The 144179-nt window shown below is 33.3% G+C and overlaps 6 protein-coding genes across 9 annotated transcripts; 3 read left to right on the plus strand and 3 right to left on the minus strand.

Moving 5' to 3' along the window:
• The first annotated feature begins 680 nt into the window (after nucleotides 1-680).
• LOC140443194 (uncharacterized) lies at nucleotides 681-8477 on the plus strand. 2 transcript variants are annotated; one of them, XM_072534308.1, is made up of 3 exons: nucleotides 681-837; nucleotides 4238-4473; nucleotides 7766-8477. In XM_072534308.1, the coding sequence occupies exons 1-3, from the start codon at nucleotides 801-803 to the stop codon at nucleotides 8240-8242; spliced, it is 750 nt and encodes a 249-aa protein (XP_072390409.1). In that variant the 5' UTR covers nucleotides 681-800; the 3' UTR covers nucleotides 8243-8477. The 2 variants fall into 2 exon arrangements, with proteins under 2 accessions (XP_072390409.1, XP_072390410.1); XM_072534309.1 differs by lacking the exon at nucleotides 681-837 and adding an exon at nucleotides 2861-2903.
• Nucleotides 8478-17232: 8755 nt separating this feature from the next.
• On the plus strand, nucleotides 17233-23718 carry LOC140444757 (uncharacterized). The gene is made up of 3 exons (XM_072536519.1): nucleotides 17233-17439; nucleotides 18232-18470; nucleotides 23233-23718. The coding sequence occupies exons 1-3, from the start codon at nucleotides 17406-17408 to the stop codon at nucleotides 23677-23679; spliced, it is 720 nt and encodes a 239-aa protein (XP_072392620.1). The 5' UTR covers nucleotides 17233-17405; the 3' UTR covers nucleotides 23680-23718.
• Nucleotides 23719-26990: 3272 nt separating this feature from the next.
• On the minus strand, nucleotides 26991-73335 carry LOC140443195 (uncharacterized). Of its 2 annotated transcripts, none has more exons than XM_072534311.1 (14): nucleotides 72972-73335; nucleotides 72701-72918; nucleotides 65478-66173; nucleotides 63300-63715; nucleotides 62818-62919; nucleotides 58571-58651; nucleotides 54113-55028; nucleotides 51777-52081; nucleotides 46976-47577; nucleotides 45924-46285; nucleotides 44323-44762; nucleotides 35310-35450; nucleotides 35098-35221; nucleotides 26991-27328 (listed from the first exon to the last, which is right to left on the minus strand). In XM_072534311.1, the coding sequence occupies exons 1-14, from the start codon at nucleotides 73034-73036 to the stop codon at nucleotides 27147-27149; spliced, it is 4650 nt and encodes a 1549-aa protein (XP_072390412.1). In that variant the 5' UTR covers nucleotides 73037-73335; the 3' UTR covers nucleotides 26991-27146. The 2 variants fall into 2 exon arrangements, with proteins under 2 accessions (XP_072390412.1, XP_072390411.1); XM_072534310.1 differs by having other exon boundaries at nucleotides 62818-62922; nucleotides 72972-73333.
• Nucleotides 73336-73422: 87 nt separating this feature from the next.
• mei-9 (DNA repair endonuclease XPF mei-9) lies at nucleotides 73423-94167 on the plus strand. 2 transcript variants are annotated; one of them, XM_072534312.1, is made up of 16 exons: nucleotides 73423-73696; nucleotides 73772-73933; nucleotides 73997-74177; nucleotides 74568-74720; nucleotides 74776-74901; nucleotides 81827-81963; nucleotides 82109-82260; nucleotides 82311-82459; nucleotides 82651-83010; nucleotides 83663-83836; nucleotides 83890-84030; nucleotides 84214-84426; nucleotides 84492-84665; nucleotides 89751-89891; nucleotides 91695-91886; nucleotides 93958-94167. In XM_072534312.1, the coding sequence occupies exons 1-16, from the start codon at nucleotides 73572-73574 to the stop codon at nucleotides 94105-94107; spliced, it is 2730 nt and encodes a 909-aa protein (XP_072390413.1). In that variant the 5' UTR covers nucleotides 73423-73571; the 3' UTR covers nucleotides 94108-94167. The 2 variants fall into 2 exon arrangements, with proteins under 2 accessions (XP_072390413.1, XP_072390414.1); XM_072534313.1 differs by having other exon boundaries at nucleotides 73576-73696; nucleotides 73837-73933.
• Nucleotides 94168-95906: 1739 nt separating this feature from the next.
• On the minus strand, nucleotides 95907-110004 carry Got2 (glutamate oxaloacetate transaminase 2). Its single transcript, XM_072534314.1, has 6 exons — nucleotides 109703-110004; nucleotides 108342-108849; nucleotides 103086-103268; nucleotides 102791-103029; nucleotides 100155-100305; nucleotides 95907-96219 (listed from the first exon to the last, which is right to left on the minus strand). Exons 1-6 carry the CDS (start codon nucleotides 109771-109773, stop codon nucleotides 96097-96099), a joined length of 1275 nt encoding a protein of 424 aa, XP_072390415.1. The 5' UTR covers nucleotides 109774-110004; the 3' UTR covers nucleotides 95907-96096.
• Nucleotides 110005-113587: 3583 nt separating this feature from the next.
• LOC140443199 (pancreas transcription factor 1 subunit alpha-like) lies at nucleotides 113588-135702 on the minus strand. The gene is made up of 3 exons (XM_072534315.1): nucleotides 135337-135702; nucleotides 124851-125158; nucleotides 113588-118424 (listed from the first exon to the last, which is right to left on the minus strand). Exons 1-3 carry the CDS (start codon nucleotides 135540-135542, stop codon nucleotides 118261-118263), a joined length of 678 nt encoding a protein of 225 aa, XP_072390416.1. The 5' UTR covers nucleotides 135543-135702; the 3' UTR covers nucleotides 113588-118260.
• Nucleotides 135703-144179: the final 8477 nt, after the last annotated feature.

A 144179-nucleotide genomic window follows, 5' to 3' on the forward strand; every position in this document is an offset into this window, starting at 1 on the left:
ATTATAGATTTCTTGTCAGACACATGCACAGTTCTATAGAATTTGTACGCGAGAATGGAATTTTTCATGATCGTGTGGAAATTTAGATTTGTATCCTTTGTTTACCCTAAATGTTATAACACCTTATCCGTGGTCCAGTTTTGTTTGTCTACTAAGAATGTCTTGATGGGCCCCTAGACGAGAGGCAAGTGACCCTGTAAGTTTCCTTGTCGTATATTCTTCTATTAATTATCCGTTAGTGTTCGATTAGGGATAGAGTTGTGTATTTGTCTGATTGGAAAATCTATTGCAACTGGCTGAATGACTAATGTCTATGCCATTAAAAAAAAAAATAATAATTTGAAGATGAATAACAGAACACTTGTAACCTGAGAAGTATTGCAATATTTAAAACTTTAGGTTTTAAACGTTTAGGTTCCCAGACGACTATTACTTTTATCTAAAAATCATTATTTCACATCAACACACCATGAGATAGTCATTTCTCAGGTGTTCCATAATGAGAGGATATAATTGTTTTACATAATTGATCAATACAATAAAATATCCTTAAAACATTTCAATATCCGATATTATAATAATTTCCCAAGTGCACAAAAAATACTTATCTAAACATTAGTAACGCTGATAAGAAAATACAAACACGGTAATTCGAAAATTTGCAAATATGTATATATAGACTGTCTAGTGGTACAAACCTTCAGAGCTACATTCAACTCTTTCCTGACCTTCACCGGTAGATATTGACCTATTTGAAATTTTCTGTTTATAACTTAACGGTTATTTACTAACTCAAAAATATGGTGCAGAAAAAAGTCTGGGCAGCGAGCAACGATGGTGAGTCCCAACATTTATTTTTGTTTAATTTTTTTTTTAGTTGGATGAATGAAAATTTTATTTATTTACTTATTTATTATTTTATATCATAAACTAATACAAACATTAGTTATCCTAGTATATTTTTCATGATTTATTTGTTATTAATTATTTGTTTTTTTTTTGTAAATTATTTAGATATGTTTGAATGTGTGACTTGTATCGTACATTATTTTTCATTTTTTTCTTTCTATGTCATCCCATCATATGATGATGATATTAAGCAAATCATTGGCCCAATGTAGCAGAGGCAAATAGAGAACAGAGACAAAATAGATTATGAGTTGTAGATATAGATAGATACCATACTTCTATTTTCTTCTTTCATTGTTTCCTTTGGCGTTTTACTCAGACCCATTCGGATTCATTTTACACACATTTCATGATGTTGAAGTTGTCTCTCTTCTACATATTATATGCCGACACGATTTATTTATTCTGAATAATCCACACTATATTTTAATTTTACATTATTTTGTCAAATTTGTTACTTATTACAGGAGAACATTGATCCAGATTTAAGCCATCAGGCTCCCACTCCCTCTTAGCGAAAATTCATTTATCCCAAAAAACCTGTGCTATCAAAAGGATTGAGCTATGAGTGCCCCTTTTTTCATTTCTATTTTTTCTTTTCCTTCTTCTTTAAGTGTCGTCTCCCGATCGGAGGTTGGATATCATCATCACTATCTTTACTCTATCTACTGCTGCTCTGAAGAGTTCTATAGAACTGCTTTAAACCAATCCCTTAAATTTTTCAACCATGTCACTCTCCTTCTTCCTATACTCCTTCCTCCTCTTATTTTTCCCTGTATTATCAGCCTTAGCAGTTCATATCGCTGTCCCCTCATTACGTGTCCCAGATATTGCAACTTTCTTATTTTTATTGTGTTTATTATTTCGCATTCTTTGCCCATTTCTCGCAATACTTCCGTGTTAGTTTTCTTCTGTGTCCATGCTATTCTAAGCATCCTCCTGTAACACCACGTTTCAAAGGACTGTAACTTATTTATGTAATCTTGCTTTAATGTCCAGCTTTCAAGTCCATATTGCAGTATCGAAAACACGTAGCATCTCAGTGTTCTTACTCTCAGTTCTAATCTAAGGTCTTTGTTGCAGAGAATTGTTTTCATTTTTACTAACGCATTTCTTGCTATTTCTATCCTGGCTCTTATTTCGGTTGTTTGATCATTATTGTCTGAAATCCAGGTTCCTAGGTATGTATTTGTATTTATCAACCCTTTTTATTGGTACATTTCCCAAATGTATGTTTGTTGATATATTTGTTTTCTTTGTTATTATCATGTAATTGGTCTTTTTTATATTCATTTTTAGTCTATATTTTTCACAGAAACTGTTTATTTTGTCTATCAGTAATTGGAGTTGTTCAGCAGAGCTTGCCATAATCACGGTGTCATTTGCATATATTATGTTGTTAATAGATCTTCCGTTAATTATTATTCCTTTACTTTGAGATAGTAATGCTTCTTCAAAAATGGCTTCACTATATACATTAAATAGTAATGGGGACGTAATACATCCCTGCCTAACTCCTCTCCTGATTTCAATTTCTGGACTGGGTTCGTTATTTATTACGATTTGTGCTCTTTGATTCCAGTAGAGGTTTGTTATTATTCGTAAGTCCCTATGGTCTATGTTTTTGTCTTTAGAATTTGGACTAATTTTTCATGTTTTACTTTGTCAAATGCCTTTTCAAAATCAACGTAACAAACATGCACATCAACATTCATATCCATGCATCTTTGAGCTAACACATTAAAAGCAAATAACACTTCTCTGGTTTCTAGTCCGTTTCTGAACCCAAACTGACTATCATCTATTCCTTCTTCCAGTTTTTCATTTATACGACCATGTATTATTTTTAGGAATAATTTGAGAATGTGACTTATTAGTGATACCTATTGTTCTGTATTCACTGCAATATTTAGCGTTTGCATTTTTAGGGATAGCACAAAAGGTGGAGGGTAACCATTGTTTCGGTATGTGTTCTGTTTTGTATATTGAGTTAAGTAAGTCTACTATAATATCTACTATAATATTAATTGTGAGTTAATTCTTTAATTTTTTTATGTGTTAAAACTATCATGTCTTTTCTGGTATTCTTCTATTTCTGCGCATTGTTCTTTTAACCATTGTTCTTTCGCTTTCTTAATTCTGTATTTTATTTGTTTATCCACTTTTTTGTACATCTGATTATCTTTGTTGTTATATTGACGTCTTTCTTCCATTAAATCTAAAATTTCTTCTGTCATCTATTGCTTTTTTCTATATCTGGTTGGTATTAGAATTTCTTTTTGACTTTCTATTTCTATCTTTATTAATAACCGTTTTTTATCCGTCTCAGTATTTTGCAGAGTTTGTTCTTTAACATTCATTAATCCGTTATTAATTTCATCTGCCAGGCGTTGCCTTATGTGTGAGTTCCTTAGTTTACTTGTATCGATTTTTGCATTTGTTGTTCTTCGTTTTATTATTTTCATTTTGAACCTAATTTTGGTCACTACTGGGTTGTGATCTGACCCTATATCGGCACTTGGATAGGTTTTTGCGGATATAATTGCGTTCCTGTATCTTTGTCTAACTAATACATTGTCTATTTGGTTTCTTACAATTCTCTCTTCTTGATCTGCTGGTGACTTCCAGGTATATAGTCTTCTTTTTGGCATTTTGAATAATGTATTAGCTATAACAAAATTATTGTTTTGGCAAAATTCGATAAGCTTGTCACCTCTTTCGTTTCTGTTGCCCAGACCATATCCTCCTGTACATTCTTCTACTTTTTCTTTTCCGCTGCATCTTTTATCTCCGTTTATATCAATATCTTTAGTAGATACCTTTTCCTGTTTCCCCTTTTCTAAATGACCTAATTATTTTATTCTCGTTACTTTCATTTATTTATTCAAACTCCTTCTTTTTATTTTAGTGTAATAGTGTGAACTTTTGATCGCGAGTGAGCATATCTTTTTAACTGAAATATTTAGGTTCTTTGTTATTTTTTCTGCGATCTGATTTATTTCCATTTGCTCTAGTTTTTCTGTTGGGCTAAGTCTTGTATGAAGATAGCTCTTAATAGTGTTAAATAATTCGCGAACAGAATTTGCTCTATTTAATACTGATTAGTTGGTCTGCATAGCTCATTATTTTCTTTTCTCTTAATTTTGTTTGCAACGCTTATGTGGTTTGCTCTTATTTTAAAATGCCACAAGAAAATAGCTTCAGAACAATATTCGATCTTCCTATGCAACACGATAGTGGATTTTTATAAAAATATATAAATTAACAAAACGGCAAATGCTATATGTTTTCATCGTATCTATTGTTCTAATTTTATTTAATTTAATAGGTGCAATTGAGTACATTTCATTGACATCAGAATATCTCGAGGACGCCTTGGATGTCCTGCGGCAAAGCTTTTATCGTTATGAAGCGGGATGTTTTGCAGTAGGTTTGTCGGAAGACCTCGAAGCTATGGCTGAAATGGATAGCTACATGATTGATGTAGCTAAAGGAGGGATTTCCGTAGTAGCTGTAGAGAAAGCAACTAATATTGTTTGTGGCGTTGCTTTCAACAAAATTCAGGTATGATACTATATAATCTGAAATTAACAATATTTATTATTTGCGAATAAGTGAAAAAAAGACAAAAAACATTTAACTATTTTTATTAGGAATAAGCCACAATTTTACTTTTACTAAAATACTTTACTATTTTAAACTTTTTACTAAGTTTCTTCTTCTTCTTCTTTTTCTTCCTTTTTATAAGCAATTCTACCTGTTCATTGGCGGATTAATTAACTTTTGCGCGGTCGTCCGATACTTCTTCTGCCGATTGGAGACTTATCTCTTGCTATTTTGACGACACAGTTCTCCTCCATTCTGCTTATGTGGTTATTCCATTCTTTTTTCTATTTTGTGTCCATTCATTTATACGCTGTACGTTAGATTTTCTTCTAATGTCTTCACTTCTCTTTCGATCTCTTAGCGTGTTTCCTGTAATTCTTCTCAGTACTCTCAACTCTGCCGTTTCCAGTAGCCTTTGCGTTGTGGCTATGTAGGATCTTGTTTCTGATGCATATGTCATTATTGGTCTTACATTGGCTTTATAAATTCTTGACTTCATCTCGTTGTTAATGTGTATGTTTCCTCATATAATGTTATTAAGGCATCCTGCCAGTCTATTTGCTTTTTGTACTTGATCTCTCACTTCTTTGTCCAGGTCTCCATAGCTAGACAATGTAATTCCCAGGTATTTTATTTCCATTACTTGTTCAATACCGATGCCATTAATTTCTATTTTACATCTGGTTGGTTCTTTGCCGACTACTATTGTTTTACTTTTCTGAGATGAGATTGTCATATTTTTGCTCTTGTTAAATCTGTGGACCAGTCTTTGCAGGCTATCTTCATCTTGGGCTATCAATATTGCGTCGTCTGCGTAACAGAGTATTTTTATTTCTTTGTTTCCCATTCTCTATTCTCTTTCTTTGTTAACGCTTTTGATGATTTCATCCATGCTCAAATTGAAGAGCATGGGGCTCAATGAATCCCCTTGTCTTATTCCGCTGCCTATTTCTATAGGTTCTGTAAGTTGTCCATCTATTCTGACTTCCATTTTGTTGCTTGGTAGATGTTTTCGATAGTTTATATAATATTTAGGGGAACTTCTCTATTAAACAGAAGATGGATTAGATTTTCGAGTCTTACTCTGTCAAACGCTTTCTTTAGGTCACACAGAAATGCTGATCTATTATACTCTAGTGATTTCTCAGTAATTTGCTTTATAACGAATATTGCATCTGTGCACGATCTTCCACTACAAAAACCCTGTTGTTCATCTGCTAAACTTATCCTCAGATTTATTAGCACTTGTAAAATTTTAGTTGTAAGTTTTAGAGTAGTATTTAACAAGTTTATATCTCTTTAGTTTTCTGGCTGTTTTTTTATCTTCTTTTTTGAATAGTAGAATTAGTTTGCTCGTTCTCCATTCCTCCGGTATTTTATTGTGTTTTATAATTTTATTAATTAATATTTTTAATTGTTCTGTCATTGCTGTTCCACAATATTTCAATAATTCGTTTGGTATTCCGTCTCTACCTGCTGCTTTTCTGTTCTTCAGATTTTCAAGTATTTTTCGAACTTCCTGTACATTTATATTAAGTTGTTCATTTTTGTTTCCGGTTCTAGCGTCGTTTGTTCTTCCTCTGCATAGAGCTTTTTTAGGTGCCCCAATCCACGTATCCTTTTCTATGTGTTCTATTAGTTACTTTACCTCTGTTCTTTGACCGCTTATGAAGCGCCATATTTCCTTTTGCAGGCCGTTGGAAAGTTTCGAACGTAGATTTAAGGTTTGAATCGATTTGTAAATGCCCCTTTGTCCGCTTCTTGTCGATCGACGATGATAGGTATAATAAAAGGTTGAAGTTGTGGGGTAAAAGTGTTGATTTATTGACAGCTACTAGTAATTACACAATATATGATGTTCGTTAGGTAACTACTTATGATTGACTGTACTCAAATGAGCTCAAATCCCCAATTTATAATCTCACAAATATTTCATACCTAAGCACAGATGTTATTGCTTCTATGATACTAACCAACTTTAAACTATTAGCTTACATTACAATTTAATCTAGACCATCATTGCAACACTTAGGAAGTTCAATTAGAAACTATATTATTCGGCAATTTATTTAGTTGTAGGTAAATGAACTAATTATTAAAATATTATACGATATGGTTTTACAATGTCACTTATACACGGTGAAACTATAATAGATTAAGAAGTTAAGAATAATGTGAAATTACAAATTAAGGGGTTAATTTGTGATTGAACACCGTAAAAATCATGTTCCATCTCTTTCGAAAAGCGTTCCCAGTGATCATTTTTTATTTTTCTTACAAGTCCATGTGTTTTGTTTCTAATTGTGTTGTAATTATGGAATGCCTCTTGTGTTTTGGTTGACATGTATTTCAGGTAAGCTTTTTTCTTGTCTTTACATTTTTCCTTCACTTCCGTACAAAACCATGAAGTTATTCGACTTGGGAATGATATATTTTTATTTATATTTCTTTCACCAAGAACTTCCTTGGCCGAGGCTAAGATATTAGACTTAATTTTTGCCCAGCTTTCTTCAACTTCATCACTTTCTGTGATATATGTGTTTCTGCTTTTTTCGGATATTCTTTATTGGAATAGCTATCTTATCGAGTCATCCTGTCAGATTTGGACTTTTATCTGCTGTTTTGTTATCACATATATGTGTTTTCATTCGGATTTTGCACAATACCCATTTATAATCGATTGCTATTTCTGCTGATGTTAGTGCTCTTACATCCAAGATTTGAGAGGGCTGTAACTCTCTATTCGACAGAATATAGTCTATCATAGATCTTTGTCCTCTACTGTTTTCAAAAGTGTATTTGTATTGTTCTTTGTGAGGGAAAAATGTATTATTAGGAATACGTATTTCGTTTATGCTGCAGGGATCCGTCAGAAGGAACTAAGTTTATTGTGGTTAATTCTCAATAAAAACAGTAAATTAAATGAATCAGTCATTTATTAGGCTATAAATTAGGCTTTTATGTTTATGTGTACAAATATTGCCATGTTAATTTTCGTTAAAGCATGAAAAAACCGATTGTTAAACTTTGTGAACGCCATTTATATTTTCTGGGATATAGGAATCGAGATCTAGAAAGTATCTGTTTTCTAGTTTACTATTCCGTATCATTCTCGCATATTTTGTTATAGTAACTATAAAATAAAACAGAAACATTAAATACATTACATATTTTTTTTATTGTTGCCCAAAGTCTTTTACAACTTTATAAAAGTAAGTCCTTCTAAATAACAACTTCTTTTTCGTTCTAGATCGACCAAGGACCAAGCGGCAACAATTATTATAAGAACTACATGAACATGTTTAAGAGAACAGCAACCAAAGAAATATTCAAATTCATGGACACATGTGACGAATTGATGGATGTGTTCACACCATTTAATGTCAGTAGTGTCATGGAAATTATGTTTCTAGCTACCTCACCTGATTTTACAAAGAGAGGAATTGCCTTACAACTGTGTGAAGCATCAACTGAACTGGCAAAAGCACTGAAAATGAAACAGAATGTCAAACAGTCGCTCGATGGAAGAGTTTTGCCATTAGAACCAACTCCTCAAGCAATGTGCGCACTCTTTACGTCACCATATTCTCAAAAGATTGGAAGGAAGATGGGCTGGACTATTGTCGATAAGATAAGTTTCGACAAATTTTACACCAAGGGTAAACCATTTTCCAGCGTTTTGGGAAATTATGTCAAGTATATTACGGTTGAATGCAAGAAGATTTGAATCATTCGCAAGATTGTAGAATAATTATGAAGATATTGAATCATTTTTTTAAATTGGTAATGGAAGAGTTCTTTGTAAGTCGAAATGGAAGATTTCTGTAGCATTACTGATGATTTGACTAAGAAAAAATAAACAAGGAATGCAACAATCATTATCTTTGTTTACTTCATGTACTATTAGGATAAAAAATGATACGATATGTTATTATTCAGAACAAATAAATGATTCTAATCTATATTTAGTTTTTTTTAAATTTATTTAAGTCCAAAAAATCAGTCACAACGGAGTAACCGTTCTAATGAAAAACAACATTAATGATTCGGTTCTTGAATACAATACTATAAACGTCCGAAACCACCTGCATGACTTAAAGCCATTTTATCCAACATAAACGTTATTTAATTTTATGCTCCACATTTCAAGAAGACGAAATATAAGACGTCTAGAACTACTGTACATAATAATAAATAATAAAACCTGAGGTCAAAAAATTATTGTCATTCTCAGAGTAGGCGAGGCAATTAATCAATAAACTTACCAATTTTTTGCAGGATAAATGGATCTCAATGAAACTTATTGCATTCGATTCATAAGAACGTTAGGAAATTTAATTTCGAAATGATGAAACATAATAAATTTAGAAATGAGTTCAATATTACTACTCGAGGGTTTTACGAGGGTTTTTATGGAAATTGAACAAAAAATCAGTGCAAACTTGTTACTAGAGATTTTTTGGAACCGCTGATCACGAATATCATGACGGCGATAGTCTCAGAGGCATCTGCTATCCAGGAGCCTCGTCTCCTGTAATTTTGTGGAAATTCGATACAAAATTAGTGCAAACTCCAGAAGACCATGACCGTCCTGGGAACCAGGTACCTTGGAGACCATCGCTGTCATGATATTAGTGATCAGCGACCCCAAAAACCACCGAGTAACGAATTTTCACTGATTTTGTATCGAATTTCTATCAAACTCTAGACGATCCCCATCCTGGGTACCAGGAGCATTGGAATTAACGCCATAATCCATCTGTCGTCCGCTATTGGTCTAGGTAAAATAAATATTTGAGTACCTATTGCTGTGAAAACACAATACCCAAAGAAATTAAATGTGTGGACTGGACTTTAAAACGATAATAGAATTGGTCCATTTTTTATTACAAGAAATCTGAATAAACGTAAGTATCTAGATTTATTACGCAATCAGATTATTCTAGCAGTTCGAAACCTTGCGGTCATCTTCGACGATTTCTGGTTCCTCCGAAGTTACAAATTATTTGGAACAAACATTTCCTGGATGATTAATTTCTACACGAGGAACAATAAAATGTCCCCCTATATCACCAGATTTAGCACCTTTGGATTTTTATATCTGGGGAATGCTAAAATCAAAATTATATCGGCATAAATTCGAATGAGCCACCAATTTAGCAGAATTGCAAGAAACAATTGTTCAACTCTGTAGTCAGGTACAGCCAAATCAGCTGAATACAATCAGACTTGCTTTAGTTGATAGTTTCGGATTTTGTTTAGCACAAAATGGTGGTTTGTTCGAATATTTAATTGGTAAGAGATTTTTTTAAAAATGCCTTTAATTTATATAGGTATTTAGAATAATTTTTTTAGTTGGTTTTTTTCTTATAAAAATAATATTTGTTTTGTTAATGTTAAGCCATTTATTGTTTTATTTCCAAGCTACCACAGCTAAAAATCTACAAGAATTGCATTTAAAACTCGAATATAGAGTTTTTCTTAAGTTTTACCGACGGAAAGTTGGCGACGAAATAATTTTTTCTATAAACGTCAAATAATGATGACATTACTTATCTAACTTGATCCTGTCAAAGTTTGATGTCTCCGCCGGCAGCAGTTTTTTTTCCCATTTCTTTACGGCGCGGCGGAGGGAAAAATGTTGTCATGGCAACAATATGAAACATGTCACAAAGCAACAATACAAATGTCATTAACAACAATTAAACATCATTTTTATTTATAGTAATATTAAAAGTACAATTAGTTAATGAGGCATTTTCAAAATTGAAACCGTGCAAAAATGTTCCCGACTCTTGATACGCATTGGTAATTGTTGATGATACTGATGGTCGAGAACAACTTTCAGCAATCATTCCCGATGTTGTCGAATTATGAGGGTTTAAAATTTTTTGAGCATTATCGTTCTTATCGGACTTGGAGGGCCCCAAACGTGCTACTGCATCACTAGTCGCGGACCCAATTTCGTTTAGGTTTTCCATTTTCGCACTAAATTTGCGCTTGCGGTTGCAACAACAATAAGCTGTCTTTAATAATTGCAAACAACTGTCAAACAACTGTAACCAGGGAGACGCAAATCCCACCGACGACTTAATTATTTTAATTTCTAATATCTAGACGACTTTGATAGTTGTCACAGTTAATTTCGAGTAAAAATAGCGTATGAATTGTACTATTTATGGTTGAAAATTGCTACGTTTGAAGAAAAAATAGTATACTTTATTCGGCAAAGAAGCGACTTTTCTTGACTTGCCCTCTATTACGCGCCGAACGAAGTAAGGAAAGAAAAGAAAAGTCATGCTTCTCCGCCTCATAAAGTAATATACAGTAGACTCCCTCTATAACGAGAACTGAAATGGCAGACTAATTACCTCGTTATAAGCGGATCTCGTTACATCCAACAACAATAATATTGTGCATACATATGAATATGTAGTTTTCTAAAGCATTAACTTTCTATAATGAAGCCATTCGGAGCAATATAGATGCTAATAAATATTGTTTGAATGGCGTTTTTAAAACAAAGTTGTTTACTTTTATTGTCAATGAAATGCATTAAAACAAAAAAGAGTTGTTTACTTTTACTGTCAATGATATATGTTAAAACAAAAAATCTGTATTCTGTAAATATGTATAAAGCGTATAAAGAAAGTTATTTTGTCATTTTTGACTGCTTTAAATTGTCCAGTATTCTATCTATCATATTTTCTAAAGATGTGAAACAGTTTTATGCTTCTTTATTTGCGTTTTGTCCTTGGATAAAGTTTCTGACAACCTTTAAAACACTTACCACATCTTGTCTATTAGGACCCATATTATTAGGTGTGAATGGTCAACCCAATACAATGACACTTGTGAATCATAAATTTTACATTTCTGACTAAGAATCATAAATTGTAAGAAGTTTATTGCGGGCGGCCCGCAGTTAAAAAGGGTATTTATTTATAGCTACGGCCGGGCCAAAACGTAAAAAACACGTTTTGCAATCTTATTTTCTCGCGTTATAAGCAAATTTACCTCGCTATAAAGGGTTATAGTTCAATAGAAATTTCACGGGACATCTAATGTACCTCGTTATAAGCGAAACCTCGTAATAACCGTGTTCGTTATAAAGGGAGTATACTGTACTATTATGCAAAGAACTATACACTCCTCGTCAGTGTCTGATAATTACTGAATGCCGGATAGCCGGATGTATCTTGGCGCACCTTGGCGTCCCGCACTATGAAGGAAGGCGTTGCTTGGAAATGCGTTGTTGCTACACATTAATACCTTAAATCAATGTTGGTTGTTAACTTATTAAATAATTGATAGAATCGTTTAGAAAATAATACTTTATTCAAGTTTTTTTTGGGACAATATTAATTTTCATTCTACAATGAACTGTAGTGGATTTAAATATTATGTTACACTCATGTATCGGACTAAAATTTTAGAAGGAAAGATGTAACAGAAATATAGCAATACTGTTTAAAAGTCATACCTACTCCTTCGACATGGTGACTGCCTCTCACTTTCTATTTAAACAATTAAGTGTTATCTTTGTTCCACATACTGAATAACATATAGGATAGTTAAAAAATTGCCATATCGGTATATATATGCCTAAAGATTTTTCGTTTAATTGTAGCCAGCAGTTTCTCATCGTTGTTTGTTGTTTGACAATGTCCATGTCTTTGACCCATAAACAAGGACCAGATTAAACAGGGTTCTGTATATTTGACATTTGGGTTTTCTTGTAATGTTATTGGATCGATATTCACAAGACCCAGTCAATTACCCTGTCATATGCATCAAGGCTAAATGACAGATGTGTCCAAGCCGTAATAATACATCTTCAACTTGGATGCAATCGAAAGCCTTCTTTAGGTCTACTTACATTTTATAAAGTTCAAATTAACTGTTCCTAAAATTATTTTTAAATTTGCTGAGCTAAAACACTATATTTTTGGGACTGTGTTTTGTGCTTTGTGTGGGAGTATTCGTTTTACAAAAAATTTTATAGAACAAATTTTAATTCTAATATAACACTTCTAAAATTACTATATTCAAGTGTTCAACATATTGTCCCATCAATGAGGGTTATTTTCTCTATAGAATTGGTGTGTTTTTCCATCATTCCTATTTCCTAACATACTTGTTCTTATATTGATATCTTGTAAGTTTGTACTAGTGGGACTGATGATAATGTAAATATTGTTATAAACTCCAAAACTGGTCATCCAAATGTTACCAACAAAAAAAATAATTTGAACTGTGAATATCTGTCTCTACTTTTGCCAACATTAAGTCAATATACTTTGATGAGCTGTTCATGTAGTGAAGATGGATGATGACAAACTGCTCTAGATGTTAAAATTCAGGGCACAATAACAAAAGAAAGGTCACGTAAACGATATGAGAGGAAAGTGACAGCGGATGCACAAAATTTTAGAACTTGTAGGCAAGCAGAGCAGGACCGCGTATATTGTAGGTAAAAATTACAGGAGACCAAGGCTCAATTTTTGCTGTAACGCCATTAGACAGAAGGAAGTTAATACAGACTCATATGAACAACTCTTTTATTATTTGAAAAATAATATTTTTTATGTAACAAGTTAACATTCTCTCTTTTGATGGAATGTGTTAACAATAGGAATTTTTACTGCTACTGCTAGTTCCTGTATATTTTATTATCCCTGGAATAATTTCTAGTTCTAAAACTAATCCTCCATGTATCATCTTACATATACCTATATCTATATCATCTGTTACCTCTATTAGTCACCGATTTCTTATCAGATTGTAATACCATATGCATAGAAACAAAATGCAATCAACAATCCTTTGATTTTTTATAGTTATCTTTACTAATTAAACTTCCACTGTTTAGATAAACATAAAGCGTATAGACAAAGCGAAAGGTGGTTATTTACAATTTAGAACAATTTTTAGAAATTAGATTATAATCAAATAATCGATCTTCATTATTTATTCATTATTTAGTTTATAATACCAACTTACTTAATACATTTTTGAGTAGGTACTTATTATACACTTATTTTTCTATGACCTTTGCTTATCTTTGCTAAATTATAATGTGGGTGTAAAAGGTTGATTAGCTCTTGTCTGACTTATAGTATATTCGTACTGGAGTACTGGAGGTACTTGTGATATCAGTTTAACAGATTATAAAGTATTAAATATATGATTTCCATTGTAATGATATAAATTGTGATAACATAATACAAATTCACAATTATCAATATTATATATACTCCAGTACCATTATCCCCGGGTATTAATATGTTTGACATATTATGTACTATAGGGAAAAAACTACAACGTTAATGGAGTTTTCTTATTTCATATGGTCAATGGACCCTCAAATAGGAAAAAAAAACGAGGAGTGTTATCATATAGGTAGATTTGCTACGAAAAAAGCCCATTTTTTTGCCCAATAACATTTTTCCACGTTAGTATAGGTATAGACATTGCTTCACTTAAAAAAATTCTGATTTCTATCCTTTCTTTTCAAAATGATGTTTGGTAAAAGTCTTTAGGATTTCTAGTATCCAAGATACGATTTTTTAAAGTTCGCCACTCACACAATTTTTGGGTCATTTTCCCAATTTTTTCGCAAACATTGTTCTATAATTTTTTTTCTACCCAGTTTTAAGTATATGCAATAGTATTAATACTATTTAACAATATCATTTAATAAAAAGAAACATTAATTAGCTTTAAAATGGTCTATTTTAGAAGGTTATAAGACTAATTTTAAGCAAGATATGGTTCTTCAAAGATTTCTACTTTTATCGATTTTCCGTGATAATACGGGAAAATATGCAACAGCTACAAGACGCCCAAGTAGATAATCCATGCATAAAAAGATTATTGAATTGGATGCATCGAAGGGGGAGACCTACTTGACAAGACATTATTGCATGTAGTCCAAAAGTCAAGTCTTACTGGAGCCAATGGAATTGCCGAGTGCTAAAAGATGGTCTTCTGTATAGAACCTTTGAGAACAATGATGGTACAGAATCTAAGCTTCAGGTGATTGTACCTAAAAGTAAAGTGTCAGAAGCATTGCGTCAGTTGCATAATGGTGGATTAGGTGGATACTTTGGTATTACGAAAACTCTGCAAAAGGTTCGAGAACGGTTCTATTGGGTAAACTGTAAAGATGATGTAACAAGATGATGCCGGAAATGTGAACTATGTGCAACCAGTAATGGTCTTCTTCTTCTTCTACTTCTTGGAGATCTTTCGATCTGTTTAATTCTGAAGCTGCCTCTGGTTAATTTCCTGGGAGGTAGATTGCCAACTATCCCTCCATCTTTTAGGTGGTCTTCCGGGAGGTCTTGAACCTGGCGGGTTGTTTTCTAGGGCAAGTTTTGGAAGTCTATTCTCGTCCATTCGTCTTACATGATTGTACCACATCCTCTTAAGCTGCCTTCCCCATCTTACAATATCTTGAATTTTGTTGGTATCTTCGCGCACTTCTATGCCATATATCATGATCGGTCGTATGCAAGTCTTGTAGATTCTAATTTTACTATCTGTGCGCATATACGGATTTGACCAAACTATCTCCCGCAGATATCCCGACAATGCGGATGCTTTGTTGATCTGACTTCTTAGGTCCTTTACTGGGTCGTGTGTGCTTGATATATCTATGCCCAGATATCTGAATTGCATCACCTGTTCTATGGGGTTGTTTTCAACCACTAACTTACTTTACTAACTTACTTTATGGAAAGAGTAGCAATCGACATTGCAGGTCCATTTCCAGAAACGAATGATGGAAATAAATATATCATCAAATCAAGAAGCTGCTACCGTTGCAGAGGTACTCGTTAAAGAATTCTTTAGCCGATATGGTGGTCCCTTGGAGATCCACTCCGACCAAGGGGGAAACTTTGAGTCAACCCTCTTCCAAAACGTTTGTAAATTAATTGGTGTCAATAAAACCAGAACGACATACTTGCATCCTCAACCAGATGGAAAGGTTGAGAGGATGAACCGAACGATGGATAAACACTTGTCCAAAGTTGTATCATAACATCAAAGAGATTGGGACCAGCACATTTATTTATTTCTAATGACCTACCGCTCGGCCGTGAATGAAACTACAGGCCAGACTCTAACCGCATAACCTTAACCAAATTTTCATTGTGTGCGACATTAACTTGATCTTTCTATAGTTCTTACAGTCCTCAATGTCCCCTATATCTTAATACAATGGTACCATCACACTCTCCCTTCATGCATTGGGCATCCTTCTTCCTCATCATTTGCCACAAAATATCAACCCCTTCTATCTCCAGAGCCTTCCAAGCCTCCACAGGTAATCCATCAGGTCATACTGCCTTATCATTCTTCATCCAAATTAACTTCTCGCAACTTACCTCTCGTTATCCCTGGTATAGATATATAGATAGTTTGTTTTACTGTAAGTTACAACAAGGTTTACAGCAAGTCAAAAGTAAAATTATAAATATTCATTATTACATTCTCATTTGGGATTCCGCATCCTTTGCCTCTTCTCTAGTGTTCTTCATTTAGAAACTTTCTAAAGTACTCATATCATCTTTGCTTTATTTCAACAACGGTTAGTTACCCGCACCCTTAATTTGCCGTAGGTGTGTCAAGTCCTTTGATGACTTGTCCCTTGCTTTAGCAATGCTGTATAACCTTTTTATCCCCTCGGAGTTTCAAACTCTTCATACAGCCGTGCAGGCGATCTTTCCTTAGCAGCAGCTACAGCGCGTTTTGCTTTCCTCTTTGCTACCTTGTATATATCCTTATCTTCCTCTCTTTTAGACCTGTCATATCTCTTTCTAGCCTTTTTCTTCTCTTTAACCTTCTGTTGCACTTCATCGTTCCACCACCAAGTTTTTTTGTCTGTATACCTTTACCAAATATTTTTCATAGCACTTCCTCTCCCACTCGCACCACAACTTTACTGTTGGCTTCCCACCAGTCATTTACCGTATCTTTTTCCTCAAGCTCTTCCAGCACTCTACTCTTAAAGATTATTGCCAAATTATTATCCTTTAACTTCCACGTTAACTTTAAGTGCCTTAATATAATAATGTATTTGTATATTTCTGTACTCATTCTTTCTATCTATATTTCACAGATTAAAACTAAAAATGAGAAGTAATAGTACAAATTAAAAATAATGTGTTACTCTACATAACTGCTACAAAAACAAAAATTTACAGGCCAAACCTTCAAAATGCTCACTTCCAATAAATTCTTCGTGAATCATAAGGTTGTACCTTTTTACAAATTGTATCAAATCAAAAGGAAGTACTTAAAAATCAATTAGTAACAAACCAGTTTCGCCTTCTTTACAGCAACGAATTGAAATAATAGTACAGTACTTCTGGTGGGATGATACTATTAGTACCGCCTTTATTATTTATTTAGCCTATTACTACGAAGTTTGCAATATAAAACTAACATGAATTTGTGTTTTTAAACAACTGGTAATCACATTGATCCAGAACTGTGTTTGCGGACGAGGACTATACCGGAAGTGAAAGTGAAGATTATCTATTTTAATTATCCACATCAAAACAAAGGCCACTTATACGAAAACATCCTGTTCTAGGATCAACAAAGGTCTATCTCCTATCTAATCTAATCTTTCCAAATTATTATATATGAAAGGGTATAAGTAAATAAAGGTAAATGGAAATCGTATTAAAAATATATAAAATTCACATTAATACCTTTGTTTGTCTAAGATATGTTATAATACAAAACAACAATTAAAAATCTAATTTTTATCTTTTAAATAATATATAATTTACCAGATAACTTAAGATAAAAAATACTCTTTTTTATCCAATTTAAAAAAAAAATACGTCATTGGTAGGTGAACAAACGCTCCAAAAATGACAATAAAAGTTTGGGCTAGAAGTGAAGATGGTAAGTACCGTATAGACACGAATAGATACACTTTTTGCGCTAGCAATTGTTAGTATAGATATACACTTTTTAATTTTGTTTAGTATTAATTATATTAGAATATTAATATTAGTAACTTTTCATTTATTATTTCTGAACACGTAATTGGGTAAATAGCTAAGTGCTAAAGCCACAAAAAAAGTACTGTATAGTTTAAATGTTTTTCTACCCCTAGTGTCAGGATAAACGTTAACGACTATCAATAACGTTAATAGCGTAGGCGCAAAATTTCGGGCCAGTGCTTTTTAAATGCATTCTTTTTTTTTTTCAAATCCTGAGAAAACTAATAAATATTTTTGAAAAATTTAAAGGCAGAATGAAAGAATACATTATTACCGAGGGCCGAAAGTCCCTGAAAACTTCTATAATGTTTATTTTAATAAGTTACAGGGGCGAAAAAAAAGAGAAAATTTAGTGAGATTTTTAATTACAAATATCTCAATCAAAAAAACTTTTTGTTTATTCTAAGGGACTTTCAGCCCTCGGTTATAATGTAATCTTTCATTCTGCGTTTAAATTTTTCAAAAATATTTGTTAGTTTTCTCAGGATTCGAAAAAAATGAATGTATTTAAAAAGCATTGGCCCTAAATTTTGCGCCTACGCTCTTAACGTGTAACTGTTTCAACCTTCTTAGAGGTTGTCATCTGCGGTATTTTATCTGATATACTTATCTACACTTTCACTCCAACTTATTTTGAGACTTACTTCCATTCTTGTGAAATAATCATTTCTATTTATTTTCTGAATTTTAGGTAATATAGATTATATCTCTCTAACAAAAGAATATTTACCAGGAGCACTAAACGTTCTTAGAAAATCGTTTTATCGCGAAGAAAGCGACTGTCTAGCGGCAGGTGTAGCAAACAGCGAAGATGCTATGTGCGAAGTGGATAATTTTATGACCAATATGGCAAAACATGGAGTTTCCATTGTAGCGGTGGAGAGAAAAACAAATACTGTATGTGGTGTAGCAGTCAACGAAATTCGAGAGGTAATATAATATGTAAGGGAAGTAAGGGCAAAGAGGACAGGTTTTCTTCAATTACCTATACTATTCGTTATTAGAATACAATTTGGGATGTACAAAGACCTCGTTGTCGAATTTACAATGTATGTTTATTGATAAAACAAAAGAATAGTTCTGTTTCCTCCTTTCAAAAACGAGAATCGATTCGATTTTCTCAAACATACGCATTTCCCACTTTGCCCTCCCGTAAGGAGAGCAAAGTGGATATCAATTTCGGACGAAGTAGAAAGCAATAAAGGCGCAGTGAACGAATTTTGTAGTTGTAAAGGAATTCAATATAAGTAATGATTCAATCATACTTCCTTGCTCTTGGAGTTGCTGTATGGTTCGGTACATATGAGATATAAAACATCGTCCTCCGGTTGGAGATCTTCTGGAGATTTCGGTATGACGAATTTTTCTGTGTAATATTTATTCTCACTTTTTTCGTCGAATTCCTCTTTAGTATTTTCTTATTAGTCGCTTTCTTATATCCTTTGTTTTCCAGTTCCGTTTTGAAAGGTGAGCTTGTGAGTACTTCTGATTTTTGACATCTGGTCCGGCATTTAAGTTCAGTAGATCTTTTAGCTCTAGGAAAATGTAAGATTTCCTTAGGAGACACTATAAAAAAGTTCCCGCTGCAAGATGCCTGTGGCATTTTTTTTTTTCAAGATTGGAGATATTGCTAGCACATCTCTACTGCAGGAAGGCTGCAGTGAACTTTCTTCTGTGCCTTCTATGGATATAACTGAGTTTTCAGTAGGATGCAACTGTACTTCAGATTGGCTACTTGTCTCCTTATTCTGAGTGGTTTCCAAGTCACAAAATACTGAGTTTAATGGACAAATGCCACATTTTTGAAACTCAGAAGTTATATTTTGAAAGATGAAACTCTTTTTAAAGGCATTTTTCACCAAACCGGTTGTCATGTTGGATTATTATCCGACCTGGAAAATTCTTCTGAAAGGTCATTTTATTAAACGATCTGAACACCATCACATCAAGTGGTTGAAGTTTATGCGTGGTGTGTGGTAGAACAGATAACATGATGACGCCGTTTTCTCTGGCGAGAACAATAGCGTTTAAATTTAAACACGGACTGTGGTTATCCAAAAGTGTGCTACTTTGATTGGTCAAACTGTTTAATTAAGTACTTCAGACATTCATGAAAGATGGCTGTATTAATCCACCCAGAATCACTAGACCAAGCGGCGCTACCAACTGGTCCAGAGTCCAACATTCTCTCTACCTAAAGGGTACCAAATGGGAGAAAAATAACTTAAAATAATGTGCTATGCAGACAACGCAATACTACTCTCTCAAAGTGACGATGATTTACAGCTTATGCTTCACCAATTCCATATAACCGACAGAAAATTTAACATGTTAATTTCCCCAAAAAAGACAAAATGCATGGTTACAATAGCAAATTTACTAAGATGTAAATTGGAGCTGGAAGGACAGATAATAGAACAAGTGATGGAGTTTAAATATCTAGGCATCACATTATCTAGCTACGGAAAGCTCGAAACTGAAGTGGAAGATCAAGTGAATAGAGCAAACAGCCGCAGGCTGCCTAAATGAAACAATATGGAGAAATAAAAATATCGGGAAAGAAACGAAAGGCAGAATTTACAAAACAGTCATCAGAATAATAATGACATAATCAGCAGAAACAAGACCTGACACAGAGGGGACAAAAAGGATGTTAGAAACAGCAGAAATGAAAACACTTAGAAAAATTGTTGGTAAGACACTATGGAACAGAGCTAGAAGTACAGATATACGACGTAGATGTAAGGTGGAGAACATCAAGAACTGGGTAAGAAATAGAAGAGTAGAATGGAACGATAAAATAAGCCGAATGACAACAAATAGAGTAGTAAAGACGGCAAGAGACGGTTGGCCAATAGGAAGACGATTAGTAGGAAGACCACGAAAACGATGGAACGACAACTTACTAGAGGCAGATTGAAAAACAGACAGAGACAGGTCTATATAAAAGAAGAAGAAGAAGAAGAAGATATAAACAGTCTCACGGTTAGGGCGCCATTTTAGTGTACCTAATTTAGTGACCTAGATAGATTGTCAAAAATTAATCTTAGAACACGGGTACACTATGCCTCGAAGAGAGCATTGCTCAGTTCGGCAGATTATGGGCGAGGTCGTCCTTAGAGGTGAAAAACGCAAAGAAGAAAAGATACTAAACTATTAAACTACTAAAAGAAAGAGCGCCACTGTTTTAAATGTTTGAATCCAAGAAAAAACAGAAATGGGATATAAACGAATCAAAGAGAAAAAAATCAAATATCATTAAAATAAAAAAGGTAAAATTTATTAGCTATCCAGGTATAGGATATTAGACAGGATACAATCACCGGATTTTTGACATATTACAAGATCTAATGGATTAATATCATGTTTTTTAGTCACTTGGTAGCCCCAAAAATTTTTGCTGCCTGAGTAATGATCAACGTTGAATTTAATCATTTACATAAAAAACAAACAATAAAAGGCTGATAATAATGCTCTATATTAATAAAGCACATGTCGGACTGACCCCTTAATCCTCTAAAATTACCTCCTGGTTACTCCTTTTAAATAACATTATATCCAATGATAGGGGAGAGTTGCAAATATTTACGAGTTTTTTTAGTAGGCCTAGTGGTGTAGTTGTCGTATCTAAACTCTCCTTAGGACCAGGTAGTTTAGGGCAGATTATTTCGTACTCTACATTAGCTCCTGTTGTAGACCTTAGTGGTTTCTTGTTTGTCTCATTATACTCTTCATTTTCACCATCTTCCCGAGTTTTACTGCCTTCATGGTTATTTAAATTTTCAGCCGCACAAAAGTCATGATCTTTGACGACTATGCGATCGACAGGCCATACTCCACTAGTTCAGAAACCATTGACTGCAATTTCAATACTTGCTGCTCTCCCATAAGCTTCGGAAATCAAGCCAGCTACGTGAAGTTGTGTAACACATAATCCTGGGTTAGAACGGAGCCACTTTTCAACTGATTGAGTGTTGTAGCCTTTAAAAGGCTTAAAGAATGATCTATCGAAAGGCTAAACGCGATGCAATTGCGTATGCCCAGGCAATTGTAGCATTATTACACTGTGTTCTCTAGTACGTAAAAGTGTGTCAAGATTCTTGGAGTGCGTTGTATTCCCATCCAGTACCAAAAGAACTTTTTTTCTACTGTTGGGTTTACAGAATCAATAAAATTTTACAAAGAGATCACTAGTCATGTAGCTGTCATATATTCTGATATTTCAACCATACTACCTGGTGGAGTACCAACCCTCAAATCATTGTTCATTCGTATACGCTTAAATATAAGCATAGGTGGAACGTATATTCCTGAAGCACTCGCACAGCAAACAACTTTTTTGTTGACTACACGTTCTCCACTGGACACTGACCCAACTTGCCTTTTACCTTTTTGTGCGAGAACCTTTTGGAATTTGTTCTGCACAGTGCTGTCAACGTTAAACATACGAGTTGCATCTCTATTATTCTCATCAACAATTTTTTCCAGAAGGTCGAAAAAGACGTAAACATTCCTTTTATTGAATCCTTTTGCGCGCATCATGGATGTTGCTTGAGGTTCTCTCAGTGAGATTATGTCCTTCTATGTACTTCTTTCCTGCCATTTGGGATTCTTTATTAAAATTATGTGGTATTTGATTTCTCTCGACGATTTGAAATGCAAGCAGTCGAAAATCATTGATCTTGAGGTCTGTTGGTAACACACTGTCTCGGCCAAAAGCCTTCGTTTCTTGATTTGCCTTGACATTGGTCCCCTTAAGGTGTTGGAGCAAGGTAGGCTTAGGGACTCCATACTACCTTCAGCATTCATTTACTCCCATGTCTCCATTACGAAATGTTTGAAGAGCCTGGCTGATGTCGTCCACATTCAAAGTCCCATATTTTTCTTTGGACATCTAAAACACACAAGAACGGCGTGTGTTATTTATTTATTTTTGAAAATAAGTAGGTCTTAAATACCCAACGATATCTAAAATTGTACCGGTACAATATTAGGCAACTCGGCGTGGTACAATATGGGAAACTTGCACTTTATGTAAATAAACTACCATTCCTAACCTAAAAATGGTCCGGCAAAGGGAAAAAACTCAGTTTTATACACCTAAATATATGCTTTTCTTATATTTATAAATCAAAATGGTTTGCACATACCTTTACAGATGCTGTAACCTTACGTATGGAACTAGAAAACTATACTGAAACACCATGAAATACAAAAAATTCGATAAAACAAAATCGACAAATGTGAACGTTGTAAAATTTCAGCACTCAACTCTAGGTAGTAACTAGTTCCACTAAACTAAACAGCGTTTTGGCTTAAGAACGCTCTGGCTTCCTCATAAAGGATTAATACAGCGGTGGTACAATATTGACGCCTATACGATTTCGGCTACTTTCCCTAAACCGATTCCCCAATACTACATATACTTTATGTATATGTATATCTTTCTAATTTCTACAGTAAAGTTGAAAATACACTTGGGGCGAATGTGTTATTAATCAAATAATATATTGGCATTGCTAGCTCACCCTCATAAAAATGAATTTACCTTTAATCTTTCACATTTTGGGCTACGTTTATTCTTTAACTTTTTAACCAATGCTCATTTGTGGGAAGTAATGTGAATAGATTTTTATTTAGTTAGACTCGAAAATGACTCAATTCATATACTAATATCTAACTTTTCTTATAGATCAATACCCATCCCGTAGTCACACATTGTATCGACAAAGCAAAACACACAGCTACCAAAAGTTTTTTGAAATATGTAGAAGAAGCGGACGATCTCCTCAGCATTTTTGAACATTGCAAAGTCGATTGCTACATAGAATTATTTTGCTTATCTATATTACCAGAATATAGAAGACGAGGTATTGCATTGACATTAGCGAAAGCAACTGAAGAATTAACTCGACAATTATCTCATGGGAAACCTGTCAAACAGTCCTTAGACGATAGTGACCTGCCTTTAGAGCCCATCCCAAAAATGATTGCTGCTATTTTTACAACCCCTGGAGCCAAGAGACTAGGTGAAAAAATTGGATGGGAAAGTGCTCGTAGTTTAAAAATGAGTTTTACCAAAGACAATATAGATTGTTTTAATGTTATGTTTAAAAAAATGTCTAATAGTAAGGTCTAAACTAATACTATCGTTAATATAAAGAGAACTACAGCTAAATTCTATGTTTTTTTACGATATTTTTGCACTTACAGTCCACATACAGTGTTTATTTACAATTTAGGAGCAAAATTGTACAAACACCCCTTCGTGGTCATACAGCCCGACACTCCATGATTTTTATTGGACTTCTTCATTTTGGGCTATAAACATCAGATAATCGATGCATGTAATATTAACAAAAAACAATATGAAAGTTTACCACTGAGTTCTTCTTCTTCTTCTCGTGCCACTCCTAGCGGAGATTGGAAATCATCATGGCCACTGCGACTTTGTTAGCAGCGCGCCTAAAAAGTTCAATCGAACTACACCCGAACCATTCACGTAGATTACTAAGCCACGATATTTTTCTTCTTCCCACACTTCTTTTGCCCTTAATTTTGCCCTGCATGATATTTCTTAAAAGTTCGTACTTTTCACCTCTCACAATGTGCCCCAAGTATTCCATCTTTCTAGTTTTTATCTCTTTTAGAATTTCGCATCTTTTGTCTAAAGTTTGGAGTACTTGCGTGTTAGTGACGCGGTCCATCCATGATATTCTGAGAATGCGCCTATAGCACCACATCTCGAAAGCTTCGATGTTTTTTGTGGTCAACTGTTTTAGTGTCCAAGCCTCTACTCCATACAACAGGGTAGAAAAGACATAACACCGCAGCATTCGTATTCGTAACTTTATATTGATATCACGATTGCAAAAGAGTTTGCGCATTCTATTAAAGACTGATCTAGAGATTTCTATTCTACATCTAATCTCTTTTGTTTGATCAGTATCGTCTGTGATCCAAGCACCTAGATATTTATAACAGGACACACGCTCAATCGTTGTATTGTCTATTACAAGATTAGCTCTGATGTTCTTTGATTTCGTGATTACCATAAATTTAGTTTTTTTCAAATTAATTTTCAAGCCGTAACTGTTACAGTATATATTGAGACTTTGAACGAGATGTTGTAGTTCTACTAGCGTTCCCGTTAGGAGAACCGTATCGTCAGCATACCTTATATTGTTGATCGTCTCACCATTTATTATCAGACCAAGATCTTCTTCCTCGAGTGCTTGTTCACAAATAGCTTCACTATACAGATTAAATAAAAGTGGCGACAAGATGCATCCCTGCCGGACTCCTCGACGGATTTGAATTTCTTCTGTTAGCCTACCCTCAACCTTCACATTTGCTGTTTGATTCCAATATAGGTTGCATATAATTCGAATATCTCGGCTGTCTATATTTTTCTTTATTAGAATTTGTCTTAGTGGTTCATGTTGTACTTTGTCAAAGGCCTTTTCGAAATCAATAAAGCAGGTGTAAATTTCTTGGTTCATGTCTAAGCATCTCTGTGAGAGAACGTTCATTGCAAACAGAGCCTCCCTTGTACCCAGCCCTTTTCTGAATCCCATCTGAGTGTTACTGATGTCTACGTCTAATTTCCTATAGATCCTATTATGGATTATTTTCAGGAACAGTGAGTTACATCCCCTTTATTTTTAATGACATACACAATTCTCCGAGGAATAATTTTTACCAAGTTCTGACAAAATTCTAATGTAAACGAATCCCATATTTCTTGCAATTTTTCCTTCAATTCGTTGACGCACCTGGCAGGATGTTTTCTCAAAGCTTTTTTCATTTCGCGCCACAATTCTCTATCGGGGACAAGTCGGGACTGTTAGAAATCCATTCCAGAAGGGTATGTCATAGTCTTCAATCCATTTTAAACTCTTTTTTGAGGTATGACAACCCTCTCCGTCCTGTTGGAAGACAAAATTTTCGGCTGATGTTAAACATGAAGGTGTCGCTTTTTCAGTGAATTTATTTTTTTCTTCGGGAAATATTTCTATATTAGGATGTTTCCGTAATACTTTTTTAGATTAGAAACTGTAGTTTTATAGGACATTACTATTTTACAAATGTTACTACTACTACTATCGGTTCACAGCGTTCTTCCGACTCCTAACCGCCATTCTTCTCCATTTAACCATAGGCCTGGAGGGATTTCTCTTTCCTCTAGTTCTTTTTCAATTCCCTCTCTCCAGTTTCTTCTCGGCCTTCCTCTTTTTCTTCTTCCTTGTGGTGTCCACGTCAAAATCTGTTTCGGAATCTTGTCATCTGGCATTCTCTGTACATGGCCGTACCATATTAACTGTTTTGTTTTTATGTCATCAACTATTGTATGCTTGACTCCCATCATTTCTCGTAATTCTCTCATTTGGTATCCGATCTCTTCTTGATTTGCCTGCTGCTCTTCTCCAGAAGTCCATTTCTGTTGCTAGTAACAGTTTCTCTGTTCTTTGTTTCATTGGCCAAACTTCACTGCCATATGTGATTACACTTTTAAGTATGGTGTTGTATATGAATTGTTTGTTCGCTTTAGATATTGTTTGGTCCCACAGAATGCCGTTTATCATGGATATGGCTTTTCTACCCTGTATGTTTCTGTCTTTTATAGCAGCATCGAGTGTTCCATCTTGAGTTAACTTCATACCCAGGTACTTGTATTCATCACAGTGTCTAATTTCTACCCCATTGTCTAATATAATGGAATGCTTTGTCCCCCCAATACACATGGTTTCAGTTTTCTTAATGTTACATTTTGCAATTTGTTTTGTTGCATCCGCGGAAAAAAATTCCATACAATACTGTTACGCCTATTCATATTGTCGAAATTTATAAAAATCACTACGAAACTTGACACTGACTTATACTGTGCCACAGCAACTGTGAAAATAAATTCCACCCAAATCTATTAAAAACCCCGACAGGGTTCAAGAATCAATTCCACGAGACACCCACGAATTTCCTCTCCTAGTGCGATCGTTTGAATTCGGTCGGTGCAACGCAACACAACAGTTGTAGCACAACTAGGAACAAGCTAGCGGTGACCGATATGAAATGTTTTCACGTCGGAATCAGAAACTCACATTAGGTTTCTGGAATAGGTATGTGTTTGGAATAGATTCAGTTCCAACCTATTACCGAAAAATGCTATATATATAGTATGCTATATATATAGTATATTATAGTCTGTACCATCCCTAATTTGTGAGAGTATTTGTAGCTATCTTCAAATTAGGCCACCTTATGATTAAACATGTTTTTTTGTTACATTTTTACACCGTCTTATAGTATTATTTTTTAAAAATTATTTATGTCACAATGTTTTCCTTTTCTTTTTGTTTGGTCTCTACATCTTTGGTTGTTTATTAACTTTTTGTATTTGATATTTTGAATGTTTTCTTTATTTTATATTGATTTTATAAATGAAACAGATACACATATGTATACTTATTTTATTTAGGAAAATAGAAAAAAATATATCAATAAAACCAACAAATAACAAAATACATAATATATATATATATATATATATATATATATATATATATATATATATATATATATATATATATATATATATATATATTCGGATTATTCTTGTAAACTTAAAAATGAGTTTGAATTCTCGGTCAGATACGAGGGATAGCCGATATCATCAAGTAAATCATCCGAACACCATATGTACGGCCGGACGCTAATTACTTTGTATCTTCCCACTGATCTACTTAACCATTCGATATCAACCGTTACGATTTTGTATTTTTCTAACCATCCTGCAACAAAAAATATAAAACTTAAATGAATATTACAGTCGTGTTCTAGTTCACCTACGAATCGGACGTGCCTATCGACAAAGCGGAACGAAATTAAACTGTTTTCGTTTAAAAATTGTGTTTTTATAAATCTGCAGATTAGGTGTAAAAATAAAATTAGATTGTGAGTTTTAAGAACAATTAAATGGACCAGTTAGTCGGGGGGAAACCCCCAGACGACCCAGTGCCCCCAGATATACGTCAAAAAAATACAAATGATATACAAACAACAACAGCAATGACCATCGATAACGATAACACATCGAAAGAAAGACAGGAGTTTTTGTATGTAAGTACTGATTTAGGCCCGTATCATATTTATGTTGAGAATAATTCGGTCGAATTTAAAGGTAAATTAAATGCTCTTAAAATCGGAGATATTATTCTTTCTAACTTTCCGGAGATAGACAATAAAATTATAAGTATCGATTCTATAGGTCGGAATAGGGTTAGGATCAAGTTAAAGGATTATAAATCAGCAAATTTTCTAATAAATAATAAAAACGAAAATATTTTTGTTAAAAATAACTTTGTATTGTATATCCCAAAATTTATTCTTCATAGACAAGGTGTTATTAGAGATATAGAAAAAGATTTTTCAGAGGCGTACATAAAAGATAAAATAAGACAATTTGATCAACATTGCACTTTTGAAGTATCTAATGTCAAAAGAATAAAACGTAAAGTAGAAAAAATTACGGATGAAGGTAAAATAGTAGAATATGTACCCACAAAGTCTTGCATTGTTATTTTCAAATCACAAATCTTACCAAAATATATTTCTATTAATAAAGTTATCAAGGAGGTAGAGCCGTATAACCAGAAAGTATTATTATGTTATAACTGCCTCCGTTTTGGTCATCTGGGAGGTCAGTGTCGAAGTAAACCAAGATGCAGCAAATGTCAGGAGTCCCATACCACACAAGATTGTAAAAATTCAGATTACATACCACGGTGCTTTAACTGTCAAGGAAATCATCTTACTACTAATTTGTCTGCTTGTCCAGAATTTAAAAGACAAAAAATTGTAAAGGAAACCATGAGCTCTTGCAATATTAATTTCTTTGATGCAAATAAACAGGTCCCAAAAAATACGTACGCAAACATAGTCGCTCATAATACTTCTGCCATGGAAAGTGGTCAAATATCCTCGACAAATTATTCCCAACGGCCTCAATCTGGACCTACCCCTTCTAGTACAATACAGTATCATTCCTCTCAACCTCAGTACTCACAGTCCCACAATTTACAACCCAAATCCTATAATAACAATTTTACTAATTATATGTTTTCTTCTCCTACAACTTCAAACCCAAACAAAAGGCACAGACCAACCAGCCCTGATCCCATTGAAATTTCAAGAAAAGAAATACTTACACAACCAAAAACCTCTTTTGTCTCGGGGGGAATTTTTAATAGTCAACATTATTTAAAAAACTCAGCCGGAGTAAAATTACAATCAGAGGAATTAAATGCAACAATAAGTTTAGTTTTAGAAGTAGTTCTCAATATTATAAGTAATATAAAACAAACAAACAATTTCGATGTATCAAAATCTGAAATTGTGGAATTAATTAGTAAACATGTAAACCATACCTTGTCTTCAAATTCGCAGACACAAACGCGAACATAAATTTGCTGCAATGGAACTGTCGTTCAGCAGTAGCTAATAAAGTAAATCTAGAATATCTGCTATATCAAAATAATATTTCCATAGCATTGCTTTCAGAAACGTGGTTTAAATCAAAATACTATTATAATTTTAAAGGTTACAATTGCTTTAGATCAGATCGGGCAGACGGTTATGGTGGAACTGCCATTTTATTAAAATCAAACTTAAGATGCGAAGAAATAAATCTTAAAAATAGATATCCTTTCACTCACAAATGTATTTCAGTTAAAATTCTCCGAGGTAAAAATCCCATCAATATTGTGTCAGTTTACATTGAACCAAAGACCAAGATATCTGAAAGTCAATGGTTGGAATTCTTTAAAGACATACCTAAACCGTTTATTATTGGTGGGGATTTTAATTCCCACAGTATCGCATGGGGCTGCGAAATTGAAGACAGCTATGGTAAAAAACTTTTAGAATGTATTGATCATTGTAATTTGATATGCTTGAATGATGGATCGCCCACATTAGCAACTAGTAAGAGTCCATCCGCTATTGACTTAACCTTTTGTACACAAGATATTTCAAAATTTTTTACTTGGAGAGTCCTACAGGACCCTCATGGATCCAATCATCTTCCGATTATCATTAACATGGAAACAGATCATATAACTTCATTTACAGCTCAAAACTATCACAAGATCTGGAATCTTAACAAGGCCGATTGGAAATTATACACATCTGTACTAGAAGCTGTAAATCCTCCTGGAAACTATCAAACTCTAATAGCAAACATTAATAAAGCAGCCAATTTAGCAATACCAAAGTTTTCATCTAACAGAACACATAAGAGACGAATTTCGAACCAATGGTGGTGTGAAAGTTGCAAAACCGCCGCTGATAACCGAAAAATTGCATATGGAAAATATAAACAAGATCCTACAAGAAATAATTTAGTTGAATTTAAGAGACTTGACGCTGTCGCAAAAAAACTTTTCAAACAAAAGAAAAAACAGAATTGGGTAGAATACTGCGAAAGCCTAAATTCAAAAACACAAATCAGTGAAGTGTGGAAGAAAGTAAACACTTTTAAAAACCGCAAACAGTCCAACAAGATTCCAATAGATCCAGAATCCAGCTGGCTAGATGAATTTCATAAGAAAATATCTCCACAGTGGGTACCTTCACAACATTTTCCAGAATACAGCGAAACAGTGTCAAGAGATAGGTTTGGCTTAGAAGAACCATTTAAAATGTGGGAGTTAGAGCGAGTACTTAGTCAACAAAATAGCAGTGCTCCAGGTAAAGACAATATTTCATATTCCATGATATACCATATTCCTCACCACTATAAAATATCATTATTAAATATTTTTAATGACATTTGGAATGATACGTCACAAATTCCAGACAGCTGGAAGGAATATATTCTAATACCTATTAAAAAACCTGGTAAGCCAGAAAATTGCAGTAGATCATATAGACCAATATCCTTAGCCTCTTGCTTCCTAAAGACGTTAGAAAGGTTAATAAAAAATAGAATTGAACATTGGTTAGAGCAAGAACATATTCTCCCAAAATCTCAGTATGGATTTCGAAAATCAAAATCAACCCAAGATGCCATAACTGCCTTAGTCTCATCCATACTAATAAACTTTACTGATAATATGTATACTATGGCTGCTTTTCTTGATGTCTCCTCTGCATTCGATACCGTTAACTTGGACATTATGCATAAAAAGCTATTAGACATCGGCTTCCCCATCACCATAGCTAGTTTTCTGAGGACATTGTACACTAATAGATCAACTTTTTTAAAAATCAACCATTCCATCTCTCCACCACGTCTTACGAATATAGGACTTCCACAGGGTAGCATATTAAGCCCAATACTATTTATTTTATATAATATGGATATAGAAAATTGTATTAATAGCCTAACAAAAATTATTCAATATGCTGATGATGTAGTAGTTTACACAGCCCACAAATCATTGGATATATGTAAAAATAATTTTGATCTCTCAATTAAAGCTGTTCTTAATCACTATGAAAATATTGGTTTAGATATATCAGAATCTAAAACTGAAATTTGTATTTTCTCTAGAAAACATCAAATTCCACAAGGGCATCTGGAAGTAGGTCAAATTCAGTTCCCTATTAAAAATTGTATAAAATATCTCGGTACTTATTTAGACAGAAAACTCCTATGGAAGGATCAAATTCATCATGTCATTAAAAAGTCTGAAAATGCAATGAACATTCTAAGAGCCTTTTGTAGAACTAACTGGGGCGCTGATCCAAATGTAGCACTTTTATTTTACCGTACTATGATTCGTCCCATTTTCGATTACAGTTGTCATTTATATGGAACTGCCGCAAACACACATTTAAATAAATTAGAAATACAAAAAAATAAATGCCTTCGGCTTTGTCTTGGATATTTGAATTCTACACCTGTTAATATAATGGAAGTTGAGGCGATAGAACCACCTCTGAAATTTCGACGGGAGTTTTTAAGTGATAAATTCATTACTAGAGCCATAGGGAAAAATACTAACTATCTACAGGATATTCATATTTTATCAATTTTAGATCTAACTCATAAATATTGGACAAAGAAAAAATGTTCTCTCCTGGTAAATAGTTACCTGAGGATATCTCAATACCGACATACTTTCTATACGTATGAAAATCAAGTTTCACCTATGTATTCCCATATATTAGAAGAGCTTTTCTCAAAACATATTAATACCTTTTTTATGGACAGTAATTTAGATCCAGTCGCTTTTCAATCATTTACACGGCATAAATGGCCAAACTATCAGTTTTACTTTACAGACGGATCTAAAGTACAAAACAAAGTAGGATGTGCATTAATTAATGTTCAAAGCGGATTTAAAAAATTATTGAAATTGCCAGCTGAATCATCGATATACACTGCTGAAATGACAGCGATTCTTCTTGCATTAAGGCATATACATAGTAACGAACCCTACAGCTGCATAATATTTACAGACAGTAAGAGTGTCGTCGACAGACTAACAAACGTACATAGGTCCAAACAACTAAATCATATAGAACTAGAAATTATGACTATTTACAATAAAATTACAAATTTAGGGAAAAGCATTATTATATCATGGATAAAGGGACACGCGGGCATTAAGGGCAATGAAATAGCAGATAGCCTAGCCAAATCTGCCCTAGACATAGGCGAAGAAGCTCCCTTGAACTTACTCCCCTTTTCAGACATTGATATAATTAGTAAACAGCATCAAAAAGAAAAATGGCAAACATATTATCGAAACACGAGAACTGGAAATAATTACAAACAAATGCAGCCTGAAATACCCATAAAAAGATGGTTTCATACTCTATCAAATCGCCATTTCATAAGGGTTATAAACAGATTAAGATCTAATCATGCTCTTACCCCCCTTCATATGTACAAGTTGGGTCTCGCGGAGTCACCTAATTGCAAGTGTGGAAAAGAAGGTAACTTATTACATATTTTTCTTGAATGTTCCCACGAATCAGTAAACATAAACAAATTTTATGATAATCTTATTATATTAAAAATTCCACTTCCCGTCTACCTGAACAATTTGATTTTCTCTAGAGATATCAATATATTAAAAATGATTTACGAACATATCAAAAACTGTAAATATAAATTGTAGCTTAAAACTAACTTATATTTAAGTAAATATTGTATTATAGCAAAAAAAAAAAAAAAAAAAAATTAAATAAAAAAAAAAAAAAAAAAAAAAAAAAAAAAAGATGTAAACCTCCGAGATGTTGAATCGGGTTATGTCTTAGCGCAGGAAGAAAAAAAAAAAAAAATTAAAAAAGAAAAAAAAAAAAAGAATTATTAATAATTACTAATTATTAATTGTTAATTGCTAATTAATACTAATTGCACGTTAGATTGTACGGATGATTATATGTTTATTCCTCTGATTGTAAAAAATTCCTCTGATTGTAAAAATTGTTTGTCTTTAAATTTGTCTGGCTAATTGGCTCGGCCAAGGCCATCAAACTGAATAAAAAAAAAAAAAAAAAAAAAAAATGAATATTAATACACAACTTGTAGTTAAGTCTAAATTTATAGAAATGGCTGACATTTTGGCTAAATAAATAGCTAGATGCTGCACCCTGCAGTGTAACTGTTGAAAATAATAATAACTAACTTAACTCTTTTTTGCATACGGGATTAAAATACTTATAATCTGAAATTATAATTCTACCATTTATGGTAGATTGGTATGGTAGTTATGGATGCAAGCAAAATGTGAGGAACTAGAAGAATTGCAACGAAAACATGACGAATTTAACACACATAAGAAAATAAAAGAAGTTACAGTACACAAAAGAAATACACCCATAACATTAACGAATAATGAAGGTCATGCACTATCCCTAGAAGACGAAGTAATGGAGGAATGGGAAAACTACATTAAAGCATTATTTAAGGATGATCGAGAATCACTACCTAACTTAAGTGCAAATACAGGACCATCAATCTTAAACGCTGAAGTGGAAAAAGCCATACACCAAGCCAAAAACAACAAAGCCAGTGGACCAGATCAAATATACAGCGAATGGCTAAAATTACTCTCAAATGACAATATAAAAGAACTCACTGTACTTTTCAATCAAATATATGATACCAGTGAAATTCCATCGGACTGGTTAAAATCGATCTTTAATCCTCTACCTAAGAAACCAAACGTTAAGAAATGTAGCGACTGTAGACTCATTAGTTTAATGAGCCATGCCGTTAAAATACTGTTGCATATTCTTCTAAATCGAATTAACAACAAGTGCGAAGAAATAATTAGTCAAGAGCAGTTCGGGTTCCGGAGATGCCTTGGAACTAGAGAAGCACTATTTTCTATGCAAACACTCCTTCAACGATGTTGGGAGGTAAGAAAACCCGTATATATGTGCTTCATTGATTTTGAAAAGGCATTTGATCGCGTTCAGCATACCAGACTAATTACCGCCTTGCAGAGCATCCAACTAGATGAGAAAGACATCAAACTTATTGCCAAACTTTACTGGAACCAAACAGCCATTATTAATACCAACAACAGAGAAACAAAGCCAATCAGTATTGAACGAGGCGTAAGACAAGGCTGTATACTATCTCCCACCCTCTTTAATGTGTATTCTGAGAATCTATTTAGGGAAGCTTTAAAAGATCAAAAAGGAATTATCATAGGAGGAGAAATAATTAACAATATACGGTACGCCGACGATACTGTGATTCTAGCTGAAAACATCGACGATCTGCAGGAGCTAATCAATAGAGTTGACATGGAATGCACAAATTGGGGACTGTCGATAAATATCGATAAAACTAAATACATGGTGACCAGTAAAGTGGATATCGGCGCAACCCAACTGATATTAAACCAACAACCGCTGCAGGGAGTTCAGGGATTCAAATACCTTGGATGTTGGATTACCCAAAATCTAGATCCATCCTTCGAAATTCGATGTAGAATTGAACAGGCAAGAAACTCATTTCAAAAATTCAAGCCTCTATTATCCAATAACTCATTAAATTTGGAAATCCGTGAAAAGTTTACAAGATGTTACGTGTGGTCTGTACTTTTGTATGGATGTGAAACTTGGACTTTAAACGCCGATATCATGAATAAAATCGAGGCGTCTGAGATGTGGTTGTATCGAAGGATACTAAAAATTCCATGGACTAGCAGAACCAGAAACGTTCGAAGAATGGGACATCAACGAACTCTATTAAATATTATTAAGAGGCTTAAACTAGAATATCTTGGACATATAATCAGAGGACCAAGATATGAGTTCCTTCGGCTAATTCTCAACGGTAAAATCGAAGGAAAGAAATGGATAGGACGGAAGAAACTCTCTTGGTTGAGAAATTTGCGGCAGTGGACAGGTTTGACAGCGGACCAATTGCTACACGTAGCGCAAGACCGAGATCAGTATAAAAATATTATAAGCATGGTAGTCGCCGACGTTCCGTAGGGATATGGCACTCTAAGAAGAAGAAGATTTATGGTACAATTTTATTAAGGTTGGCCAAACTTTATTAACGACCTTTAATTGTCACTTTATTACTTACTTTCATAAATTTCGAAATCTTGCGTCGATCTACCTTCTGTAATAATAAGTCCTATTCTTTCGTCATTTTCTTTAAGGTTTTCCAAATTTTTAACTGTTATACCACCAAGCTTTGTAATTACATCCTAAAACAGACAACAAAGAAATAAACGTAGTTGTTTCAAATAAAATACTCGCAGTATTGTTTTTCCGAAGGAGTTCCTTCCAACTTACCTCGATTTCTTCAACTGATGTGGAATAGAGAGGGTTGACGCAGTAAAATTTGAATCCTTTAAACAAAGGAGTTTTTAATCTCGACAATCTTGCTGTTTTTGGTCCTGTACCCCCAGAATCGTCTAATGCTTCATAAGCTTCCTAAAAAAATTTATAAATTTAATTAAACACGATTAGTAAAAATAACAAGAATGGATAGGAGAAGTAATGACGAAATAAAGCAAAGAACATCAATAGAAACAGACATACTAACATATATAGAACAAAAAAGACTAAAGTGGTATGGACATGTAAGAAGAACTAGCGACAGCAGATGGATAAAGAGAATAACCGAATGGAGCCCCATAGGAAGGAGGAAAAGAGGACGACCCCGAAAATCCTGGAGGAACGAAGTAGACGACGCCATGAGTAAGAGAGGACTAAACGATGGAGAATGGAACAACAGAGAGAGATGGAAACGGTTGAGCGAGGGAAGGCAGTGAATACTGTAGAATCCCTAAATATATATATATATATATATATATATATATATATATATATATATATATATATATATATATATATATATATAGTAAAAATATTAACGCAGAATTTCGCTTTTTTTTGTATATTATAGAGATGTCCAACGAAACTGTATTTCATTTTAAACTATCCAAGATATATGACTCCTACATACTCGTATCCACTGCATCAATGAAAAAAATTGGTAAATTTCAAGTCCTTTACGTTCGTATTCATAGTCCGACTCCATATCTATGTTTCATAGTCGACCTACAGCCTGGTTGACACAAGCGTAAAGCATCTTTTTCCGAACAGTCGCTGGCATGTCGCTGGGTAGGCGCCAGTCGCTTTCACAGTCATCTCACACTCGAATGACGCATGCCCTGTTTAGAGATTTTCGAAGCTTCGCCAGAGAAGGTATATGCATGCTCTGGCGATTCGCCGATTCGCCCGTCAATTTGAAATACGTTTGCGATGGACGATTTACATCAATATTATGTAGTTAACCGAGAAATAAATGAACAAAACGATATATTACAAGTACCCAGAAGATATATAAGGGACATGCAAAATCCATTACACTTTTATAATGATAATGAATTTCGAAAAAGGTATAGATTTCGAAAACAAACAGTTATTGAAATAATGTTGCCAGTAATAAATGATGAAATGGTGAAAATTAATCGACGTGGATTACCGTTTCCACCCATTTTGTCTTTTAGTTGCCTTGAGATTTTATGCTACTGGAAATTTTCAGGTAGGATAAATTAAAGAATATATTTTCAGAACATGATATATGTATATATATATATATATATATATATATATATATATATATATATATATATATATAATAGTAGATCGTAGTATAGTTAATTTTAATTTAATTTTTAGATTGTAACTGGAGATCTTAGAGGATTTTCACAGCCCACGGTTTCGAGATGCATTTTTAAAATTTCCCGCCTACTTGCTCAGCTATTACCCACATATATAAAATTTCCTGAAGGTCTCGAAAACCAGAGAAAGAACCAAAGGCTGTTTTACGATATTGCCAATTTTCCCAAAGTAACAGGGTGTATAGACTGTACCCACATACCAATAAAAAGTCCTGGAGGGAATATGGCCGAGGTATATAGAAACAGGAAAAGATATTTTTCAATAAACGTCCAAGTAGTGGGTGGACCCAATTTAGAAATTTTCGATGTTGTAGCTCGTTGGCCTGGAAGAGAACATGATTCGATGATCTTCAATAATGGTTCAGTGAAACACCGTTTCGAGAATGACAGTTTAACAGGATTTCTTCTTGGAGATAGTGGCTATGCTTGTTTACCGTATTTAATGACGCCTCTTTCAAATCCTGGAATTGAACAAGAAGTAAGGTATAACAGATCTCATATTAGAACAAGAAATACCGTTGAGAGATTGTTTGGATTGTGGAAAAAAAGATTTTGTTGTTTGAGTCGGGGTTTAAATAATAAATTGGAAAGAGTTCCAGAAATAATTGTGGCATGTGCAGTTCTTCACAATATTGGGATCAAAGTGAATGATGTAAATGATGAACAAGATAATGTGGAAGAAGAACTAGATGATAATGAACCTCACATACCGAATCAAGCTTAAAATATTGGACAGATTATACGAAGAAGACTTATTGAACAACATTTTAATTGATTTCAATTTTATGTTACACCGTTTGGCGCTCTGTCACTTAGCTGTGTTGAAGTAATTAATAAATAAATACAATTCTCCCTTTCTAAAATTCCAAATTTTCCTGCTCAATACTACTCAAAATTCCATACAAACCTATCACTTTTTCCATTATAATATCAATAAATAAAAAACAAATCAAGAAAAACAAATGTATGTACGAGTAATTATAACATATCAATGTGTATAAAATAGAAAGTCAAATTAGAAATTGTTAGTGGGACATCAGCTAACAATTAAAAGGTCTTTAGAAAATAAAATTTTTATTTAAACTAATATACTGAATGCAATCTATCTGTTGGTTGAATGGTATTTGCGAAAACAATATCCTATGCATAGTCCAGGTTTTTTTTTGTCACAATCAGCACACTCGTAAATTGTGTTTTTTCAAATTTTATCCATACAACATATTCTACATCGTTTTTTGTCACGTACTGGTTATATTTCAATATTGATAATGGTCTGACAACATTCCATCCTCTCTTGGTTGTGTGTTCAGTCAAAGTATTGGCAAATTCAGAAGATCCTTTTTCCCTCCTCGTAGATTCGCCACTGACTACCCAACGCTTAGCTACTCATACAATTTGTATTATCTTGTAAAAAAACCAAGCATTTGCAAGAAAATTGCACTTTCATATAAAAAAACGAGTTATTTATCTCGTACTTTTTTTATGCAAGGCGCAATATTTAATTATTTAATATTATTATTAATATTAAAAAACAATATTAAAAGCTTTAATACTATTACCAATATTAAAAACTTTAATATATTATACATTATAATATTAATATGAATGAGTAGAAACGATTACATTTAAATTTGGCAAATTGTAACTCCAGTCGACTAGTTCACAAGTACGATTGCTGTAGATCCTTGTCATCAAATACGTCTATGTTTTCATATCGAGTAGTAAGTAACCGATCGCCCACTAGCGGTTCTCCGAAGATTGACTATGAAACAGGGGATGAAATCTCGATGGAGTGTTCGCTAACTGAAGAACCGCCGGCGACTCTTCCTGGCGACGCACTATGAATACCAGTGTTAGCCTCTTAGATTGTGTTTCTGCTTACTTCAAACCAATAAAGGACAATGTGGCTGAAACTACTCCTTGAGTTACTGCAAGACAAACTTTGCAACAGAAAATATTAAATCCTATTCCTACATATTGTGCGAACTATTTAATTTAAATAAGTGACGGTTATTTTCCTGTTCCCGAGACAGTATAGCAAAAATACTGTATATCATTTTAAAAAATTTTACTGCAGGAAATGAAAGAAATACAGTCGTCTATTTTCAGTAGTAATATCCCTAGGACATTGATAACAGACGAGATAATTTCATGACAATCGAAAGCTCGTTCCTTGGTAACAGCACGAAGCCGAAGGCTGAGTGCTGTTACCAAGCAACGAGCTTGAGAAATTTGTCATGAAATTATGAGGCATTCATCAATGTCCGAGGGATATTCGGCAAATAATTTTTCGAAAAAAAAAAAAAAAATCATAACTCAACATAACGAAACATTCCATGAATATTCCCCAAATATATTTGTGACTGTAGGTTGTATTTCTGGGAATTTTTTCTTTGATTAGCGCATTTATACTTTGAACATTCTCATTGCCGAAACGTGACATTTTGAAATTTATTTGGATGAAGTTGTCAAACTCGATCGTTTTGTCATAGGGATAGAAAATTGCACTGAATGCAATTATCAGTCTAATGTTGACATGATTGGGTGAAATTGTTCCACATGACACAAAATGACGAAATTTGAATGGTTGATAGAACAGTCGAAAAATTATCATTTTAATGCATCGAGTTAGAATCTATGGAGAGGGCATCACGTGACTAAAAACGACCTCACTTCGGCCATATTGTTTTGACACTTTTGACACATCGTATATGTTTATTTACGTTTGTTGTTTTTCGAATATTTTTAGTTTTATAATACTTTTATAGAAACTGTAATAATATATTGTGATATTGCATAATAATGGTTTCTTGTTCTCAACGTAGTTACAGTGGAAGAAGCAATGTTAATAAAAAATCTTCAGGAATAACGTTCTACAGGTTAGTATACAAATATGTAAACAAAGTAATGGCCCGTAATTCAGAGAATAAATTAATAGTATTTGACTGTATTAATTTATCTTTATGTATAATATATCGTGTTTTTAGTGTTTACCGCGGGATAAATAAATCATAGTTTATTAAAAATGTATTGCACTTTTTTAGATTATGATTAAATCTTCTGAATAACTAGTCATATTTTTATAGTAGTTTTAATATTATTGAGTCCGGCCATGATCCCACCGCCATATTGATATCACAGTTAGCCACGCCTACCTACGCCGTTTTTAGTACATACGTTAATATGCTCATAGCTTCTCCATAGATTCTAACTCGATGTTTTAATGCCTTTACTCCATGTAAAGAGTTGTTTTGCAAGGTAAACTGTAGTATTGTCAGATAAATAAAATGTTATTCCTAACATCGCCCAATAGCTGCCAGCAAGTTTGGATTCGCAGTTCACCTAATTTGCCATCAAAGAGAAGACTCATGATTTCTTGTTGTTTTATATGTTGTCGTAGTCAGGCATGTTATCAAAGAATATAGAGGCATATAGAAGGACATTTCACTGCCATTTTTTAGTCTCGGCTGAAGTTACACAAGTTGAACAAGATTTTAGTTCCTTACCGTACCACTAGGGAGCGCTCTTACTGCTTCTAAAATATGAAAGAGTTGAGCAACAAATGCGACTTTATTTATTTTCTTATGTAGATGCCATGTGGTCGTGAGCATGGAATGCAGACTTATTAAATATTATTTTAACTTTTATTAACTGAATTTTTTTAGAAAAAATATTTGGATTCAAATTTTTAATTTAAATATGTACAAATCTACAAATAATATAATTAAAACTCTCTTCTTATAAAATATAAATAAAATTAATTAAAAGTCAATCACTGGGAGATAATTCACAAAAAAATTTGGTTTTTCGATCAAAAACCAATTTCTGATCTCGATAGTACGCTAGAATTATTTTTTTCAATTTGAAAATTCGAAATTATAATTTTGGATTTTTAAATTTAAAAAATAAATAAGTCTCAAAAAACGCCTTTCTGAAGCTCAACAAAGGAAGATGATGAAAAAGGCAAAAATGGCTGCTGGGACATGGACCATACCAAATTCCAAGAAAAGCAAATCGGCAACAACCAAGGATAAAAAGAGACTTCAGGAGAATACCATCATCCCCCTCGCAACAGAGTTGCTAAAAACCAAGGGGCTCTAACGAGTGGACTAGATCATAAAGCAACGTGACAAAAGTATCCAAAATGGTGGTAGCACACAGACACCATCCTGATACTCAACTAGATCGGGCTCAAGTAGATCTTATCATAAAAAACTGGAACAAGCAGTTGATGAGGCTCCTATCGGAGGTCAGAATGAACTTCTGCCGTAAAACATCGTTTAGCGAAGGGGCCTTGTGGGTTAACTGTGCTAACAAGCATTTAAAAAAATGGAATACTGAAGTCTAAGGACTATGGAGGGCCTGTGGGAGGAAGCTAACATAAATATAGTTGATCCAAATAATATGCCCTAAATAACAAGCCCTTAAGATAGTGGACTGGTTGTTAAAAAATCGAAAGCTCAGGGAAAACGCACAAAGTCTAGTCTACACGACTGACGAAGTTTGGTATAAAGCATTTAGGGCTACTCATTTCAAAGCATATTATAAACTTGGAAAGGTATCCTTTAAGACAATCAGGGGCCTATCAGATAGTTCTCATATGATGATCCCGAACAACCACCATCAAGGAAGTTGGAACAGCTAGTGAGAGATTGCCCCATCTGACCTAGGGCAGTACAGTACAAATGCCAGACTGTTAAAAAATAGAATGCCTTAGATGGGGTGTCTTGTTTACACTATCGACACATTTTGAAACTACAAGCAATGAGCCTATCAAGGAAACTTCTAATAATTCTCGTAAAACAAATTGGGAAGCATATCAAGTAGACATGGAATATGGTTTTGGTAAGATTAAAGGACCAATCATTTATTAATATATTCCTTCATATATGAATAAAAAAATCATTTATGAATATTATATTTTAGTAAATATCATAAATTTATATATTAAATTTATTTCAATTTTAATTAACGTCATCAGTTTATGTTCAATTAAGTATAGATCAATTAAATACTATATTGTAATAATTTTACCAATATTTATTCATCGTGAAAATTATGTTTTACTAGTAGTTGTTATTTTAAGAGAAGATTAAATAGTACCCATACAGCGTAAAAACTTTCCACTAGTATTCATGAAAAGTTTCTGTTAAATATTTCAAAAATAGTTCAGGAATGCTTTTAGTTGTTATTAAAAGATTATTGATGAAAAGTTTCGGCGAAATAGAAAATTTCAAAATGTATTAAAAAGTTTCACTGAATACTTTTTTAAACAGAACAATTGTTCAATTAAATAATTTCGAGAATAGTCTAAAAACTTTAACGAAAAGTCTTGAGAAAATTGAAATTTTTGGTTCAACATATTTTGAAAATTTTTTAAAGTTTTGTAGATCATTTTTTTGGACAGAAAAAAAGTATAATAAAAAGTTACGTGATGGTTTTTCGTTGTCTTGAAACAAACCTTTTTTTAATTCAAAGTTATAAAATTTTATTTACATGTAATAAAAAAAAATACTAATATGTATTGAAATTTTCATACCTTTTTAAGTTTTAAAATTAAAAATTTAACAAATATACTAAAAATAAAGATATCATGATCATCATCATCATCAGTGGCGTTACAGCTCTTTATGAGCCAAAGCCTTCTTCAGAACAATCCTCCATTCGCCCCTGTCTCTGGCAACTCTTCTCCATACTCTAATTCCGATAGACTTCAAATCATTTTCTAGGTTGTCTTGGTACCTAAGTCTCGGTCTTCCTCTTCTTCGTTGTCCGATCGGCCCTCTTCGGTCAAAAACTTTTCTGACTATGGCATCTTCCTCTCGTCTGATTACATGACCTATCCATCTGAGGCGTGCTACCTTAATGAATTTTACAACGTCAGGTTCTCCAAATCTTCTATACAACTCAAAATTGTAACACCTGCGCCACAAACCTTGTTCTTTTATGCCTCCATATATTCGTCTTAGTATTTTTCGCTCAAAACGGTAAACGGTATAAGCAATTCTTGGTCATTCTGTGTTAGTGTCCAAGTTTCTGAACCATATGTTAGCACTGACGTTGTTATCTTTGGTTAGCAGCGACCCTAAGTATATGAAGGTGTCAACACCTTCCAGTTCTAGGTCATCAATTATTATTCGTGTAGGTGTCGGGTTGCTTGACCTAGTGCAACACATATATTTGGTCTTTTGAACATTTATATTTAGTCCCATTCTGTGTGCAGATGCTCTTAACGAACGAAATGCTTCAGTCAGAGATTCTGTGGACCTACCTATGATGTCTATGTCATCTGCGTATCCGACAATTTGTACTGATTTGTTAAAGATCGCAAAAATAAATATTATAATATATATATATATATATATATATATATATATATATATATATATATATATATATATTTATATATATATATATATATATATATATATATATATATATATAATTAATATATATAATTAATATATATAATTAATAATATAAAAATAATGATATTATTGTGAAAAAAACAGTTTAAAAATCAATGGTGTCGAAATTTTATTAATCTTGGATGCATAAGTTAAATAGCTTCGTTTGTACTCCTTTCCCACTTCCCCCTAACTCTATGTTTCATGATATAGTTTTAAGCCGTCGGCCACGGTTTGAGTTTATGCAGTAGCCCTCTACAGGAGTGTTTTGAAGTCCTAAACCGAGTAAATCGCCCATTTGAAACGTCCTTCTATATTCTTTGATGTTATGCTACTACAACAGCCATATAGATAAACAGCATTTCATTTCAATTCGAGCTACCAAAAGTCTGTGTAAGTAGACCAAGTTCTACACGTGTTTAGTAAGTACCAAAACACGTGTAGAATGGTGGGGCGAATTAAAAAGAAATACCAATTCATAGTTTTTATATTTCAGTGACTTAATCCTTATTCATGACATTAAAAAAGCGAACGAAGGCTTTTTATAAAATTATATTAAATATCATCATATGCAAACCAATACTTCATTTGAAAGCTTATTTCCAATATCATATTTCAAATGCCTATCAAGTTCATCTGTCAAATTCTTTAAATGTCTTCTGTCAAGGTTTTTAACGCCCAGATTTCCGAATTGCATAACAAAGTTACCATCTTAGCATTCTTATTTTGAGTCGTAACCTTTTTACAATAGAGAAAATGTTTTCACTATACAACACTTGGCTTTTGTTTCACACTATTTGTTTTATCACGGACTATCAGTCCACTGCTAGCCTTTCTGACATAGTGTAGAGCTTTTGATATAAATTAAGACCAATTAATCACTGTGTCTACGAGGGTTGAACAAAAAATTACGTGGCCTAATAAAGTAAACGTATACAAATAGCAATGCCCCCATTATAGTGAATCCAAGTCCACGAAATATCTACTAACAACAATGATTCTAATCGCCTTTTGTCAGATTTGGAAATAGACTACAATCGTTGAAAAAAAGTCTGAACAAACACTCAATTTAAGGAGCTTTGGTTTCATAACGATCTTAGAAACACGATCTTACCTTAACAAAATGTTTAAATCACCTATTTATGTACTATTCTCAAGTTAAATATCGTAAAACTATATAAAACTAAATAAAAATATTATTTACATTACCTCTGGAACAATACTGTTGGTTTTAAGACATTCTTGCACCCATTCAAATCCAAGAACCCAAATGCCAGATGCCACTGCCGACACAAACTTCATAGTATAATCCTTTATCCTTTTGCTTTCGTCCAAAGTAACGATCATATGCGTTACGGAATCGTTAAATTTGGCACTATATGTGGCTAACTTCTTATTGGTCAGTAAAGAAATACTCTGGGTTTGGATTTTGTTTAATCTAGTACATGCTAGACAAGGTTTTTGCTTTGGAGCAACGTTCGTAGTAGGTTCTTGAGATGGTCTAACGTAGTTCAAAATGCTCTTCTGGTTAGGAAGACTGGTGAGGAGGTTCTTCTTTTTGGGGGTATCCCGTATTGCACTAGAAGTGAGAGTGTTACTGGAATAGGCCTTTTCAAACAAACTCTTTTCCTGAACAATTGGCGAAATACCTAAAATGAATCAATAGTATTATTACAGATTCAGAAAATTCATTGTGGGGAGTTAACGAAGTCAACATGTATAAGTATGTTCTTTATAAAGATCCGAACACAGCAAAGACCAATAAACGAGACTGGTAGACAATTTTTTTATGTAGCCCAGATAGATGAATAAGAAATCAAATTGATTTTTAGTAGATAGTAAGCTACTTCATCACATCACACTTTGACCTTTGACCCCACTTTTTGGTAGATGCGCCATTTATTTTATACCAAATGTCACGTATATCCTTTTTTGTCACAAGGCACGTATTACGTCAGGTTTTGTCACGTTCTATGTCAAATGTCATTTGTCCAATTTCTATCCAGTGTAATATATGTCACGTTATAATATATGATATTTGACATAGAACGTAACCATACCTGACATTTGAGATAATACATGCCTCAACCAAAAATGGCGCCTCTGTGAAAATTGGGGTCAAAGGTCAAAGTGTGATGAAGTAGCTTACTATCTACTACTTTTACTTAAATCTTTTAATTAAACTGGAATCCATTAAGTCAAGTTGAGAAACAAATTAAAAAACGAAAACATGATGAACAAGAAGATATATGACATCAAACAGGATAGTAGGAGAGATAGGAGTAAAATAACAATGTCATAGAAAAGATTACATAAGCCAAATGGACATGGCTGGCCATATAGAACGTTAAATTGCTAATGGGTGAACCAAAAATTCATAGAATGGAAACCTAGAGAAATCAAGAGACCCCTAGGTAGACTACCAACAAGATGGATGGACGACTTCCGAAAAACAGCAGGAAATTGGATGCAGAAAGCAAAGGATAGACAGTGAAAGAGGATGGAGGACATCTATGTCCAAAAGTGGATTCAAAGGGTTGACAGATGATGATGATAAAATAAAAATTAAATTTCATACTGATAAACAAACATAATATTATGTTTTACTAGGTTTTTTGTTATGGATTCATACTACTGTTTTGGGGGAGATAATACAGGTATCATCCCTATTAGCACACCAATATATTTATTGGACAATATGCTGAACTATATTTACAGATTTAATACCCAGTATTTCTAATTCTTTCGTTGCTAGGACTAAACGAAAAAATAATATAATTTTCAATAGAGATTTGCTTTTTATACCATACCTAAAGTATGCCTAGATATGTTGTTTTGGGTGAGTGGAGTACTATGTGATAATTTCTTAATACTGACATCCAACAAACCGAAACCACTCGGATCTTTAGTCGGTGTAGTACTCTTGATAGTTCTCTCCTCACTTAAGATATCAGGAGTCCTAGGTTCTCGATTCTCCTCTAACGGCATCTGCAGAGCTTCCGTATTTATCATTGTAACATCTTCTGGATTCGTAGCATCCTTTTCGTCCTCAAACCCAGGCGGTGGTGATAAGGTAACGAAGTTTACATCGAAATTGTCGATAATTTCCTTATCGACTTCATCCAATGCGGGAAATAAAGAACGATTCGATGTCATATTGAAAAGCTGAGACCTTAAAAAAAATAAATAATAAGTACATATTTTTAAGACCACTGTAAACAAATTCTGTATGTAACAAATGCGTCAAAATCGTATTGTCAAGTAAATAATTCATTCTAAAATTTGTAGTCTACTACCAAAAAATTTGTTTTGTTGGTAGTAGACTACAAATACGTTTTTCGATCATCGAATCGAAATCGAATCGAATCAAATATCCAATATAATCAAATATCGAATCTATTATCGAACGATTATCGGATCGAATCGACTATTGAATCGAATCGAATGGACTATCGAATCGAATCGAATAGAGTCGATTATCGAACCAAATCGATTATCGAATCGAATAGAAATAAAATAAGATAGAATAAAATAAATTAAAGTAAACTAAAATAATCGCTCCTTGCTTAAATGATAAGAAAGCTATGCTTCCTCTCCGCGGTCACTCCTGGAGTGTCACATCCCGCTTTAGGATAAAATCCAAATAAGGGAGTATCCCGCATCCAAATAAGGGAGTACATATTTTAGAATAATTGGGCATATCTAAAAACCTCTTATCCCTAAATTTTCAAATATTTATGATGTCAGTTTCTCTCAAACGTCTAATTGGAATTCCCAAAGAATCACACTATAAAGGTATTTAATTTCGCCTTAAGTAAAAAGTTTGTCAATTAAAATATTAAAATATTTTAAAAAGTCTTACCTTTTTTCGGTAACCTCCACTTCTTTCTGTGGTGTTGTCTCTACAATATCATCATCGGAAAACAAATCTTCTTCGTTTTCTTTACAATTCTTAGTATTATTAACATCATTAACAGCTTCTTCAATGTTTATATTCGCAAAATCGACACCATCAAAGCTATCTTCTAATTCATGACAGAATGTTTCTTTACTGGTCTTTGAAACGATTGTATTTTCTTTATGCAAAAATTTTTCTTCCGAATTTTCTTTTATGAAAACATCATTTAATCTTCTTTTCGTTTTCTTCGGTAAAGGTTCCATAGTTTCAGTTTCTGCAATGATATCAGAATTTTCTGACTCTTTGTATTGTACGTCGCTGTCTAATTTTGGAAGGCTTTGGTGATTTAGAAGTAAGTTATCGTTATCTAAAACTGTTTTTGAATGTTGTGATTCTGTTCTTTCTTTGAGTTTGGGTAACGTCTCCACGTTTTTGTTTAAGCGAGCTAGAAGGTTTTCAAAATCGTCTTCCAATTCCATATTCACGATTTCTTTATTGGAAGGCGGTGAAGAGTTGCATTCCTCTACACCAGTTTCGTACTTTTTCAAAATCTTGTTGAGATACTCCTAAAATAGTTCTGATTTACTATTATATATCTAAAGATTGTTAAATTAAATTCTAAAGATTATCAACTGCAAAATTAAAGCAAGGAAAAGATCAGACAAATCGTTGTCGAGCTAATGATGATGATGAATAATTTAATTGAAAATAAATACATTTTTGAGCATTCTGAGAGAAATACGTATCGAGTACACTTCATGAATTTATGTGGCAATTAATTTTTGGGGTAAGGTCCACAATAGAAGATCGTAAATTGCTTGCAAGCAATGGCAAAAGGGGTGGTTAAAGGTTGGTAAAGGACCTCGGAGGCAGTACGAGTTGTCGATGCTCACACTGCAATAAAACTCTGAGAAACGTCCACTGTTTTCTGACGAAAAAGTCGGAAGTTCTAGGAATAGAACTCAGCTCTGCCAAAAAATCCTACTCTCACGTCCTCGAAGGCAATATGCCGCGTAACCACTGGGTGCATGGCGCACAATGGGTGTGCGTTATGTAGCTGACGAGAGAGGGTGAAAGGCGAGTTTCTGGCGCCTTAAAACTGGAACATATCGGCTATGGGAATAAACCCAGACAGAAAATTCTGGTCCTCCAGGTTGGGGGTTGTGCTATGGACCAGCGATCCATACACGGAAAAATACACTGCTACGAAAAGAATACTATTGCCTCGGAATAGGACAGATTATCAGGACAAACGACGTAAGCTACGAATAAAGGACACTCTATTAGGGACATGGAACGTACTATGTTGGTATCGACCTGGAATTTCCACAAGAGCAATAAAACAGCTGGAAGAACTACAATACGATGTGACTGCAATCCAAGAAGTCAGATGGACTCGGTCGGGGACAATCCAAATGGAGAAGTCAATAGTGTTATGGTCTGGACATGAAACACGTCATGAAAGAGGGTGTGATTTTGTAATAAGCGAAAGGATTAAATCTGCTATACTAGATTTCAAAGCAATTAATGATAGAGTCTGTAGCATAAGAATAAAGGGCAAATGGTTCAATCTATCGATATTCTCAGTGTATGCACCAACCGAAGAAGCAGCAGAGGAAGAGAAGGAAGAATTCTATGACTCCCTAACCCGATTATACACGGAAGCCCCAAAACATGACATCAAAATAATATTAGGGGACTTAAACGCAAAAATAGGCAAAGAAGAACACATAAGGCCGGTAGCTGGAAATCAGAGTCTACATGACATTCTTCTTCTTCCTATGCCGTCCCCATTAACGGAGGTTGGCGACCACATTTTTAAAGGCTTCTCTATCTTTTGCAACGTGGAATAATTCGTCTACAGTCATGTTTGTCCAGTCTCGAATATTTCGCAGCATGACATTACCAATGACAATGGTTCAAGGCTGATTGAGTTTGCAGCAGGGTGCAACATGATTATCAAAAGCACCCAATTTGCCAGGAAAAACATATATAAGGTAACATGGAGATCAAATGATGGAAGAACGAGGAACCAAATTGATCACGTATTAATTGATGGGAGGCATTCCAGTAGTATAATAGACGTAAGAACTAGACGGGGACCAGATAGTGATACAGACCATTTCCTAGTAAAGGCCAAGCTCAGAACTAGAATCTCAACACAAACAACAGACAAACAGATGAAGATCGAAAGATGGAATGTGTCTAAATTGGAAGAAGAAGAGGGAAAGAGACAATACCAACTAGAATCGAGAAACAGATTCCAGGTGTTGGAAACGAAAGAAAATGAAAGAGAAAATATAGACCAGAAATGGCACTCCATTAAAACGATCATTACAGAAACAGCAGAGAAGTGTATAGGTCGGAAGAGAAAAGCAAAAAGAAATAAATGGTTTGATGAAGAATGCGAGGATACCTTAAAAGAAGCAAACAAAAGAAGAATCGACTACCTAGCAAACCCGACGGATGAAAAGCGTGAACAATACAATAGAGAGAGAGCCATAGCCAGAAGAACAGTAAGGAGAAAAAAGAGACAACATTTACAACAACAAATTGAAAAAGTAGAACGTGAACACAGAAGCAAGCAAAATAAAAAATTCTACAAAGAAGTAAGACAACATAAGAAAGGTGCATATATAAGAACACCGAACTTTGTGAGAGATAAAAATGAGCAAATGAATACAGCTGAAAATAAAATAATCGAAAGATGGGCTGAATACTTTGAAAGTCTTCTAAATGTCCAGGTAGACGCGGATGGAAATAAAGCAAATTGTGAGTACCAAACGGCCGAGATAGAAGTACCCCCGCCAAGCCTGGAAGAAATTATCACGGCGATAGAAACCCTAAAAAATGACAAATCCCCGGGACTAGACAATATTGATGCAGAACTGATTAAAAAAGGAGGGCATGAACTTAGAACTAAAATACACCAATTAATGAAAGAAGCCTGGGAACAAGAAATAATGCCAAAATAATGGAGTGGCTGTATTATCGTGCCAATACATAAAAAAGGCAGAAAGGATACATGTGGCAACTACAGGGGAATCTCACTAATCGGTACTACATATAAGATATTAGCTTCAGTTGTACTAAAACGATTACTGCCATATACAGAGGAAATTATTGGCGATTACCAATGCGGCTTTAGGCCTGGAAGATCAACAATCGACCAAATATTTACTATCAGACAAATGCTAGAAAAGTATTGGGAATATAATAAAGAAGTACACCAGATCTTCATAGATTTCAAACAAGCATATGATTCCATAGATCGCTTAAAACTGTGGAGTGCAATGATGGAGTTAAGCGTACCAAAGAAGCTGACCATGATTGCGCGAATGTGTGTCAACAATTCCTTTGCACAAATTAGAATAGGAGGCAAAACTTCAAAGGCTTTCGGCATAAGCACCGGACTCAGACAGGGAGACCCGCTGTCCCATTACTATTTAACCTAGCATTGGAATATGCAATGCGAAAAATCTATACCAGAGTCAAACCAGACACAACTGCCAGAGGAGCAAAGATTATTCTCGCATTTGCAGATGATGTAGATGCAGTAGCACAGACAACACTAGAAGTTAAGGATATAGTATCGAACTTTGAAGAAGCAACACTAAGCGTAGGCCTGAAAATAAACGAAGAAAAAACTAAATACATGGTCGCATCAAAAAAGGAACGACAGCGAATAAGACAAAACATTACCATAAACGATCATAATTTTGAGGTGGTCAAAGAATTCAAATACCTAGGAGCAACAATTACCAGTGAAAACACAGGAGAACGGGAGGTTGAAATACGAATACTGGCGGGGAATAAATCATTCTTTGCCATTCAACATCTAATGAGGTCAAAGCTTCTCTCAAGGCGTGCCAAAATCCAAATGTACAAAACCATAATACGACCAGCAGTGACATATGGAAGTGAAACATGGACATTGAGAAAGAAAGAAATCAATAAGCTATTAGTATGGGAACGCAAAATCCTGCGAATTATATATGGTCCTTGCAGGGACAGCGTGACAAATGAATGGAGGAGCAGATACAACAATGAAATAGAGACTCTCTTCGGGAAAGGAAACATCGTAAGATACATAAAAGCCAATAGATTAAGATGGGCAGGCCACGTGATACGGAGTGATGACGACAGACTGATTAGCAATGTGTTTTGGGAAAGACCAGATGGTAGAAGATCGACAGGAAGGCCTAGAAAAAGGTGGAAAGATGCAGTCAGGGAAGACTTGGAGAAGATGGAAGTAAGGCCATGGGAAATAATAGCACAGGATCGGAATCAATGGAAGGCAATAGTAAACGCGGCAAAAACTCACGAAGAGTTGTAAAAGCCAATGATGATGATGATGAATGGCAAAAGGGGATGCGAGATATGCCTTTTTAGACATATAATTTCAATGAAATTCAGCCGAATAACACAACTTTAAGAACAGCTTTGATTTTTTTTTAAATTTTAATATATTTCCTGAGCTCAATTTTGATACACAAAATCTGAAAAAAATGTTTTTCGGCATTTCGGCAAAGGATCGGTCAGGAATTTTTTTTTTCAAAAAACTCAGATGCAGGTTTTATCTTATCCCGCTCTAGCCTTTAAAGACTAATATATTAGGAAGTCTAAATGTGACTCTCATTAAAATCAAAATGAGGGACCATAGGTTAGATGGGTATAATAGTGAATGTCAAATTACTAAAATGGCGACCTGCGAATAATAGTAGTAGGCTTGATACAACTAAATATTAACTAAAGACCAACTTACATCGTCATCCTCTTCATTAGTTTCGGGCGATAATCCACCAGAGAAACTACTTTTCTTGTTATTTGTGTAATTATTTGGATTTTCCGAATTACCAAATTCTACAGACAGGTCATCACGTATGAACCTATTGCAACGCTTTTTAGGAACCGCAACAATCTCGCTATCGCTGTCCGATAACTTTCGTTTCAAACTAACGTGTCCTTTATTGTCGGGACCTTCCGACTTCATCGTACAAACGAGAACATTATCATCTTCTTTTTCTAATTGTTCACTAATACTAATGTTCTTTATTTTTGATTGATCGGCTAAAAAAAATATTGCTGTTAATTTAAAAAAATTAAAAGCTCTAATTTTCACAAAACTCAATAGTAAAATCAAAACTTGCTACTAATACACAACGGTCTGGATGAAGGCGTGAATCACTTTTATGAAAAGTGATCCTAGATTTGAGTAGTTGAGATCTTTGACCAATGTACGACTTATTACATGAAGAATAAGGAATGCTGTAGACAATGTTACTGAGCTTATCTTTTTGTGTTTTATCAATAATTTTTGAAAAAACGTTGTTAACTGTTAAAGCTGATCTATGAGCCACATTGATTTTAAAACAATTATCATTGTTACTGTTTTTTTTTTTTTATAATAGTCTCCCGTTTTATACCGCTCGCGGCTTTGGGAGTATAGCAGGGTAGTCTGCTATAGCTAGGGCCTACGGTATACAAGGAAGGTAACATGGCCAGTGCTACGCTTCAACCGCCTATTATTACTCCTGGTTTTACCCAAGGTACTCATTTTATTCAGGCCGAGTCGACCTGGGGCCTATAGACATTTTTTTAAAAATGTCTAGTTGTTCTTGCTGGCGGTAGGATTCAAACTCCGGTCCACCGGCGTGCGAGGCAAGCATCCTACCGCTTGCGCTACGCAGGCCCTATCGTTACTGTTATTATTTTCTAAATTATTCAATATCCTAGTCAACCCTGAAGTAATATCTTTGATATAAGGTATTGCGAAATATCTATTTAAAGTTGGAGTATTAGAAACCTTGTCATTGCTTCAGCCATCAAGATCAACAGTGCTAATCGCGGAGGGAGGTATTAGATTTTTATTAGGAACTGTGTTAACCAAGATCTTCTTAATTAATGTGTTTGAGTAAGAATGGATGATAAATAATTTGTTTAGTCATCACATAATGACGGTATTAGATTTTTGTTTTGATACAGGGCAGCGACAACCGCTTATGCATATTTCGATCTCTTTAGGTCTCGTCAGAACGGTATAGCCACTGCTCTGAGCCAAAACAAAAATCACTCCCATCCTAGACAATAGTTATCAAAATAACTATATACGGACGTAACTACGCCATCTAAAAACAAAAAGAGAAATCAAACAATTTCTACCTAGCGAAACCGAATTCAAATTTTTTACCACTGTGTTTTCTAAAATTTGCGAAACAAACAGCTGGATAAATTACTCGGCAAGGGAATCTAAAATTGCATTCCACATGCCGTTCATCCTGGTCAAAATTCGTAGTGAATTCAGTTTCTGGTACTCCAAACGAAGTAAGTAATAAAACAAAATGACGGTATTAGATTTAATTATCCAGCTGTTTGTTTCGCAAATTTTAGGAAACACAGTGGTAAAAATTTGAATTCGGTTTCGCTAGGTAGAAATCGTTTGATTTCTCTTTTTGTTTTTAGATGGCGTAGTTACGTCCGTATATAGTTATTTTGATAACTATTGTCTAGGACGGGAGAGATTCTTGTTTTGGTTCAGAGCAGTGGCTATACCGTTCTGACGAGACCTAAAGAGGTCGAAATACGTATAAGCGGTTGTCGCTGCCCTGTATCAAAACAAAAATCTAATACCGTCATTATGTTTTATTACTTACTTCGTTTGGAGTACCAGAAACTGAATTCACTACGAATTTTGACCAGGATGAACGGCATGTGGAATGCAATTTTAGATTCCCTTGCCGAGTAATTTATCCAGCTGTTTGTTTCGCAAATTTTAGGAAACACAGTGGTAAAAATTTGAATTCAGTTTCGCTAGGTAGAAATCGTTTGTTTTCTCTTTTTGTTTTAATTTGTTTAGTATTTTAAGATTTTTGTTAGGGAATGAAGTATCAGTTTGATGATTCTGTATTTGATTTGTTTCACTTTAGTGAAATGTTTGTGATGAAATAAATGAAAAGCAGAATCATGAAATAATCAGATACTAAGACTCTCCACTATTATTTAATAGTTTTGATGACTGATTAAATAAAGTTAATGACTTTAATATCTGAGTGAGTGGTTACATTATATTTTTTGCTAATATACGAGTAGAAAAAAACTTACCCACTTTATCACCTTGATTAGACGTAACTTCCGTCTGATTTTCAGCTTCCATAACAACGTCGATATCTTTAATTTTGGTAGAACTCGCCATATCTTCAATCTTATCTACAAATTGTTTTTCTATATCTTGCGTCTCAAAGTTGAGTACCAGAGTACCGGCAAAGTCGTCAATTGGCGTTACTTTAGTACTTTTCCCGCTGTTTATTCGCGAACTGGAACGCGTTTTAGAACTTGACGAACTACTGTTTAGCTTAGAGATAATTTTTTTATTGCAGTTCTTACATAATGTATTTAATGGTGTTTGGTTTTCGTCCGTGGTTTGCATTGCACATTCTACAACGTTCTTCTCAGTTTGAACTTTCTGATCTGTACGTTCGGGAATAACTGGAATATTATTTTCCATGTTTTTATGAATTATATTTAGTTTTTCTAAATATTTTTGTATATTCTCGATTTGTCTTTTAGTTATATGTTTGTTTTTGTTAAGATTTTCTGAATACGTCTCCAGATTTTTTAATAGCTTATTCATACCCTCGCTAAAATCGTTAAACTCATGAAATGATTCATTCTGTTCAACTGAATTGTTTCTTGCTTCTTTGTCCAAATTTATATCATGGTCTATATCCATACATGTTACATTATGGTCTGAAATATTTATTTTTTGTGTTGGCAGTAGGTAGGGATCCTCTTGCGGTTGTTTAATTAAAACGTTATCTAATATAACGATCTGTTTGGGTGCGTTAGCAGCGTTTAACATATTTTCCTTGTCAGAGTTATGTGACGATGTTGTGTCGTTGAGACTGTCAGGTACTCTTTTAATGTTGGTTTGTGCATATTGCTCAAACTCTTTCAGATCGTATAATTTTTTTGGAGATTTCTGTTTAGGATCTATGATTTCTTTAGAATTCTCTGTAATCTAGAAAATAATATAAAAAATAGTTAAAATTAGATATAAATATACCCTCTTTATGATTTTACATATTGACATAACTATCAATTTATATAAAAGGTTTTTTCATCTATTTTCCTCATTTTATTAGTTGCATTTTTTTTACATATTTTTCATAAAGTTATTGTTTTTTGAAAGTTTTTTTTTTCACAAGAAAACAAAATCTTTCCAGCTACTATAATTTTGTTCTTCAAGAAAAGGTGACATTGTCATTGATGCTAGAAGGCGAGATGCAGTTGCACATTTCCAAAAACAAGCTTTGTCTGACCTTGTACAAATATATTACAAGATATAAATCCGACTTCCAAAATAGCCTTCCCAGTCAAAACCATTAGTTCTTAAAGCCATAACAATTAATCGCACCTCGTTACACAACTGTCCTTTTCTCATGTTAACTTTATCAGCAGTTTAATAACCATTAAAACACAGAATGAAGAAACGAAACCCCTTAAAAAAGGAACTTCAATATATAGAAAACCTCAACAGAGAGAAAGAATTCAGAACATTCAATAAGAAAGTTAACATCAACAGAAAAGAATTCAAGGCAAACACAAATCAATGTAGAAGTTTAAATGGCGATCTATTAACAACAAGAACAGACGTACTAAACCGATGGACGGAATATTTTAACCAGATACTTAATATAGAGGAAGAAGAAGAAAACCCAGAAGACGAAAGCTGTGATGTAAGCGGAGCAGACGAGAGGGAGGAGGATCCAACAACGATCCTGGAAGTTAAAGACGCTGTAAACAAACTAGCCAGAAACAAATCACCCGGAATAGATAATCTCCCAGCGGAATTATATAAAGAAGGTGGCCACGATATGATAATAGCGCTACAGCAGCTTATAAAAGAAATATGGATACAGAAGTCCCTTCCCAATGATTGGAATATTGGAATACTTTGCACCATACACAAAAAGGGAGATATCTTTGAATGCTCTAACCATCGAGGAATTACGCTCATAAATGCAGCGTATAAAATATTCTCCAATATACTATGCCATCGTATGGCACCATATGCAGAGCGAATAATAGGACAATACCAGGCTGGTTTCAGAGGTGGTAAATCAACAATTCATCAGATTTCAACCCTGAGACAAATTCTAGAGTAAACACTGGAATACGGTGTAGACACGCACCACATATTTATAGACTACAAGGCAGCCTACGACTCTGTAAATAGAAGATAATTGTTTAGAGCAATGATAGACCTAGAAGTACCAAATCAGTTGGTAAGTCTAACCAAACTAACCCTTGAAAAAGTTGAATGCAAAGTAAGAGTCCAGGGGGAACTCTCTGAACCTTTTAAAATAAATAACGGGCTACGTCAGGGAGACCCACTCTCCTGTATACTATTCAATCTAGCCCTGGAAAAAGTAATACGTACGTCACAAATCACAACTACCGGTTCAATATATAACAAATCTGTGCAAATCCTAGCATATGCTGATGATATCAATATTGTTGGGAGAACGGAAAACGCAGCACGAGAGGTGTACGTAGCACTACAGGAAGCAGCTACAAAAATGGGTTTAATAATAAACACCAATAAAACAAAATATACGAAAATAGGTACGCAACCACAAATACTACGGCCACTTGTTATAGAAAACGACGTCATCGAAGCAGTTAACGAATTTGTATACCTGGGAAAGCTCGTCAATACTGAAAATGACACTACCACAGAGATAAACTGCAGAATTTGCACGGCTAATAGATGCTATTTTGGGCTTAATCTCCTTTTTAAATCTACAGTTATATCAAGAAATACAAAAGTAAAACTCTACAAAACAATAATACGCCCAGTCCTAACATATAGTTCAGAAACCTGGACTTTAACAAAAAGCAATGAAAACATGATAGGATGTTTCGAAAGAAAAATACTAAGGCGAATCTATGGAGCGGTAAATGAAAATGGTGTCTGAAGAAGACGATACAACTTCGAACTCTATAGAATATACCAGGAACCAGATATCGTACAACACATTAAGATAGGACGTCTGAGGTGGGTAGGCCATGCAATGTGGATGGAGCAAACCGACCCAGCTAGAAAAACGCTCCTTGATAGACCTATTGGTCAAAGAAGAAGAGGAAGACCCAGAACAAGATTCCTAGATAACATAGATCAAGATAAGTGAGGCCAGGACCCACACAGGGTTGTAAAGCCAAAATGATGATGAAAACATTGAGCTAGAGGAGATGTGATGGAATTTCAAATAGCGTTAGACTGTTTAAAAATTCTATAGTTTTTTTAAAGTAATAATTTGCATTTGTTTAAAAATAATATCATTTCAAAAACTAAGTTAGGAATTACATGTAATTATGTAATTATGTAATGTAATTATGTAATGTCTTCTAACAGGATTTTTACGCATGATTAACGAAAACCAAATTATCTTGATATTTCATGAATTTGATTATTGTGCTGAAAGTCAGTAGATTTTATGTAATGAAAGATGCCAAGAATTTCTTATTCTTATTTCACAAAATTGTTATCTTTTTGTACATTTTTTAGTAAGCTGATTTATATATACATAGAAAAATTTAAAAAAACTTAATGTAAACATATTCAAGTCACTTTGCCAATACAGACACAAGAAACAAACAATTACATCTGTACATGTACAATCGTAATTGACAAGTAGTTATCTTACTTACAGTAAGCCAGAATAAGGTTTAAAGTGTAAGTGGGAGTGTCGAATTTTAAGTAAACGAAATCCGGTTTGTGCGCTGGTTTGTTAGATTTAGCGTCCACTGTATTGTTTTGTAGTTTTGAGTAAGTCGTTGATTTTCAACAAAATATTCCCAGTTTTATTTTTTGGTGAACAACTCTTTTATTTTGTTCATTATTCTTACGAAAACTTCCAAAGATTGGAAACGAAATTTTCCAACAGCTTTAAGACAACAAAGGAGTTGCTGCATTGCCAATGCTTTTTAAAATACATTTAAAACAGACCTATTAGAGTGCACGTCGACAAAAAAGTTTACGATGTCGATTTTACGACATATCGACAGTTTATAGATATTATTCTTTTTAATTAAAAATGTCGTGATACGAGGTTGATGTTAAAGGATTACACTTTAAGGGAACGTACAGATCCCTGCTCGAAACAAAAACATTAGAGTCCTAGGGAAGATATCAGCCAACTCTTGATTTAATCAGAAATGAAACCGTTTTGTTTTTCTTGATACAAAAAACAAAAACGCTCAAATTCATCAATTTTTATTTTTAGGAGGAAACATTTTGTACAGATAATAATTCTCAAGTTTCTACCCCCAAACTGGGGATGGTCTGCACCTTAAAGCCTTAAGTAGAAAGAGATAACGTGTGATATACCATTTTAAAGGTTATTTATTTATCTTTTCTTCGATACCGAGTATTTTTATTTTGAATGGCCACTTTTCAAAAAGTTAATTAAAAGTCTCCAATATCTACGAGTCCAATAAAAGTCTCACTATCTAACAAATTCAATAGACTCACTAGCTAATAAATTCAATAAAACTTACCTCTTTTACTTTCATATTATCACTTTGGTTTGTATCAGCACTTTTATGGATAATTGCTTTGATTTCAATGTGATGTGGATCCTAAAATACAAATATTCATTTAGGAAAATATAAACACCAAACTTGAAAACATATCGATCAATTGAACTGCAAATATGTTATATCATGCGATCAATATTTAACTGGATCTTATAAATGTAAATGAAAAAAATATTTTATTTGATTTTTTGGTTTACAGGAGTGGCGGTTTTCAAAATAACATTTTTTATATTACACAAAATAGTTTGTTTTATTACATTGTATACAAAGTAATTATTCTTCTCTAAATTAATTTAAATCTTCCTTACTCACAATTTAAACAAGGTATTACACATTTTAAAGTGAAAGTCTTTAAAATGTTATTTTCAATAGTTTTGAGATGCTTTTCTGGGATCACCTTATTTGAGAATAGTTCATTTGATAACACGAAATCTAGAGTCATTGAATTAAATATATGATTGGTGTTTATTAATACCAAATATTGCGTCATATTCAATTTTAATGACAACAAAACTCGTTATAAATCTTGGAGAAAACCAGGAAATATTTAATGATAGTATCTCGGCATACTGTAATATTTAGTTGTCTTCCAATATAAATTTTTTTTTTTTAATATATAAATGACGCATCCCGATAAGTTTTTTGTCTTTTCCTAACCCGGTACTTCCTTTTTATCAACTTTTTCTTTCAACCACTCCTTTTTTTGTCAGTTTTCTCATCAAGCGGGCTACTACTATTTCTGAACCCAAACGACCTCAACGCCGAATAAATTTTTTAAAATATTTCAAACTTTGTAAAAAAATATATCATAATTGTGACTTCAGATAGTACAAACACTTTTAGCATGTTTTTACACTTCTTTCTAATCATTTATATTCAAAACAGCAAACAATATTACAATATTTATTAACACACTGTAGCACTTTAATTAATCCCCACGTTGGGCGCCAAATATATAGCATGTAGAGGTCCCGTCATTTCGGAAGACATCTAATTTGCATATTATGAGGCATGTCGAAATTGTATAAGAACCGCCTTTGAAGTTGGTGATTGGTTATTGAAATTTTAACTAAAAGACAGTGGCGCACACTATTTAGTAGGCGATTTTTTAGTTTTCAATAATTTTGAACACATAGGCAACATTTGAAAAATTATCAGTAAGATATTTGATGGGGCAAAAACAATAATACCTTCGTAATAAGTTTTACCTGAACAAACAAACTATTTTTATTGTACAAAAGAATTATTAAATTCTGAATATTGATAAGTTTAACAAAATGGATTTTTAAAATAACAATTAATTGTCAAGGGTATTTTCCAAAATATCAAATACCAATACAATACCAAAATATTAAAGAGTGAGGATAATTATATGCTAATGAATGTACCTAGAACTTCTACCTGATTTAATTATTTTTTTGGAAGCCTTTTAGTGATACAATAAAGTCATGTAAACATAAATATTCCTGTCTTTGGAAATGCCTAATTTCATGGACCTACCCGATTTAAGACTGGATAGGACGAAAGACGATCTTTAAATATATATTAACGATATAATAAAGACTACCGTCAATATTGCTGTCCTAAAATATATGCACATCTAAATTGGTAAATGAAAACTTTAAAGATATAAAATTAACTCCATATGCATACTCTTTAAAAATTCATAACTAATGTGAATGTTTTAAAGAAGAACAACAAAATAGGGGCACAGGACCGACAAACGTGGAAGGCAATAGTAAACGCGGCAAATACTCACGAAGTGTTGTAACGCCATTGATAATGATGATGATGACGTAATTAATAATTTAAAATGATTGGTATGTTGCAGGAATGATTCTTCAAATTTTAAACAGACAACATAAAGAAACAAAAAAGTAAATTGAGAAGTAACTCGATAGTAGAAAATTAAAAAATAAATAAATAAGAGCTTTCTACGAAAACAAGAGCCTATGAACTCTTTCTCCACATACAAAAAATGATGATGATCTATTACTAAATGAACTAGCTAGGGGAATAATGATAATTTGATAAAATTATTTTACAGTAAATGTGGTTATTATTTCACAAAAAATTATGGTAAATAAAAATGAAGTAGTAATGGAAACACATCATGGAATTGTAGATGATCACATTGTAATAGAACTATCTACAGACCAAGAAGTAGTAAACAAAATAACGAAGTAAACGTAATAATAGCTAAAAATAACGACTGTAACGAAAGTGCAGAAAATACGATATTTAGGACACATCGAAGAAATGAAAAAAGAAATATGTCGAAAATGGTATTCTCGACACACCCAATACATAAGAGAAGCGAAGGTAGGCAAAATGGGCTACAAGAGCAGAGTATAAAAGATTGACAAATAAGTAACATTGAGAACTAAAAGTAAAAAGTGTTGGAACATTGAATTTGAATATTAAAAATTAATACTAAATGCATTGAAACTCCTTACCTGTTGCTGCAGCAGTCTTATTTTTTACTATTAGCAGAGTGTCCATCTCACTTTTCATATTTTCAAAATAATTATATGTACACATTAAATATTATTTGACGACCCTGCTCTTTAATAACGCTACGTTTTTCTCTGTCCATTTTCAGCAAGATTGTTTGAAAAGAAAATTATCTAATATTTAACACACACAACTCAACTGCACTGCTGCGCTACTGAGTATTGAAATGATTTACTGCTAAGGCGTGGCTTAGGTAGAAATTTCAAATTTTGACCTCTGCCCAGTGCGATAATATGTAAATTAGATGCCTTCCGAAATGACGGGACCTTTACTTAGTTATTCTCAGGGATTTTAGGGTTTTTACAAGAAAATTATAAACATGGATAAATACGTGTGTCTTTATTGAAGGTTAAACCACGACTCAATTTTGAAACTAACTCACTAACAGATACTGTTTGTATTGTTCAGTCTGTGTATAAGATAGCAAATATTTCTTGGATAACGACAAACACGTCTACGACTTCACATTCTCATCACCCGCTGATGACTATTACATGTCTTATACCCCATAGGCGTCAGCGTAGGGATTATGGTATGTTATAAACTCTATATGAATAACAGAACTATTCAAACACTCAAATTACTACTACTTAAACTGCCAACTTGGTGTTTATATACATTTCCTGACGTTCCAAACCTTACGAGACATTTCAGGGCATTTCGATGACGTCTAGAACACTCTAGATTTTCAATTCTTCTTTTTCATCAAATGGAATCAATCTTACGGAACTATTGTATCACTGCCCCTTCCTTTAGTTGTTCGCCTCAAATAAATGGTCTATCAAGGACCGACTGAAGCCAAAAAGGTAGATCAGGTCCATGGTACGGACCTAATCTCTCGATATGAACTACCTTGGGTTTACTGTAAGTCGAAAACTGGATGCGATAGATTAGATAGTTTATTTTCTGCATGACGGTGTACGGGTCCTCCCAGTATCGTTGAAGTTTCGGATAAAGTCCTTCTTACGTTTGGGATTGTATAATTTGGATATGTTAAAATTTGGATAAAATAGATTTACCTGCGATAGTGACTTCCTCATTTTCTCGAAATCTGATTTCTTTTAATTTTGGGGAATATCCGAAAACATTTTTCGACGTTTATACTTCTGGGCTGAGATTAATACTCCACTTAGCGTTTTGTGATGTTGTATTTGCATTTCAACATCCTGTAGTCCATCTATGAATGCCTATATACCAATTTGTTCCAGAAAATCTAGTGCCTGATGGTAAGCCAAATGCAATAATCGTTTAATATCGGCTTCAAATTCTTGCAGGCGTTCGTAATGTTCCATGTAATGAGGAAGACCAAAGATCTTATGAGAGACGCTTAGGTAAGACATGTAGGTGTATAGGGGAATTATATCGGTATGATCCAAACTTATGGAGATATGTAATTACGGAAGCCGACTACCCATACGGATAAAGGTAAAGAGAATGATGATGATTATGAGCCATTTGATAAAATTTCAAGATGACAAAATTTGTAAAACTGTTTTTGGTAAAGTAAAATTGTTTAAACCAAAAATAGATGTTTCGATAAATTACATAATTATTTGGATGCTATAATATTCGTTTATTTTTAAAAATTTTCCACCTATTTGCCAAACAATTTTTTAAATAATTTCCGTAAGTGACATGTGAAGTTCTCTTTAAATATTTGACTAGAATAAATAAACTATTATATCGATGATTACCTTGTCTTTTTCGTTGTCTGTCTCAGTAGCACGGATTGATCCTTTATCAAGACTTTGATTTTCTGTTCCTCCAGATTTTCGAGTATTCGATCTTGTACTACGCTGCTAGAAATAAAATTTTTATGTTCTCAACAAAAATATAAAAGTGATTCACTAAGTAATTAATTGTCTTTCATGAAAATCAATCCACTTTTGTAAAATCAGAATTTGCTTCAGACGTGGCGGGCATAGCTCAACGGACAAGTACTGGCTTACCAAGCACGGAATGTTAAGTATACATGATTCAAATGTATGCTCAAGCGTACCTTTTTCTGAATCTCCAATCTTGTAAGATTACTTTACCTACAGCAGCAAAGTTTATTAGCACAACAGCCGATATAGTCTGACCTTCACGAACTCACTCTGAAGCAAATTACATTACATGTAGCTCTACTAGATAACTCAACTTAACAACTAAATATTTATAAAAAACATTAACCTACCCTAGTTGTTTTTCTTACAACGTCATCGCTTTCATCTGTACTACAAGTTGGATTATTTAAATCCTCCTTCACGGGGCTTGATTGTTTTTTAATATCTCGTTCACTTAACACTTTATCAAGCATTTTCCTTCCACGCGTAGTTTGCGTCTGTTGCACGGACACATTTAGTTTTTTAGGCACTTTTTCTTTTTTCCTTAACGTCTTCGTTATTTTTTCTATCCTTTCCCAACCGGTAGTCGAACTCTGAGTCGTTTGTTGTTCTTTTGGGGGAGCTGACTTTTTTATAAAGTCCTTTTCCATTTTGTTGAGGTATTCGTCTTCGATGATGTGCATTATCACATTCTCTTCAGCTTTTTTAATGACATATTCTTCGGTGTTGTCCTCAATTGTGTAATTTTCAACACCCAAAAGACTACCTAAAATTGCAAAAATTCGTAAGATTGGTGGTAAAAAGTTTTTGAGCTTTTTTCTTAATTCTATTAAAGTTTTGCGAGCACACCACTCAGTAGCGATCGTAACTCAGTGGTTATGGTACTGGCTTAAAAAGCCGGACGGCCCAAGTTCTATCCCTGGCACAAACACCAGGAATTTTTCAATTTAACTGAACTGGGTCGCCATCGCGCTTTGGTGGAACACGGTGAAGCCACGGTCCCGGCACATGGAATAGGGACTGCAGGTATATCATTTACTGTAAATTTATTGATTGAGCATGGGATACACTCACACATAAACAAAGAAACAAATACGGACACATCCAAACAGATACACAATCTTAAAATCAGCAGAACACAACTAGCTTATGATATGGTGAGATTTGTTTTGTGACTACTGCGTTTCCCATCCCGAGGTGTAACACCATTATGTCAATGGGACGCATAACACAGGGATAAAGGTGTTGCCTAAGCGATGCCTTATAGAGATGATAAATTCTGCGAGGATTATGGCATTTCCTTTCGAATCGTGGGAATAAAATGGGACACCACACGATCAGGGAGGCGATCCCAGCCGCAGACTTTGGCTCTGCGCCAAATAGGTTACAATAATCACGCAAGATCCTACCCACTTTTTTGTTTAATAGAACCATCTATCTCACCAGGAATAAATGTCTGATCTAGATTTTTTTAAAAATTGGGAAATCTTTTTATGAAATTGGTGGTTACTTAATAGAAATTTATGCTCAATGCAACATAAAACAACACTGTTTTTAATTTCGTCATATAATTGTCAGCTTGACATGTTTGCTGACATGGAAGCTGATGTTTCAACGAAACATGTCAAAGTGACAGATATTTCGTGGAAATTAAAAAAAGTGTCAAGTATTGGGAAACATTAAAGGCCAATTTAATTATTTAGTTAGCGAATGTAACTATTGTCAATTTGACAAATTATTGATTTTTATTGATTAGATATTGTATTTGATTTGTTAATCATTTTTTGGATAAAATAAAGCGATTTTAATCTTGTTGTTGATACATTATACAGTACATTTCATGATCTTTCGAGCCGGATGGTACATTAAAGAAAAGCAAACGACCAACCGGACAAATAATTCCTGAGCGAGAACGCCCTCGAAAGCAACAACGAGAGAGACGGTTCCTTTTTCTTCCCATTCCTAGATTTACGCAGAAAATCGTGATTTTCCTGGGACAAACACAAATACAGTAACATATCCAACATATTGTCATTCATCGATCATTATAATGTCAATAATTGTAGAAATAGAGTTAAACGATTTAAAAAAAAATGCACGTAAACATTTAAAGGCAGCATTAACTAGGTTTCAGTCATTTTTAGATACAGTTACTAACGATAAAGTAAGGAAAATAAAAAAAAGGGTTGAAAATTATCGAAATTTATCGAAACAAAAACGCGAATAGCAAATCACTAATCAAAATGTAGTACATGAATCAAACAATAACCCAAATACATTTCCTACTATCGAACTATTAAAATTCTAAAGGAATTACGATAAGTGGCCCCAATTTAGAGACTTATGTCACACTCATTTATGAGGACTATCATATGCCAAAGGTCAGCAAATTTTATTATTTAATCGGAAGTCTAAGAGGTTCAGTACAAAAGATTCTGTCAGGTATAACGGTTAACAATGCAAATTATACAAATTTGAAATTTTCTTTTCTTAAATAATATGTATAAAAAAGGGAGAAAAATACAAACCATCTGATAGACGAGATTTTTCTCGTTTAAGTTTAACTTCTAATGAAAGGGATCTAGCTCTGCCCCTTCTAACTGGACGAACGGGCGCCTTTATTTGCCTCTTTCGATTTACTTGAGAGACTGATGTCAGATCTATGTTGGGTATATCACCAGTGTCATAATCCATGCGTTCCATACAGACCTGTGTTTGTGTTAACCTATCGAATTTATTTCTATTATCGTTCAACCAATGCAGAACTTCATTTCTATTGGAATCATCATGAAAATCCAAAATCTGATATTCTTCATCTTTATGTTTTTTCTTCCCGGTGTACTTGTGCTTGGAACCCTTTTTGTTTACCAAAAACTCTTGCGATCGCTTTAGTAATCTATCAAAAGCATCTTCCTTTGATAGCGACACTTGCGACACATGTTCTTTTTGTACTTGCAGTGAAGATTTTTTAGATTGCTCTTCGTCTGGTTTGTTTTTGATTTCCTTAACAACATTCTTAGATACCAATTCGATTTTATTGTTCTTGTTGCTTTTATTTTTCTTATCATTTCTTCCTTCCGAATTATGTTTACTCTTGTTTATATTTTCTTTTTTTGGAATTACACTGTTATCACTGTTACTTTCTTTGGAAGTAGATGGTAAGTTGTTCTTTTTGGTTTTTTGGATTTTTTCAGATTCTTTATTCTGGTGGACTATTTGTTCAACTGGAATAAGAAAAATGATAGTTTACAATTTAAAAAATCTGTAAATCCTAGAGATTTTAATTCTTAATTTTTCTCAGATTAATATTTTTAATGATTTATTTCTTTATTAACGGGATAACCCAAATACCAGTAAAAATACAATAATACAGACATAATAAACTTATGAAAGTACAATATACCTCTTAAACTGGTTTTCAACTCTCAATTTGCTTCATAAGGTCAGACTGATAATAAACTAAATTAGTAGCTGTAATTTTTTTGCATAAAAACAATGCTGAGACTCTGAGATAAGTCCACTGCACAACCAAGATAGCTGTTTAGCCATCAAACTATCGAATAATTTTTGTATTGTAGTGTAGACTGAATGTATATACTTCAATATTTTTCGATGTTTTCTTTCTGGCCATATTTGAATATTAATACAACAAAACTCTCCTTCCAAACATCAGGAAATAAAGCTAACTGTAATGAGTTATTAAATAAAGTATGTTATGGCATTGTAACAGTGCAAACACACTTTTTTAATAGAAAATTGAGAACACCACCAGTTCAGGAGTAATCTTATTTGAAAGAGAACCTATGCAATCAAAAATATCAATGAGAGTGATTCCAGAGACATTATAATTAGTCTCTGAAAGAAGTCCTGGAACAAATTAGAAATTTCTTGCCCATTAGGAACAGACTGATTCTTGTAAAACAAAACATTTGGTAAACTGTGTCTAGAACATTTATCAATAACATATTTCCAAAATGATTTAGGATTGTCTTTCAACTTAGCATCGATACCTGTAACATATTCATTAAAGATAGTACCAGACAAATGTTTAAATTTTGTCATAAGAAAAGAAAATTTACTATAATTAACATTGGTAAGATATTTCGTCTACAATGAGTGAGCATACCTTTTCTCACATGTCAAAATTCCAAGTTCATGGGAACACCATTTAGGAAAAGTTGCTATTCTGTATCTCTTTAGAAGTATAAAGTAGAAAATTCCTAGTGAAAGAATTTCATAGAAGATATACTAATATCATTGTGAATCTCAAGCAATCCTGCCAATTAATAGAGCCCAAAAAGTTATCAAGTTCAGTATAATTGCTATTTTTAAAATCATAAATAAATTCGTCATAAGCTATAGTAGAAACCCTCAATTCAGAAGAGTGATATCATAGTTTAAACGCGGAATATCCTCAAATTTAAATGTACACAGCGGCCCTCGAAAACTGCCTGTTTTCTCGATTGCAATTTGCGTTTCCTCATAAGAAATTACAGAATATATAAAGTAGTATATTTATTTGTGCTTCTCTATAGAAAAACTGACCAGGAGTTGTCGTACAGTGTAGCCAAATCTTGTTCACAAGTAGTAATTATGGTCATACAAAACCTGTATTCTTCCACGCAGCAATTATTACCGTCATAAAAATACAAAAAAAAACATGATTTTTTCAATAGTAAAAATTAAGCACAAAATTGTAATGAAATAAATTTTATTTATATGTTCCGTTTCGTTACATATTTAAATTTATAAAATAAAAATCGATATTTTAAAACATTATTTTTCAATCGTTTGGCAATGTTGGAATTAGCGAGGAAATTCCGTTTACAATTCGGACGCAGACATGCCATAAAAACTAGTTTTTATTATTTTTTCGCCGGAGGAATGGTTCTTTTACATGGGCGTTTCTATGGGTAATGTATTTTGTGAGTATATTTTATGTGATAAGTTGGTAAACTTATTGTTGTCAATACTGTTTTAACAATAATGTATTGTAGTATTGATAAAACGTGTTATTGATAATAAGAGTGCTATATTTTGTCGTTTTATAGTAAATTTTTAGTTATATTCTTATACAGAATTGTTGAAATTATTGTATATATAGTATATACACAGATTATTGAAATACAATGGACGAAAAACCGAGTTGTTCCAAGAGAAGACAGCAAAATTCTGATGTTGATTCCAAAAATGAAAAGCCGCAAAAGAGACGGAAAATGTTAACCTCCGAGGGAAGGTAATGATACGAAAGGTTTATGAAGGAATTGTCGGCAGAAAAATGGAATTAAATGTTAGCCAAGCGATCGACATTTGTAGCAGTTTAACAAAAGTATCCGTTAGCTGTATTTATCGTGTACTTAAAAATACATCGGAAAATAAAAAGCAAGAAAAAGGTAAAACTAGAGGTAGGAAAAGCATTGTTTTCGATGACGAGACAAGGAATATTATACGTCGAAAAATTCATTCATTTTATTTTCGAAGTGAAATTCCAACACTGAAAAAAATTTCTCAAGAGCTCAAAAACGATGACTCTTTACCCAAGATATCTCATAGGGTCTTAATCAGAACCATGCGCGAAATGAACTTTCGATATGTAAAACGCAACAGAAAAAGTATGCTATTACAAAAAAATGAAATTATTCTGTGGAGAAGAAAATATTTAGAAGAAATACGAAAAATTCGCAGCACTGGATGCAAAATATATTATTTGGATGAAACCTGGATTAACGAAGGTCATACAGTTGGAAAAGTTTGGCAACATTTAAATGTCAAAAGTAAACGCGAAGCATTTATAGAAGGCTGGTCTACAGGATTAAAAGCTCCATCAGGAAAGGGACGGCGTTTAATTATCACCCATATAGGAAGTGATACAGGGTTCTTTGATGATGGTTTGCTTCAATTTAAGTCAAAAAAAAAACAGGTGATTATCATAAACAAATGACTTCCGAAGTATTTGAGCGCTGGTTTAAGAGAATCTTACCAAAATTGGAATCTGGGTCTGTGGTTGTTATGGACAATGCGCCATATCATAGCCGCAGACTAGAACAATTACCGACGACGGCATGGCGGAAAGGAAGAATTCAAGAATGGCTTACAGAAAAGGGGATTGCATACGAAGAATCAATGCTTAAAATTTAGCTACTTGACATTGCACGGTTAAGGAAACATGAATATCTTAAATATGCTGTGGATGAAACTGCAAAAGATTATGGTGTCAAAGTTCTGCATCTACCACCTTATCATTGCAAACTTAATCCCATTGAACTTATCTGGGCGCAAGTGAAAGGAGAAGTAGCACGCAATAACAAAACGTTCAAATTAAACGAAGTTAAAAAACTTTTGATTCAAGCAATCCTCCATGTAACTCCAGAGAAATGGGCTAAATGTATAGGCCACATAATTAAAGAAGAACATCGTATGTGGGAACTTGACAGACTCATATCGAAGTTTTACTAGAGCCAATTATACTTATACCTGGTGGTGAAGATAATGACAGCGATAGCAGCACTGCATCTTCAGATTTAGACAGCGAATAATATTTTCTAATAGTTTAGTAAGCATCAGCATAAAAAAACCAAAAACAAAAAAAAACGAGAAGAACATAGTAAGTGTGTATAGTGTTTGTGTTTAAATAGAATAGTACAATGTTTTGTTACATCCAAAATTATTTTTATTTTGTTTTTATAGAATTTTATTTTATTTTATAGGATTTTATTTTGTTTTGTTTTATACTGTTTAAGTGTTTTGTTTATTTTATTTAATGGGACAGTATGGCTCTTGGCGAACACCCATTTAAAAAGTGACGCGCCACAAGACATACCTCTCGGGTGGTGGGGAAACTTTCTTAAAATTAGTTTTAAAAAAATTCATTGTGTAACTCTTTAAGGACGGGTCACGTCAAAAGACGTTTTAGCGTAACTTCCGCGACAGCCTGATGGCATCAGTAAGCTTTCTGCAAAATTACTTGTTTTTTATAGCTTTTTGTTTGTGTCATTCTGTATTTTTAGGAGACTGTATGGAATAAGCCACATAATATTTATTTATAGGTTTAATTTACTGATTTTTCGATCTCTATATAAAGAGATCGTTTTCAAATATACAAGTGATAGTAATATTTATTTTTCTATGGCTTTTTGCTTGCCGTTCTGTATATTTAGAAATAATGGTGGGAATAAGTAACAATATATTTAATTGAAATGTTTAATTTACTGACGTTTCGATGTCTATATAAAGAGATCGTTTTCAAATATACAAATGATAGCAATATTTATTTTTCTGTGGCTTTTTGCTTGTGGCATTCCGTATTTTTAGGGAGAATGTTGGAAATAAGCCACAATACATCTATTTACATGTTTATTTTACTGACGTTTCGATCTCTAGTACAGAGACCGTTTTTAAAGTTAAGAAAAAAAAAGAAAATAATATAAGAATATATAAATATATAATAATAAACAAATAAAATAAATATAACTATAATTTATATCTTTGAAAACAGTCTTTGGATATAGAGATGGAAACTTCAGGTAAAAACCTGCAGATAAATATATTGTGGCCTATTTTGAACAATAATATTTAAACAATATAATATAATTAATGTTGAAATAAAAGTGAGTGTACGCCACTGGATTTTCATACGTCTTTCCCCACTTCTACGCCTTCAAACGATGACTCACTCTCCCAAATAGTGAAATTAGAGTTTAGTCTTGATGAATTAGATATATTTAAGATTGTTAAACAACATTCATAGGCAATATGATGCAGACTAAAGTTCAACATTCAGTTCCCTATCGCTGGAAAAAAATCAAATTGAAAAATACATTTCTCTCATTTGATATATAATTACATTGATAACATTTTAAATAAAGTGTTTGAGCAACATCCACAGCTGGATCTCCTCCTAGACAATGGACCAATACACCATAGTCATTGTTAGACCATAATGTGTTTAGTAAATTGTAGTCACCAAATACATATAATATGGATATTAACTGACAGAAACAGCTGAATCACATTTTCAACAAAATGGCAGTGTTGGATATAAGACTCATGAGGCATTAGAGGAGGAATGTAAATACCCTCTATAACAAATTGGGAACCATGGACCTGGCACAAAATTTAAAGCTGTTCTATGTGATCTTCAATAATAGAAATAAACTGAGATTAAAAATTGTTATTAATGAATATTAGGAATTCCACCTCCACCTTATTTCTTAATCATTCTAATGTTTTTATCACTACTATAAATGTTAAAACCTTTAAAATTTAATTCACTATCCATTCCATTCATGACTAGTTTTTATCTATTTTATTTTATAAATATTAAATATATCAAATTTATATTTATTTATAAATCAAATTAACAATACAACAAAAAATAGAATATCAGTTAAAAAAAAAAATAACCAAAATTGCTTCTAAAAAATGAGTAGCCTCCTCTAAACTTATATATTCGTTGATTGTACTGAATAGCAACAAATAAACACCTTTAGTTGAATATTAACTGTTTTATTTCTTGCAAATTTGGATATATTTATTTTAAAGAAATAAAAATTAGAAGAGTGTGCAAAGTAAACTAGTATTCACAACTTTTTGCAAGATCTGTCAAGATATAAAGATATAATTAAGGCGTTTTTTTTTTAAATGTTATTCCCTTATAAATTAATCAGTGAACAGCGACTGCCAGTTACTGAGTAAGCTATGAATATAAATTTGCTTTGAAAGATTAAGACTTTTTGTATGTTAGTAATACTGTTCTAAACCAAAATTTTGAGAATGTGTAATTGTAAGTAAAATGTGTTGGTTTGTATAAACTTTAATGAATAATCTATATTTAAACTACTTTGCATTAGAACTATTCTAAAGATAATACATATAAATGTTGTTTTTACTTGACCACATAGTTTTAGGAATACGTGAATATTTTGGTACAAACTTCCTTTTTCTCCATTATATTTATTAAGGGACTATCAACCAGCCTTATACCAATGTGTATAGCCTCTACTGGGAATTTTACAGAACTTATTTTCTACTAATCAAAATGTACTTTTAGTAACTATTTCTGTCTTTTTATTTCATGAAATACCTATATGGACCTTCATCCAAGCAATATTCTACCTTCCATTTCATCAAACTTTCTAATTTAGTTCCAGGATAATAGTACATAATTAGTTTCATCTATAATTTTCTAGTTTGGTAATTTTTCAATTACACTTTTCAATTTACATTTTTGAAGTACGGATTGTAAATATTAAAACCTTTTATTTCACTTTTTATTTCATTTCTCTATAAGCACATAATAAAGGCTTCTACTGGCATCAGCTCTACATGAAAAATGGACATTTTCTTTGGTGGCCTATACATTATTTCAACATTTTTTTTCTAGTATAGATCCTATTATCCTTCAATATTATTATAAAAATGGTATAATTGTAAAAAATGGTTAAGTTTATGGGTATAATTACCCTACACATATAAGAAATAAAATGTCATGGATATTGGTTACCATATTTAGAGAACTAATATTCCAATTATTCTTATATATTACAAAGACAAAGACGAAAAGGGCATTTATTCCAATTTAATGCATATCTATTGACAGCCTGCTCTACACATATTTTAAACCCATATTTCTGCTTTCATTTGTTTATATATTTAATTATTAAATTAAGTTAAACAGAAGACAGATTCTAAGTACATAATAGTTTGATGTTCAATTTCTATTTGGAAACAAAACAACAAAACAAACACTTACTTGAAGATCCTTCCTTTCTTTCTATGTCTCTACAAACTATGGAAACAAAATTTGCAATTTTGTCAGCAAACACATCTTTATAAGGCACAAATCTTCTAGTTATTAGAGCTTTACATAAAGGACATACTCTTTGATTACTAGTTCTAAGATTACTAAAACAGTTTGAACAAAGCCTATGGGAACATTCCAATTGGGCGCATTCTCCTACTATATCAAGACTAAAACAAATCACAATTAAATATTGCTGGAAATTTAAACTTATGCCACCCACCATATAGGACACTTCAACTTTTCTTTTAGACCTAAAAGTTCTTTACAAAACCTATTCAAATCCATTATATGAGCGAAATAAATACTAAATTCTAACAATTTGTTTACAAATTTATTAACAACTCTGATCTAATCAAAAACTTTTCAAGGTTCGGACACTTGTTACACTTGTATGTGCTTGTATTGGCGGTAAAAACTCTGGTAAAATGAAGGTAAATAAACTTTCCATAGGCGTAGACCTTCTTACAAATAAACAAATCAATTTCAAAAAACTGTACCGAATGTGTAATAAATAAAATAATAATAACTTAATTTTAATAAAAATTGATAGGACTAAATATTTATCTGTGTGGGACAAAAATTAAAAGTTGTATTTTTGTTTATAGACCTAACTGTACATTCTATCTTACAAGTCTCACAAGTAGTTCAAAAAGCACACGAAAATTAAATGTGTATGTAAAAGAAGAAAACTCTAGTCAAGCAAGCAAGGTTAATTCAAATGTTTTGAGAATTTGTTTAAAATGATTTTTAGCCTTTGATTTTAAATAACTATAAAAATAAATATAACATAAAATTGGAGATACCAACTTTTTCTACAACAATGGATGAACAATTAAACGACACTGAGAAATTATTAGATAAAGCTGATCTAAAATATATGCTAGAATTTGAAACACAAATATTCCTAGACTGTCTTCATAATGATGGATTAATAGTGGCATCTAAGTAAGAATTAAATATTAGAAACTGAATTAATTAAAAACAAAATTTAAATTATTACTAACAAAATATATTTTTTAGAGGAATTAATTTGAATTTAGTGATACTATATCTATTGAAAGTATACTGTGATGAAGGAAATTTAGTTTTAGTCTTAAAGAGCACTGAGGCAGAGGAAAAGTATTATAGAGAGAAGTTAAAAGATCCGCATGTCTACAATAGCACACCTCTGACGAAAGATAGGTAAGTAAGCAAAAATTCCAAACAGCTTATTTATATATGTAAATCATATTTTTTTTATTAAAGGGAAGATAATTATTTGTCTGGAGGTATACACTTTGTGACTAGTCGAGTATTAGTTGTTGATATGTTAAAGAAAAGAATACCCATAGAAAAAATAACTGGAATTATTGTTTTAAAGGCTCATTCAATATTGGAGAGTTGTCAAGAAGCTTTTGCTCTAAGGTTGTATCGTCAAAATAATAAAGTAAGTAATTTAATGCATTTTATTTACACATTTTTATATTATAGAATTAAAAAATAGATTAAGTTACTTGAAAAATCTATCTACAATTTTAATTAGTATTTTATGATTATTTTCAGCCTTTATATAAAGGCTATATCAGATTTTAATAATGCTACTTTATTTCAATGGCTAATAATATCCTAAATTACTATTTTTGCTTTTTTGGATCCATTAATTTTCATTCAGTTCCAAGAAAAATAACCACTATACAATTTTTCTTTAACTTTCATATCTTATACATACACATATACTTAACCTTGAATAAAATATCCTGTGTGATTATGATCATCGTAGACTTGTAACATATAACAAGATACCAATTTTAAATATCAATATTTCATTATATTTTAGACTGGTTTCATCAAAGGCTTCACAAATAATGTGCACAGTTTTACAGTTGGTTATGGGCATGTAGATAGAGTCATGAGAGCTTTGTTTGTTAAAGAGTTGTATATTTGGCCCAGATTCCATTCCACAATAGTAAGAAGTCTGAAAGCTCGTCAGGTATGTATCAGTTGATCTATTAGAAATTGAATTTTAAGTTTATATTATTTTTTAGCCAATTGTAATAGAACTACATATTCCTATAAGTGAAAAGATGAAGAGAATGCAGACACATATTTTGGACCTAATGAATTTAACTGTAAAGGAACTGAAACGTCTTAATCAAACTATAGAATTACAGGTATTTTATAATTTTTGTATTGGCATATATTCTTTCTATGGGTCATTGCTATTAAAATGTACATTTTCAATTTTAAAAATGTTAAATGTTAAAAATTTAAAAAGCCAACTATGAAAGACCTTCATAGAACCAGAAGATCTAAATATTAATACTCTAATAACAGGTAAAGCTTAAACATTTTTATATTTCTTAAATTTTTAGATTTTATAATTTGTTTGTTAACGCAAGTGAGATAGTAATTAACAAAAGTGAGAAAATAGGAATCTATATTAAAATAACAAGTTTGAAAATAAAAATTGTATTCTTAGTTATAAAAATGCAATGTAAAATTATATAATAATATTGTAAAAACAGAAACACTTATGAAATATAAATATTACTTGGCAAAGAACTAAAAATATATTGTTCCCGTTTGTTTAGATCAGGTGAAGTCAAAATACAAACAACTTCGTCTAATGAAATGGTAGACACATCTTCCTTTTCAGGAAAGACAAATTTGTATTTATGAATTTTTTTTAAAAACTTTACAGTATAATTATATTCTTTATCAATATTTATTACCAGTCCAACAAAATTTTTACTATACTTTTTCGAAGATAACTTAACCACAATAAAGTTATTAAGTTTTGGTCTAATTGAATATTTTGCTTTTGGTGTCTTAGACTCATTTAGAGTCATTTCATCACTATCTGAGTCTGATGAGTATATATCTTTGTAATGAACTCGTTTTCGTTGTGTGAACTTTACTTCTTTTTTCTTATTTTGTTTTCCGGCCTAAAATTTCCTTTTGTTGAGGTGTAATACCTTCTACAAACTCCTCAGGAACTGGAGTAAATGATGGGATTATTTCATTAAGCTGAGCCGAAAGTCTTTCTCTTTCTTTTTTTGCATAGTATGATTTTTTACTTTTTTCTCACCAACATTTTCTAATATTTCTTTGCTCTCGTTCTGATAATTCATCAATTCTCTTTACTTTACCCGCTTCTTTTCTAGCTCTATATCGCTCTCTAGCCTTCCGTTTTTCTTCTTCATGTAATGCCGGATTATTTTTTATTTTTTCTCTTAACTTACGCATCGCATTTTTTGATCTTTCCCCAAGAATACTTTTCTTTTTTTCATTGTTTTTCGCCGACTTTGCCATATCTACAAACTTCAAAATAGCATATTAAATTAAAAAAATGTATGTTTATTTTTTAGAAAATATGTTATCAAGATTTAAGTACAAAATAAGAACATTTTATAAAAATTTAATCAAACTTCATTTATGTTAACTTTTTCTTAATTTCGTTAACACATAAATTAACGAAAGTGAGATTAACTTAAGTGAGGTTTTATTATAAATTTCCCGTCAAATCCCGGATAAATTGTTTGGATGGTGACGCCATTTTAAAAATAACTACTTTGCTTAATTTCCTAGCATATACCGTTTGCAAACATTATTGATTAAATTTTTTTTTTAAATATACTTATTAACAAAAGTGAAACATTATGCTTACCGTTTGTGGGTCTGAGCACTGTTTTGCTCTTAATATTTGTTAAATTTCACAGAATAACATACCTCTCTCAAGGATTTAATTAAATTAAACAAGACTTGTCAAAACACTTTTAATGTTACACTATCAGCGCCGACTAACTAAATTTATGTCAAATAATAATTCTATTAACGAAAGTGAGAATGAATGATGAGGACACCTATAAAAATCGAATTTTAAACTATAAAATAAAGTATTTTTTATAGAGAATGATAAAACTAAGAAATAATGTCAGCCATTTTATAATTTTCTGTAATTATTTATTTAGATGTAATATATTAGAATGCTGTTTTTCTATTTGAAAGCTTATATGAACAAGGTGGGGACATTAACGAAAGTGAGAATTGAACCCTTTAATTTAAAAAAAAAATACAGAGTAGATTTTATTTGTGGAATTTAAAAAATCATAGGAACTTAGGTTTTAATGCACTTTATTTGAGTGTAATATTCTAATAATTATTTTTTGTTATTAAACCTTATTTTTGCTTGAAGGACATCAAAATGTACATTTTCAAAACAATGACCCCTATATTATACTAGGCTCTAATCTTATCCGAAGAGTCCATTTGTGGGCATCCAAATTATTCTCTTAAATTCTGCCCCCAATGTCATTCTTTCTGGATTCCTTCTTCCTTAAATTTTGTCTTTCATTATGTTTCTAAATAATATGTATTTTTTTGTCCTAAGACTGTCCATATATTCTAGCTTTCTTACTTTTTATAGTCAATATAACTTCAAATTCTTTTGCTATAGAATCCACACACATTTTAGCGAGGCATAAGAGATAAAAAAATAGCAACAGAAATTTCTGTCGAAGCTGCCTTGCTGTGTTAAAAATTAGCATGTAGGATCCTGCATGTACGTTCCAAAGTAACTGACAATTATTTTAATTGAAAATTAATTTATTCAGGAAGAAAACGTGAAAATAAATTACTACAAGCTACTGCTTGAGAGAACCATCTTCCTTCGACGCGTTGAGTGGGGAATAGAAATATGGATTCAGATGATAATACATCCGATGACAATCGGAAAAGAAATAGAGAAGAAGAGGGACTGTTATTTGGTCCCGGTAAAAAAGTACAAAGAAGTCCAGTTAAAAGTCACAAAGATGATAGCAAAATAGATCAAATATTAAATATGATAAAAAATTTAACAATGGAGTTACAAGAATTAAAAACTGATATAAAAGAAGTAAAAACGGAACAAAAACAATACAGAGAAGAAATGAGGGAACTCAAAACTGAACTAGCAGAACTAAAACAAGAGAATAGTAAAATCTGGAAAGAAAATGAACAAATCAAAAAGGATCTGAATGAGACAAAAGGACGCCTTGAAAGGCTGGATAGAATAAGAAAAGAAAATAATGTGATAATACAGGGAATGACAATAGAAACTGGAGATAGAAGAATACTAAAAGAAGTAATAGGAAATTTTATGACAAAAGAGCTAAATATTACCGTAAATATAGAAGAAGCAGTGAAACTAGGAGATAAAACATGTTTAGTCAGACTGCCAAACAAAGAAGAAAAAACAAAAATTATGGAAAACAAAAGTAAACTTTTGAAACTGAAAAAAGAAAAAATATATATAAACAATGATCTAACGACAGAGGAATTACAAATACAGAAGGAAATATGAAGAATAGCAAAAGATGAAATAAAGAAAGGTAAACGTGTCTAAATTAAAGCCAACAAACTTATAATAGATGGTCTAGAAAGGAGATGGAATAGAAACACCAACCAGCTGGAGGACCATCATGGAGGTGGTTCAAAAAACTAGCAAGGGATGAGACGATGCATTATTCGTTGACGGACGAGGCAAAGAAACAGGAAATGACTGCAGATAAACCCGGGTACAACAAAAGTGCAATAAAGAAAGATAGACAAGAAAACAAAAATAAAAAACGAAGACAACAGAACAAAAAAAATAAAGAGTTGAAAATAAGCACATGGAACATAAGAACCATGCTAACTCCAGGAAAAATGCTAGAAATAGAAAAAGAACTCAAAAAGTATAAAATAGATATTGCAGCACTGCAAGAATTACGCTGGGAGGGACAGGGACAGATTGACAAACAAGACTTTACAATGTTATATTCAGGAGGAAAGAAACAAGGGCAAAAAGGCGTGGGATTCATGATACTAAGGCACCTAAGAGAGAAAATTATAAATTTCAAGCCAATATGCGAAAGAATGGCCTATGTTAGAGTCAACAGCAAACCATTTAATATATCAGTCTTGAATTTATACGCCCCCACAGAAACAAGCAATGCAGACGAAAAAGAAATCTTTTATGATAGGGTCGAAGAGGAGATAGAAAAAATACCCAAAGAAGATGTCATATTTGTATTAGGAGACCTCAACGCCCAGATTGGAAAAGAGGACTTTTTACAACAAATTGCAGGAAAGCATACAATACACGAAAACACGAATGACAATGGGCAAAGACTATGTAACCTAGCAACAAGAACAAATTTGTTAATAAGCTCAACAAAATTTGAACACCCTAAAATACATAAGGTAACATGGCGGTCACCAGATCAGAAAACATATAGTCAAATTGATCACATAATGATTAATAAACGAAAGCAATCGTCAATAAAAGATGTAAGAACGTTCAGAGGTGCGTGTGCAGATTCAGACCACTACATGGTCACAGCCACTATAAGACAAAAAGTTAAAATTGAAACAAAACAAAAAAACCAACATAAAAAGTGGAATGTCAATAAAATGAGTAATGAAGAAGTAAGAAAAAAATATGAAGAGGCAGTAACAGTTCAAATAAAAGAGAAATATAAAGCAGAAGATATAAACACAGAATGGGAGACGATCAAAAAATCAATAGAAGAAGGTGCAAATATGCAGATAGGTAAAAGTCAGGCTAAAACAAAAAACGAATGGTATAACCAAGAATGTAGAGAAATAACAGGAAAAAAAGTGCAAGCCAGAAATAAATGGCTAAGAACAGATAAAGAGGAAGACAGAGAAGAATATGAAAAATTAAGAAGGAATGCTAAGAAAGTGATAAGGCAAAATAAAAGAAGATGGGTAGACAAAAAAATGCAGGAAATAGAGCAGGAAAGAACAAACAGAAATACGAAAAGTTTTTACAAAAAGATTAAAGAACAAAACAAAAAATACAAGGGCAAAACAAACGGAATAAAAAATAGAGAGGGAATAGTGATAATAGAGGACCAAGAATACAAACAAGTATGGAGAGATTACTACAGAGAGCTCTTGACGGAGGAAACAACAGAAGAAGAAATGCATAACGAGGAGGAAACGGTGCACGAAGAAGAAGCAGATGAAGTAGATATCGAAATTTTAAAAGAACCAACATTAGAGGAATTGGATGAAGTAATACAGAGAAGCAAAAATGGAAAAGCCCCTGGTAAAGATGGCATTAATATGGAACTAATAAAATACGGGGGAAGGGAACTAAGAGGAAAAATACTGGCACTATTGAAAAACATATGGAAAGAAGAGAAAATGCCAGGGGACTGGGAGGTAGGGCAGATCATAACAGTACATAAAAAGGGAGACCAACAAATCTGTGAAAATTATAGAGGAATAACGTTATTAAATACAACATATAAAATATTGACATCAATAATAAAAAAGAGGTTATCAAAGATCACAAAGAAGACAGTAGGACAGTACCAATGTGGATTCACAGAAGGAAGATCTACAATAGATGCAATACACACAATAAAACAAATAATGAAGAAAGCAAACGAGTATAAATTAGAATTGGAAATGTTATTCATAGACTTCAAACAGGCATTTGATTCAATTAAAAGGAACGGATTAATGATAGCACTTAAAAAATTAAAAATTCCACATAAACTCAGAAAATTAATAGAAATGACAATGAGAACTACAAAAATAAGCATAAATACACAAAGAGGAGAGACAGAGGAATTCATTATAAATAAAGGGATGAAACAAGGAGATGCCTTATCAACAACGCTATTTAATCTAGCATTAGAATATGTACTACGAAATATAAATAAAGGAAATCTCAGAACAAGAGGTGGTCAAATAATTGCATATGCAGACGATATTGCTATTATTGCAAAGAACAGAAAAATGATGAAAGAAATGCTAGAAGAAATAAGAGAGAAAGGGGAGGTAATGGGGCTAAGATTAAATCAAGAAAAGACAAAAATATTAAGATTAGGGAAAAAACCAATGAAAGAAAAAATCAAAATAGGAAGTTCTGAGTTTGAAGAAGTAGAATACTTCAAATACCTAGGAGTTACAATAAGTAAATCCGGAGAAAGGAAATCCGAAATAAAAGAAAAAATATTAGCAGCTAATAAAGCTTATTTTGCAAACAAAACATTACTTAAAAGCAAAACACTGACTAAAAAAAGTAAGATGAGCATTTATAACACCATAATTAGGCCAATATTATTATATGCAGGAGAAACAATGACGATGGTTAAAAAAGATGAAGAAGACTTAAGAATAGCAGAGAGAAAGATTATGAGAACCATACTAGGACCAATCAGAACAGAGCAAAATGAATATAGAAGCAGAACAAATGCAGAAATTAAGGAAGAACTTAAGGAAGACATCGTAACTAAAATAAAGCAATGCAGAGTTAGATGGTTAGGTCACATTTGGCGAGCAGGCGATGAGGCAGTGACATACGCAATGATAGAATGGAATCCAGGAGGAAAAAAGAGAAGGGGAAGACCGAGATCAAAATGGCTGCAAGAAGTTGAAGAAGACCTCCAAAGGGCAGGAGTCAGAGAATGGAGAGGAAGAACTAGAGACAGGAAAAAATGGAGAGATATTGTCAAGAAGATAAGATAAACCAAAAAGACTGATCCACTTAAGAAATCGGATCTAGAAAGCATTTGCGGTTTAACCCCACACTGGGGTGTATAGCCATTATATATATATATATATATATATATATATATATATATATATATATATATATATATATATATATATATATGTAGGATCCTGATTAGTGTCGTTAAGACCTATTAGGAATAGAGATAGAGTCGACGATCAAGTTGCTTGATAAAGAACTTAAACTTTCAAAGAAAACAATTTTATGCAAGGTTTTAAAAATTTTTCTTCTTATTTTAGAAGGCTCAAAGTATCTTTTAAGTCAAAAAAGACATGTTTCTAAAACGACCATTTTATTATCTGTCATTGTTGGGTAGATCAAATGTCTTACTACCATTTTTCTTTTATTCCTACATTTTGATCAATTTACTTAAAATCAAAGTGGAGATAATTGTTAAGTTGTATTAAATTTTTAACCAGTCATTCTATAATAAAATTTGTCACTAATAAGAGTTTAGTTAATATAAATAATATTGTAAATATGTGTGAGGAATGCCAAGCAAATAAATTAATATATTTGTGTTTTAGGAAATAACAGTAGAGAATTGTTTAACTAAAAAATTTCACAAGATACTTCAAGCTCAATTAGATGTTATTTGGCACCAGTTAAGTAAAAATAGTTTACAATTAGTAGCTGATCTAAAAACATTAAGACATTTAATGATGTAAGTATGGAATACTATTTTTGCGTTTATAGGAACTAGTAAAATAACTTAATGTATATTTTGTATTCTCATTTTTAATGATTGTGGCTCTTTAAAATCAGACAGTATTAATTCTCATATATAATGAACACATTTTGATTTTTAGTACAATGTTTCATTCCGATCCAGTATCTTATTATTCATCAGTGATGGGGTATCGTTCAAAAGAATATGCACAGCAGGCAACTTGGGTTCTTCTGGAACCTGCTGAACTTCTATTTTCCCAAGTTAGTTCATTTATTTTTAATGAAAAAAAAGGTAAGTCGAAAACGGTGCACATTACTATATAATATATTGATACATTTTAGAGTTTCACCCAGATTTATGTCCTAAATGGAAGCCTCTATTGGAGATACTTCAGGTTGAGATACCAGCGGAAATGAAAGAAAGGAACCTCAAGGATAGTACTATATTGATCCTGTCTAGCGATTATAGAAGCTGTCACCAATTAAAAGAGGTGAGTGTATCTTTACAATAGTTATTTAGCAATATATACTTTGAAGGTATCAGTATGTTGCTGTAAAGTTGTTGATATACCTAAATACACATTGTAAAATATCGTAAGTTTTGTTCATTTGTTTTCTTTGTTATACTTATATCTATGAAATTTTTTTACTTTCTTTTTTAATTGTATAATTTGTATTTTAGCTACTAACAAAAGGTCCCCATTTATATTTATTCCTACGATCATGTGGAAGTAAATTACCAATCAAAAAAATAAGTGATGCTTTTAGAGTAAATGACAAAATTCCTGCTGAAGTAGTTATCCCCGAAGAAAAACCTGATAAGAAAAATTTGAAGAACAAGAAATTGAAACTGGATTCTAAATCAACAAGTTCCGAAAGTGATCCCAAAGACAACACTGAAGATGATAAGGACCAAGAAGATATTGAAGATTTTCAGAACAGTTATATTCTTACTATGAGCCAAACTATTTGCGAGAATAAACACGAAACTACCAGTAGTAGTAGGGATGAAAGTACTTTCGTTTTTGAACCTTTCTCACAGGTAATTTTTTTATTTATATTTACATTTTTCAAGACCATATAATGACTAATCCATAGATAAATAATATATGACTAATCTATCTATATAAAAAGCTAGGACGACAACTCACACTGTTTGTCCTGTAGGATAATTCCTAGAGCCACCTAAGAAGGAAATCTGAACTACCAACTGACATTTCCATCATATTTTGTTTTTGAAACGATATGATGAAGAGAACTTATGATAAGTGACTATATGGAGGTCAGCGTCCAAATGTTACAATTACCCCTACTATTGGTCTCAACATGATCTCAAGGGGCAGTTACTAATTTAGGTCTTATTTCCAATAGAAGATAAGCTTTCTAGGTGTACCAAGAGCCTTCATTCGACAGAGTTTTCCTTCAGCAGCTTTATGTCATCGGTGTAGGCCTGAGCATATAAATATATCGTGTAGAAAGTTCCATATTGAAAAATTACCTCAGCTAAAAATTTTAGTCATACATCAACAATGTGTAACAACCGATCCACAAGTAGGAGAACATTGAACTCTTAAGTATGCTCATCATGCACAGATTCTTTGATTTCTTTGGAATGGATTTCTTGTACCAATATATCATAAAGGTTAAAATGTTTAAAAAGTATTCCTGTAATTCTCATCATTTTTTGTTTGTAGATGGAAAACATGGACCTTACTCAAATATGCGAAACAGTACACGAGCCAAAAATTCTTATACAAACTTTCAAAGGATCCAACGAATTTACTAATTTGCAGAATACATTGGAGAGTGTTAAACCACAATTCATAGTCATGTATCATTGTAGTATGACAGCCGTAAGAGAAATTGAGGTAAGTGTGTCAATGCTATGGTTAATATTTGGCTATTATAAAGATATTTGTAGATGTATGAATCGCATAAGACAGATGAAGAACCCGTTAAAGTATATTTCTTGCTGCATGCCGATACCGTTGAAGAACAGAGTTATTTAACTACGCTTAGGAGGGAGAAAGAAGCATTTGAGTACCTCATAGAGGCTAAATCCGTAAGTATAGTCCAGATCTTCATTTTCGTAACGTTCTGTCCCGAACGAGGTTAACACTGATCATAACAAGCAATTTTGTTAAGAATGTTACCTATTTGTCATTGGTTTTTCTTTTGACACCCATACACACTAGTTTGACTCTGATATTGATGATATTGATCTATTTTATTTATATTTCTTTAGAAAATGGTGATACCTGCCGATCAAGATGGAAAATCGGATGATAATATCACCCTACAGAGAGGTATAATAAGTCCGGAAAAGAATACACGAGAAGGAGGCAAAGAACAAACACCAAAGAAACAAGTTGTAATAGTTGATATGAGAGAATTTCGTAGTGAATTACCAACTCTTATACATAAAAGGGGTATGGATATCGAACCTCTTACCATTTCAGTAAGCTTACATATTACATAGTATTTTTGAAATGTTCGATATTTTGTTACTATTTTAATTTTCAGATTGGAGATTATGTACTGACACCTGAAATTTGCGTGGAAAGGAAAAGTATTTCTGATCTTATAGGATCTTTAAACTCTGGCAGATTATATCAACAGTGTACTAATATGTCTCGATTTTATTCAAAACCCATGTTGCTGATTGAATTTGATCAGAACAAGCAATTCGGATGGCGGGTAAGGATGAAATTTGTAATATTTGATCAATTAAGTGAGGATTCTTGCTTTTGATATTTAACTAATTTGTTTTAAGTGACTATTTTAACCCTGGGGGTTATGAGCGCGAGGACTGGGTAAATTGAGTAGCTCAGAACAGAAGCCGCGTTCATGCCCACAGCAGGTCCCAAGCCCAGATAAAAGAGGAGGGTTGATGGGCCAGGTTAGCATCCTACCCATTGTAAAAGAAGACAAGGCTCAACAAACCGTTATAAAACCTCGGAATCAGACGGAACCTAAGATGAAGAACCATGCAAAGAGAAGGAAAAATAAGCTCACATCAGATTAGCAACATGGAACATTAATTCTTTCAACAACAAAGACCAAGAGATAATAGAAGAACTAATAAATAAAAACAGACATTTGTGCAATCGAAGAAACCAAGAAGGAAGGTAAAGGCCAAAGAGACTATAACCGATATTTTTTAGCATACAGTGGAGTGAAGTAAGAAGAATGAGCACGAGCAGGCGTAGGTATACTTGTCCATAAAAAATTTAAAGACAACATAAATAACTGCCGTTATATCTCCGAAAGAATAATACATATGAACATCACAATGGACTACCAAAAATTAAATGTCATATTTACCTAAAGCCCCGAGGACTGCAAACCTAAGGAGGAACGAGAGGCATTCTAGGAATAATTACAAACCATCCTGGATGAAATACCTTATGAAGAACCCTTAATTCTTATGGGTGACTTTAATGTATGAATCGGAAATGAAATAGTTCCAGGAGTAAAACAAAGATTAAATGAAAACCATGTCAACGCAAATGGAGAACTCATGGCTAATCTCTGTGCTTTTAACGAACTGAGAATCAATAATACATTTTCCGATCATAAGCTCCAGTATAAGTATACATTTGAAAACTCCAGCGGGCCCAAATCTATGATTGATTTTATAGTCACTAATAGAAAAATCCATCCAAAGCAGATTCTAGATGTATTAATTTTAAACTCAGCAGACGCAGGGAGTGAATACAAACTAGTACTAGCAAAGATAAGAATGAAAATCACACCAAAAACATTTTCTACAGGAAATCACAGAGGAAAAATTCAATGTAGAATCACTGTGGAACAACTCTACAAGAGAAATGTACCAAAGGAGGCTAGCGCAGAAGATGCAGCTGAAACAAATAGATGACATCAAAGATATAAACGCGAGCTGGGAGACAATTAAAAACAACATTGAAGAAGCAGCAACAGAAGCTCTAGGAATACGCAAAGTCATACTGAACAAATGAAACAACAATATACCATGGTTGAGAAAAGTAATAAAAGAGAATTGTAAAGAAAAACGAGAGGCCTAGACGAAGTAAAAAACATCAAATACTCCAGAATCCCGAGAACCTATAGAAGAATACGAAATGAAACAATGCAGTTGGTGAGAAGAACAAAAAATGAACACTGGGAACAGTTTACAAAAAGGATGGAAAGCGACTTCTACGGTACACAAAAACAAATATGGAGATTCATAAGAAACCAACGGAAAGAAATGGCAGAATTGAAGGAATACAATAACATACCAGCAAATGAATGGGAAAGATACCTGACGGAACTGTTTAAAGGAAAGGAAAATAATAATCAACACATTAATGTACCTGAATTAAGACACGAAATAGAAATCAGATTTCAGGAAGTAGAGATAGTCATAAATTCACTCACAAAAATAGGAAGTCACCAGGACCAGACGGAATAACCAACGAGCTTCTAAAACACGGAAGAGAAAGTATAACCCTAGAGAGGACAAAACTTATACAAAAACTAATATTGCACTGCAAGATACCAGATGTATGGAGAAACAGCATAATGATACCAATGAAAGGAGATAAAGAAGACCCCAACTTTTATAGAGGTATAAATCCACTGAACACCGCACTTAAACTTACCACAAAAGTCCTAACCAACAAAATCAATGATGAACAACAAGGATCAAATCCGAAAGATCCTGCCTAGACGCCGTATTTGTACTAAGACAAATCACAGAAAAGGCCATCGAGTACAATAAACCAGCGTATCTATGTTTTATAGGGCTGACAAAGGCTTTCGATCACATCCAAGTCGAAGACGTCTTACACCTGCTGTATAAAAGAAACATGCCAATCGATATTGGCATGTTTCAAAGATACGATACGATCAAAGATAAATGGAAAACTAACACTGTGTATACCAGTACAAAGCAGAGTGAGACAGGGTTACTCGTTAAGCTCACTTCTTTTTAATATAATAATGGACAAAATAACAAACGAGAGAGTCCGAGAAATCATGGGGGTTACACATAATATTGTTGGTGACATCAAAACGACACAACTCAGATGGTACGGACACGTAAGGAGAATGCCGGAGAATAGAATACCAAGACAAATTCTTGAATGGCAACCAAGAGGTAGGCGAAGACCAGGAAGGCCTAGAAGAAGTTGGAGAGAAGGAGTTGATAAAGAAATCAGAGAAAGAGAACTGGAGGACGATCTATGGAACGATAGAATGAGATGGAGATTGGAAATCGGAAGACGTCGAAGAACGTTGTAAACCGAAATTATATATATATATATATATATATATATATATATATATATATATATATATATATATGGACAAAATAATACAAGTAGTACGTAAAGGTCATGGTTACAGAATGGGGGACAAAGAAATCCAAATATTATGTTATGCAGACGAAATTGATGGGAAAATAATAAAGCAGGAAGCAAGGTTTAGATATCTAGAAATATATATAACTAGTAACGGAGATGTTGAAGAAGAAGTACGACAACAAAGCTTAAAAGCAAGTAAAACGGCAAATCTCTTAATGACACAATCTGGAAGAAAAAACACCGAAGACAACAACAACACAAAGAACAAAGAAATCCAAATATTATGTTATGCAGACGACGCCTCATTAATCGCCGAGACAGAAGACGAACTCCAAAGATTAACACACATCTTCAATACAACAGCCAAGAAATACAATATGATAATATCAGCAGAAAAAACCAAACAACATCTAAATATGACAACATCTAAATACCCACTACGATGTAAAATCGAAATTGATGGGAAAATAATAAAGCAGGAAGCAAGGTTTAGATATCAGGGAAAAGTCTATTGGATAGGAAGAGAAGCGAAAACATAAGAAGAGCATGCAATATAGAAGACATAAATGGATGGGTGACAAAACAGAAACAGGAGTGGAACGAACACATTAGTAGAATGGCAGAAGATAGGATAGTACGAATAGCACGAGATAAGTCACTAAATGGACGAAGAAGTATTGACAGACCAAGAAAAAGATGTCCTATTCAATCCTTTTTGTATAGTCACCAATAGTGTTTTCAATGGGAAGGTTAGGAAATCGAGTGAATGAACGAACGGTTAGGAAATTGTCATGAAATTAAAGGAAGTGTAGGAGATTGTTTTTACATAGTAAACCAATTGTCTGGCTAAATAGGTCTTGAACCTAAGGCAAAAAAGAAGAAGAAGAAGAAGAAGAAGAGTATTGGAACAACTTCAACAGGACCAGGATGACTACTATTACAAATCAGAGATACAAATAAAGTTTATAACCTCGAAATAAAATTAAAATAAAAAATAAATACAATACATTATTTAATATATAAATCCAAAATGTATTTAATTTGAATTAAAATTAAATACATTAATTTGAATCAAAGTCATGTCAGCATAATGTATTTGCACTCATTAAAAATTATAAATTTTTACTGTTTTGTTCGCATAAACGGATCTTGAAAGTCATTCGCGTATACAGGTACCAAACCATAAAGATAAACACATTGTACATTCTGGTTTAAGATCGCCAGATAATCGCCGCCTACACAAATTCTTATGACATTCAAGCCGCAATTATACCAAGCTCGTTCTTAAAAGAAATGCCATTGATGAAATTCATTTATAATCATGTTTTATTCGCTAAAAAATAAATAAATATATCGCTCCCAGTAAATTTTTAGTAAGTTTAATATTTAAAATACCAAAATCGCATTTGAAAAAAAAAATAAATAAATAAAAACAGAGATTTGAGATTAATAAATTAAAATAAAATTAAACTACTCCCAATTAATTAATTCTTATTGCGGTTGTCTAGATATAATACCGAATAATAATATAAAGGGTATGTAGATATAGCCTTAGTACAGTCATGTTGCTTAAATTCACGTCACAAAATATATAACGAGGCCTGAAAATATACTGTATATCCTCATCATAGTTCATTTCCTATTTGACATTTATATAGGCGTAGCTGTATCTCAAAGTTCTCGTATACTTTTAATGATTATACAGTAGACTCCCTCTATAACGAGAACTGAAATGACAGACTAATTACCTCGTTATAAGCCGATCTCGTTATATCAGACCATCATAATACTGTGCATACATATGAATCTGTAGTTTTCTAAACCATTAACTTCCTATAGTGAAGCCATTCGGAGCAATATAAGATGCTAATAAATATTGTTTCAATGGCGTTTTTGAAAAAAAGTTATTTACTTTTATTGTCAATGAAATATATTAAAACATAAAAGAGTTGTTTACTTTTATTATCAATGATATACGTTAAAACAAAAAAGCTGTACTTATATTTTTTTCCAACTACATAATGTATAAATCGTATTTTCAAGGATAACATAAACTATTGCTTCTGCAATTTTAAGAACTCTGTTATTTTTAACTGCTTTAACTGGTCCAGTATCATTCTATCATATATTTTCTAAAGATGTGAAACAGTTGTATTTATTCATTGTAAAGAAGTTTATTGCGGGCTGCAGTTAAGTTTATTGAGGAACTGTTTGAAAAGGTATTTATTTATAGCCACGACCGGACTAAAAACGTAAGAAACACGTTTTTGGATCTTATTTTCTCTCGTTATAACCAAATTTGCCTCGCTATAGACGGTTATAGTTGAATAGAAATTTCACGGGACATCTAATGTATCTCGTTATAAGCGAAACCTCGTAATAACCGTGTTCGTTATAGAGGGAGTATACTGTATATGCACATTCATTATTGTCTTTGTATGTTTTTTATTTCCAGTCCAACTATATGATATCCAGCGACAGCAATAACTTTGATATCCAACAGAAGCTACTTTTACTTACTTTACACTTTCCAAAGTTGAAGATTATTTGGAGTCCAAGTCCATATGCTACAGCGCAGCTATTTGAAGAACTGAAGGTAAGTTTTGAAAGCGAAAGTAAGTATGATAAACAAGAAATAAGGAATAAAACCAAAGTCATTATTATTTTAATATTATATTCTAATGTAATAAGGCTCACAATGCACATCTGAATATCAATTTGTAATAAACACCACACTTGATCACCAATTTGTAATAATAAACTACAACTGGCACCAATTTGACTATCAGTTGTAATATCCTTAACAGAACATATCAACTATGTCGATTCTTAGCAGCTTCGAGCAGATTCGAAGCAGTTTGTGGGTTGGCCTACGAAATTATTCATCTCGCCTGACATCTAATGTCTGAGAGGGAGACAGGTATACTAGATGACAAAAGAACTTGTGTACAAGTGACGGAAGAGTTTAAGAGGTACGAGAGCCTTCCATATGTTGTATTTTTACCCTCAATCTGGAGGTATCGAAAATATCTTGACCTTTGTTATACTAATAGTACAACCTCCTCCAGGATACTAAATCAGTATATTTTGCTTTTTTGTTCTTATTTTCTTCTAATCTCTCCAAAAGCGTGTGACCTTCATGATCGTAGATATTTTTGGTCTTCCAGACCCTTGCTTTCTTTCGAGAGTTTCTTGTTCTCTCCATCTTTTATTAATATTAAAAACTTGTTCTGCTTACGTTAAAATGGTTCGCTACGACAGATAGTGACCAACCATCTTCTAATTTCGTTACAATTCTTGCTTTTAGTTCTTTGCTAGCATGTGGAGCCATTTTTTTGAGGTTGAACATAATAAGTATCTAAAGTATTTAAATACAGACGTTGATAAAGATGTTAATAGAGACATGGGGAATCTAAAAATTGCATTCCACGACATGTCTCCTCAACTAAGCAAAAATCTTTTGCGAATTTGGTTTCTTGTACTCGTACAGAGTATATCGCGGATACACAGTCTTAACTGTCCTTTCCTTTTATTCCGATATAATCTGTACGACTACTAGAAACCAAATTCGTTAAGGATTTTTGCTTAGTTTAGGAGACATGTCGTGGAATGCAATTTTTAGATTCCCCATGTCTCTATTAACATCTTTATCAACGTCTGTTTTGACTTGCAATTCTTACAAGGCACAGATTAAAGCAAAAATCTGAATTTGGTTTCGAAAATTAGTTTACGGATTTTAATATCAGATGTCGCTATTTGCGTCTATACGAAGTCATTTTAGAGTTGCTTCCCAAGACAGAAAAGATTTATTTTCACTTTCAGAGCGACTGTGAATATCCGTCTCTGATGATCCCTATTAGGGTGAAATACGTATAAGCTGATACACACGCGCACAGTACGTGAAATCAAATCTTAACTGTCCTTTCCTCCTATTTAAATACAGTATGTAAATAATAAGTATTTATCCTTCAAAATACACTGCTCAATTTTCAACAAAATACGCTTTAAGAGTCGTATCCGTTTTTTTAGGAACCAGCTTTTTACTTTAAACATACGTCTAAATCTGGGTACCATATCATGGTACCGTATGGTTAGAAATTATGATGCAATTGCTATCCCTAATTTCATTTATGATGTTACTATGACCTGATATAACTGGTATGTTGCTCAGGATAATGATATCTGTATCTCCCTACAATATGTATACATTGTGTTATATGGTCAATAAAACAATGTCGTGATCTGTATATAGATATTATATTATAATCATTAACTTTAGCGAAAGAATACGTTACCCATTATCTATTTTTAAATGCAGTACGCAAAAGCACAGTATGTATAGTATTTTAAACCTCTAATCATTTCTTTTCTAGTCATTCTGGGATCTCTTTTGTTTTAGTTGGATAAGGAGGATCCGAATATTGCCTATGCCGCAGCTCTAGGAGGAGAACAAGATCTCGACACAATTCAATCCAAGTACAATTCAAACATTTATGATTTTGTCCAGAAACTGCCAGGAATCACTTCCAAAAATATCGATGCATTTTTAAGAAAAGGTATCAGTATGGACGAAGTTACAAAAAAGTCTGAGGTAAAGTAAAGTCATTAATTTGGACTTTTAAATCTAAAGTTCATTATACACATTAGTGTCAATTTCTGTTTTCTTGTTTTTCTATTTTTTAAGATACATTCAAATGAAGTTCTTCAAAAAGTACTAGAGAATAACATTGCTAGCAAATAATCAAATTAAAAAATCTAGTGCGGTAATTAGATCTTCTAATTGTATATTGTATGAGGAGCAATACAGTAAACTTTTTTATCGTTATTCACAAACCGGCATATCTATGTTTCGTGGACCTTACAAAGGCATTTGACCGGGTCAAATTAAAAGACGTTATCCACTTACTGTATGCAAGAGAGATACCTCTAGGAATAATCAAAACTATCGAAAATATCTACCAAAAAACAACACAATAAAAGTAAAAGTAGAAGAAGAACTACCTGATTATGGACGAAATAATTAAAAAAGTAAGAACTAAAAAAGGATACCAAATGGGAGAAAAACAACTTAAAATAATCTGCTATGCAGACGACGCAATACTACTCTCTCAAAGTGAAGATGATTTACAATGTATGCTGCACCAATTTAATATAACCGCCAGAAAATTTAACATGTTCATTTCCCCAAAGACAAAATGCATGGTTACAACAGCAAATTTACTAAGATGTAAATTGGAGCTCGAAGGTCAGATAATAGTACAAGTGATCGAGTTTAAATATCTAGGCATCACATTATCTAGCTACGGAAAACTCGAAACCGAAGTGGAAGATCAAGTGAATAGAGTAAACAGAGCCGCAGGCTGCCTAAACGAAACAATATGGAGTTTAATTGACTAACTGTGGAGCAGAATTTACAAAACAGTCATCAGACCAATAATGACATCATACGCGGCAGAAACAAGACCTGACACAGAGGACAAAAAGGATGTTAGAAACAGCAGAGACGAAAACACTTAAAATTGATGGTAAGACACTATGGGACAGAGCAACGTAGATGCAAGATGGAGAACATCAATAACTGGGTAAGAAATAGAAGAGTAGAATGGAGCGGCCATAAAAGCCGAATGAGACGGCTTCCCAATAGGAAGTCCACAAAAACGATGGAACGACAACTTACTGGAGGCACATTGAAAAACAGACAGAGTCATGTCTATATAAAAAGAAGAAGAAAATTGTTCTAGCTCTTAAAATTTTTGTTAGTGCTGTACCAAGATATGACTACTCTATCTTGTAGCCTGTTTTTATTACGTCTCAGTACGCCGTACTTTTTTTTTTTTTTTTGGCTTAGACTTATCGTCATACAGCCAGACACAAAAGGACTAAGACAGTACGCCGTACTTAAGTTACCATGTCATTAAGTTTGTTTGGATGGGAGTATGTTAAAAATATGTAATTTTTCCCACGAAAACTGTGTAACTGTGTATATAAATACAGCTGCATTTTATTTCCCCCGAGTACCTAATAAAAAGGTCTATATTACCTACCGTCAATATTAGTCTGGCAGTCTGTTATAAAAAGAACCAAACCCCCGATTTGATCTCATTTCTTAGTTTGTTGTCAGGATGGCCGCTGACGTCAATTTATAAGTTTTTTGAGTACAATCCAATAGCGAAAATCCCATGTATGCGGTAAATTTAATTATTTTTTACCAATTCATTTAAACATGATATAAAGGTTTTTCTTTATTGCCAGGGATTTCTTCAATCTCCGGTTATTTACGGAGCCTCCCTTCGTCAATATGTCATCAACTCTTCGACCTGAGGGTCACTACCCGTTTTATGCTTAGAAACACATACCGTAAGGTTGAATGAACGTATTGGATCATTGACCTGAAACTTCAATGTGAATATCAAGCATCGTGACCTCCTTGAGCTGTGTTTCGTTACAATATGACAAAAAGTTGATATAATCACTTAACTAGTAAAATTTCTAATTTAATTAGCAACTTGAAGTAATGATTTATCGAGCAAAAAATACATTTTTCAAAAATTATGACACACATAACTGCAGGTATTTTCTTGTGTGCGCATATTTTTAACAAAAAATAGTTATTTTTATCTTTTGTTTTGTGATATCTCATTTTATGGTGAAATAAATTTCAGGAGGAATTAAAAGAAATTCTAGGAAGTTCCGCAGATGCACAATCACTTTATTCTATTATTCACGGCGAACACAAACCTAAACCAGAAGAGGACAAGAAAAAGGAAAGGCCGAAAACTAGATTTAAAAGCTTTAAAAAGAAGCAAGCATGAGTGTCTTTAGTCTGTAATTGTAATGTAAACATTGCTGTGTAATATACATTTTTTATGATACGTCTACTTATTACATTTTACCCATTTAGCGAATTATCATCATTCGCTTTGTCTTTATGGTTATGTGGGGTCAGTTTGCCTAATTACAATTTCTTTACTCTTCCTCTCCTACTCCTCCCAAAAACTTGCAAATCAGTCATTCTTTGTATTGATTGATTAACGTATTGACTTTGAACATGCCTGAACCATCTTATCCTATACTATTTCATTTTAGCATCAATTGGTGCCACTCATTGTCTTCCTGTAACATACTCATTCTTAACACGTTCACGCCGCTACCAGATACATGGGTCTGGTATGAACTTTACGTTCAACCTGCACTGAAATTTATATATAATACCAATTTCGTGAACAGTTAGCATTACAACTTTCAAATCAAAATGAGTGTATTTCTGAAACCAACTTATCAAAACGAAAACATAGTCTGAAACGAGAAGAAGGTCCTGGTAGAAAACGTAGACTAAATTGTGTTGATTGTTACAAGAAGTTGAGACAAACTATGAAAAGTAAGGAAACTGACAAGAAGGTGACCAAAGTAAACACTTTTAGTGAAAATTTCGAAAATAAACCGGCTTTGTGCTTAACTTGTTTTAATGATAGACATATCTAATTATTAATTACTATTTTAATTATTATATATTTTTGTACACTTTAATATTACTTCAAATAAAAATTAATCATTTTATTAATTTTTTAAAAGTAAAATATTTCAAATTACCACATCAGTATCAGTATATTTTTTTTATACCGTGAATACTTTACCGGACATCGGAATCTGGTGCTATGTCTGCCAGAAATGGATTAGACTGTTTACTATGAGATGGCAGTGTTAGATTCAAGGTAATTTAAAAATGCAAAGTCACAGAAACCGTTTATTTATAGATATGTTTACCAGACCCATAGGTCTGGTATCGTCCGAACAGTAGACAGTGTTACCAGATACGGGGATCTGGCAACGTCAGTAAATGTTACTGACAAATTTAATGCCGTCGTGAACGTGTTAATGTTATCCTTTTTGTCATTCCACTTATCCAAGAACAAGAATGAATGAGAGAGAGTTTATGAACAAATAACTTCAAGAACTAAGTAAGCCAATAGAGACGAGAAAATTTTATCAGAAACTGAAAAAAAAAGGAATTCAAATAAAAGAAGTAAAGAGATAAGCAGGGTAATATATTCACAGAACAGCAAGAAAAACTAAGATGGAATTCCTGAATGAGACCGAAAATGTTTTAGATTATATTGATATATTAGATGTTCGTTTGTAATACTCCATTTAACGTTTTTTATAAAAATATTGATTTTAACTGTGTTATTAATATGCCATACGCTTAATAAACAATAAATTCTTCGCTACTGATACGCCTCTTGGTAAAAATCATAAGGACAACTAAGTTATACAATAACTTATCACACGTATGACTCATTTCATTATTTCTTTGCTGGAGTATAGTTGTATGTACCCTTTCTATTTTTTATCTCTTCTTATATTTTAACATTGCAATTTTTTTAAGTTCAATTCTTCATCGGATTCTTCTTCGTTATCGTTGTGATACCAGTGAGTAGTGTTCCTTTTTTTTGAGGCCAGGTATATTCTCCACTCACTAGTCAGAAACAGGAATATATAGAAATTCTGTAAAGTTGGTGGGTAGCAGCTTTCATTTCACCTCAGATAGTGAAGTAAGCTTCAGAAAATCAGTGGACGTTATTCAGGATAACGAAAATAATAAAATATGAAATTAAGTAAATAAACACATTTATTTCCTAATATATAACAATTTTCGATACACAATTTAAGAACAAGACAAAAAACATAACAAGAATCTAAATGCGTGAATTGAGTAGAGTGCATGTAAAATAAAAATACAGAATCAATACGATTTTAATACTTAATATCGAAAGTAAACTTCGTTTCGTTTTTTATTGAACTTATTTTGTGACTAAATGCATGGCTCTAGCGAGGTAGTCGACGTTCTTTGAGGTAACTCCAGCCATGGAGATACGTCCGTCTCTCGTTAGGTATACGCTGTGTTCTTTCACCAATTTGTCAACCTAAAAAAAAATTATAATAATAATTTTGAAATTGTACACATGCAAGATAAAGACAACTAAGCTAACTCTACAAAAATTAATAATACGCAGATAAAATCATTAATGATCTGTTCAAAATAAACTCAAATAGTTTCACCCATTGGATAAAAAATTGGATTGAAAAAATAAAAAAAAAGTCGAATGGATTCAATTTTATTTTATAATTTAAATTTTATTATATTATATAGCACGATCTCTCGTTTTGTTGTGTTTCAGTGCATTTTTGTTTGTTTTTGTTTATTCCCACCTTTTTTCAGAGAGACAGATAGCAATAGTAAACGCAGTCCCATGCGTGTTTCTTAATAAAATAAAATAGATTAAAAACGATAAGATATACGATCAGATAACTATGCTTCCCCTTCTCGGTAACTCCAAGAGTGCCACATCCCGTTTTTATTTACTCTTTCATACGTAAAACATTTGTACACATACGATTCATGCAACAAAGTATTCCACGTAAAAAAATTTTCCGACCGAGCTCGATTGCAAAATTATTATGCAAAAACAGGAAAAAGGTATTACATTTTTCTTTACGCGAATATTTTAGAGATAACTTTAAGTTTTTTACACCGAATTTTCAGAAGCTTTAAAGAGTTTTCCGATATTCCACAATCAAATTTCCAAAATGTTGTTTCTATAACTTTTCTTTCTGTAATTTTCATTTTTATGAGCTGAATTTTTTTTTATCTATTGTATCAGCAATTTTTAAATATTAAATTTAATCATAAACCATTTTACTTGTAACCATTTTTGTATTAGATATGATATTTCAAAATACAGTATACTCCCTTTATAACGAACACGGTTATTACAAGGTTTCGCTTATAACGAGGTACATTAGATGTCCCGTGAAATTTCTATTGAATTATAACCCTTTATAGCGAGGTAAATTTGCTTATAACGAGAGAAAATAAGATTGAAAAACGTGTTTTTTACGTTTTGGCCCGGCCGTAGCTATAAATAAATACCCTTTTTAACTGCGGGCCGCCCGCAATAAACTTCTTACAATTTATGATTCTTAGTCGGAAATGTAAAATTTATGATTCATAAGTGTCATTGTATTGGGTTGACCATTCACACCTAATAATATGGGTCCTAATAGACAAGATGTGGAAAGTGTTTTAAAGGTTGTCAGAAACTTTATCCAAGGACAAAACGCAAATGAAGAAGCATAAAACTGTTTCACATCTTTAGAAAATATGATAGATAGAATACTGGACAATTTAAAGCAGTCAAAAATGACAAAATAACTTTATACGCTTTATACATATTTACAGAATACAGATTTTTTGTTTTAACGTATATCCTTTACAGTAAAAGTAAACAACTCTTTTTTGTTTTAATGCATTTCATTGACAATAAAAGTAAACAACTTTGTTTTAAAAACGCCATTCAAACAATATTTATTAGCATCTTATATTGCTCCGAATGGCTTCACTATAGAAAGTTAATGTTTTAGAAAACTACATATTCATATGTATGCACAATATTATTGTTGTTGGATATAACGAGATCCGCTTATAACGAGGTAATTAGTCTGCCATTTCAGTTCTCGGTATAGAGGGAGTCTACTGTATATTGTCAAATTATCTTCAGGTTATAGATGAAGAGTGTAGTTAATACATGCGGAATATTATTGACGACCTTCAGAATAAACTATTATCAATCGATTTCAACAAAAATGTTATTGTTTTCTGATATTATTTCGCTAAGTTAATAAACAATGTGAAATTATCGATTACTACGTCATTGATGAAGGATATTATTATTAATACAAAAGCTTAAGAAAATACAAGTTATTAAAAATAAGAAATATATTTTTAATACAACAATAAATTTGTTGAATCAAAAATAAAAAGTGTCATATCATGCCACAACTTTTTTAATGTTGCGTATTTGGTTATTTTTATTATTGTAAACCAGAAAGGTCAATATTGATAAAACTGCTGGCCTTGTGACGAAATGTTCACAAGTTATTTCTAAATTGAAAGTATTTATAATATTATTAGGTCTATTGACTCAATTCTCGTTTATCCTAACAATATTCTAGTCTCTCCCAAAATTTGTCTCTCTAGTCTTCAAATCCACGATCTTTTGAGGTTTTTGGAATCTTTCGATTTGGCTACATGGGAAATAAGTTTTTCTCAGGAAATCGCAAATAGCCATGTATTTGAAAAATTTTTCCGGTAATATATATCTAGAATAAGAACACTTTTACCTTTTTTATAAAAATTTCTGCGTTGCTTTTTTAAATATTAAAAATTTAGTGCGAAAAATGCGATTCAAGTCAGCTGGCTTCTGCAGAACAAAACTAATTTAAGTGCTGTTTTGAGTAAGGACATATTGTTCCAGAACAGTTAAATCTGTAATAACCAACATTATGTCGTTTATGTTAATACCTTTAAGTATGTAATAATAAATTTAAACCCACTTTCTGCTTGATGAGGTTACATACAGTATTGTGCGAATTAATGGAATCATTGACATGTTTCAATTTCACAGTTGGCAACACTGTCCACAAATTTACAACTGACAAAGTATTGAAAACATAATCTTACTTTTCTCTGTATTTGAGGGTGTTTTAGGACACTTCTCACTAAGTTTGTATTGTTTTGTACTATTTTGTATTGTTTTCGGTAATTAGTGAGTTTGTTTCGTTTAATTTCATCATGAGTACTACACCTAGGAAGCGTGAAAAGATTATCACGTTAAGTGAACACACTTCTATGTCGCAAAGAGAAATCACAAGAACGTGTGGAATGAGTCAAGGGGTAGTAAGCAAGATTTTGAAGCATAAACGAGAAACGGGATCAATGGACATGAAAAGGTTGGGAAAATGGGAAAGAAAGGGGAAAAAACACCAGCAAATGAGAGATTTTTACTTCGAAAAGAGCAAATGGGACCCAAAAAAGAACAAGCTGACAGCTCCAACAAGATCTAGCAGCATCATGTATAGTGATTCATGAATCAACTGTGTGGAAAAGACTTTTGAGGAATGAAAAAAAAATGTCCTATTTACAGATGACACTCACTTTTTAGTTCAGAGACAGCGGTCGAAATACGTTAGAAAGTCTGACAATGTTTTTCATACATGGGGGTTGCCCTTGTAACAGCCAAAAATACAAATCCATGTTGGAACAGAACTCCAAAAATGCCAGCCCCAAAGAGAAGCGATTCTTTAACAGGACTCTGCTCCCTGTCACAAGTCAAAGTAAATGATGGAATTTTTCAAAAATTCAAAGATTAATGTTTTAGATTTGCCCGGTAATTCACCAGACCTCAACTCCATTGAAAATTTATGGACCATTTGCAAAGCTAGACTACTACAAAAAAAAATAATAGAAGCGGTCATTCAGGTTTGGTTTCAAGATGAAAGGATATCTGGGAACTGTCGAAAGCTCGTAGAATCTATGCCAAAACGGGTAAAATCAGTAATTGCAGACAAAGGGGGACATATTTCCTACTAAATAATGTAAGTTCACCTTTATAAGTTTGTCAAAATATAATTTTTTTCCAAATAAACTGTTTTTTTTTTATTAAAACTGCCTATGATTCCATAATTCGTACAGTACTGTAGCAAATACTAAGCAAAGTTCACTGAAGATGGTCAGATAAGACCGAAAACGTTCGTTCTGAACAATTTCAACAATTGTAATCCATTTAGATTTTTTTATTTACTTTTTAATCAAATATATACCTACCTATTAAAACAGAAGTTTTCACTTCCATGTAAAAGTATTTGATTTTTAGTTCTTATGATTTAGATTTATGGTATATATTATATAATACATAATTTGTATTTCGATACTTGTTTGACAATATTCAATTCAAAATAAACTACCATTTTGCACTACCAATAATATATTCTGAATAAAAATCAAAAATAGGCCAGTTACCTGTTCAGGTCCCATTCCGGTGAAACAGAACATTCCTATTTGGTTTGTAATGTGTTCCCAGTTTCTGCTTGAACCTTCCTTCTTTAAGTTTTCCCTGAGTTTGTTACGAACTGAGATGATTCTGTCGGCCATTCCTTTTACTTCGGGCAACCTAAAAAATGTGGTAAATATCAAATTATGATACAGATATGACACAAACATTTCAAAAGAATTTGAAATTGGAAAAATACTTTTGAAAAAAATATTACTCCTAATATTGGGCTTCAAGTACCTGGATATTTGTAAAAATATATTCTGCTGTTATTTCATCGTTATCGTTTACATGAAGTCAATATTCATCTACCATTCTGTTCTTTTCAATACAATATCCCGATTTCGGACATTTCCGCACCTATGAAATCAATTAACATGGTTTATTTTTTTTTGCTTAGATCATTGATCGTACAGCCAGTAAGCATGTGACGAATATTTTTTTATTCGTTCTATTATTTGAAAACAAAAAACAATTAACAGACCAAAAAAAAAACAGACCAACGCTGGTTTTCGGAGTCAGACAGCCGGCGCCTATCCTCGTCGAGTCGGTGACGTGCAAATAATTCTTTGTATTTAGGCGGGCCTGGCGAAAATGCTCCTGCGTGTTGGTAGTCTGCCTCAGACGTTTACCTGAATAAACGTTCCATTCTGGTTTCAGGCACCTGACACCGATGAGGTGTTTGTACTCGCCGTAAATATGTCTTAACTTATTAATTGGATGTGTTTCCCTTCTGATTGGTTTTAACTTTATTAAAACATTGTCAATACGCAGTAAAAGAACCAACAGCCTGTCCTCTTGTAAGTTCCATGCTACACTGATTAATCAACGCTCTACAGTGTCGGCGCGAAAAACCATCGTTCATAATGGGCATATCCTACCCATCGCCCGGAGTCAGACAGTCGTCCCGAGAATCTGAATCTAACTGCCAGTACCAGTCTTCATGTTCTTATACTTGAAGTATTTATTTTTGATATTTGATTACGGATTATTATTATTGTGTCTCAAAAATATTTTTACTTAAAACAGTATTGTTTTATGTAAGGTAAAATATTTGAATATAATTTAGTCCAAAAGCGAAACTACAACTATTATTGGTTAATAGCTGAGCATTAGGTAGGACGATAGGTTAACAAAGTTATAAGACAAAGATGGTATAACAGAACGGAAAGAAACATACAGGGTACTTATGTGTACTAATTCACTCTCCCAAAACAATGGCATTACTTAAATTTACACAAACTCATGACAAATTGTATAAAAATGGATATATACGATCGAACAGATCTTAAGGAAGATAAAAATATGGAGATTATTCAGTTTATATAATTATATAAATAAGTATTTAAAAACTACCGATGCATCATTCTACATAAACGACTTATACAGTAATGAAATAAATAACAAGAGGAAAACTAACAAGTTACACATAAAAATCAATACGAAGATAAATGAGTGTCTAGCCAGGCTCTTGGCTCCCATGTGTCAGTTTTTCAGGCCGAGATCTTTGAGATTGTGGTATGTGATCAAAAGATATTAACTTGCTCAGGCAGGGCTATCTCTATCTGCTCTGGCAGTCAAGCAACGCCAAAGGTCCTGGAAACACCTAAAGTCAGCTCTAAACTGATTCTTGGGTGCAACAGAGCACCAATAGAGTCAACTTGATATCGGTACCAGGACACACAGGTGTGGAAGAAAACGAACGGGCTGATGCCCTGGCAGGACAGGGCTCATCCACTCTGCCTGTTAGCCACGAACCTATGATTGGAGTACTCTTCAGTACTCAATGAGCTTCTTTTGCAGAGATTCCAGGACTCCTGGTGAAGGTATGAGACAAGTTAAACTCCACATAGCGGGACCATCCAAAAGTCTTAAGGGCCAACTTGTCCTTCACGATGCGGTCTATGTGATGAGGAGGAGACAACCTCCTCACCTGTCCTCTGAAAGTGCCCCACACTGGCCCACCAGAGGTGGCAGATGCCTTTATGCAACCGAGCCAACTAAAGGAGTTACCCCTAAAGAGACTTGTGGCTTTCTGGGCCCTATTTAAAAGCTTCCTTAAATTTGATCAGTTACCAACATCTGTAAAAAAATGTACTAGTCACAATAATTTCAAAATGATACTTAAACAATATATCAAAAATTTATAGTGTACTTTCTTTATATTGTATGTATATGAGGTTTTTTCTATTTAAATAAAGATCTATCTATCTATATGAAAGCTAAAGATCAGGTCCTTAACCATAACCATGCAGACCATTAGATACTATAAATTAACTACATGACAAAGCGATACCTCAATTAATAGTTGTAAAAATAAAACTAGAAGAATAGATGGTGCCATATTTTCGCTAAACGTAAGTTTCTAATACATTAAAACAGAGCAACTACTGATTAAATAGATTTCCTGTGGAAATCATCACATATTTCATGAATATATACCTGATAACACATTTTCGAATAGAAGTTAGAAAGTGAAGAAGACTAATGTTTATCAAATTTGCTGTAAAATCGATATATGTATAATAAAATTTAGAAGTAGCAAATTATTTGTTGTATGTAAGTATATATGCGTAAATTTAAAGAATATACCAATTTTACTTACCACTGGCTTCTCAAAGCAGAGTCGCTTAAAATTTCAGCTACAATTCTGGCACCATTAACAGGAGGGTTGGAATACATGGGTCTGACAAGGATTTTAATTTGAGACATGACTCTATCAGCTTCTTCTTTGGAATGGGCGATAATGCTGAAAGCTCCGGCTCTTTCACCATAGAGACCCATATTCTTGGCAAAGCTTTGAGCGAGTGCGACTCTGTGACCTTGTTCAACGAAATATCTCACCTAGAAATTAAATAGGACAATAAAAACGGTTTTGTGGAATGGAGTAATTAACTTACTGCAAAAGCGTCGTTGTCAACGCTGCCGGTAGCGAAACCTTGGTATGCCATGTCGAAATATACAAAAAGATTCCTCTTCCTGATTACGTCAGACAATTCTTTCCACTGTTCTTTGTTGGGGTCAACTCCGGTTGGGTTGTGTGCACAAGCATGGAGAAGGATGATAGATTTTTCGGGGATTTTCTGAAATATCAAGATTATTATTAAATCAAATCAAATATTATTCTCATTGTTTTGTGTCTTTTAATAATTCTATTGAAAATATTGTTAACAACCATGAATATGACTCGAGATAATTTTCACAAATCCAGCTCCTGAACCATTAGTTAAACTTAAGTCATACTGACTTGCAAGGTATGCAAACTGACCTAATCTATGGTACAATCAGCAGAATTGTATCTCCATTTTTCAAAGGACCTTTAATTTAATTACAGGGAGCCATATATGAGAGGTATATGCCAAACATATTTGACTTTCGTTCATAACTTCGCCTTGCTTTATTATTTGCCACCCAGCTTGTGATATCTGGAGTTCATTCGAGTTCACAACACCTAATTTTGAGAGACCCTTGACCTAATTTTGAGAGACATACTACGAAATGACGTGATACAGCGAAGAACTGTTAAAGAAAACATAGAAAGTATTATAAGTTAAGTGGAAATGAACAGGGCACATTTCACGACAACTATAACTAATTTTCCAAAATTCTGGAAATATTCCTGTTGCAAAGAAATTCATTAAATATAATGTGAAGTGGACTTGATAGTACAAAACTTACAAGATTTCAGAATAATAGGTGGAATACCATCAGGACTTGGATCCTTATTCACTTCAATATTTGACATCTCTTCATAAATTGTTGATGTCGATATACATAAATAATTGTGACATAGTATGAAACTTTTAAATCAATTTCGTATTTTGAACACTTACAAACTAAAATGTTATTTAGTTAATTAGATTTGATAAATAATCCAAAGGATGTAGCAAAGCAAAATATATTCGAGATATCTGAGGTCGTAAACTCTCTCGAAATAACTGTACTGTAGTAATAAATGTGTCTCAAAAATATTTTTACTTAAAACAGAATTGTTTTATGTAAGGTAAATTTTTGAAGTTGCTTTCGTCCTAAAGCGAAACTACAACTATTATTAATTAATAGCTGAGTATTAGGTAGGACAATTTAATAAGTTGATCATAATTAATTTGATATGCTTAATATTAACATCTTAATATTGCCTGCTTAATATTGACAATCAAACAAATGAAATACAGAGGCGAATAGGCCTGACATGGGCAGCATTTGGCAAACTAAGCCATATTCTAAAAAGTTCAATTCCCATGTGTCTCAAGCGAAAAGTTTATAACCAATGTGTTTTGCCTGTACAAACTTATGGAGCAGAGACTTTAACACTCACGCAGAAATCTGCGAATAAACTAAGAGTTACACAACGAGCCATGGAACGTGCAATGTTGAATGTGAGCCTCCGAGACCACATAACAAACCGACAAATCAGGCAAAGATCAGGAGTTCAAGACGTCATCGAAAGAACCACGAGACTTAAGTAGAACTGGGCAGGACACTTAGCCAGAACACAAGATGGACGATGGACAAGACGAATTATGGAATGGAGGCCCAGAAATTATAAAAGAAGCCGAGGACGACCACCGACTAGATGGACCGACGACATAAAAAGAGTAGCGGGAAACTGGCTACAAGCGGCCCAGTGTAGAGAACACTGGAAAGAACTGAGGGAGGCCTATGTCCAGCAGTGGACGGGATTGGCTGATTGATGAATATTAACAATTATATGGTCTATCTTGGTATGTATGTGACATATACTTTAACAAAGTTTGAGTTTTAGATAAAACATATATACAGAGAGTATATTAAAGTTACTGATATGTGAACAGCAATTTAAAACCCTTTTTCTTTTCTTCTTTTTAGAAATATGTCTTCATTAATGCAGGTTGTAAGATGTTATCTGTCCTGTGTTGCTAGTCCAAGTTATTTGAAACCTAGACCTGTATATTATTTGATGTTTCCCATCCAGGACAGTTTTTTTCTTTCAATGCTGCGTTTTCCTTTCCTACTTCCTTTATAATTGAGCATAAACAAATGGGATGTGTATATTTCGTGTCTTAACACTTGTCTTAAGTAAGTCATTTTTCTTAAAAATAAGGAAAATGAGGAAAATCGAATGCCTTGTTTTTGCAGGTATTTTTTCCTTAGGAAACCAATAGCCTATATGCAAAATTTTTTAAAAATAGAATCAATTCCCTTCTATTGATTTGTAAAAGGGCATAAGGAGGAAAATCTTTACAGCACATGCAATTTTCTTTACAAAAGCAAATTCAATTTTCACACAGATTTCCCTAGGAAACCCCACAGTTTTCACATATTTTGCTATCCTTGTTTTTATCTTTCAGTGCTCTTAAAGGCATAAGGCACAAAGCTGAACTATTGATTTTGAACTTTAATTTATCTTTTTTGACTTCTTCTATTTTTATTGTTCATATTTCCGCCTCAAAAACGCCAAAACTTGAAATATCTCTACCTAAATATTTTAATTTGTTTTATAGCCAAAAACCATCATGAGACAAATTTGAATTTTCCACTGAATTGATGTAAAATTAGTTTCATTGTCCGCTACTAGCACTAAAATATCTGTGTGGATAAGAACATGTTTTCCCTCAATGTATATCCTTTAATTTGACGCAATTTAATTATTATTTTGTATATAACGATCTTCTTCGTCACTATCAGTAAATGTAGGCATCACATTATCTAGCTACGGAAAGCTCGAAACTGAAGTGGAAGATCAAGTGAATAGAGCAAACAGAGCCGCAGGCTACCTGAATGAAACAATATAGAGAAATATATATATCGGGAAAGAAACGAAAGATAGAATTTACAAAACAGTCATCAGACCAATAATGACATACGCGGCAGAAACAAGACCTGACACACAGGGGACAAAAAGAAAACACAAGAAAAATTGATGGTAAGACACTATGGGACAGAGCTAGAAGTACGGATATACAATGTAGATGCAAGGTGGAGAACATCATGAACTGGGTAAGAAATAGAAGAGTAGAATGGAACGATCATGCTGATCAAATGACAACAAATAGAGTTGTAAAGGAAGTTCCCCAATAGGAAGAAGATCAGTAGGAAGACCACAAAAACGATGAAACGACAACTTACTGGAGGCACATTGAAAAACAGACAGAGTCATGTCTATATAAAAAGAAGAAGAAGGTGTAGTTGAGCCATACTTCGTTTTATCTTTTGGTGGTTTATCTCTTGCTACTTTTACCATTCTTGTCTCCTTCATTCTACTTCTATGATCATTTCTTTCTTTTTTCTGTTTAGTATGTACGCATTTGTGATGTCTTAATTCCTTTTCCAGCCTCTCAGTATATTTCCTGTAGTGAATCTCAATATTCCCATATTATCTTCCAATAAGTCCTCGTGTTGTGACTGTGTCAGACCTTGTGTCTGATTCATACGCAATTATTGGTCATATATTGACTTTATAAATTCTTGATTTTATGTCAGTTAATACATATATATTTTGAAAAGTCAAAAACATTTATTTTAAAAACTATTTCCAAGGTGGAAATCAAAATGTCAATAAACCATCTTCAATCCTGCAATTGTAAATCCCCAGTAAATATTATTTAAAAATCATGTCACTAGATAATATTAGAACATGTTCTATAAATTATTTGATAAATGTTTATCAAAGAATTGCTTTATGTTGTAAGTACAAAATAACATTTATTGTTTCAGATTATTTGCAGTTCATGTAGATTATATCAAGGATAAAAAAGCAACATAATCCTTTTAACTTATTTTTATCACTGATCGATAAGAACAAGTAAAATTAATTTTTAAACGCTGTAAAAATAAACCTACTTTTTGTTGGAAGCAGTTCAATGTCAATAAAAGTATTAAAAGTTCATTAATATTAAGGTTACATAAGAAGATCAGTCAACAGGTGTCAATCCTTGAACCTGCAAATTATTATTTGATTCTTTTGTAATCAAACAAGTGTGTTGTATTTAAACTGTTATTTAATACTTTATTTAAACTGTAGATACATTAAATTTAAGAATTTTGATATATATGTCAACCATTATGTAACTCTATGATTCACAAATGAAAAGATATAATGGTGAAATAAAAAAAGAAAAAGTTGTTTAAAATAAGAGAAATTGATAAAAATGTGATGGAAAGCATAAAAACTCAAAATAACAAATCTTTTAATCCAAATCAAATTTGGTACCATGCAGGAATAAATGCAGAAATATAAAAAGAGTACTCATAAAATCTATATAGGTCTATAGCTAGACAAAATGAAATAAAACAAGTTTAAGATATCTGCAGAAACTCACTATTAACAAAGGAAACCAGTGATTTACAACATGATAACAAAATATTGTTTTGAAGCTATTTTCTTGAGGCATTTTAAAGTAATTACTATTTTAATGGGAATAAGCCACAATTCAAGGTTAATGTAAGTTTATTGACGTTTCAATTTCCACTGGGGAAATTGTTCTTTGGAAAAGTGGAAATTGAAACGTCAATAAACTTATTTTAACCTTCAATTGTGGCTTATCCCCTAAAAATAGTAATTATGATAACAAAACTCAAATTAATATTAATAAGAGATAAACAAAAAAAACCCAATATGGAATAGTTGGAAAGCAAAATCGTTGTTCAGACAAAATGAAAGAACCAATAATGGTTAAGTACCACAATTGAATAAAAAGCTAAAAAAATTGTATAACATTTCAGCATCTGACAAGAGAACTTATATGACAAAGAGAATGATCTTATGGTTCACACAATGAGAATTCACGGAATCTTCTTCTTAAAGTTCTATTTTCTATTGAAGATTTACCTTCCATAATCAACAACTGTAGCAGTATTGTGATCCTCATATGACATGTCCAGAAAACATAGGTTTTTGTTTTTAAATGTTTGAATAACTTTCTCATTGTTAATAACTCTGCATAGGACTTCAGTATTAACAGAATATAGGTGGCTAAAATAGTTTTAAATAGGGTCCAATTCACTAGAAGTAGGAGAGTACTACAAATATAATGATAGGTTCATAAATTTCATGCAAATTTCAGAAAAATAGGATAATTATTTGACAGAAGAACCAAAAAGAGAGTAAAATTGAGAAAAAGAGTTCACCAAGTAGTAATAAGGATAATAGTGCTTAGTTATTTAAAAATACTTACAGAAATATCCTCTATGGTGCCTTTGAAGTCCAATCCACAGGTTTTAGCATCATAATATCTGTAAGTTTTAACTTCTAACCCTGAGTGTTTGAAAATGGGATTGTGGTTTCCCCATGAGGGGGCTGGCAGGTAGATTATTTTGTTTCCAGGGAAAAAACCATTCAAAAAAGCACCTCCTATCCTGAGGGAACCAGTACCAGAAATACCTTGAACAGTGGCATTTAGACCATCTTTCAAAACTGATGAGTTTTCACCAAGAGCGAGCTCTATGCTTCTTTTACAAAATTCAGCTACACCAGAAATTGGGGCATATTCCTTGTCCAAACCCTTAGATTTTATCTTTTCTTCAGCTGCACGGACAGATGGTAAAACATATGGTTTTCCATTATCATCTCTGTAAGCTCCTACACCCAAGTTGATCTTGTTAGGGTTGTTATCTTTTTTGAAGGCTTCAGTTACTCCTAGGATGACATCAGGGGGTCCCATTTGAACACCAGACCACCAAGAACTTGAAAAAACAGTAAAAATGTGGCATATTGATATAATAATGAAAAAAAAAACATTAACAAAAAGAGTGTAAGTAACCTTTTCTATTTTGAGTTAAACGAACAAATAGGAGTGTGGAAAAGAATATAAGTATTTCAAAAAAATATAATAAGTATATAAAAATATATTTGTCCTGGTAAGGATAGCCCAGGATAGAGAATATACTCCATTCTGAGTGAATTTAAAATCTAAAAACAAAAGTATACAGATAGACATGCAGTAAAGGGAGTTTGGGTAGTTTTCTGGTAAGATAAACCAAGTAAGCCATTGTAGTTATTGTAACTGTTGTGTACCAAACTTAGAATGTGCAAGCTCACAACTAGCAATATGGAGTCACCTAAGATAGTTCAATTCATGATACTGTGATACATGACTGTAAAAGTAAGATCAACAAATTTAGATTAGAAACAAATAACTTTTAATAGTGATGGAATTTATGAGATCATTTTATTGTTTTATAAAATTATTTAGGACCTATATATGTCTTGTAAAAAAATTGGTACATATATGTCTTAAAGAGAATAGAAGAAAATTAACTCGACATGTTTATTCCTCTATAGCTATAATCAAAAGAAAATTCAACATACTTGTTAAATTAAGTTTAGAAATATGCAAAGAATGAATGAATATTATGTAATTCTTTGCTAATGTCTAATATTCCAGAATTAATAAATTTAGAAACTGTCCTTAATGAAGTATTAAGAAGGTCTCGGTGTCCTTTAATAATGAAAATGCTGATCTGCCTGATTCTGATATAGGCTAGGTTAGGTCATCAAGAAGGGATAATTTAAACAATTATAAATTATATTAGTTACCTGGCCCTTTGTGCAACGGCGTTAATTCCATTTTTGCTATGTAAAAGTGACACTGTTTGTTTCAGAGACATGTTCACTGCTTTCTTCTGGTTGTTTGTTGGCTTTTATGATAAAAAAAAGGGATTTGATAAAAACTAGAAGAGATAACACCGCTGCACGTCACTCGAAGCTGGTTGCCAATAAGCAAAAAGCAACTGAAAAATAAGTGACGAAATCACCAATTTTATTTCTCTAACTTTTAAGAAGGCGCCTCAGGACTGCAGAGCCCGGTGATTTCGAAGGTTAAAAAGGTCATCGAGTTGTCAGATTACGTTTGTCAACGTCAATCTGACGTTCACTTTCACGTGTTTGTTATTACATAACCTTTAAAAATTCTTTAATACTACTACTAGGCAACACTTTTAACACAAAACTATCAATCAATACTGGAATATCTTGGCTATAATGAATTTAACCCTAATGTTTTCGAGTTTACTGTGATTAAAACAACTTATTTTTGACTAAACACAATCAATAACTATTTAACTGTTTACTATTACCGTTTAGGTATTCGATAAGAGACAAAACGTAAGCATATTTGTTTTTGTTTCAATTAAAGATTGTGTATCTAAAAAATATCGTGAATTGATCACGTTAAAATATTACTTTTTCCTTTTATGAATTTCCTAGCTTTTAAATATATTGTTGTGATCTGCTTTATGATGTTTTATTATTAATTAACACTAATTTAATTAATCCTATTATTTAATTAATTAATTCACTAATTTATGCAGAGTCATACAAATCAATTACTATTAAAAATTCTCAGGGTGCCTTCTTAATTTTACTTTAATCAGTTTACTTTATATATCTCTTCTAGTGGGTTCAGTATCTCCTAGTTGCTCATAATCGGGATAGAACAGGAAATGGAACTAACATTAAAACAACATAAATATGCACACAAATTATTATTTATTTTCAATAAGCAATACAATGAATATTAATAAATAACTTTTGTGGGCGATTATCTTTCCCAACAAACTCCTATACTCTAAATTTAATTTTAATTACAAACTATCTATTGATCTGTTTTATAATAATATCTACTAAAAATTGACCATATAAAATATAATTTATTCACAAAAAAATAACTCTTTGAAACTTGGAATCTTAGTTCGTATGCTTATATTTGATTTTATCTTTAGAATATCTTAAAGTTTTCTTTCATTCAAATTATTTGACTGACCTTTATTTTTTTACACCAATGATGTCTCCTCTCGATCAAACCACAGTTCCTTCCTTGATTGATTATGTCCGACTACAATCAAATCTTTCCCGTTCTCAGCATCGATCCAAACCGCATACCAGCAAACTACTCCTCCGAAAACACAAGCCCAAGCCTCTTTTGACCGGTACTCTTTATTCACAAATTCTCCTTTCTTTCTCAATTATATATTATCTCGTGGACTATGCAGACTCAAAAAGAGGTATTAATCTTCTCGATTTTGATCTGCTCTCAGCTTCCACCTTTTTCACTAACAAACGGAAACACTGGTACTCAGATTGACTACACGAACACGTCTTCTCTTCTGGTCTGCCGGTAACATAATCCCCTTTTCAATCTCCCCAGACAACCTTCTCAACTCTCTCATTCCCCATCATTTCTTTTTAACCAATCATAAGCATTCATCTTTCCCACCAATTTTCGATTTAGAAAATTTCCAACATAATATTTAAAACAAATAAACTACTTTCACTCAAATTACTTTTCAGAAACCATTAACAATTTTGCCTTTTTTAACAGAAATAAGTTTCCAAATTCTTGTTATCTCATATCTAAATCTAATTCTTATTTACTTTCGAAAAATGCCCACCGCAAAATACAATTACAAGTTTATTCTTAAATCTATAAAATTATACGGGTTCCATTGTCCTTTCACTATTCACTCAGTCTTTCAAGGAAAAACTGTTCCGTCACGGAACAATGTCTTCATCTGCCCGCGGTATATTAAAATAATAAAAAAATTCTTTATTCTATTTCTGATCGATAAACTGATCATAACAATATATATATATATATATATATATATATATATATATATATATATATATATATATATATATATATATATATATATATATAATAGATTAATTAACTGGACCATTAGGACCAAGGATGTGGTGGCTGCTAAAAGGGATTGAAGCTCCATATGTATAGTTTACACTTTATACTGACTGGAAATCTCTGAAAAGGGGTTCATACATGGGTTGTTTTCTATGCTAGACGTAACAGAAGCCTAGAATATGCGTCACGTGTGCAGCTTTACGTTTGTTGTATCCCTCGTTACATTGTAGAACTAATATAAATTGGGTCCATCCCTACTTAGCAAGGGCAACGTAGGCTCTTCATCGCGGCTCTATTCGTTTTCTTTAAAATCACTAACACAACTAGCTAAGTTTATTTCGGGATTTTACGTCAATAGAGCTGCATCAATCTCTAAGTAGTTCAAAAAATGTTTTCAAAATGAAACACTTTTCAATTGTTTTGTTGGAAGCTCTCTCCATGCTCCGAAAATCCAAATTAAAGCGTTAGCAATCGTTATGGACTTCTCCAGCTCAGCCGTTGATAAAGAACATTTTATAGACAATAACATTCTTCTCATCAAACACTTTATATACAGGGATATAAAGTTTTTAATTATTCCTCGATCTAACGGTTGATAATGTGCTGTAGTATTAAGTGGCAAAATATTATCGATATGTAAGATTGATAATTGAATATCCGGATGGGATGTTGCGCTGTCTAGGAATAAGATAATTTTTCTTTTTTGACATTGCAATTTTTCTGTCAAATTTGTGCAGCCAATCTGTCTTTATATTTCTGGTCATCCAGGCCTTCTTGTTGTAGTACCAGTCGACTTGGAGAGGAACTGATCTATTTTTATTTTAAGAATCTAATAGCGATATTGTGTAAGAGTCTATTCTAAGACAACGAAGCACTGATCTGGAAGTTCTCCGCTGCAAAATTCACAACAATTTAGAAGGATGGAAACATTAATTCTTTATTGTAAGATTTCTTCTTCTTCTTTACGTGCCATCTCCGCGACTCCATACTCAACTATCTTGTTCATTAGCTTTTGGAGGTCTTGGAGATTGTCTGCTATTATGAAAGTATCGTCCGCATATCTAATGTTGTTAATTGGTGTTCCATTGACCTTTATTCCTGCTGTTTCTCCCTCAAGAGCTCTTTTCATAATTTCTTCAGAGTATGCATTGAATAGTAGTGGTGACAATACACATCCATGTCGCACTCCTCTTTTAAGTAATGTAAGATTTAAGATGGGGAACTTCGGTTAGGTATGTCACAGTCTGCATATGTACTAAATAATTTACACATTCCACTTAGCGGGGTTCTTGTTATTGTAACTTATAGTGTATAAAGGTCATACTGGTAAACAATATTGTTGACGAAGTTCCGCTACATTAGCTAAGCAGAAAAATATAATTATTCCGACCAAACTTATGGTGCCTATGCGTTACGGATGTTGGACACTAACATGGCTATTCTGACTTTGTTGACTGCTGCCCTGAAAAGTCCGGTAGTGGTTAAGTTAAACCATTTTCACAGGTTATGCAGCCAGGATATTCTTCTTCGTCCTGGACCTCTTTTCCCATGCACTTTACCTTGAAGTATGGTCCGAAGTAGGTCATATCGTTGTTCATTACGCATTATATGGCCCAGGTATTCTAGTTTGCGACGTTTTATGGGTATGACTAGTTCGCGCTCCTCAAACGTTAATAAAACAAATAAAGAAAACCATTCATTTTAAATGTATCTATATTACTATATTTACAATATATTTACATAATAACAATAAATTACAATATGTAAAAACTTTTGTTGGAATTAGCAGTTTCATAATTTAAATGTGTAAAAGATAAATAATATTTAATATTTAAGCTATTATAATACAAAACAATAAAAATATTCAATGGTAAAAATATTGTATACCGTGTATTGATTAGCGTCGTATTTAGTAATGGCGATTTTTCGAAGAGGTGAATTTACAAATCTATCAATAATATATGATAAAAAAATATTAAAGACAAAAGCTTAATCTCAATAAATAATGTCTACAGTTTAATGTATAGATAACTTATTTTTTATGTTAGTAAATTGCTTATATTCCTAATTGCTTAGATAAAGAAGACCCCAACAATTATAGAGTTATAAATCTACTGAATACCGCACTTAAGCTTACCACAAAAGTCCTAATCAATAATCTAATAACTTTATCAGATGAACAATAAGGATTCAGATCGCGTTTCAGGATCACAGAAAAGACCATCGAGTAAAATAAACCAGAATATCTGTTTTATAGACCTGACAAAGGCTTTCGATCGCATCCAAGTCAAAGACGTCTTACACCTACTGTATAAAGAAACATACCAATCAATATTATATAAACCATCGAAAACATCTACTTCTGTAATCAAATACAGGCAAAGATGAATGGAAAACTAACACAGTGTATACCAGTACAAAGCTGAGTCAGACAGGGTGACTCGTTAAGCCGACTTCTCTTTAATATAATAATGGACGAAATAATACAAGCAGTACGTAAAGGTCATGGTTACAGAATGGGGAACAAAGAAATCCAAATATTACGAGTATGTTATGCAGACGACGCCGCATTAATCGCCGAGACAGAAGATGAGCTCCAAAGATTAACACATATCTTCAATACAACAGCCAAGAAATACAATATGATAATATCAACAGGAAAAACTTAATGTATGACAACATCTAAATACCCACTACGATGTAAAAACGAAATTGATATAAAAAATAATAAAGCAGGAAGCAAGGTTTAGATATCTGGGAATAGATATAACTAGTTACGGAGATGTTGAAGAAGAAGTACGACAACAAAGCTTAAAAGCAAGTAAAGCGACAAATCTCTTAATGACACAATCTGGAAGAAAAAACACCGAAGACAAGACACAAAGACAAGAATCTATAAAGCAGCAATTAGACCTATATTAACATACACGGCGGAGACAAGACCTGACACATCTAAAACGAGATGACTACTAGAAACAACAGAGATGAAAATACTTCGACGAATATCAGGGAAAAGTCTGTTGGATAGGGAGAGAAGCGAAAACATAAGAAGAGCATGCAATATAAAAGACATAAATGGATGGATGACAAAACACATTAGTAGAATGGCAGAGGATAGGATAGTACGAATAGCACCAGACAAATCACCAAATGGACGAAGAAGTATTAGCAGACCAAGAAAAAATGGTGGGATAATCTAAATAATTTATTAGGTTAAAATTAAAAAAGAAACAGGCTTTAAACCTACATACAAGAAGGAAGAATAAGAAGAAGCTTATATTCCTTGTCAGGCCAATGATTTCTTTGTACCATTCTTTTTTCCGTTGCCCCAATGCATCCTACGCTCTACTATCTAGGCTAGCGTGAAACTTTTTCAATTTTTAATCCGAGTAAGGATATTTAAACGATTCCAGACATGAGTTAACTTGTATAGTAGGTTATTGATTATGTACTTTAGAAAAGGAATTAAAACCTTTATTTTATTTTATTATTTCATATGGTCAATGGATACCCAAATATGAAAAAATCGCACAGTGCTACCATTTTAAGGGTTGAGTTTTTGAGAAAGGGGTGAATTAGTCCCTATGTACTAGGGTGCATTTGGATGAATTCTTTCCACTTTTCTTACATATGCATTTACAGAAAATGTTCAAAATTGAATGTCCTATCGAAATGTCACTTTTTAAAGTCAAAAATAGGTTTTTTTGACAAAAATATATTTAAAAAACGAAGTAGAAAAAACACGAAAAAACGCGATTTCTCCTTTTTGCCCCATAACTTTTTTCCACAGGGTTATAGATAAAGGTATTGTGTTACAGAAAAAAACTCTTATCCTTCCTTTTAAAAATGACGTTTGGTAAAAGACTTTAAGATATATATATATATATATATATATATATATATATATATATATATATATATATATATATATATATATATATATATATATATATATATGTAGAGCTCCTCAAGATAATCTTTCTGTGCACTGAATAAGTAAGGAGTTTTAAGTGAGTATGTGAAGTTTGTGGGAGTCATGCATGATGGAGTAACATCTAGTATTAGGACAGATATGGAAGAGACTCCAGATGAAAACCAGAAACTGAAACATCAGGAAGAAAATCTAGAGAGAGATGGGAGGACCAGATAATCAGAGATATCAAAATCCTGGAAGTGAAAAACTGGTGGGACTTATGCACAGAAATGAGTGGAAGAAAATTGTAACGCAAGTCAAGCCATACAATAAACTTTGACAATACAGAAAAAGAATGCGAACTGATTCATTGCAATAAGCGAATCAAAGAGCTCTAAATAAGAGCGGCAATCATTTCATCAGGAATGAGAGGTTTTGATTTTTAGAGACTAAATTTCCTATGAAAAATTCAGCGCTTAAAAAGGATTCAGCGCTTAGTCTTCATTAACTGTCATTAGTGTATTAAAAAGTAATAGTTTTAAATATATTTTATAGGGTCTACATCAAGTGGAAAAAGGCATAAGGCGTGTCGTGTTTTAGAAAAATTGCAATGAAATTGAAAGAATTTTTTTTTAAAATATACTACCATTAAAAATGAGTGTATTAGGAGCAGTTTATGTATCCTAAACGGGAAGAAATCAAGAAAGTAAGGAACAAAATCCGACAAATAGCATTTCATAGCATACTCGTAGAATTTAAAAAAAAGCAGATGACCAACAAAATATAAGAAATGAAAATGGAGCTCCTAGATAAAACCTTAATGCACTACGTGAAGATAATAAGAATTTTAGCTCCAACATAAAAAAACGTAAGATCGGCTTAATTATTTGAAAACAAAATATAAGAAGCTAGACGAGGAATACAACATAAACGCAGATTATTACAAAGCCCTACGAGAAGACAATATAGAACTAACTGGGAAGCATAAAGCACAAAATGCGGCAATAGTAGCCTAAATGCCACGATCAGAAACATATCTTCTTCTTTAGGTGCCGTCTTCTTAGCGAAGGTTGGCGATGACCTCTGCAAAGTCTTTCCTATTTTGGGCTTTCCTTATTAAACTTTGAAAGTCTAATCCTGTCCAATCTTTGATGTTACGCAGCCTGGTCATTTGTCGTCTACCCGGGCCGCGTGTGCCTTCTATTTTCCCTTCTATAATAAGCTGAAGGAAGTTATACCTGTCGGGTCTAAATATGTGTCCAAGATAAGACGTTTTACGCTTCTTGACAATTTCTGTGAGTTCACGTTCTCTATTCATACGCCTTAAAACTTCTTCATTTCTAACGCGGTCGGTCCATGGAATTTTCAGCATACGACCAAATACCCACATCTCAAAGCTCTCTAATCGTCGTAACGAGCTGACTGTTAACGTCCAAGCTTCCACGCCGTGTAATAGTACACTATATACATAACACGTCATGCAGTATCGTAGGGACAAATCAAGATTACGGGTAGTGAGTAACTGTCGCATCTTGTTCTTGGTGTGAGGTTTCATGTATCCAACAGCCTAGATACTTAAACTTTTTCACTTGTTCAACTAGATTGTTGTTAACTAGTATGTTTATAACTGGTGTGTGTTTTTTAAAATTACCATTGTTTTGGTTTTTTTTTACATTCACCTTAAGGCCGTATAGTTCTCCTTCTCGCACTACTTTGGTTAACAGAATTTGTAGTTCTTCTTCACTGCCAGCAATCAGTACTGTGCATACCTGATATTGTTCACGATTTTTCCATTGAAGAAACATATAGAAGAACTAAACAGCAAACAAGAAGATAAACAACAAAATGACTTAAATAAAACTAAAGGCGAGCCAGGATATAAAAAAAGAACAATACAGACTAAATCTGAATTCACCGAAGCACCCCAAAAGTCACCAACGGAGTCAGACAATCCGCCCTTTGGCTTCGATCTATACAAGCCGGAGAAAAAGGAGCCGCAGTTGAAAAATCATCATGATCCAATATTCATGAAGAAAATATCAGACATGATCAGCTTGAACATCAAAACCAAAGAAAAAGTGACTACTAGACTATGGGCTATCACGGACCTTATTATTCTTGTGTATAACAAGAGGTTCATTTTTGTTCAGACAAAACACCACAGTTTATACATTTTGGTCAACTTTCTTCAATTTGCGATAGCTCTATTTAAATCGTATAGTAGTAAATAAGCCCCACAACGTCTTAATTAAGTATAGAAAAAAGCCTTATAAACAATAAAATAATAATCATTTTTATATAATGAATTATTAATTTACTGAACCAGTTTATATTGTGTTATACGTAATAAACAAAATGATCAACGTATCAATAACATTTACAATATTTTTGGCATATGAATAACGTTAGTTGTGACTAGATTTGACTAGATTATGTAATTTTAAATCACATGTACATCCCTTATAAAACTTACAAATGGACTTGTGTTGCAACTTAAAATAATATCTTTTTTTCTTATTTGTTTCCTCTACGTAACAAAATTTATTCCGATACATTAAAAGAGGAAGATGATGAACTGTTAGCACCTTCTTTGTTGGCTCGAGGGTCTTCAGGAATCCATACTTTGGCATGCATTATTCCGTTCGGATTAGGCTCCTTTACTCTGGACCACGATAATGAATGAGCAGTATATAGACCACCACCACCTAAAATAAAAAATAAGATTTAATATACGATTTCATCATCTAATATACAATGTCTAATGAAAAAGTTTGTTCTCAAATTTACTTATATTTTTAATTACTGATTTAGTAACCATAATGCAAATAAAGACATGATATCAATATTAGTCGTCAATTTTCAAAGTCGCAAACATTTTACGTAATGTGTAAAATGTATAAAGATAATGATAAGACGTGATCATGTTGTTCCATTTTCCAAGACGTTGTTCCATTTAACATCAATGCATATATCGTACATTTGATTTTGTGTCCGAGAGTTTGGAGAATCTCAATTGATTGCATTAATTTTAGCGATTGAAGATATTTCACCGATTTTGAACCGGTTGAGACTGCAGGGTTCTGTGACTCACATCTTCAGCAGAAAAGCAATATTTGTTTGGCTAATTTCAATGGTATGCGTTCTAATGCAAACTTGTAGTGTATCGCAGATTTAAAACACTCTTTGTGTTTTATATTATTATTTTAAGTTTCCAGCTTTAGCCATATGGCTCACACTCTCTCTAAGGGGAAAATTCAGTCATCCCAGATACCTACGGTATCAATAGGATTGATGAAACTCTTTCCGTGTTATCAAGCCCTAAGTGACTTAGTATGCTGGAGTATCTCCCAAAAAATTTCCTACACATCTGGACGTCGAGAGTAGGTAGTACAGCTTTCTGCATGGCCTTATAAAGATGTTCATTTAGACTCAGCTGTTTTATGTTCTCTAGGAGGTTTTTGTAAAGAACACCAGTAGATAGAATAATAGGTACTGTCTGGGTACTTTCCATTCTTCATTGTCTCCTGATTTGTATTTCTAGATCTCTGTACTTAGCGATCTTTTCGTTGTATTTGACACGCAAATTATTGATGTTAAGTATCGCCACATCCATAAGTGTTGTTTGCCTAGTAATTTTATTAATTAGTATGAGATCCGGTCTATTCGGCATTTGTCATTTTGGATTTGAGTATCTTTAACATTATATTTCAGATAATTTTTAGTTGGAATAACCTGATCCTGAATGGCAAGTAGGAAACCTTCAGTCTCGGGAAACATCTTTCCTGATGTGTCAACCAATAGTTCGACGCTGTATTATCGATATATTCTTGGCTAATCTCATTGAGATGTCGCCATGCAGGGGTTTACTCATCCAGGTGAGCATTTTTTGTTGCTTAGTCAGATGGTTTACGCGCATTTCTTGTTCCCTCAGATGTCTCAGCCTGTAGCTGAAAATAAGCTCTTAATTTAGCAATCTGTTTATCCAATTGCTCACCTATATCCATAAGTCCTCTTTCCCTTGATATCTCAGTAATGTTGTTCTCTCTACTGCACTGGGTGGATGGTATTTTTGCGCCTTTGTGAGAAGTGTTCTTGATATTAACAAATGAATAGCTAATCGCGGAACAGGCGTATAAATACGTATTTAATGCCTTAAACAAATTTTTGCTATTAAGATATGACCGATTTAACTGTCTTACTCTTCGCACAAATTCAGAAGTTAGTTCAGTTTTTATTAGTTTATGGCCAATTTTTCGCGCTTGCTGTACTCGGAGATATTTGTACATATCATTTGCTTTGCCCTCTACCCATTGCTTCGATGTTTTGGCCATCTTGCGTATCGAAACCTCTGGACTAAACCTTTCTTCTGATTATATTTAGTAGGTATACGGCACTTGTCTAATCCAAAGTGCTTACTAATATCATTTGAGAAAGTTTCTATAGTGTTTAGCATCTGATCTAGGGGGTTTCGAGTGCAAGCCATTAATTTCAAATCATCCATATACAACAGATGATTAAGCTTCGCCACAACAGTATTGTTATTTTTGATGCTAAAACCTGAGTCAGCCGAGTTTAGAAGCTGAGATAGTAGGTTCATCGCTCGTTCATCATTTTAAGTTTATTATTATTATTATTATCCAGATTTAGCCATACGGCTCACACTCCCTTTAAGGGGAAAATTATCCCAGATACCTACGGTACCAAAAGGATTGAGCTCTGGTGGGACTCTTTCCATGTTATCGAGCCCTAGGTGACTTGGTTTGCTGGAGTATTTCCCAAAAATTTTCGTACACACCTGGACGTCGCGAGGAGTACAGCTTTCTGCATGGCCTTATAAAGATGTTCATTTAGACACAGCTGTTTTGTGTTCGCTAGGAGGTTTTTGGGAATAACACCAGTAGTAGATAGAATAATAGGTACTGCCTGAGTACTTTCCATTCTCCATTGTCTCCTGATTTGTATTTCTAGATCTCTATACTTGGCGATCTTTTCGTTGTATTTAACACGCAAATTATTGGTGTTAGGTATCGCCACATCAATAAGTGTTGTTGGCCTGGTAAGTTTATTAACTAGTATGAGATCCGGTCTATTATGTGCCACTGGTTGGTCTGTGAGCACAGTGCGGTCCCAGTATAGTTGTCATTTTCAAGCATTCTGTCAGGGACATATTGATAATAAGGAAGACGGTCGGTTTGGAGAAGTCCCAGTTTGTCAGCTAGTTCTTGGTGTATAATCTTTTCTACTGAGTCATGGCGTTCTTTATAATCAGCTCCAACAAACGCCTGGCAGCCCCCGATAAGATGTTGGATGGTTTCTTGGGCTTGGCATCCATATCGGCATTTGTCATTTTGGACTTAATCGTCATTCTTAATCGTATCTTGTTCGGCAATGAAAATGTAGTAAAACGAATTTTGAAGAAGATTTCATCTTCCTTATGTGGTGCCTATCCATTGCATGTATTGGGCATCATTATGTCAACTTTAGCAATGTTTACAGCTGCTCGAAACGGGCATGCGGTTTTCATATTGAATCAGGTTCTTAAAAAGTCTGGAAATACGTCGTCTTCGCTCTCATACCACACTCTTTTCCTTTAATAATCAACTGAGGTAAACACTATTTCTTATTATTATTCATAATATGTACAAAGTACACTAGAAAAAGCTTTTAGTCTGTATTATCGTCTCTCTCGCGTTCTTCGTTATTTTTATTATTGGTGTTAACTTTTTGCGCTTCAGCAATTCTTACAATTACTCCAGTTTAGTTGTAATTGTAATTTTATAACCGGTTATAAAATTATAATTGTTGCAATTGTAATTTTATAACCGGTGATTTTGGTTGTGGTCTGTTTGCATCTTTTCCTTGATTTTTATTTTCTGTAGTTTTGTTACAGCGTTTTCACTGGTATCCATTATATTTGTCAATTCTCTAGTTGTTTTTAATTTGAAAAAGCGGTTATAGCTCAATATTTAGTTTCTGTTTCTGCTTAGTTTAGTCAATTCTCTAGTTATTTTTAGTTTTCAAACGCGTTTATATCTGAATATTTAGTTTGTTTCTGCTTAGTTTAGTCAATTCAAGTTTGGTCAAGTTGTTTTTAGTTAGTTGTTCTTAGTTAATATTTAGTTTAATTATTGTTTAACCAGACGTTTAAATTTTTACAAAGGCAGAATGGTACGTATTGTAGCCGACAAAGTAGCAGCTGTGTTAATAATTGGCGAATGTGGAAATAATTTCCATGTAGGGGAACGTCTTTTTAATGAGAGGTACCCCGATCGCCCTACATCGAGAGCTTATTTGAGGAAGCTTCTTCGGAAGTTTAAACAAACAGGTAGTGTTCAAGATGTCAAACGAACTGGTCGACCAACAATTAGTGATGACAAAAAAATTGACATAATTTCAGAAATGGTAGTGAACCCTCCTTCTTCTACAGCCCAAGTTACATCTATCTATGGAATCAGTCAAAAGACAGTACACCGAGTGTTGGCTGAAAACAAATTTCATCCATACAAATTAAAAATTGTGCACCAACTTTCAGATGATGACCCCGACCGAAGACTAGAATTCTGTGAAAATATGTTCAATAAAATTAACAAATAGCCTGATTACATAAAAACAATTTGTTTTAGTGACGAAAGTACGTTTTCTCTCAAAGGAAATATTAGATAACACACACAATGTGACGTATTGGATTGACACAAATCCTCATGCATTTTCGTGAAACACATACTCAATTTCCAAAAAATATAAATGTTTGGGCAGGTATTTTGGGAAACCACATAGTTGGGCCTCTTTTTCTCAATACTAACTTAACCGGTGAAGTGTCTCTGGAGATGTTACAAAATGCAATTGGACTGCTAATACTTGAAATTCTGCAAGATAATACAGATGAATTCGGCAACTTGGAAATAACGTTTCAACAAGATGGTGCTCCTGCACACCATTATGGTGCAGTAAGACGTTATCTAGATGAGGAATATCCTGGTAGATGGATTGGACGACTAGGTACGATAGAATGGCCAGCTTGGTCACTGCACCTCATGCATTACTGTCAGGAAGTAGATGGGGAACATTTTGATTACTTACTATAAGAAGTGGTTGTTAAATATTTATTAATTAAATGAGAAGCTACAATTTTAGTATTTATTTAATTTATTCATCAAAATGAGCTTAAACTCAAACAAAATTATTATGACTGAATAGGTATTTTCAATACCTTTCAAACGGGGTATCACTTGTTATAAGGTCCCATTTAAAACTATCTGTCACAATGGCGCTGTAACGTCATCTGTCACTATTAAGTCACCTGTTATGACTAGTTGAGAAGCCTACGCCTGTTTATTACCTCCCTTCGAATTTCACTATTATAACAATAAGCGTTCAAAAGATACGAGGAGGAGAATGGACTTTTAACTAGCACTGTATATTTTTAAATAACTGTATGTTGATCAAGTGATGGAAAGAATATATATCTATTAATTTTACTATAAATATGGTCTGAGTTAGTGCGAGCATCGACTTAAATACTTCTCGACATAATAATTATGTCTAGCAATATTTGATATTGTCGTTGTCTAGATATTGTAAATTATTAACATCTTTAATCGAAAAGGATAACCAAAATGTTTGTGTGTAGTACCTAAAAATAATTTATTTAGTTTCTAATAAGAATGACATAAAATATATAATATAAATTTCAATGGAAACACTTGAAAATGTTTTTGCTTTTGATTATTGCTTTATTATGTTATTCAAAGCAGATGTTTTTCGTATTGCGTAACGAATAGCCCTTGAGGGTGTAATATCTACCATCGATAATCGAATTCGGGAAACCACCATCGAAAAAGGGACAAAACGCCCTATGACCCCTTAGATAATCAATTTCGAATACTTTGACAATTGTTCTCCGGTATAACGCTAGGCCGTGTTATGATATTTCTGAAGATAAAACAACCCCTCGCTTTTTGTCATGTCAAGTACAAATTGTGAAAATATTGTTTGGTTTTATTTTTCAGTAAATTTGCTTATTCATTCATTTATTTCTAGTTTTTCATTTTACATAATAAGGTAAACAACAGTTTTTAAATTAAGTTTAACATATTCATATACAAGGTGAACTACAAAAGAAAATTACGCTTTTCTCAAATTTTTTAAATGTACAACCTTGTATTTTATTTTTTTGCAATGTTTTATTTATGATAAGTACTCTTTCATTTTATTAAAGCATTTTCTATACTTAACCTCATTATTTGCGAGATATTTTTAGTTTTAATCAAATTTCGGGATACCTTTGGGAGTAGGTTATTATAATATTGTTGTGAGTCGTATACCCCTGATTAGTTTGGCATGGTATAAAGACAACTAGGCCATCAACAACTACCTGTCTCTCTCTGTATATGAAGACCACAGAAACACTGACAAACATGAAGCAACTGGTTACACTCCATCAATGCTATTGACTGGTCGAGTCATGAAGCTCTCCATCAACCACCTACATGGCAACCTACCAGACGGATCAAGAGACATTCCCTGAGTATATTAGCGGTCTAAAGGATCAATTGGTTAAGTTCCACGATTTCGCCAGTAATAAGCTGCGACTCACCAGTGACCAAAAAGTTAGGTTCGATCAGAAATCGTTTCCCGTTAGCTTTAGGGAAGGTAATGAAGTTGACGCAGCACTAAGAGGACCGTACCTGGTCACTAAGAATATAAACCACCTTGTATATAGAGTACAATTTAGCTCACGGAGTAAGCCGGTCCATTTAGGTGCTCATGTTGTATCATATACCTCTGATTGCAGCCAGAAATCTCTCTTCACCGTCGAAATATTCCACAAACCAATTCTAGCGATGCGGAGATGACCTTCGAAAATTTACGCAGTTCACGTCGCCCGGTAAGGTGTTTTTTCAGAGCATTTCGTTATCATTATATAAGCCAGCCGAGGCGGCCTTTGATTATTAGTATTCGCGATTTTACGTATCAGTGCGAATTGTTTTGTAAGCAATAATTATTAATGTAATTAGTAATTGTGATATTTGTTTTTGAGTTAAATAAAGTTAGTTAAACCACGTTGAGCTTCCCTTAATCTCTGAATCCACAGAACAACGTAACAATAAACAGATAATCATTTCACTTACCCCTAATAATGATTTTCTTTGGTTCATCTTGCCGTAGATTCCTATTGTGTCCGTTGAAAAACTCTGTATTTGAATTTTTGTCTGTTCTTACTAACTCACTTAAAAAATTAATGTAACCTATCGCTAATTTTAGCGTGTCTACTTTCGACAGTCTTTTTTCGTACGGAAGGGTGGGAATGTGTGCTCTTAATCCTTCAAAAGCGTCATTTATTGATTGCATTCGCTTCCTTTCTCTCAAATTGGCTGCCTGGCGCTGCTGGATTTGTTGCTGTGGGCATTTGCTTCTTCGTCTATGTCGGTGCAATCGGCTAAAATCAAAAATGTATTTTAGGGAAGATGTAACATGCAAATAAGTGAACTACATTTTAGTTTTACTTGTAGAATTGTAATTTTGGACAAAGGTTTTGGTTCTAAAACATCATCTTTATTAAAATGACGACTATCAAAGCATTATTATGTTGTCAAAGTCTTAATATACCATCAAGAATTTTTTATTCTTTTTGTGACAATTAATAATTAAAATACGAAAATATTCTGATTGCATCCAATATATCTTGTCTCAAATAAAACCAGCCGAACATGTCCGTTTTTCCAACTAGGCACCTGCTCGTAAAGTTGTTATTTTTTGTATTTGACCTAATAATGGGACGTGATTTCATTACCGGTGATTCAGTAAGTTTTTATGCGGAGAAAATTGCGAAAAAATAAATGCTTAATATTAGGTAAATAAAGTTATTTTACTTTAAACTTAAATGCTAATTTAAATTGCTTAAACAAGCCTTTTTAACTAAAAGAAGTGCATGATCAGTAACGAGTATTCTCCCCTCTAGCTCTTTTTACTGCTTGCATCCTTTTCGGTATGCTTGCAAGTAAATTTTGGACATATCCTTGTGAATTGTATTCCAATTATCTTGTGCAGCAAGCCAAAGCTGATCTTTCGTATTTGGAATGGGATTTCTTTGTCGTATGCGGCGTTTTAGGTGATCCCACATGTGTTCTATTGGATTTAAATCAGGGCTAAATGGTGGCCAATCCAATCTTCGAGTTTGAACCTCATCAAGATAATTACTCACTATGGCAACGGCATGTGGTCGAACATGGTGCATTAACATGAATTTTTCATATCCAACGTACCAACATATGGCAAAACATGATCTTGTAGGATTTTTTAAACGTAAGTGGCACCAGCCATCCATTCAATCACTTCCAAAAGTGCGGTGCGTACCTCCCAACTAATACCTTTCCAAAGAATTATGCCCCAACCTCCAAAACTAACGGTCTGGGCAAGATTGCAGCTGGCGAATCGTTCTCCAACTCTTAGTAGACGTGGTTTTGACCATCTAGCTTCCATAATAGGATTCTGGTCTCATCAGTAAAAAAAAAACATTTTTCCAGTTGTCGATATTCCACTGAATATGTGTTTTTGCAAATTCTAAACAACGAGCCTTATGATTTTGGAGAAGACGTGGAACTTTGGCGGGGCATCTGGGCTTTAAGTTTGCTTATTTTGATCTTCTTCTAACTGTTTGTGAACTCACATTAACTTGTCTAACATCTAATAGCTCATTTCTGAGGTGCATCGATGTCAATGAACGATTTCGTGTTGAATTAAGAACCAAAAAATGGTCATCAAGTGCGGCTGTGCAACTTGTACGTCCTTGAGCAGGCCTTCGTATGAAATTTCCTGTTTCGCGGAACCTTTTTAAAGTATTTGAAACTAGATTGACTTCTCCTGAGACGTCGTGCGATATCTTTTTGTGCATATCCTTCCTCGTACAAAATTACCATCTGTGCTACTTGGGCTTCATCGCAGTATCGAATTGGTGGCACACTTGTTTTAAACTTAATTAAAACAAAACAATATTTAATTAAACTCAATAAATTAAACTAAAAATAACCGAATTAGTATGATTTTTCCTTTACGTGAAGAAGGTTTTTTATGATAATATGTACGAATGACATTAAACGCTGAATAAATGTCAAAATAACGGTCAAAATATTTCAAACCAGTTGAGTACATCAACCTACTATATGAGTGTCATCAGTAATCTAAAATTGTTTTGAAATAAAGTGACTACAAAAAAAAATGGAAAATTCCAAAGTATTCGATATTTTTGTCCATGAGTGTATAATGAATATTATGATATTCTCGGTGAATGTAATTTGGAGAACGGTGACTAACATCTGGGGATTTACCAACGATGAATACTAAGAACTGAAATACGAGATATTTTGTGTTATTATCTACTGATAATTGTCTTTTTAAAATAGTGTCATAAATATATTGAATGCATGTTTTCTTTCATAAAAACATTCTTAAAAGTTTATAAAAAAGTTTAAATGAAATTCTAAAGTTATTTTACGTTTTATTTAACTACAGTTACTGTTCTCGGATTCTCCAGTTTTCCATAGCAGCAGGAAGTTATGTAGCTCTCCAGTAATTCCTCTATCATGGTTTTCTCATCGGTCACCCCAACATGGGGTCCTGCAACCTCATGTTGGGGTCGCAGGTCGGAGGTTGTTCAACAACGCTACACACGACCCGACTCGACAGGTTGGGGAAAGGGAAGTCGGCTGTCGGATGTCGCGGTTGCACAACCAGATCAGTCGGTCCGACTGTCGGGTACAACTTTTTTTGTCGATCAACAAGCCTATACACATAAACACCGTCGTGCCCAAAGTTGTCTGTTACGACAGTTGGGTGGTTTAGTAGGGACACGTGTAGGGGTTGTATTGGTCATCTATGACCAGATACACACATGACAAGCCACGCATAGATGGCGCGATAAACCTATGGTAACACCAGAGAACTGTAGTTCTCTGGTAACACTATTGCATAGGCCTAATATGTCTTAGTATCTATTCGACATAGTGACAAGCCACATTAAAATGGCGCACATGGGCAGCAGCGATTCGGATATTTCTGTGAGGTTTGACCATTTTAGCAAGAAAAATTATGAAGTTGAGTCGAAGTTTGATGACAGTGACCGTGATCCTGACTATATATAATCTAGAAGTGATGAAAATACAGCGGTATGTAATTTTTTTGTTAAATGTGGCTTGTCACATTATTACCATTCAAGATTAAAGTATGATTGTAGTGGCTTGTGACATTATTGCATTTAGTTGTAGGATATAGAACACCGTCAGTCAAGAAAAAGGGCAAAACCAAACACACCCGACAAAATTCCAACAAGTCGATGGAGACAAAGAAATGAACACTGTTATTCAAGATTAAAAAAAGAAAAATTCGACGAAATTTAGGCCAACCATATGTAAGCGACAAGACGAAAAAAAAATGGGCCTGGTCGAGAATTGGGACCGCCTTGCAGTTGCACTAAGAAGTGTAGGGAAAAGCTTCAGAGCCACGAGAGCAATATTTTTAACGTGATTTGAAATCTTGGTTCATGGGAGTTACAAAATAGCTACTTATTCGGATGTATAGATATTGTTGAGAAGAAAAGGTCCTACCCAAAAAAGCAAAAACATCAAGAATCGCATAGAAAGAACAATGCAGTCTACTCCATTAATGTTAATGGTGAAACTAAACGTGTCTGTAAAACAGAATTTATAAATATCCATGGACTTCATGCTTCTAATGGCAAAGTAAATAACATTGTTAGCAAGAAGATAGAAGGAAATCTAGTGCCAGAAAGAGACAACAGAGGAAAGCATACAAACCGTGTGAACAAAATATCTGATTCGGAAATACTAAGTGTTAAAAATCACATACATTCGATTCCAAAATATCAAAGTCACTACAGTCAACAAGAGAACATGAATAAAGTTTACCTGGACCATAACATGAGTATAGCCAGTCTATTCGGATCGATTTAAGAAGACTCAATAAAAACTGGATAAGAGCGGTGCAAGATAGACGGGGTTGGAAACACGAGGAAGAGGCCTATGTTCAGCAGTGGACTCTTGAGGCTGCATGATGATGATTCAGATTGATATGTCCCTTGGTGTAAAGAAGCGGGAATTGAACCAGTTAAGGAGCATACTTAGCGTAAGATATTCTATATAAATCAATATCCAAATAGAGTCAGTAAAATCAGAAAAAAAAAGATTATAGCGAATTAACAACAAGACTTAATTTGCACAACTGTAAGGCTCAGGCAGTGCAACAATTACTGAAGAGCGAAACAGCCCGGTCCAAAATTGATAAGAAGACATGTGTTATATCGTTTGACTTGCACCAAGTTTTACCGATTCTCAAATTAACCACTGGTCCTGTATTTTATTGCATGAAAATATGGATGTATATATGAATGGAACGTTGCAAAAAGAGGGAGTGATGAAATTGCATCAATACTCATAAAATTTCTAAGCTCAAAGATAGATAAAGTAGACATCTCGTTTTCTTCACGGATAATTGTCCCGGGCAAAGCAAAAACTGGCTTTTAAGGTCTTTATGGTTCCAGCTAGTGAAGGAACCAAAATTTAAGTCTATTATACACCATTTTTTAGTCAGCGGACACACTCACCTTCCCTCTGACAGGGATTTTGCTCTTATAGAAAAACGACATAGAAAGTATGTTTTGCTTGTGTACTCTCCTGAGGAATGGTATTAAATTATAAAAGAATCTAATAAAAGGAAGCCCTTCAACTTAACTGTTATGAAGCAGGAAGATTTCCTCAATGTAGAACCACTGTTGGAGAACATTAAAAAGAGTACTCGCACTGATGACCAGCAATCTTTGGATTTTTCCAATGTTTTTTCTTTTTTATTCAAGAGTGATAACAGAAAAGCATTTTTCGTTAAGCATTCTGTGAATGATACCTACAACCCCATTACTGTTGTCAAGAAGGGACGTCCAAATGTACTTTCTTTATCTGATTTACAACAGAAGTATATTGAGCTCATTCGAATTGCAAAAAAGAAACTCGAAAATGTGAGATCATTATTACCCTAGGTACCTTCAGTGTATCATCCCTTCTACAATAGTTTACAAGAGGATGTCAGCCCTGATGTTGCTGATGAGGTCGCCGAGCTGGTTGATTAAATAAGATTTTGGGTATTTATTATTAAAGCAATAATGTACAACTCACATTTTTTTTAAAATAAAGACTGCTTTTTTCTCAGGTTTGGAGTAATTTTATCAATATTGTTGTAACTATAGTTCCATAGGACATGATGCATCGACATATCTAAACAAAAACAACAAAAGTTGTTATTGGATTTTATATTATTATTTTTAACATTCAAAGTCAAGATTCTTGTCATTGTTTCACATTAAGCCCTTCAATTGTATATAAACGAAAAAAAAAAACTTAAAACAAATATATCCCAAGGTATGGATTTACTAGTTCAAAGTTATTATATATTATGTGCGATTAATAAATTAAATTGACAAATTATGCATCCTTGCATTCTGATAAAAAACCAAAAAGTTGTATTTTTAGTCATTAATCGCTTTTTTATACGTAATACTTTCTGATCACAATATCATATTTCAAGGAAAAATATATTAGTTTCATTAAAAGTATTTGTTGATACTGATACATTTAATTTTGATGGATAATCTTTCAAAATATGTACAGATATTTACTATGTATATGTACCGAAAAAGATAAACATTCATACATCAAAATACCGTGTTATTAATAATTGGCAAATTATGTTTAACCACAACATGTCTCATGTTTCAAGAAATTGATTAAGTGATAAAACGTGTCTTGTTAAAATAGAAATACATTATTTAATCAATTATTTTCATTTCGCCAATAGATTTATAAAAGAATGTCAAGAATTATTAATATACACTTCTCCAAGAAATTAACGCACCACTTTGAAATATTAAAATATTTTATTAACGTTAATAAACATTTTCATTGTAATCTTATATTTTGCAAGCCCCTTGTATATGCTATTCGTACACTCTATATTTATTGACTGTGTTTTATCGCTATAGTTTTTTTTGCAACAAAACAAAAAGAAGCATAAAATGTACTAATTCTATAAATATACTAATTTCCAAGTGTTCACGAATTTTATTCGGCTACTGTTTAATTGTTGATTATTGTTAATTGTGTTTATTATGGAGCGTCAATCACGTAATTTAAACCGAGATGAATGTGCCCAAGTAGTGATACTGTCGGAAGAAGGTCGGAGTTACCGAAGAATTGGTCGTCGGTTTAATGTGTCCCACACATCCGTCTCACGGGTCTTAGAAAGATTCCTAGAAACAATGGATCATACTCGTAGACCAGGGCAAGGACGAAACCGGGTAACTACCCCTATTCAAGATCGATTTTTAAGAATTTCTGCTCTTCGACAACGTTTTGTAACACATCGAAGTCTACAAATTCAGCTTCGAGACGTGCATGCTATACAAATTAGTACTGAAACTGTTCGCCAGCGACTTAGGGAATACAACTTAACACCTAGGATTGCCGCCCGAGATCCTGTATTAACTGCAGAGCATCGAAGGGGGAGACTTTTGCCAGAGACCACGTTAATTGGTTAGAGGCTGACTGGGAACGAGTGCTATTTACTGATGAATCCCGATTTTGCTTGTACAATACCGACAGACGTGTTTATGTGTTGCGATGACACAACGAACGATATGCTCAGTGTAACTTCTCACACACCCCATTTTTGGTGGAGGATCCGTTATGGTGTGGGGTGGTATTTCTTTGACCACACGTACGGACCTAGGGGTCATACAAAATGGAACTGTTACAGCTGAAAGGTACATATTGGAGATCCTGGAGCAACATGTAGTACCATTCGCTCCTTATATCGGTGAAAATTTCTTACTAATGCAAGATAATGTTGCACTTCACGCTGCACAGATCGTCAGAAATTATCTAGAAGAGGTAGAAATTAACAATATGGAATGACCAGCACCTAGTCCGAATTAAATCCGATTGAAAATCTCTGGGATATCCTTGGTAGGCGATTAAGAGCGACACCGATCCACCCAAACAACTTACAGGAAGTGGGAGAGAGGCTGATCCAGATTTGGAGAGAACTAGACCAAAATGAAATACGGCAATTAATTTTAAGTATGGGCCAACGATGTGAGGCTGTTATACGTAGTAGAGGTGGAAACACTCGGTATGAACACTTTTTTCATATTTTAGTTTACTTTTCTTATCATTATTTTTTTAGAATTCTCCGTTGAATTTTTTTTTTCTCCTGTACTTCAACATTTTCTGATGATTAGACAAATTGTTATACTTACTAATAAAATGTAGAATAAATTTGGTGAAATTTTATTTTTTATTCGTTGCCTGTTTACAAATAAAATTTTTTTTATCGTTCTTTCATTATAAAGGTTGGCCGCCAATGTCATGATGATTTTCATTTTAAACTATGTTAGTTACTAATTAATTTTTAATCATACCTATATAATAAAACAAAACCACCGTTTTCAATTCTCACAGACCATACTACTCAACTTGACAGGTTTTGTACAAAAGTTTACACTTAGTTCTCCTTCTTTCTGTTCCTCTCCTATCAGAGATTGGTTATCATCAAGGCCATTCGAACTTTATTTACAGCTGTTCTAAACAGTTCGTTTGTGGTGCAACCAAACCACTTTCTTAAATTTCTCATCCAAGACATTCTTCGGCGGTTCGTATTCCTTTATTCGATCTTTTTTTGTATTGCATTTTGTAGGAATGATCATTTTTGTAGTGGCATTAGATGGCCCAAGTATTCCAAGTTTCTCTTTTTTATAGTATTACTTTGGGCCTTTTGTGCGTTCGACGTAATGGTTTTCATTTGTGACTCGGGCAACCCAACTTATTCTTAAAATCTATGAAACAGGTGTGCATCTCTTGATTGACGTCCAAGTAAAATTTTTCTATTTATCTATTTTTATATAAATATATTGGGGTATCACATGCATCAACTTAAACTTATTAGTACAAAAGGTTTTATTATGCAATTTGCATTTATTTAAATTTTGCAATGGATTGTGTATTTTATTATCTTTTATTCTGTGATAGTGACTATTTAGGAAATTTCAGTAAATTTTAACCCTTAACTGGTCCGGCGTCGTCTGACAGACGATTCCATATTTTTAATTATATTTTATTGGAAATTGGCACTGCCTACAGGCAACTTCTTCTATCTAATCCTTAAACTATTGGAGCTTGACAAGTGGGTGTATTTGCGACAAGTTTCTCTCAGTTCCTAAAAAGTTATCGCAGCAATTAGGTAGAGAGTAGTTCCTCAGACGACGCCGGACTGTTGGTGTGACTTTTGTATGTCGTGCATTTTTAGAAATAATGGCCGGGCCATCAAAACGACTGCGTTTCGGCGATGACGATTATGAGACAACTCTTTTATAGTGGTACAATGAGGAATGTGATAGTGACAGTGATGTAGACGATATTTCGGAAGACCATAACATTGAATCTGAACACGATACATGTTCGGAATTTTCTGATTCTGACGAGCCTGCAGATTGTAATGAATTAGCAGTAAGTGATAGTGACAAAACCTATGTTTATGGTTAAAATCGACACAAGTGGTGGTGTCAGAAGTTATCCCCTCATCTAGAACATGTAAACACAACATTGTCATAAAAGTGCCAATTCTAAAAACAAAGGCGAAAATGCTCGGCGAGGCTGCGATACCCTTGTTTGTTTGGAATATGTTGTTTAGTGATAACATTCTACAACATATTGAGCAGAATACAAACCCAAAAATTACGATCAATGCGTGAGAAATATTCTGCTAGTTCTATCCATCATCTTAGAGCAATGGATGTTATTGAGTTAAGAGCATTTTTGGGAGTTCTTGTTTACACTGCCATTTTCAACTCCAGTCACGAAAATATAGACCGTTTATTTGCAACAGATGGAACTGGAAGAGAAATCTTCAAAGCAGTCATGCGCAAAAAAAGGATTGCTGTTCTTTTAATTACTATCCGATTCGACAATCCAGAAGACAGGGAAGAACGCAAAAAATATGATCCAACTGCAGCTATTTCATTTATATTTAATACTTTCACAGAAAATTGTCAAAGTTTATACGGACTTGGTCAATCTGCCACAATTGATGAAATGCTTGTAAATTTTCGAGGTAAATGCCGGTTTAAAATGTACATGCCTAACAAACTGGCTAAATACGGACTCAAAATACAGTGTCTTCCGAATGAAAAGACTCAGATGGATTTGGTATCAGTGACGAGCACAAAAAATTCCTAAAGCCTATACAAGCTGCGTTGCGCTTAGCTGAACCGCTCTTTGATAGCAACCGAAATATCACAGCTGATAATTGGAACTCTTCTATTTAATTAGTGGATATTTTACGAACAAAAAAGTTGACTTATGTGTTGACACTGAAAAAAAATAAGGCTGAATACCTCCATCTTTTCTGCCCAACAGAAACAGACCTGAAGGGTGAACAATTTATAGATTTAGGGAAGAATGTACCTTAATTTCTCATGTAGAAAAAGTGGGAAAGGCTACAGTACTTTTATCTTCAATGCATAGTAGAAGTTATAGTGATCCCTTTACTGAAAAACCAGAAATAATTTCTAATTATAATGAGAATAACGGAGGTGTAGATTCCCTATATGAGAAATGCTCCAAAAGCACCTCAAGCCGCCGAACCTGAAGATGGCTCTTAACAATTTTTTTTCTTATATTGGACATTTCTATAGCAAATTAATATATTCTACATCAGTTTTACAAAAACAATCCAGTAATAAAAGAAAAAAGTGTTTTTGGTTTGGAGTTGGCTATGTAGTTAGTGCAAGATCACATGAAAAGACAAATGACAATGACGAACATTCCACGTCAATTACGTCTTACAATTAGCCAGATACTTGGAGTTTAAGAAGAACAAAAGGACAATCAGATGGATGTTCTTATTTTAGAAAAACGCAAGATTTGCAGTTTGTGTCCGAGTAAAAATCGCAGGATGACAAAATACCTGTGCTTGCGTTGCAAAAGCCTGTGTTTGGGATGTACAAAACCACTATGTAAAAATTGCATATAAAATTGGTAAAGTTTAACTGATGCTAGAAACAAACATTTTTGATCGATTTTTATTTTACCTAGTTTTTTGTTTACTGTGCAGTTTGAACATTTATTCTAGGAACACATTTTTTTTTCATAGTGTTTTTATATATTTTTTAATTACTTTACAAAACTATGTACTTTTTCACAAATATTTGTATGGATGTCAGTTTTATTTAAATACTTTTTTCTTAACCCAAATAATGCCCAAATCTAATACATTCACTTTTATATAAATATATCAGGGTATGTTTGTAACATTTTTTCTTAATAAAAAAATTATTTTTGAGTGTTGTTTTGCTGTCTTGAAAACAGTAGTTTCGCAGACTACCCCGGACCAGTTACGCTACTGCTACAGTACCGGACCAGTTAAGGGTTCAATTGTTATTATTTTTTGTAAGCTTTGTCCATAAAATTGTACAATTTTCAGTGACAATAAAGCATTATACTATTCTATCGTATTATAACAATTTAGACATTAAGAAATTGTTTGACAAGTACTTACTCTTTAAACTCAGATAGATTTTCCTGATCACTACTATAAGAAAAACTAGACACCGCCGAATCGCTACTGTTCTCATCGTATAAAAACAAATCACTACCGGTCGAAGATCCCGTCGTACTCCCATTACTATTCCCGTTGGCATGCACAAAATGACTACCCTCGAAAAAATACTGCCGGTTAACGACGTCCAAATCTAAATTCTCCATTATTAAAGTTTTATGTTTTCATTGCACACTTTTCCAATTATGCAATTGTATCTTAATCGACGCCACGTGTCGACCACGTGAGCGTTTGAAAGCAGCACGTGTCAGGAGCAAAGGACGACTGAAAAGTATCCTGGACCGTTGCCAGGACATTCGTGCGTCCTGTGAAAGAACGCGGTAGGAACGGTGTGATGGGATACGTCGTCGCCGTCTCGGGGAAGGGTGGTGGCCACTCCCACGCTATTGTTACAGCTGCATTGTTACATTGATTAGCCCTTTGATTGTACGATTTAAGAAAATACAATTATTTAAATATATCAAGAAACAATTGCGATTAAGTAAACAAATTCTTAATGATTGTGTTTTTATTGAAAGGAATGTTTTGTATATGTAACAGGAGCAGGTAAGATGTCTACAGAACTATTTGTATATCTACGCGCTGGAAAAACGATTCGCTAGAATTTTTTTCAAATTGCCCCACCCTATGGGGCAATGTGAACTTTTGACATATAGTCAGTTGTCATTTTTTTGTTGAAAATACGTTAAATAAATTATGTTTCAATTGCAACTAAATGACAGTTAAATGTTTAATGAACGTCCCTAATTAATTAAACAAAACAAAATCATTTCTGGTTTAACAGTATGTGCATATCTTCCTTAGATGGTTCACAATGCCCCATCCTCCCCTAAAACTGTTTTTAAGTCATCCCTTCGAATGAGAGACAACGATTAATTGCTCATTTTAATGAGTTAGGGGATTACAATGCTCAAAACAAATATTTAACAGATCTTGTCATGGTTGTACCTGTTGGTAGACAGAAAAGCCGAAACCCTGAAGCTGACGCAAGTTTTAATCAATCTTCCTATAGTTATAGAGTTCGGGTAAATGTGAGTGGCTGGTTACAAGAGACTGTTGTTTGCTATAAAGCATTTTTGTCTTTACACGGCATCACTAATCGCCCTGTTCAAACCATAAAGAAAAATTTACTTAAAGAAGATGCACAGCATAATAAGTTGACCAATGAAAGAAGAACAATAGTAATGAGCTTTATATAGTTACTGAAAGGAAGGAAATCTCATTATTCGTTGCATGATACTAGTAAAATGTATTTACCTGCAGAACTTAATACAGCCAAACTTCATCATACGTATAATGAATCACATAATAGTAATAGAACAGGGTACACTACATTTCATGAGATATTTGTGAGTAAACTCAATATATCTTTCGGCTACCCACTTGAAGATACATATAGCTCTTGCGACACTTTCAAAGCTCTAACATTGAAATTACTACGGATAAAATGGCTAACTGCACTGATTAAGAAAACAAAAAATCATTGAAACAACACTGCAGACACTAGTGTGTGGGAAGACGATACATATAAAGAAAAGTGAGCAGTTTTACTCCCTGAAAAAAAAAATATACAAAAGAATCACAAAAAAAACAAGATAATAGAAGCCATAACGATGGATTACCAAACAAACCTATTCACTCCCAACATCTTAACATCTGATGTTTATTATCGCCGCCAATTCAACTTCATATCATTTAATATTCATGTTCTGTCAAATGCAACTTCAGTGGTTTATACGTACGACGAAAGTGTTGTCCGAAAGGATGCCGATGATGTTTGTTCGATTTTGGAATTTTTTCTTTTGCATATTTTGGACTCAAACATACGTCATCTAATACCTTCTTGTGATTCGTGCGGCGGACAAAACAAAAATTTTACCGTAATTCGCTTTCTCCACTACGTACTGCACAAGCTTAACCGATTCGATCTAGTAAAAGTGATATTTCCTATTCGTGGACACTCTTACCTAGAAGGTGAAAAGGACATGAGTCTTGTGAATACTAAATCTTATATGGAAATACCGAACAACTGCTGAGATGTATTAAAGAATAGTCACAGTAAACCATCACCATTTAAGGTAATAAACTATGTGATTGAAGTTAACTTTCAGACATGAACCGAATATTTGTTCCATCTTTATATTCCAAAATGTCTTACGACAACTGGGCCTCTTAGGATTCTAGAAATTAAAAAAAACCACCCACGTTGTATTATATAAAGACCACTATTTTAGCCTATATCTTACAGCCGTGGTAGTTCACCCGAAAAATCAAGCACGTAAGAGAAAATTGGAACCTGTTGCATTTAAGAAGCTGTATAATGAACCTTGAAGAAAACGGACTGCCCCTAAACACAAAAAAGACACAATTTATGGTAATTATAAAAGCTCAACAGCACCAAGAAAACATAACAATACATGGAGAACAAATTAAAAAAGTTGAAAAATATAAATATCTGGGTACAATAATTAACAAAAATAATGAGTACACAGAAGAGATTAAGGCAAGAATAGGACAGGTAAGAAATGCTTTCAACAAACTGAAAAAAGTACTCTGCAGCAGGAACATTTCAATTTCTTTAAAGATAAGACTTCTGAGATGCTACGTGTTCTCCGTATTATTTTATGGGCTGGAGGCTTGGACATTAAAGAAAGATGTTTCGGACAGATTAGAAGCCTTCGAGTTATGGGCCTACAGAAGGATATTAAGAATAAGTTGGGTGGATAAAGTCACGAATGTCGAGGTATTGAGAAGAATGGGAAAAGTTAAAGAGGTTTTAAATAAAATTAAAGTCAGAAAACTGCAATATCTGTGACATGTCATGAGGGGCGAGCGTTATAACTTGTTGCAATTAATAATGCAAGGAAGAATACAGGGTAGAAGGAGTCGCGGAAGAAGACGCATCTCCTGGTTAAACAATTTGATAGCTTGGTTTAACTGCACTTCTGCTGACCTCTTTAGAGCAGCGGTATTGAAAGTGAGAGTTGCCATGATGGTTGCCAACCTTCTTAGAGGAGATGGCACATGAAGAAGAAGAAGATAATGAACCTTTGCCTATTAAGACTGCTAAGTTAGGTACATATTTTATTGCACCTAATTCAGTTCCTGACAAACCTTGAAGCGGATTCCTTTTATCAAGTACTAGTTTTCCTTGCTGGTACGAACGAAGGTAGAGATGTTGAATTTTTCGACCCACCAATCCACCGATCCACCAATCGACATTTAACGCACATTTTAAATTTGAAAATCTCAAGCACATCTTTTATATAATTAGCAAACTATTTTTCTTTCATTTGCGTATTAAAAAATCGTATAGTAATAAACTGATAATTAAAAATGTTGTATCTAATTTTCCTGAACCAAAATAAACGACTTAAAATTTCGATGATGACATGACCTAAATGACCAATGAGACTGTAACGTGGTCGATACAGCTAAACCTGGCCCATTAGAAAGAGATGCAGGGGCCAGGTGGCACGGGCTGGTATTGCAATGATCATTCCCAACAAAAATAGTTAAGATGATTAAGATGCCACAAGAAAATAGCGCCAGAACAATATTAAGAAATTAGTTTTAAGTTAAAAGTTTTTTTTTTAATTGACGGATTTGGTGAATAGGAAGGATATTACCAAAAAATATACGATAACAGAACGAAATCTTCGTTTAAACATTGAAAAAATCATATTCCGCTTAAAAATGACAGGAAAAATGTAATTTTAAGCTGTCGCCAATTTCGTGATTCTATAAAAATGATACCATAATGGCATTACAGCAGCTTATAAAAAAAAAATAAGGACACAGAAATCCCTCCCCAATGCCCAATGATTGGAATATTGGAATTCTTTGCACCATACAAAAAAAAGGAAATATCTTTGAATGCTCTAACCACAGAGAAATTACGCTTCTAAATGCAGCGTATAAAATATTTTCCATAGCAATATGTCACCATATCCAGAACGGATAGTAGGAAAATACCAGGCTGGTTTCAGAGGTCGTAAATTGACAATTCATCAGATTGCAACCCTGAAACATATTTTGGAAAAAACACACGAATATGGCATTGATACTCATCACATATTTTTTGACATTAATAATGGTCTAAGAAGGGGGACGCGTTGGCGTGTCTCCTCTTTAATATTGCCTTGGAAAAGGCAATTGAACAATTAAATATTAGAATGAATGGAACTATTTTTAATAGATTGACGCAAATTCTCGCATTCGCTGACGATAATAATTATAGTAGGCAGAAGTATGAAAGACATGGTGCAGTGTTTTACAAGGCTTGCGGACGCAGCAAGTGAATTAGGAGTTGTGGTAAACGAGGAAAAAACCAAATATACGTTTTTTCTAAAAACTCTCGAAATATCCAAGAGAGAATTCAAATTAACAACCATACCTTTGAGCAAGTCAAAGAATTTACATAGAGACAAGAAAAAGACACATAGCAATAGCAAACAGATCTGTTCACGGTCTCCAGAAACATTTAAAAAATAAAAATATAAAACGTGCAGTAAAGCTTAATATATACAAGACCTTAATAAGACCGGTTTTGATATATGGGGCTGAAACGTGGACCTTATCTCAAAATGATGTAAAACTTCTTGGTATTTTGACAGAAAAACAGAAAGATTTTTGGGACCGTAAATGAAAAGGGTCTATGGCGTTGAAGATACAACTTTGAACTATCTATATCAGTTACATATACACCGATCCAGATATTGTGAAATTTGTTAAAATGCAGAGACTTACATGGGCTGGACACATTCCTAGGATGTCAGATCACGAATACACAAAGAGATTAACATTTTCAAAACCAGAGGGCACAAGAAGCAGAGGACGACCACGAATGAAATGGATTGATGATGTGGAAGAAGACCTACTGATTCTAAGGGTTAGAAGATGGAGGGAAGTTGCCAGGAATCGACAGGAGTGGCGACTTCTTTGTGAGCAGGCCAAGATCCACAACGGATTGTCGAGCCACTTATGATGATGATACATCACATATTTATAGTCTACAAAGCAGCCTTTACTCTTTGCACAGAAGAGAAATGTTCAAATCAACGAAAGAGCTAGGAATACCAAATCAGTTGGCAAATTTAACAAAACTAATTCTTGAAAAAGTTGAATGTAGAGTACGAACTAAATGGGAACTGTCTTAACTTTTTAAAACAAATAACGGGCTGCGCCAGGGAGACCCTCTCTCCTGTATTCTGTTGAATCTGGCTCTGGAAAAGTAATACGTACGTCACAAATCACGACCACTGGTTCAATATATAATAAATTAGTGCAAATCCTGGCCTATGCTGATGATATCAATATTGTTGGGAGAACGAAAAATGCTGTACAAGAGGTGTATGTAGCATTAAAAGAATCAATTACAAAAATGGGTTTAATAATAAACACCAACAAAACAAAGTATATGAAAATAAGGACGCAACCACAAATCCTACGACCACTTGTTATAGAAAAAGACGTCATCGAAGCAGTGAACGAATTTGTATACTTGAGCGCGCTCCTTAACACTGAAAATAATACTACCGAAAATAATACAAACCGCAGAATTTGCACGGCCAACAGATGCTATTTTGGGCTCAATCTCCTCCTTAAATCCACAATTATATCGAGAAATACAAAAATAAAACTCTAAAAACAATAATACGCCCAGTCCTAACATATGGTTCAGAGACCTGGACCCTAACAAAAAATAATGAAAACATGTTAGGATGTTTCGAAAGAAAAGTACTAAGGCGAATCTATGGAGCAGTGAATGGCAATGGAATGTGGAGAAGACGATACAACTTCGAACTTTATAGAATATACCAGGAACCTGATATCGCAAAACATATTAAGATAGGACGTCTGAGGTGGATAGGGCATGTAATGCGGATGGAACAAAATGACCCAGCTAGAAAAAAGCTCCTTGATAGACCCATTGGTCAGAAAAGAAGAGGAAGACCCAGAACGAGGTTCCTTGATAACATCGATGAAGACACGAGAAATATGGGAATACGTGCTTGGCGGAGATGGATAGGGACGACTGGAGAGAAATTCTTGAGGAGGCTAAGACCCACGCAGGGTTGTAAAGCCAGAATGATGATGATGATAATAAAAATTTTCACAATTTTTTTGAATACATATTAGGCGTATACGTCCTATAAGAGCTTATTTTATTCGCTTTGGCCCAGAAATCAAAATTTCAATTATAATTCTTCCAAAATGTTTATGGTGGTGTGAGTGTGCGCGCGCGCGCGCGCGTGTGTGTGTGTGTGTTTGTGTGTGGTTGGGATATTGATTGCGAAACCTATGGTTTCATTCGCCTACAAAAATATGGTAAGATAATATAAATGACAGGCTACGTAATAAAAAGCGTCTTAAAAAAGTAAAAAGAGGAAGAACCAACATGAGCATATTATCAAAGAAGATAAGCGTCTATATTCTTTGATATTAAGCTCATTAATAAACCACTTTTCTTTGCTGATATATCTTTTATATAAGTAATGAATTTTTTTCTTAAATGTTAAATTTCTTGTTTTTAATTTTTGTATATTATAATCGTATATTGTATCGAATATTATTTTAGGTGCTTTATTAGAATATGTCATATTCGCATGTCATATATGAGGGGCGGAAATGCTTTCATACGAACCTCCTACGATACATTTTTAATGATTTGCGAGGGGCACCAACAAATTACACCTTCGACCTCAACTTGTGCCTCCGAAACAGACACCTGGGACAATAGCTCTAAGGGGTGAGTTATAAGCTGGGTACTTTATTCGAAGGGGAAACGAAATCTTTCGTAGATGAACTATTTTCTTGTTTTGTTACAAATGAGTTAGTTATTAATAATAAACATAATAAATGTTTTGTTGACATAAAAACTATAGTTTCTTCTATATATCTTTGCATCTCGTTTTATTTTTAACGCTGAACTACTATCGTATATTTCTTCTACTTCATCCTTTACAATGGTATTAATAACAAGAGAATTTTATTGTCCTAACTGTGTGTTAAAAACAATAGCATACATATTTATTTCAGACATCTTACACTTACAAAAGCTACCGAGTATTCACTCTGGAAAGCACTTATGTAGTACCTATATACGGATTAATTCAAAATTGGACATGTTTAAATCCAGGCATGTTTCCCAAATATTATATTGAACTAGATTATCAAGGTCCAGAAATGTGCCTCCAGTAAGTTGTCGTTCCATCGTCTTCCTATTGGGGAACCATCTTTTGCCGTCTTTACTACTCTATTTGTTGACATTCGGCTTTTATAATCGTTCCATTCTACTCTTATATTTCTTATGCAGTTCTTGATGTTCTCCACCTTGCATCTACATCGTATATCTGTACTTCTAGCTCTGTCCCATAGCGTCTTACCATCAATTTTTCTAAGTGTTTTCATCCCTGCTGTTTCTAACATTCTTATTGTCCTCTCTGTCAGTTCGTGTTTCTGCTGCGTATGTCATTATTGGTCTGATAACAGAGCAGTGCTGCGAATTTTTCGTATTTCTTCTAAATATTTTCTTCTCCACAGAATAATTTCATTTTTTTGTAATAGCATACTTTTTCTGTTGCGTTTTACATATCGAAAGTTCATTTCGCGCATGGTTCTGATTAAGACCCTATGAGATATCTTGGGTAAAGAGTCATCGTTTTTGAGCTCTTGAGAAATTTTTTTCAGTGTTGGAATTTCACTTCGAAAATAAAATGAATGAATTTTTCGACGTATAATATTCCTTGTCTCGTCATCGAAAACAATGCTTTTCCTACCTCTAGTTTTACCTTTTTCTTGCTTTTTATTTTCCGATGTATTTTTAAGTACACGATAAATACAGCTAACGGATACTTTTGTTAAACTGCTACAAATGTCGATCGCTTGGCTTACATTTAATTCCATTTTTCTGCCGACAATTCCTTCATAAACGTTTCGTATCATTACCTTCCCTCGGACGTTAACATTTTCCGTCTCTTTTGCGGCTTTTCATTTTTGGAATCAACATCAGAATTTTGCTGTCTTCTCTTGGAACAACTCGGTTTTTCGTCCATTGTATTTCAATAATCTGTGTATATACTATATATACAATAATTTCAACAATTCTGTATAAGAATATAACTAAAAATTTACTATAAAACGACAAAATATAACACTCCTATTATCAATAACACGTTTTATCAATAGGTACTACAATACATTATTGTTAAAACAGTATCGACAACAATAAGTTTACCAACTTATCACATAAAATATACTCACAAAATACATTACCCATAGAAACGCCCATGTAAAAGAACCATTCCTCCGGCGAAAAAATAATAAAAACTAGTTTTTATGGCATGTCTGCGTCCGAATTGTAAACGGAATTTCCTCGCTAATTCCAACATTGCCAAACGATTGAAAAATAATGTTTTAAAATATCGATTTTTATTTTATAAATTTAAATATGTAACGAAACGGAACATATAAATAAAATTTATTTCATTACAATTTTGTGCTTAATTTTTACTATTGAAAAAATCATGTTTTTTTGTATTTTTATGACGGTAATAATCGCTGCGTGGAAGAATACAGGTTTTGTATGACCATAATTACTACTTGTGAACAAGATTTGGCTACACTGTACGACAACTCCTGGTCAGTTTTTCTATAGAGAAGCACAAATAAATATACTACTTTATATATTCTGTAATTTCTTATGAGGAAACGCAAATTGCAATCGAGAAAACAGGCAGTTTTCGAGGGCCGCTGTGTACATTTAAATTTGAGGATATTCC

Source organism: Diabrotica undecimpunctata, chromosome 6 (genome assembly GCF_040954645.1).
Source record: "Diabrotica undecimpunctata isolate CICGRU chromosome 6, icDiaUnde3, whole genome shotgun sequence".
Classification (NCBI taxonomy): domain Eukaryota; kingdom Metazoa; phylum Arthropoda; class Insecta; order Coleoptera; family Chrysomelidae; genus Diabrotica; species Diabrotica undecimpunctata.

Excerpts from the sequence above, each read along its gene's own strand:
- mei-9 (XM_072534312.1), top strand. The coding sequence starts at position 73,572 with ATGGATGAACAATTAAACGACACTGAGAAATTATTAGATAAAGCTGAT. Across the intron at positions 74,902-81,826 it reads ATCAAACTATAGAATTACAG|GAAATAACAGTAGAGAATTG; the intron begins GTATTTTATAAT and ends TTTGTGTTTTAG. Across the intron at positions 82,261-82,310 it reads TATTTTTAATGAAAAAAAAG|AGTTTCACCCAGATTTATGT; the intron begins GTAAGTCGAAAA and ends GATACATTTTAG.
- LOC140443195 (XM_072534310.1), bottom strand. The coding sequence starts at position 73,036 with ATGGATTTGAATAGGTTTTGTAAAGAACTTTTAGGTCTAAAAGAAAAG. Across the intron at positions 72,919-72,971 it reads AAGTTGAAGTGTCCTATATG|TCTTGATATAGTAGGAGAAT; the intron begins GTGGGTGGCATA and ends GATTTGTTTTAG. Across the intron at positions 44,763-45,923 it reads CATATCTAGGCATACTTTAG|GTATTTCGCCAATTGTTCAG; the intron begins GTATGGTATAAA and ends GATTCATTTTAG.
- LOC140444757 (XM_072536519.1), top strand. The coding sequence starts at position 17,406 with ATGACAATAAAAGTTTGGGCTAGAAGTGAAGATG. Across the intron at positions 17,440-18,231 it reads TTGGGCTAGAAGTGAAGATG|GTAATATAGATTATATCTCT; the intron begins GTAAGTACCGTA and ends TCTGAATTTTAG. Across the intron at positions 18,471-23,232 it reads CAGTCAACGAAATTCGAGAG|ATCAATACCCATCCCGTAGT; the intron begins GTAATATAATAT and ends CTTTTCTTATAG.
- Got2 (XM_072534314.1), bottom strand. The coding sequence starts at position 109,773 with ATGTCTCTGAAACAAACAGTGTCACTTTTACATAGCAAAAATGGAATT. Across the intron at positions 103,030-103,085 it reads TTGACAACGACGCTTTTGCA|GTGAGATATTTCGTTGAACA; the intron begins GTAAGTTAATTA and ends TTTAATTTCTAG. Across the intron at positions 100,306-102,790 it reads TCTGCTTTGAGAAGCCAGTG|GTTGCCCGAAGTAAAAGGAA; the intron begins GTAAGTAAAATT and ends CACATTTTTTAG.
- LOC140443194 (XM_072534308.1), top strand. The coding sequence starts at position 801 with ATGGTGCAGAAAAAAGTCTGGGCAGCGAGCAACGATG. Across the intron at positions 838-4,237 it reads CTGGGCAGCGAGCAACGATG|GTGCAATTGAGTACATTTCA; the intron begins GTGAGTCCCAAC and ends TTAATTTAATAG. Across the intron at positions 4,474-7,765 it reads TTGCTTTCAACAAAATTCAG|ATCGACCAAGGACCAAGCGG; the intron begins GTATGATACTAT and ends TTTTCGTTCTAG.
- LOC140443199 (XM_072534315.1), bottom strand. The coding sequence starts at position 135,542 with ATGGAGAATTTAGATTTGGACGTCGTTAACCGGCAGTATTTTTTCGAG. Across the intron at positions 125,159-135,336 it reads AATCTATCTGAGTTTAAAGA|CCGATTGCACCGACATAGAC; the intron begins GTAAGTACTTGT and ends TTTTGATTTTAG. Across the intron at positions 118,425-124,850 it reads AAAGAAAATCATTATTAGGG|GTGGTGGTGGTCTATATACT; the intron begins GTAAGTGAAATG and ends TTTTTATTTTAG.